General features: G+C 45.0%; 1 protein-coding gene across 1 annotated transcript; it reads left to right on the top strand.

Moving 5' to 3' along the window:
• The first annotated feature begins 3044 nt into the window (after positions 1–3044).
• On the top strand, positions 3045–94652 carry LOC137532687 (NACHT, LRR and PYD domains-containing protein 6-like). The gene is made up of 11 exons (XM_068253502.1): positions 3045–3102; positions 20247–20370; positions 33862–34025; positions 40132–40309; positions 46767–46832; positions 52549–54292; positions 64181–64267; positions 67451–67621; positions 84756–84926; positions 88354–88518; positions 93376–94652. The coding sequence occupies exons 2-11, from the start codon at positions 20340–20342 to the stop codon at positions 93467–93469; spliced, it is 2871 nt and encodes a 956-aa protein (XP_068109603.1). The 5' UTR covers positions 3045–3102; positions 20247–20339; the 3' UTR covers positions 93470–94652.
• Positions 94653–104856: the final 10204 nt, after the last annotated feature.

Here is a 104856-nt window from a genome sequence, read left to right as displayed (position 1 = left end):
CTAAGGTCCCCCTGCACTCTGCAATCCCTCATAAATCACAGCCACGCTGTGAGGCTGTGTTTACATCTGTAGTGTCAGTCTCAGCTGCTCCCCCGCCTCCTGCATAGCTCCGGTCCCTGCCCCTGTCCCTTCCCTCCAATCAGCAGGGAGGGAAGGGATGCAGGCGGGGACTGGAGTTCTGCAGAAGGCGGGGAGAGCAGCAGACTGACACTACAGAGATAAACACAGCCAGCTCTGACAAGCTGTTTGTCAGCAGCGTGGCTGTGATTTATGAGGGATCGCAGAGTGCAGGGGGACCTTAGGGGGGTTTGGGATAGCAACAGAGGCTGGGCTGTATAGGCAGATCCAGCCTCTGTATGCAGATAATATTCTTCAAACCCACCTCGGGTTCTCTTTAAAGCAATGCCAGTTGCATGGTTATTCTGCTGATCCTCTGCCTCTTGGGGCAGCACGGTGGCGTAGTGGTTAGTGCTCTTGCCTTGCAATGCTGAGTCCCCAGTTCAAATCCCAGCCAGGTCAACATCTGCAAGGAGTTTGTATGTTCTCCCCATGTCTGCGTGGGTTTTCTCCGGGCACTCCGATTTCCTCCCACATCCCAAAACATAGAGATAAGTTTATTGGCTTCCCCCTAGATTGGCCCTAGACTATGATACATAAAGTGGCTTGCAAAAGTATTCGGCCCCCTTGAAGTTTTCCACATTTTGTTGCATTACTGCACCACAAATATGAATCAATTTTATTGGAATTCCACGTGAAAGACCAGTACAAAGTGGTGTACACGTGAGAAGTGGAACGAGGATCATACATGATTCCAATTTTTTTTAAAATAAATAACTGCAAAGTGGGGTGTGCATAATTATTCAGCCCCCTTTGGTCTGAGTGCAGTCAGTTGCCCATAGACATTGCCTGATGAGTGCTAATGACTAAATAGAGTGCACCTGTGTGTAATCTAATGTCAGTACAAATACAACTGCTCTGTGATGGCCTCAGAGGTTGTCTAAGAGGATATTGGGAGCAAAAACACCATGAAGTCCAAAAAAAACACCAGACAGGTCAGGGAAAAAGTTATTGAGAAATTTAAAGCAGGCTTAGGCTACAAAAAGATTTCCAAAGCCTTGAACGTCCCACGGAGCACTGTTCAAGTGATCATTCGGAAATGGAAGGAGTATGGCACAACTGTAAACCTACCAAGACAAGGCCGTCCACCTAAATTCACAGGCCGAACAAGGAGAGTGCTGATCAGAAATGCAGTCAAGAGGCCCATGGTGACTCTTGAAAAGCTGCAGAGATCTACAGCTCAGGTGGGGGAATCTGTCCATAGGACAACTATTAGTTGTGCACTGCACAAAGTTGGCCTTTATGGAAGAGTGGCAAAAAGAAAGCCATTGTTAACGGAAAAGCATAAGAAGTCCCATTTGCAGTTTGCCACAAGCCATGTCGGGGACACAGAAAACATGTGGAAGAAGGTGCTCTGGTCAGATGAGACCAAAATGGAACTTTTTGGCCAAAATGCAAAATGCTGTGTGTGGTGGAAAACTAACACTGCACTTCACTCTGAACACACCATCCCCACTGTCAAATATGGTGGTGGCAGCATCATGATCTGGGGGTGCATCTCTTCGGCAGGGACAGGGAAGCTGGTCAGAGTTGATGGGAAGATGGATGGAGCCAAATACAGGGCAATCTTGGAAGAAAACCTCCTGGAGTCTGCAAAAGACTTGAGACTGGAGCGGAGGTTCACCTTCCAGCAGTACAACGACCCTAAACATAAAGCCAGGGCAACAATGGAATGGTTTAAAAAAAAACATATTAATGTGTTAGAATGGCCCAGTCAAAGTCCAGATCTAAATCCAATCGAGAATCTGTGGCAAGATCTGAAAACTGCTGTTCACAAATGCTGTCCATCTAATCTGACTGAGCTGGAGCTGTTTTGCAAAGAAGAATGGGCAAGGATTTCAGTCTCTAGATGTGCAAAGCTGGTAGAGACATACCCTAAAAGACTGGCAGCTGTAATTGCAGCAAAAGGTGGTTCTACAAAGTATTGACTCAGGGGGCCGAATAATTACGCACACCCCACTTTGCAGTTATTTATTTGTAAAAAATGTTTGGAATCATGTATGATTTTCGTTCCACTTCTCACATGTACACCACTTTGTATTGGTCTTTCACGTGGAATTCCAATAAAATTGATTCATGTTTGTGGCAGTAATGTGACAAAATGTGGAAAACTTCAAGGGGGCCGAATATTTTTGCAAGCCACTGTATATAGACATATGATTGTGGTAGGGATTAGATTGTGTGCCCCTCTGAGGGACAGTTAGTGACAAGACAATAAACTCTGTACAGCGCTACATAATATGTCGGCGCTATATAAATACTTGAATAAATTGATAAATAATACTTTTAGCCATATACCCTGAACAAGCATGCAGCAGATCAGGTGTTTCTGACATTATTGTCAGATCTGACAAGATTAGCTGCAAGCTTGATTCTGGTGTGATTCAGCCACTACTGCAGCCAAATAGATTAGCTGGGCTGCCAGGCAACCGGTGTTGTTTAAAAATATGGCAGCTTCCATATTGTTCTCACTTCAGTTGTCTTTTAAGTCAAATATGGACCTATTTATTTCAAATAAAAAAATGTTACTGGTAAGAGTTAAAGGCAATTCTGTAGCTGTTTTAAAACTTTGATATACTCTAATGCTGGGTACACATGTTGAGATTTCCCGCTCGATTCGCGGGATCGAACGGGTCGATTCGATTATTTCAAACACGCTCGATTGGATTTCCATCGTTTTTTTATGTTAAGTATGCAAAATCGACGGCAGGAACGATCGAAATCCAATCGAGCATGTTTGAAATAATCGAATCGAACCACGAATCGAGCCGGAAATCTCAACGTGTGTACCCAGCATTACAGAATACATAGGTTAATACTGTATCTGAAAAGGATGAAATATTCAAGCTTGGCTTGCTACTATTTAATAGGTCCTGTAGGTGGCAGTGCTCACAACATATCCTCCCCGTTCTGAGGTTATGCCTGGACATGTTCTCTTCCTGACAGAAAACTTCCTGATCCGCATCTGCAGCACCAGCCTGTCTGGTAAGTGTCAGGTAGCAGCAGCTTCTAGTAAGGGGCCGATTCACTGAACATTTTCAGTTTTCACCTAAATGTGAACCTTTTTAGCATGCTACAAGCAGAAAAGACAATGCATTAATACAGATGTCAAGCTAATCAGGAAGAATGTACAGTATTTGTAATGATTTCTGCTGCTTGTGCAGTAAAGTTATTGTATAGGTAAGGTGAGTTAAAGGGAACCTAAACTGAGCAGGCAAAAAAAAAGGTTTCATTTACCTGGGGCTTCCACCAGCCCCCTGCAGACATTCTATTATGTGCCCACTCCATTACTCACCAATCATCTGGTCCCCTGCCGTGGCTCAGTTTAGTTTTTGGCAATCCAGTGCGCCTGGGCGGCCATGGGTGCGAGCTTCTTTGAATATGCTTCGTCCATGTGGCTGTCCTGCGCATGCGCATACTATGTACAAATGCGTAGTACGTGTATTGCGCATGCGCAGGATGACCACAGGGTGCCGGGAGCGCGATCAAGGACAAGAGCGTTCAGGGCTGCACAGGCGCACTGGCTTGGCCCAGTCGACAAAACGAAAACTGAGCCACGGTGGGGTACCGGATCATCGGTGAGTGAGAGTATGGGCACAGGACGTCTGCAGGGGCTGGTGAAAGCCCCAGGTGAGTAAAACTTATTTTTTTTCTGCTGGCTCGGTTAAGGTTCCCTTTAGGCTGCTTACACACCAAGACGTTACAGGCGCACGTTAGTGCGCCTGTAACGCTCCCCCAACGCACAGCAATGTAACACAAGTGGGCTGTTCACACAGCCCACATTGCGTTACATGTAACGCTGCACGTTCTGTGCAAAGTGCAGCATGCTACGGCGTTGGAGCGGCTATAGCCGCGTTAGACTGTTTGCACATGCGCAGTGGGAGGCGGAGAGGAGGCGGGGAGAGCCAGCTACAGTAGCCGCGCACATGGCCAGTGTTCTCCCCAGAATTTCTAACCAGCCGGGTGGCATGAAAAAGTAGCCGGGTGGGGAAGTAAGGTCACGTTGGGTGGAGTTGGAGGGTGATGCTGGGTGCCACTACTAGGTAGGGAGGGGCAGGGTGGATCGTGTTGGGTGCTACTTGGTAGGAAGGAGTGTAGGTGGATCATGCTGGGTGCTTTTGAATGAGGAAGTGGGTAAGGAGGAAACACACTGGGAACTACTGATGAGGAGTTACACTGGATGATCTCACATGCACACAAGCATGATGTACACATGCTTGTTGCTTGTCTATGTGCTAAACAGCATGTACTACAGAGGGGGAAAAAGGACTGGGAAAGAAAAAACAAGGAGGAATGTGTGAGAGACAAAGGGAAATGTGTGAGAGGGAGAGACAGACTAAAGGTAGAAGAAAACATATGTATATCAGTGTGGAAAAGGAAGGAGGGGGGGGGGGGCAATAAAAACAACAACACTGTGTGGGTCAGAGAGGAGAGGATTGCAAGCAGTACCATCTAAATATGAATGTAATACAAGAATGCAGCACTCTCACAGCTCCTGTAACTTGCACAGCACACTGCAGGTCTGCAGACAGGTTTACATCAATGCAACATCTCGGAGCAGAGCAGTTGGGGGAAGGACAGCAATAGGAGCTGTAAAATTGTCTGTCGCCTCTCCTCCCAGCAAAAAAAGTGCATCTGCAAGGGGGGCATGCCATAGAGGTGACGCTACACCAGGCACAGCAGCAGACGCAGCTAATGGCTATCAGTCACCACCTTACCAGGGATTAACAGATAACCATCTGCCCTGCAATGCTGTCTCCCCGGCATGAGCGAGCGCTGCCCCTGCCCCACACTCTTCCCTGTGCTCTGACATCTGACCTGCGAGGCTGGAGGTGAGGCTGGAGCACATGCTGGGAAGTTTGCTGTGATGTGAAGACTTGCTGGAGGAAGGAAGAGAGCCCGTCCTCTGCATAATAGTCATGCAGATCGGGATGGGATTCACTAGCTCCAGCTCCTTTGAAGTTCCCGCGGTGCCTGTGTGTAACTTCAGTTACCACCAGGCTCTCCCCGCCCCTCTACATCACGGCTATGCAGGAGCTGAGGGGAGGGCGGAGATAGTGTAAGTGACAGCGGCTGGCTCCAATAACACACAGCCGCTGCACACTGCATTGAATGTGGAGGAAGAAAATCTGATGCACGCTGTAACCACAGGCGGGCGGGAAGCTGAGACCAGCCGGGCACTCCGCCCGGGTAATAGGCTCTGGGGAGAACACTGATGGCTACTTAATATTCACTGCACTGGCGGGCGCTGATTGGCTGGCGGGACCACGTGATGCGGAGTGTCTCGCTCCGCATCACGTGGTCCCGCTGGCCAATCAGCGCCACTCTGGGAGACATTATAGGACTCGAGCCGCCTAACGCGGCTCACTCTACCGTCGGCTCTTGCAGCACCATACGTTGTGTTAGGTGCACGTTATGCGACCTTAACGTGCCACCTAATGCAACGTCTTGGTGTGCAAGAAGCCTTAAAGGACCACTATCATGAATCATTTAATTTTCAGCGATCTCACAGTAGACATGAAAAGTATATAGCAGCCTTGCTGTGTCTTTTTTTGTTTGTTTTTGAGATGGCCCTTTAATTTCCCATATATTACTGTAATCTGCGTCCGTCAGTCCCTCATATAGCGCTGACGGACTTTTGTAATTAGCAGTGACAGCAGGGGGAGCCTTTTCAGGTTGTGGGAAAAAAAAAAAACAGATGGTTTAGCCCTGGTTTATTAACTGCCGAAAACTGTTATGCACAAGCTCACCTGCTGCCCGTCTTCCCTATACAGCCCGCACTACCCCCGCACTATACATTTCCACAGGCTGTGATGGAGGCAGCTGTCAGCGCAGACTCTGCTGTGCAATGAGCTGCTCTCCCTATCCAGTCTTTCGCCGCCTGTCAGTTAATGATGACGAGCGGCTCTTCCCTGATGACGGACGGCTCATTGAGCCGCTGTGTAATAATTCATTTGCCGAGGAGCAGCTTAGTACACAGCGGCTCAATGAGCTGCAAGTCATCCGGGAAGAGCCGCGGGATGGACGTAAACTACGTTACAGGTAAAGTGAATCACTTTATCTTATTACAGCAGCACCTGTTAAAGGTAAACCTAAAGTGACAATAAGGGCCCCATTTTAATTTATCTAGGGCTTCTTTCAGCCTCCTGTAGTCGTCCCTCGCTGTCTTTCTGCTCCTATCCCTTCAGCTGCTGTCCTCTCCAAAAGCTGCATGCCATGTGTGCCTCAATCCCCCTCTCATGACCGGGAGCATTCTGCATTTGCTTAGTTCGAAAAAAAATTGCAGTATCCAGCGACTGCCTAAGTCAGACAGATTTTGGAGGAGCACAGCAACTGAAAGGAGAAAAACAGTGAGGGACCATGATGACTACAGGGGTCTGGCAGAAGCCCTAGGTAAGATGTCACTTTAGGATCTTTTTAAGGGGTAGAATATACTTAGGCAGCAAAGGAATACCGTAGTCAGTTCTCAATGGTGGAAGCAAGAAAATTGTACATGTATAAACAGGAAAAGGTTCTCCAGCACCCAAGGCCGAAGGTTGCCCCCATCTTCCAAGATTGTATAATCAAGGCTATCATTTATGGGCAACTTTACTTCTCATAGGTAAACCTATGGGCAGTTTCGATGCTGCCTCCCTTGCACCACTGAATAACCTACACTGGGCATGTGAGTGTCAGAACTGGACAGCAGAATAATGGAAAGAGGTTGCTTGGACTGCTGAATCATTTGTCCAGTCCATGGAGGCCCCAACTCACAGCTCACTGGACCTAAAGGTTCTGCTGCGAATGTCTTAATACCAGATACAACAAGACACCTTTAAACATCTTTCAGAGTGCGTGACTTAATTGGTCAGATGGTGACCTGAGGGGATCCTACAGAATATTAGGCAGATGTTTTTTATGTATTAGCTGATCAGTGCATTTTCCTGTCTGTGTTGAAATTCGTCACATCCAGAATGCAGAAAATACTCAGTTGGGTGTGGCCACTGGCTACAGATCAGAGTTTAACCTGGAAGCAGACCAGGACTATGAACTACAATGAAAGAACACACAAGGTACTTTTTATTGAAAGCTAAAACAAAAGTTCAGAAGTAAAGAAGATTCAGCAGCTGGTCTTATGAGCCATTTTACAACTAAGGCCGGTAATGTAAATGTTTTTCACTACAGTATTTGTAGTAGAATTATATCACATGCTTTTCATGAACATGTTAAAAAGTACCAAAATTGTAATTTTAATAAGCTTTAATGTAAAGCTCTGTATAAGAGCTGCCAGGACTGGTGGGTGTCAGCGGCCGTAACTCATCCGTTTGCCAATAAATCATTAGAGGTCTGATATTCCACTCCCCCCCCCCCCCCCCTTCCCCGCCATCAGCAAAAGCACTGTGGCAATTTATTTTCTAAAATGTTATAAACTCACCTGTCTCCGCAGCCCACAACCCAGTTCGGAGCACTACAGGTGAGAGTGGCAATAGAGATTTAGAACACTTCACATGTAAGTGGCCATAACAGTCTTGCTGATAGAGGGAGTAGAATTTTCGACCTCTAATGATTTACGGGCGAACGGGTGAGTTACTGACTCTGGCACCTGCCGAACCTTGCAGCTCTAACACAGAGCTTTACAATAAGAGCTCTTTTGCCATTCTTAAGAGAACCCGAGGTTGGTTTTAAGAGTGCTACTAGGACACAGAGGCTGGTTCTGCATACTATCACCAGCCTATGTGTCTGTACTGTGCCACCCCTGCACTCTGCTGACCCCCAGGAAAAAAACGCTGTGCTAGAAACATGCACCTTGTTGCTAGCAGGCTGTTTACCTTTGTGCTGCCTGTCACCGCCACTCCCCCGCCTCCTCTATAACGCTGCTCCTCCCTTCCCTCCAATCGGCTTACAGAGGCGGAGAGTATAGGTACCCAGGTATTTGCGGGAAGGCGCCCCATCCAAAGTTTTGCAGGGGGGCCCAGTGATTCCTTGTTACGCCCCTGAGTGTAGGTAAATAGAGTGCAAAAAGTGGTTCAATTACCTTCAAATAATTTTTAAGCATTTTTTTTGTAATACATGTTTTTCTTTATATTGAATTCTATACAGGTTACTTATTGTATAGAATTCAATAAAAAAAAAATGTTTGTTTCCAGATGTTGATGACACTGTGTGACCCTGGCGTCATCAACACTAAGTGCCAGGGAACATGTCATCGCCAAGGGAGAAGCAAATATGCAGAGGGACATGGAAGAAGACACTGGGGAAGCTATCAGAGGTAGAAGACGAGGGATCAGCAAGCCAATGGTGAGTATAAGCCCCCCACCAAGTCTCCTCCATGTGCGTGATGCAGGGTGCGCATTGGAAGCAAAGCTGCCAATCGGCAGTTTCTAAGTTAAATTGGTCCCAGAGGAGGGTGTAAAATTGCACCTCCCAACCCGTGGGATAGAGAATATTATTTGCGATGCAGTATTTAGCCCTACAGTATAGGTAGCCAGCTTTAGGTTATCCAGGTATAGGTGCCGCAGCATAGGTAGACAGGTTTAGGTACTGCAGTATAGCTAGGTATAGGTGCCGCAGTATAGGTAGACAGGTATAGGTGCTGCCCGTATAGCTAGATTTAGGTGTTGCAGTATAGGTAGACAGGTATAGGTACCGCAGTATAGGTTACCCAGCTATAGGTTAGCCAACTATAGGTGCTTCCCCACCCTTCCCCTTCCCTACTGCAACCATCTCCAGTGGAGATTGCACATCCTCCTCTGCCGTACAGCTCCATCTACTGTCTACAGTACCGAGACGCGGTTTAATGACGTCTTCAAGCCGCATCCCAGTACTGTAGAAGTAGATGAAGCTGTACGCAGTGGAGGAGGGTGTGCGACTGCCACTGCACAGATGGACCATCAGTAATCCTCACTTGATGCAAATGCCGGGGACCTGGGGTGTTCGAAGAGAGAGGAGAGGGTGGTCGCAGCAGGTGGGGGATGTTGACCGCTGCAGGGAGGGGAGATTGATACGGGCAGGGAATATCAGGGGGGGGGGAGACCAATGCAGGGAAGGAAGGAGGAAGGATAGGAAACTGCGGGCGGGCGTGGAATCGCTGGGGGGAGAGATCGCTGCAGGTAAGCACAGCAACTTCTCTGCCTTGCCGGGTCCGCTTATGGACTCCCCTAGGACAGATGGATCTTTGCACACCTTGGTTCAGTTAATGTCTAATAATATTACAGCATTTTTTTGTAATGTATATATTTTTTTTAACCTCCCTGGTTAAAAAAAAGCAGTACTTTTTTTCAAGAATTTTAGACCTCCAAATCTAAAGTTGTAACTCACAAAAATATGTCAGAATAAAGGCCTGGTAGACATTCTGCATATAAATGAAAGACTGGAACACAAATTTGTTGAAATAATTAAATTTATCAATAAACTGAAAAAAAAATAGCAAAACTGTACAAATAAGACAGCAGATTATCTATATAGGATGTACATGCAGAACAGTATATACACCTCCCGTGTGTGGTATTTCTTGAAACGGAACGGCACACAGGGCAACATTACAGTCAGGACAGTACATTCGGGATTCCTTACGGACTTTTTTCCCTATGACATCAGTTTTGCTGCAGCAAACCACACACATCCTGGTTGGTGAATTTTTTTAGACGCTCAGGATTAACTACATAGTATGCACGGTGCCCAACTCTGGCATCTGATGATGAGGTCTGGTACTTTATGCAAATGTATTTGCAAACCTTCCAGATAAAGTCTGCATGTGTTGCTGGCCTGTCACTATGCTGTTTGTACAGGATGTACGCATTCCAAAGAGACTGTTCCATCAGATGTCTAAATATTTTTTTGTAATATTTTTTTGTTGTTGCTTGCGGACTGCGGGGTAGACCGTCATTACCTGGTCGGCTCTGTCCACCCCACCCATCGTGTTATTATAGTCCAGGATGGCTTGAGGCTTGTCGTCGACTTTTCCTCCTCATGTCCTGGTGGTGACAGTTGATGTGTCAAGGACCGTGCTGAGGACACACACATCTTTCTTGTCCCACCAGCAGAGAGCCAACATTTTTCCTTTCTGCCATGCAACAATGCCCCCTTTTTAAATTTTGTTTGGCAAGCTGGTTGGCATTTCTCGTCGGTTAGGCCAAACAGTGCTGTAGGCATCAGATTTCAAAAAGTTCAGGGGAACTGTAAAATATATCTGTGGTCACACAGTATCCCTTGTTCAGGTAAGGCTCCACCAAGGACAGCGCAGATGCTGTCACCAGTCCATAGTTGTTGAAAGCGGGGTTAAATTTTGTCCCTTTTCCTGTATACAGAATTCTGTTCCATATATAGCCCATTGCTGACTTGCATAGCATAAAGGATTTCACTCCAAAGCGGTCCTCTTGGATGCTATGTACTGTATCCAGGATAGTCTGCCCTTGTAGGCCATCAGGCTTTCATCAACACTTATGTCCCTCTGGGGTACATAAGTGTTCTGGAAGTTTTCCACCACCAGCTGATAAACCTCCCACATTTTTTTCAGCTTTGGCACAGGGTGGGTGGACTCGTCAAAGGTGGTGTTGTCTGAAAAGTGAAGATATTTCATTATCAGTCCAAAACGGTATTCAGACATTACTGTGCCATAGAAGGGGGTAGCTATGATCTTGTTAGTAGACCAATACTGTTTCTGCAGGGGCTTCCCCACCACCCGCTGAAGAGTAATAAGTCTGAGAAAAAGCTGTACATCCTCCTTGGTGACCGGCTCCCACGTCCTGCTCTTTAAAAAGGTCCCTCGTGGAGTAGCCAGTTCTTGCGTGGCGTAGGTGTTTGTCTCCACCACGGTCTTCTCAATGACAACGTCACTGAAAAAGAGCTGCTAGTACGCCAGGGGGTTATGCTCAGAGTCAATCTTCAGGCCGGGCTCCCCAGTAAAAGGGAAACGTGGGGGTGGTGGCGGAGTCTGAGTTGTTTCGATTGAGCACCAAACCCGTACATCACGAACCTCAGTATCGGGGGTGATGGAGTCACCATCACTCTCGCTATCCGAGTCAGATGACAGATCCCCAGGTGCGTCACTGTCACTCGAGTCCGCCAGCGACTACAGATCAGGATCGCTGTCTTTAAACTCCATCAGCGCTTCCAGTGTGAGACGCCTTGAGGCTGACGCCATAGCAGGTGACGGGCAGGTGACAGGCATAGAGTAATGAAATGCAGGCGGAGGCGGCAGGCAAAGAGAATAGTTGTAATCCAGGCCAAAGTTGGTACAGGCAGCAGACAAAGGTGGTAGTAAAAATGCAGGCAAAAATCGGTACAAAGGAAAACAAATCCCCAAAAAATCAGCAAATCAGCAGATCTCAAGGTGGCCACTAACAATTCTAGCGAAAAATCATTTGAGCGATCAGATAATTCTGATTGGAAGAAAAATTGTTCACTACACCAGCAACTAACCAATCTTTGCTTCCTATCTATCACAACCAACAAGAAAATCCACATTTTGGTTTGACAATTTTATAATTCTTCATAATTGATTGTACCCATCAACTGAGATTAATTGCAACCAATCTGATCAGAATTTCTGATCGCTCGAATAATTTTTTGCTAGAAATTTGACTGTTAGTGGCCACCTTCACAGACAGCACTTGCTCAGAGGCAGCAGGGAACCAAATTGCTACAATGCATTGGATACAAATGCATTTGACACATTTGTATCCAATACAATGCAGAATTAGGGCCAATCAGGTTTTCATTTTCAAATTTCCCGCCCTCCCCATGACACCATGCTGCCCCCGATGTCACACCACACCGCCGCTCCGCTCATCTGATTGCCCGCCGGGTCCCTGGAAGAAGAGCGGGGCTGTGGGGAACCCCGTGGCCGGAGACTATCGTAGGCACCCAGGGAGAGAAGGGGAGACATGCTGGAGTCCCACTGCGCAGCTCCAATCGCGCGCAGGACTCAGAAAACAACTGAAAACAAGGTAATTAGCTGGCCCAAGCTGAGCACGGGGTTAACGCTAGTAGCTAATTTCTCCCACCCCGAGCTCAGCTTGGCCTTACCGCTAGGGAGTTTAATATTGAATTCGATACAAAAAAAAAATGGTGAGCATAAGCCTCCCACCAAGTCTCCCCATGTGCTTGATGCAGGGTGCGCATTGGAAGCAAAGCTTCCAATCGGCAGTTTCTAGGATAAATAGCTCCCAGGGGAGGGTGTAAAATTGCACCCCCCAACCTGTAGGATAGAGAATATTATTTGCGATGCAGTATTTAGCCTTCCCAGTATAGGTAGTCAGGTATAGGTGCCCCCAGTATAGGTTAGCCAGGCATAGTTGCCTCAGTATAGGTTAGCCAGGTATAGGTGCCGCAGTATAGGTAGCTAGGTTTAGGTACCACAATATAGGTTATAGGCCTTTTTCCAGAACATTATAGAGAGTGGCTTAGCTTTTAGCGCCATCTAGTGATGTAAATTATTGCAGTAAGGTACAATATATAGAAATACACACCTTTGAAATGGCATAATTATAAAGCAATCAAAACACAGAATTGTAATTATAAACAAAAGTCCAAAACAAACACGGGGCTTTATATGAACAAATAGTCCTTTAACCACTTGCCGACCGCACACTCATAACGTGCGTCGGCAAAGTGGCAGCTGCAGGACCAGCGACGCAGTACTGCGTCGCCAGCTGCAGCCTAATTAATCAGGAAGCAGCCGCTTTAATCAGGAAGCGGCTGCTTCCTGTCAATTCACGGCAGGGGGCTCCGTGAATAGCCTGCGGGCCGCCGATGGCGGCTCGCAGGCTAAATGTAAACACAAGCGGAAATAATCCGCTTTGTTTACATTTGTACGGCGCTGCTGCGCAGCAGCGCCGTAAGGCAGATCGGCGATCCCCGGCCAATCAGCGGCCAGGGATCACCTCCATGTGACAGGGGACGTCCTGTCACTGGCTGCACAGGACGGATAGCGTCCTGTGCAGCCCAGATCTCCCGGGGGTGGTAGGTAGGAGAGGGAGGGGGAGGATTTCGCCGCGGAGGGGGGCTTTGAGGTGCCCCCCCGCAAAATGCCAGCCAGGAGGAGCGATCAGACCCCCCCTGCACATCATCCCCCTAGTGGGGAAAAAAGGGGGGCGATCTGATCGCTCTGAGTGCCCTTTGATCTGTGCTGGGGGCTGCAGAGCCCACCCAGCACAGATCACCTAAAACAGCGCTGGTCCTTAAGGGGGGGTAAAGGGTGGGTCCTCAAGTGGTTAATTCCTCTCAATATGAGTTTTCTTCCATATATAAGACAGACATGCGGTTTATATTCGGATTCCCAAATCGCACAAAGGTTGCCTGACACGTGTTTCACGGCACAAGGCCGCTTCCTCAGAGGCACACAGTATACATATACATCTGTTAAAAACATAATATAGATTGTACAAAAGGTTACATACCAATCAGGATTTCTGCGTATATCAGGATACAGCGGCCAATAAAATAAAAAGATCTTACCAGTAATGGACCCACAAACATAAGTCCACGATCTAGAGAATTTTCAAAGATAATTCTCATAAATATCAACCATACCCAAACAATTATATAGTTGTATTTATCCCACCACACCATCACCAAAGATCGTGCAGTCATCAAAGCTGGCAAAGTAATTAGTTCCATATGTGCACATACATATAGGCATACATGCATATACACCTCCAAGTGATAGTTACATGCAAACGATCCAATATTATTCCTAAGATCAGTATGGGCATCAAAAAGCCCATATTGGCAATTGGCAAGCCCAATATTAGGCAAGCCCAATATAATAGTAAAAGTAGTTAAAACCACAGAGTGACCATACAGAGACAATATGTAATTAATCCCATAGTGATAATTCCTCCAGATATATAGACACTTTATTGTAATACAGTGCATAGATTCAAAATAACCCATGTAGATCAGCATCATATATAAGGGGTTGTATGGACCAAAAAAATAGTCCCCAAGCATCCCCCCATGCATAGCATCATATTCCACATTTGTATACTCAAACATAAACAAGTCCTATAAGGAGAAAAGTAGTCCCCAGTAGAACCCGACAGAAGTTGTGAAAGAGTTATATATAGTATAAGGTCACAGCCACAGACATACCTGTCAAAGAACCAGTGTATTCATTCAGCGACGATATCATGGACGCCGGCATGCATCCATGAATAGTGAGAGACACCCTAGTGCTATACTCGTGACTACATATGCCCCGTGTCAGCCAATCCAGAAAGTGCAAGGGAGGAGCCAGAGGGGAACGTGCCATTACCTCCAACGTGGCATAGATTTTTGGACGATATATTCCTCGTATGGGAGGGTACAGAACAGGAACTACATGAATTTGTTAATTGGCTTAATACCAATGAATGGAACCCCTTATATATGATGCTGATCTACATGGGTTATTTTGAATCTATGCACTGTATTACAATAAAGTGTCTATATATCTGGAGGAATTATCACTATGGGATTAATTACATATTGTCTCTGTATGGTCACTCTGTGGTTTTAACTACTTTTACTATTATATTGGGCTTGCCTAATATTGGGCTTGCCAATTGCCAATATGGGCTTTTTGATGCCCATACTGATCTTAGGAATAATATTGGATCGTTTGCATGTAACTATCACTTGGAGGTGTATATGCATGTATGTCTATATGTATGTGCACATATGGAACTAATTACTTTGCCAGCTTTGATTACTGCACAATCTTTGGTGATGGTGTGGTGGGATAAATACAACTATATAATTGTTTGGGTATGGTTGATATTTATGAGAATTATCTTTGAAAATTCTCTAGATCGTGGACTTATGTTTGTGGGTCCATTACTGGTAAGATCTTTTTATTTTATTGGCCGCTGTATACTGATATACGCAGAAATCCTGATTGGTATGTAACCTTTTGTACAATCTATATTATGTCTTTAACAGATGTATATGTATACTGTGTGCCTCTGAGGAAGCGGCCTTGAGCCGTGAAACACGTGTCAGGCAACCTTTGTGCGATTTGGGAATCCGAATATAAACCGCATGTCTGTCTTATATATGGAAGAAAACTCATATTGAGAGGAATTAAAGGACTATTTGTTCATATAAAGCCCCGTGTTTGTTTTGGACTTTTGTAAAAATTGGATCTTGGGGTGGAACAACACTATCTGTTTTTTATTAATAATTGTATTGCTATTGTAATTATAAACCAACAAATATCACTTAACTTAAGTATAACTAACAACATAAAAAGTCACATATCCATAAAACCCAACAGCCTACCCTGTCCTATCATAATAGATATAACCTCATACCCATTAAGAAAGAACAGAAAAACATTTTGAACACTATCTGAGCCATAGGCTGTCATATTCTGTTCTGTACTCAACCACAGTTTACACAAATGCAGAGTCCACTCAGACTGTAAGTATGTATTGCAGTAGTTGATGGGGAAGACAGGACCTCAGGTGGATGTCCCATCCTGAGTTGCAAATATACTGTATATGGTATGTGCCTGAAAAATAAAACCACCCAAAAAGACAGGATCATAGCAGAGAGAACCCAAAAAACAAGAGGATGGGGGGGAGTAGTCATGCAAACAGATATCCGGAATGTCCATTACAGTAATCACGGATGACGGATGCAATATAAAATTTATACTGAACAAGAGTTTTCCATGTAGATTCCTCATGTAGTATGGACAGATTTCGCAGCAATGACAAATCAACAAGGCAGTTAATAATTTACCCAAAGAGGGAGAGTGTAAACGGAGATTACTTCAGGTTACTTCAAGGTAGCTAAATTAACTGCAGCTGACAGTTGAGGTTACCGCAGAGCAAGGTATAGGTGACATGTAAAGTACCTTATTTGATGATTGAAAGTGGTTGGGGTTCTGTGGTCAGTCCTTCAACCAGTGTGGCACTTCTTTAGGATCAGTAAAGAACAAAGCCTTGTTGATCACCTGTAGCTTCATTGGGTAAAGCAATAGGCTAGTTGTTGCTGTGTTTCTGTTTAGCTGAGGGGAACTTGGCAAAGAGCCATTAGACTTTCATGCTGAAGTCTGGGTAGAACGAGAAATTGGAATTCCTTTGTTGAACGGTGCCCTTTTCCCTGACTCCACTTAGCACTGCACTGCACTGTAGTTTAAAAGCTTCAGAATTAAGGTTCTGGGAGGGCTCCTCAGAGTAGTGATTTAGGCAAGATACGATGGACTGACAGCAGAGAAAGTATTTCTGCTGGATACACACCATGAGTTTCCGCGTCGAATGCATCCGTCGATACACGTCGATTCGATTATTTCCGAGCATTTCCGAACGAATTTTGATGATTTTTAGGTCGATTGCCATGTAAAGTATGCAAATCGACCTAACGATCCATCGAAGCTTGAATCGGACATGTCGGAAATAATCGAATCGACACGTATCGACGGACGCATCGAACGCGGAAACGCATGGTGTGTATCCAGCATTATTACAAAGAGATTAATCAGCAAGTCTATAAACTTCTCAGAACTGCCTTCAGAATTTTTCAAGAAGTCCAACAATGCGTACATCGTAGCCTGTTCTTGAGTTTCCTGTTTGTCAGCTGCCCCAGCTCAGCAGAGATAGGCCACATAGTGTCCTTCAGGATGCTAATGCTCTGTTTTATCCTCGAGGTCATTTAAGTTATGCAGATCCTGCCTAAGGAAGGAGACATCTGCACAGACCCCATCTAGTGTAGTGGTGGGTGGATGACATATTAGTTCCCTTGGAGCACATGAGGGTAAAGCTACATACTCACGGGGGACAATTGTCCCCCGTCGCATGCGTGCACGTGAACAGGGAGCGACAGCTCCCTGCCAGCGACAGCTGTCCACACGTCTCGCCAGAAAGGCAGAGACGCGGCGGAAACTGTTTGTGAATGGAGCATCACCCGGCCGGATGCTCCATTCACTTACGTAGGTCTCCTGTCACTAGCCCGCGTACTCACGCGGGACTAGCGACAGTTCCGGCAAAGTTGCGGCGACAGCTGTAGCCGGCGATTGAACATGTTCAATCACCTGACGACAGCTCCGACGGGCGACTGTTCGGGGCGCGCGCATAATACACACGGGCGACCTGTCGCCGCAACACGCGCGTGCCACGTGGTTGCGGCGACGGCCGTACCCCGTGTGTATGGGCCTTTAGAGCTTGTCGCTGCAGTAACTTTGGAGGCAGTTTACAGCTGAATTCCGATTTCGTTGAAATTCCGTGTACCGCATGCGAAAACCGAATTTCGTGTTCCGAATTTTCGTGTTCCGAGTGCATTTCTATTGAAGTCAATAATGCCAACTTCTGCGGTTAATTGTAAAGCCCCTGTACATGCTATCATCACCACATTTGGCATGTATATTAAGCAGATGAGTAGGAACATGGTAAAAAATAATTTTGTGAAAAGACCTTATAGTTTTTGAGCAAATCGATTTCAAAGTTTCATAGGAAAAATGGTTTTTAAACTGTGTAAAATGAGCTATACCAGCCGGCATGGTCCATGGTATGGGGGGCTCTGGAGGAGAGGGGCGGTCAACCTCCCCCTCTCCCCCAGAGCCCTTGTCCAATGCATGGACAAGGGGCTCTTCCCTACCTCCGGTGCCCCAGGAGGAGGTCGGGGCCGCCGACGTCCTGGGGGGTTCATGGTGCCATCCGGGGTTCCCCTTTAACAAGCGGATCCCGGAAGCCGCCCCCTCCCCAGGAGAAATGAGTATAGGGGTACACGGTACCCCTTACCCATTTCAGCAGAGTTAAAAAAAGAAATAAAAACACGACAACGAAAAAAAGTCCTTTATTGTTCTAAATTAACCAGGGATACTTACCTTGCGAAAATCCCACGCCAGTATCCTTAGGAGTCGTCCCACGCCAGTATCCTCTTAGGACTTCTCACCACCCTCCCACACCAACGAACTCCCGCCACTGAATGGTCACAGTCAGCCTCTGCATCTGTATAGCAGAGGCTATGAACACGAAAATGTTGCCTTTGAAACAAGACATTTCGGCAAACAGTGATGCGATCAAAATGGCCACTGGGAAATCCCGGAACACTGGAGGCCACACTAGAGTGGCGAAACCAGACATTTTTCACATAGATGGTGGGTCCAGGTGACCAGAGCATGAGGTGCCCTGGTCCCCTGGACCCACCTATTTATGTGAAATAACGCTCAATCTGACACTCTGAGGTGTCCTCCGGGGAACGGGGATTTCCCAGCAGCCATTTTGTTTATGACACTGTTTGCCGAAAATTCTTGTTTTAGCAAACAATTTTCGTGTTTCTAGATTATGCAATACAGATTGCAGAGGCTGTCTATAGCCATTCAGCCCCGGGAGTTGGGCGGGTGCGTGGGACCACTCCTGAGGATACTGGCATGCAGGGTCGGACTGGGCCACAGTAGTACAGTTTTTTTCCCTCCGGTGGGCCCTGCCTCCAGGTCTCTGGTGCCCCCTCCTTGTCTGAAAGAGCTCCAATTGCTGCCTGCAGCACAAAAATTCTCTTCTCAGTGCTGTAATCACTCATGGGCTCGATTCACAAAGCGGTGCTAACCCAGTTAGAGACTTTAGGCATGATAACCATTGCACCACGCTGGTGAAAAGCCAGTTTAGGTGTGATAAGTTTAGGCATGATAAGTTTAGGTGTGATAAGTTTAGGCATGTTAAGTTTAGATAAGTTTAGATCGCTTGCAAAGTCCCGCACGCAAAGCAGCGCCATTAAACTTTATACGAAGTGCACCAGACTTTGCTAGCATAAAACTTTGATCAGCGGTGCACTGTGGTGCTAACCCAGTTGGCGCTTAAACTTATCATGCCTAAACGTATCACACCTAAACTTATCATGCCTAAACTTATCACACCTAAACTTATCACACCTAAACTTATCATGCCTAAACTGAGTTTAGGCATGATAAAGGGCTTTTCACCAGCGTGCTAACTGTTAGCACCGTTTTGTGAATCAGGCCCATGCTGAGAGCAGTGGCGTAGCTAAGGAGCTGTGGGCCTCGATGCAAATTTTACAATGGGGCCCCCCCAAGCACTCTATACATAACTATTGATACAACACACCAAAACCTGCCAATGGCAACTACAGTGTCAGAGGTGCAAGAAGGGGATGGGAAACATGATTACCACTATTCAAAGTATCTGCAGAAGTGATTATTATGAGCACAGGACCAATAGAGAGCTAATACTGTAGTTGAGGCAGGGCCCTTCGGGGGTCACTCTGGCACAAGGGCCCCGATGCGGTCGCAACCTCTGCAAAGTAGGACATTACTTTATATTGAAGGAGGGGACTCTATGCAAAGTTTTGCTGGGCAGCAGTGTCTCTGAATTACAATGCTGCTAAGATCATGTACATTTGGCCCTGTCCATAATACATCATGACCACGCCCACCTTCCGGTGCATGGTCACGCCCTTTTTTCACCGCAATCATGGGATGTGTGGGCCCCAGGTTGAAATTTCTTTGGTGAGCCCCCAGTGTCCCAGTCCGACCCTGCTGGCGTGGGACCACTCCTGAGGATACTGTCGTGGGATTATTGCAAGGTAAGTATCCCTGGTTAATCCAGAGTAATAAAGGACTTTTTTCGTTGTGGTGTTTTTATTTCTTTTTTTAACTAAATGTTCCTTTGCATGGTTCATGGCCAATGCTTTTTTTTTTTTTTTAGGGGGGGGGGGGTGATTAACAAAAAACATTTTAAAACAAATTACTACCCCTTTCCTACAGTCTTCCTCCCATGTCACATCCCTGAAATCTTACTTCGACATTTGAAAGATTGTTACTTCCCTGACATTTACCTGAATGGCGGGGATGTACTGTAACTGTGACATTCATGCCTTTCTCCAGTACAGTGAATGGAGCTTGTAACATCTTTACTTCCATAAGACCAGGAGGCTGGGCCACTGTATTGACCCTCCTCTACATAAATGGAATCACTACACCAGCCAGTGGACCACACATGACATTATCATATACTTCAGGGCTGTTTTGCAGGTTGGAGGGGGTGACCTTTCCTAGTGTTGGATGTGGATGAGAAATGACTATTAATAAATAGCCACCTTTGAATTCAAAGAAGCAATGAGCATTATTTTTTTTTTTGAAAGGTGTACATTTGTATTGTTCATACATAAGCACTCCCTATTAATTAAACAATATCTTAATTTTTCATTAGGCTCTCAGTTGGGACAAAGCAGAGCGGCCCTAAAGGTGGATCACATCTTTGTTCCAGAAGTCAGATTACTCACTTTTCGTGAAAGAACAGAAGATGGGTCAGCTCACTTCAAGATATCCTGGGGGTAAGATACTTGTTATGGTCTGTAAAATGAACATCTTACATGAACATTAAGTTTGAGTTATGATTGAATATCAGTTTGCAGATTAACCCTTTATTCTCATATGTCACAGCCTATGTCCGACATTGGCCTTTTCCTGCATAGATCCAGTGTTGGGCATAGTCTGACATAGGAAAACTGTCTGGCGCTGTTGCCGGATAAAATCCACAGCCCCAACCTCTTCAGATCAAAGAGTTGACCTAAATCTGACCATTTGATCTCCACTGGCCCCACCCTCCGCAGCTGCGCCACATCATATAAATAATAAGTGGGCGCATTTGGGCTGTCACTAGGGGCGTCGTTGCTGAATCTAGATTGACATGGCATCAACCTATGTGCATTAGTCTCAGACACTTTGATCTCCTCCAGCACTATGCTGTACAATGTAATAATGGAATTACGCTGGTGTGTGTGCTATGGGGCAGAGCTACAGCACACAAGCTAGCTCTGGCCCCTCCCCCTAGTTCCAGGTCACCTCCTCGCTTTAGATCGAGGAGGTACAGACCTTCTGGATCACCGTTGCAGCTGCATTTTTGTGATCACCCACGTCCCCCCAGCACACAAGAAAAAGTGCGTGGGGGAATGTAGGTGATTGTGAAATGGATTGAAAAGGGTTAAACATGGAAATGAACTGCATTTTATTTTAAATTACCATTTTTTTTACAATTTTGGCCTATACGGTTTAATACAATTTGACCACCGTAAGACCCTGAAGCCCCAAAACTGTTCCTTACCTATGTTTCAATTTGCTCAGGATAATCTTTATTTGTATTTTTTTTTACTTATTCCTCCACTGCTCATTTATTAAAGCCCAATTTAAAAAAATAAATGACCAGATTGCCACAGGAATATCTCTATAACCCAACTACCTGCGGCGTTCACCCAAAACTATAATAAACAATAAAATGGGCACATTTAAGCCTTCTACACACACAAGATTTTTCTCCCTTAAAATGATTCTTAGCAAAGTATCTATTGCAATGATAGCAAAACACAAAACAATATGCATACACTGCTCAACTTTCTATTGAGAATCCTGCTATGGTTGGCCCGGGTATTATTAGGCCCCTTCACGCTATTGCATCATGTTGTGGTACTCTCCCCGCCACTTCCATGTTGCAATGACCATTAATTTCATTGAGATTGGCCACAGTACCAGCGTTGTGACGCGTTGTGATGGAAGTGCTTCTGACGAGGCGGAGGCAGCCCAGACTCTGCACTGCATTGCCAAGCGGTACAAGTGGTATCACTCGGCAAACGTTTGAGTTAGTCGATGGCACCACAAAAATATTTATAGATTGTTGCGTAGTGGTGCACCACTCATTCGTAGATAATGAAAAAAAATCAGTGACTTATTTCCTGTCCAGCAGGGAGCCCGTCACTGAGCGCGGTTGGAGCTATGCAAATTACTCTGCAGGCGCAGTCTGCCGCAGGGTGTATAAAATACAAAATAGGTGCGGTGCGATGGTCCTGCAGTGGGCTCTCCAGCAGATCACTAAAGAGGAGATGGCCAACATTGGGACACCGGCATTTACAATAGATTATGACAGGAGACAATCATGAATGACAAAAATCTATTATATGCACACACATAATCCACCATCGGGAGGCTTTGCACCGCTGATACTGATCTTCTCAGCCCCACACTTCCCCAGAGGCAGAAAAAATGTGTCTCTGCAGCCACATAAAGTTTTACTTTGTGTGGCTGATAAGAGGAAGGCAAAATAAACCCTTACAAGGTTTAGACCAATTAGTCCTAAAAGGCAAAAAAAAAATCCCTCTGAACGCCAGATGGTAAATAAATAAAATCCCTGGATCGAAACCACTGGGTATTACTTAGTAATTATAGTCATGGATGTTCTTCAATTCAAGTAAAGCATCCAAGATCAAGTTAAATGCAGGTATAGATTTTGCCATAACTACTGTATTTTTTGGACTATTAGACTCGCTTTTTTTCCCTCAAAAGTGGGGAAAAAGTCACTGTGTCTTATGCGTCCAGTGAAAAATGGCGCCAGTTAAATAATGGCGCCCCCTTCTGCCCGATATTAGTTTAAAACGATATTTATCGTTTTAAAGGTTAAAATAGTGCAGACCTTTTTAACGAAATGTATCGTTTTAAAACTTGTTTTTTTTTTTGTCCTGCCTGAACAATATTTATCGTTTTTGAGCTCTACTTTGCTGCCGTTTGGAAAATGTCTGCCTGCCGACTTTAATGTTTAATAGCAAAGCCCCCTTAAATGCTAAAAACACCAAATTTGCAGGGAATGTTAAGAAAAAAATTGTGAATATGAGGAAAAAAATGTTTTCAAAAAGACCTTATAGTTTGTGAGAAAATCGATTTTGAATATTCTCCTTCTGACAGTGGGAAAATTAAACGCCCGCTGACTTTAGCGGTTAATAGCAAAGCCCCTTTAAATGCCAGAAACACCAAATGTGTAGGGAATGTTAAAAAGAACAGTGGGAACAAGAAGACATTTTTTTTTTCAAAAAGACCTTATAGTTTTTGAGAAAATCGATTTTAAATCTTCGAAGAGGAAAAACGATCTATTTAAATCGCTAATGACGTTTCTGCGGAAGCAATTCCCGCCGAATTTAGCAGTTAATAGCAAAGTCCCCTTAAATCCTAGCAACACCAAATTTGCAAGATATGTTAAAAAGATACTGGGAAACAATATTTAAAAAAAATTGAAAAATTGTATTTATTTTTTTTTAAATGTAAATTTTTGTGTTATGTTCTGAGTGTGGAAATTTTTTGAAAAAAAATTACGTGGGGTCCCCCCTTCCGAGCCTCTGTAACCCCTTGTCTCCCATGCAGGCTGGGATAACCAGAATGTGGAGCCCCGGCCGACTGGGGCTTCGCACCCTGAGCTATACCAGCCCGCATGGTCCATGGTATGGGGGGGCTTCGGCCAAGCACCCCCCCCCCGGAGCCCTTGTCCAATCCATGGACAAGGGGCTCTTCCCCACCTCCGGTGCCCCAGGAGGAGGTGGGGGCGACGACTCCCTGGGGGGGGGGGGGTTCATGGTGGCATCTGGGAGTCCCCTTTAAGAAGGGGAACCCAGCAATACAGACTCTCAAACGCAACAAGGCCCCAGGCCCGGATGGTTTCAACAATGAGTATCTTCTGACTCTTGCCAGCTCCCTAGTACCAAACCTCTTATCCCTATTCAACTCCTTTCTAGATGGAAGTACTATACCCAGTGAATATTTAGAAGCAATAATTACGGTGATTCCTAAAACAGGGAAAGATGAGTCGTCTCCAGCTAATTTCCGTCCTATCTCTCTGTTAAATACAGATCTTAAATTATACGCGAAACTACTGGCAAACCGCCTGATGCAGATAACCCCAAACTTATTGTCCTATGACCAAGTTGGATTCACAAGAGGCAGGCAAGCGGGAGATGGAACAAGGCGCATGATGGGTCTGATCAGACATGTGGAGCTCTGTCAAATGCCTTCGGTGCTTCTAACCTTGGATGCCGAGAAGGCATTTGACAGAGTTCATTGGCAATTCTTAAGAAGTACCCTCCTTAAGTTTGGCCTATCAGGACCTATACTTGCAGCAGTTATGGCTTTATATTCAACACCATCGGCCAGAGTCAATGCAGCAGGGTTCATATCCAAACCCTTCAACATCACAAATGGCACCCGGCAAGGATGCCCCCTGTCTCCCATTATATTCGTATTAATGATGGAAACCTTAGCTCAAAGAATCCGTTCAAATAACAACATAAAAGGGGTCAAAATTGGGGGAAAACATCATGTTATTAGCATGTTTGCGGACGATGTTGCATTGATTCTGACCGACCCAACTAAATCATTAACACATCTATTAGAAGAACTGAAACTGTTCTCTTCAGCTTCTTTCTATAAACTAAACCATCATAAGTCTCTCCTCCTAGCATTTAATTTAACCCTCAAGGAGAAAAATCATATCTCTAAGACCTTCCCATTTCCCTGGGCTGAATCTGAAGTTCCTTATTTGGGGATTAAGTATCCTTTCCAACTGAAAAAATGTATGCCCGCAACTATATCCCCTTATTAACTGCCATTAAAAACGAGTGCTCAGGTCTATCAAAAAGATGGCTATCTTGGTCGGGCCGGGTAGCCACTTTCAAAATGTTCATCTTGCCCAAAATTCTCTATCTGTTTAGGACAATCAATATACCACTAAAAAAATCATACCTATTAGATCTGAAAAGATGTGTGTCTCAGTTCATTTGGCAAGGGAAAAAAGCAAGAGTCTCACACAAAGTAATGACTCTACCAAAAAAATGGGGCGGCATGGGCCTACCATGCTTGGAATCTTACTACTATGCAGCCTCGCTAGACATGGTTAAACATTGGTGGGATCCACAATCGCAGAAACCTTGGGTAGAAATAGAAAAATATCTTTTAACTAAAGACCCCCACATAGTAATAAGAGGTATGATTTTAGGCGCAAAGACCCCTTTGTCCCAATACCCAACGATTAAGGCCATACTTCTGGCATGGGAACACTTCCTTAAACATCCTCCCGACACAGCTCAAACACACACTCCCAATATACCTCTATCAGTTCTCCATCAGTTCATCCCAGACCTTAATTTACAGCATTGGCGTGTAAACAAAGAAATATTGTTCAATGATTTATTTGAAGGCCCCAAAATTAAAACCTTTGCAGCACTCCAGAAAGAATTCAATCTACCCCAGTCTCAACTCTTTTCATATCATAGAATATTTCACCTGATCAAATCAAGAGACTTACGAATTCCACAACTACCAACCCGAATCATTACCCTATTAAACTTCAAGGGCCCGCATAGGGGAGATATCTCAACATGGTACGAAAATCTACAAACGAACCCTTATTCACCTCTCAAGCGTTTTGCCCTTAATTGGTCTAACGACCTGAATACTCAGATCTCAGTGGAACAACTTATTAAAGCTACAAATATGATCCTAAAATTATCCAAATGTAACACCCACTGGGAACAATCTCGCAAAATTCTATATAGATGGTACTATACTCCAAGAAGGATAGCTTCCTTCTCGAAAAACATATCTCCTCTATGCTGGCACTGCTCTACCGACCAAGGAACTTTGCTACATATGCTTTGGGAATGCCCAATAATTTTCGCCTTTTGGAAAAAAGTTGAAGCTCTCATACAAAGAGTTCTTGAACAAAATTTCAAACTCCTCCCCAAACTAGCTTTATTAATGGTGGGAATAGAAGAATTTCCTATACTAGTTAGACCGCAAATAGCACACATCCTATTCGTAGCCCTTTCACTAATCTCAAATAACTGGAAGTCAGCCAACCATATATCCATTGAACACCTAAAATATACAGTTCAGAAGAACATACTGATGGAACAAAAAATTAGATACCAGAATACAGGGAGAGTCTGCCCCCTTAATATGCCTAATTTGTGGATAGGACACTAATACTCCATAGAACAGCAACTAGATACGAAACTAGCGTTATATTATTGACTTAGAGATCAAGCCTTAACATCATCATCAGGACCAGATAATTAAACATGACAAGCTCAGACCGTCAATGGTAACCACAATAATAAGTTCACCATATATTTTTCCTTTCTTTCTGTTATGTTTCTGTTATGTTTCTTTATTTCCTTTAAAATGCTGACTCCACGACTTATGTTTTTTCTTTGCCTATGCTGAATGATGCTGGAAAATACTACACCACTAATATTTGATTAATACACGCTATACAAACGACCACTAGTAGCTCATTGGGGTCCTTAGGACCAACTGCCCAATGAGAAATGGGTTGCTATTCCTAGATGGGGGGATATAAATGTAATGTCCCTGAGTATCCTATGGAAGAACAACAAAAAATAAGTGTATGAAATAACTGTGCTATTATACAAGAATGACAAATCCATGTATGCATATTCAGTAACCACGTTGCTTATGATACAAAGTTTATGTTTATATATATCTGACTTTTTGAGCAATAAAGTTTGATGAAAAAAAAAAAAAGAAGGGGAACCCAGATGCCTGCCCCCCTCCCAGGAGAAATGAGTATAGGGGTGCAAAGTACCCCTTACCCATGTCCATAAAGGGTTAAATGAAATAAAAACGCAACAACGAGAAAAGTCCTTTAATGTTCTAAATTAACCAGAAATACTTACCTGTACCTTTAAGAAAAAATTCCCACGCCAATTAGGTCCCACGACAGTATCCTCCATCTTGCGATCTTCAGAAATACTTACCTGTACCTTTAAGAAAAAAATCCCACGTCAATTAGGTCCCACGACAGTATCCTCCATCTTGCGACCTTCTGTTACATCTTGATTGAAGATCTCCGCCGCCCCCACGCCACACACGCCGCCCCCGCCGCACTGCTCTCAGCTATACTTAGTATAGCTTAGAGCAAAAAGCATCTTTAAAATGTGGCTCCAATGGCCCCCATTGGTTCCTTATCAGACCAATGGGGATCAACAACGCAACAACGAGAAAAGTCCTTTAATGTTCTAAATTAACCAGAAATACTTACCTGTACCTTTAAGAAAAAATTCCTACGCCAATTAGGTCCCACGACAGTATCCTCCATCTTGCGATCTTCAGAAATACTTACCTGCACCTTTAAGAAAAAATTCCCACGCCATTATCCTCGGAAAAGGTCCCACGCTATAAAGTGTTATGTCCCACGACGACAGTATCCTCTGTCTTGCGATCTTCAGAAATACTTACCTGTACCTTTAAGAAAAAAAATCCCACGTCAATTAGGTCCCACGACAGTATCCTCCATCTTGCGACCTTCTGTTACATCTTGATTGAAGATCTCCGCCGCCCCCACGCCACACACGCCGCCCCCGCCGCACTGCTCTCAGCTATACTTAGTATAGCTTAGAGCAAAAAGCATCTTTAAAATGTGGCTCCAATGGCCCCCATTGGTTCCTTATCAGACCAATGGGGATCAGGAGGATCCCCATTGGTCGATGAGGAACCAATAGGGAGCCTTGGAGCCAAATTTTGAAGATGCTTTTTGCTTAGCTATACTTAGTATAGCTGAGAGTGCGTCTATACAGACGCATTACCGCTAGCTCCCGCTGCCCTCCCTGCCTCTCACACCTGTCACCCTCACCCATGCTGGCACCCAATGCACCCATGGGTGCCTGCATGGGTGAGGGTGACAGGTGGTGGGAGGCAGGGAGGGCAGTGGGAGCCAGCGGTCATGCGTCTGTATAGACGCACTCTGAGCTATACTAAGTATAGCTAAGCAAGAAGCATCTTTAAAATTTGGCTCCAAGGCTCCCCATTGGTTCCTCATCGACCAATGGGGATCCTCCTGATCCCCATTGGTCTGATAAGGAACCAATGGGGGCCATTGGAGCCACATTTTAAAGATGCTTTTTGCTCTAAGCTATACTAAGTATAGCTAAGAGCAGTGCGGCGGGGGCGGCGTGTGTGGCGTGGGGGCGGCGGAGATCTTCAATCAAGATGTAACAGAAGGTCGCAAGATGGAGGATACTGTTGTGGGACCTAATTGACATGGGATTTTTTTCTTAAAGGTACAGGTAAGTATTTCTGGTTAATTTAGAACATTAAAGGACTTCTTGTTGTTGCGTTTTTATTTCATTTAACCCTTTGTGGAAATGGGTAAGGGGTACTTTGTACCACTATACTCCTTTTTCCTGGGAGGGGGGTGGGCATCTGGCGGTTCCCTTCTTAAAGGGGACTCCCAGATGCCACCATGAACCCCCCCCAGGTAGTCGTAGCCCCTGCCTCCACCTGGGGCAAGGGAGGCGGGGAAGAGCCCCTTGTCCATGGATTAGACAAGGGCTCCGGGGGGGAGGGGGAGGCTTGGCTGCCCCTCCCCCCCCCCCGGAGCCCCCCCATACCATGGACCATGCGGGCTGGTATAGCTCAGGGTGTGAAGCCCCAGTCGGCCGGGGCTCCGCATTCTGGCTATCCCAGCCTGCATGGGGGACAAGGGGTTACAGAGGCTCGGGAGGGGGGACCCCACGTCATTTTTTTTTTTAAATTCCCACACTCAGAACATAAAACAAAAGTTAAAATAAAAAAAAAAAAAAAAGAATGTTTTAATTTGTTTTTTCAAATATTGTTTCCCAGTATCTTTTTAACATATCCTGAAAATTACGTGTTGCTAGGATTTAAGGGGACTTTGCTATTAACTGCTAAAGTCGGCGGGAGTTGTTTCCCGCAGAAATGTCATTAGGCGATTTTAAATGGATACTTTTTTACTTTGAACTTTTAAAATCGATTTTCTCACAAAGTATAAGGTCTTTTTGAAAAAAAAATTTCTTCTTGTTCCCACTGTTCTTCTTAACATTCCCTACACGTTTGGTGTGTCTGGCATTTAAAGGGGCTTTGCTATTAACCGCTAACGTCGGCAAATTTGGTGTTTTTAGCTTTTAAGGGGGCTGTGCTATTAAATGTTAAAGTCGGCGGGAAGACATTTTCCAAAGGGCAGCAAAGCAGGGCTTAAAACGATAAATATCGTTCAGGCAGGACCAAAAAAAAAAGTTTTAAAATGATAAATTTCGTTCAAAAGGTCGGCGCCATTTTTTAACCTTTTAAAACGATAAATATTGTTTGATAATGTAAGTGAATGGGGCGATATTTTTATCTATCAGTGTTGGGCGCCATTTTTCACTGACCCGGTATCTTATAGTCCAAATGCAGGGAGTTCCTGACTTGTGAACACCTGCCAATATGAACCTCCAATCCACCACAATGTTGGGGACTCCCTGTACTTTGCCCATGCAGAGGAGGACATGGCACAAACAGAGGACATGGGGACACAAAGGGGCATAATGGAGGAAATTAGGAGGACAGAGGCAGACACATGGGGGACACAGTAGGACACAAGGGGAACAGAGGAGGACACAGGGAGACACAAGAGGTACAAGGGGACATGAGGTACAAAGGGGGCATAATCCACATGATGCCCCTTCACCATGGAAGCACCACGTTTAGTATATTTTTTTCCCTCTAAATCTAGGTATGTCTTATGGTCACAAACGTCTTATTGTCCGAAAAATAAGGTAATTCGTGTGATAATATATTCCACATTTTAACCACTCTTACTGTAAAAAACCTTTTCTTTATGTAGATGAAAAAACTTTTTTCCTCCATGGGCAGGTCATATCTCCTAGTCCTTCGCACAACAATAGGGACAAAAAGCTGTTCTTGTAGGAAACAAAAACGACACAAAGAGACCAGGAGCTTGATCTGGTGTAGTATCGTCAGATTACCAGGAGGTATAGGTGGATAGAGATAATATACTTACAATTAGGTTGGTCAAATAGCAACCACTCATCAGGCATGTGAGGAAATGCCTTCCCCACTCGGCCTTATTCCCGGTGGAAGGATTGGTCACAGCTCCAAACAAAAAGAAGGATAGCACACTTAGGGGTCATCCAAAAGATGCACTGCCCTGCACAGGGGGAGTGCACCTGGGTGGGAGTTGGAGGCGCCTGTGGTGAAACTAGCTGTGTCTTATGCTAGATTGCAATGAACTAAGGTAGACAAGTTACCAAATTTCCTACCTTGAAGAAGTAACATTCACATTCAAGATTTTGGTGAAAACTTTGAGAAGTTGGTACCTTTTCTACCTTAGTCCATTGCAATCTAGCATAAGACACAGCTAGTTTCACCACGGGCGCCTCCAACTCCCAACCAGGGACAAAAAGCTAATCTGCCAAGCTTTTATATTGTGCTTTGATGTATTTATACATCTTAAGTACAGTAGATATCCCCTAAGATGTCTTTTCTTCAGACTAAATAAGCCCAGTTTATATAACCTTTCCTGGTAAGTTAGACCTTCCATCGCTCTGATCAATTTTGTGTCTCTGTGCCTGCTCTAAAACTGCAATATCCTTCCTGTAATGCGGTAATTCGGTGCTCAGAACTGCATGCCATATTCCAGATGCGGCCTTACAATAGAGCTAAATAGGGAAAGCACAATGCTAGCATCCCAATGTTTTATTTCCCTTTTTATGCATCCCAAATATTTATTTGGTTTAGCTGCAGCTGCTTGGCACTGAATATGATTATGTAACTTGTTGTCAACCAGTACTCTTAAGTCCCTCTGCAAGTTTAGACCATTGGTACAGCCAAGATGCATGACATTTTTCAACATTTCATCTGCCATTTGCTTGTCTATATAGCCATCCTTTTCAGATCCTTCTGCAATATGTCACTATCTTCCTGTGTGTTGATAATAATTTTTATCACCAGTAAAAATAGACCTTCTATGTCATTAATAAATACATTGAAGAGTACTATACCCTGTGGGGCCCCACTGCTAACAGTCACATATTTTGAATATCATCCATTGAGCACAACTCTTTGCATTCTGTCCTTTAGCCAGTTCCCTATCCATGCACGCAGATTCTTCCCCAGTCCTTGCATCCTCAAGTTCTGCACTAGACTGTTGTGGGGAACAGTATCAAAGGCCTTTGCAAAGTCCATGTATATCACAGCTACAGGATTTTGGTCCACAGCACAGTAATATACCCTTCACTATTACCGAATAGGATCAGCGCTATAATGGAGGGCAATGCATGTTCTGTGTGTTTATGAACAAATGCATACTTGTGTTATGTAGTGTGTGTGTTATATAGTGCAAAGGAGGCCTTAGCATTTTTGGAACTCAGAGAAGACAAAGGTTTTTTTTTTCTTACCCGGGGCTTCCTCCAGCCCCAAAAGCTGACGACGAGGGACGCATCCATCCTTATGGGGCTGGAGGAATCCCCGAGTAAGTAAAACAATGACCCCTTTAGTCATCTCTGAGTCTCTTCAAGGGTTGCGCAACCCAATAGTTGCCATAAATCATAATAAGTTATATTATTAGTCATAGTAACTACAAATTCCAGCAACAGAGTGAATGAACTTCAAGACCCAGATGTATAAGTAGGGCTACACTCCCTGCAGCACAGTATTGGAAGTCCCAGTGGGTTCACTTCACAGCCCTTATCTAGATACCTGATAAACAAGAATTCACATAGCAGGTTTACAGCTCTCCACAACCCATGTTCTCTTTTGTACAGTAGATGCACTACAAGTCAAAGTTGCATTACAGTCCTCAGCAGCATACGGGATGAACAGCAAGTACCAGTAGCAGACATTCAGGTCTCTAGAACCAAATGGAGGAAGGGTAGAGAGACCGGATATCAGAGAAGATTGAAACTCTTTTCGCTTTAGGAGGTTGGATCTTCATGGTGTCATGGACTCTCCAAGACAGGGTTGCTGGCCTGAGCACAGGTTGCGCCACATGTTTTTTAGCTCCAAGGACGAAATAAAATTGCACTTGTTGTCACTCTCTTTTAATGTATAGACAAATCCTTGTGGTGCCACAGTGACTATTTAATGGGTAGTCGTAGATAGCAGAAATCAGCAACAGATCAGGTAGTCAGAAAGGCCAATGTCAACATCCAGGAATAAAACAGGCAGAGCTTAACCACCAAGTGACCAGACCATTTTTTACAATTCGGCACTTCACAACTTTAACAGATTATTGCTCGGTCATACAACTTCGCACCCAAAACAATTTTATCTCCTTTTCTTCTCACAAATAGAGCTTTATTTTGGAGGTACTTGATTTCTGCTGATATATATATATATATATATATATATATATATATATATATATATAAAACAGCTTTTTTTACTCCCCCAAATTGGCCCTACACTACGCTACATGCACTACATAATACATATATAGACATATGCCTATGATAGGGATTAGATTGTGAGCCCCTCCGAGGAACAGTTAAGTGACAAGCCTATACTCTGTACAGAGCTGCGTAAGATGGCAGCGCTATATTAACATTGAAATCCAATTTACTGAAAAAAAAATAGCCTGCCAGCACTGATCAGCCACTGGCAGGCTGATCGCTGGGGCCAAGTGTTTACAGTGTCAAATCTCGCTCCTCGGGAGATGACACTGAATGGCGGCACTAAGGAACAACAGAGCCACTTTGCAGATGCCAATCTGCGTTAGTGACTTAACCTCTCAAGAAACTGTAACCAAGAATTGAACTTCATCCCATAAGTAGTTGATACCCCCTTTCCCATGAGAAATCTATTCCTTTTCTCAAATGGATCATCAGGGGGCTCTGTTGCATTGTGGGAAACATTAGCTGTTTCCAACTGCCAAAAGAGCAAGCAACATCTCCTTCCAGTGACATCACCTGCCAGCAGTAAAAATGTCACCATGTGATGAATGTCTGAATGTAAATCAGGGAGAGGAAAGATTTTACAATACTGACTAAATCATGTATACATAATTATTGTAAAAATGAAACACTTTTTTATTACATTATTTACACTGGAGTTCTTCTTTAAGTCATGGGAGCACCCACACCCACAAGCGGCAATAATACAGCACTGGAGAGTGGTACTATCCATACTTAAATAGGCCATTTGACATGTGTAGCGTAACACCTCATGCTTGCGCACACGCATACATACAAGCATGCACGCAATAGGGGAGCATGCATGAACAGACCTCCTTCACGCACATGCACCATGCTCACAACAAAGCCTTACTGCCACCTTGTTTACGCAACGCGCATGTGTGAACACCGTCAGACCCCCACGCATAGGGGCACGACGTGCACACAAGGGCCACTGCCAGCATCAATACATACCAGCTGCCTCTTCTGGACAGGTATAACTGACCATGACACTCGGCCACCTGGATCTCAAGATTCTATCTTCATAAAATAGGTGATAAATATTCTGTAGGACACCAGGCTTTCTTTCATGAGGCAACTAGCCCAGAAGTGCCCAAGCTGGTTGTTTGATTGTTTACATGATCATTAATTTCCTGCGGTCGCAAACAACGCTTGCAGATTAAACCAGATGGATTGGGGAACTATTGATCGTTGAAAGAGATCCTTGATCCATCTGCCCATGGGTACATAGCTTCAAACTGCTTTGTTTACTGTTCTAGCAGTGTCATGCCACACACCCTTCAGCACAGTACATTCTTCTCCGCAGACTCATTAAGGTATCATCAGACAATAACAAGCTCTCCTCATCAGCAACATAAATTCCTCCCGGTTTTTCTCATGCCTCTCAGCATGGAAATAGACAATGCTAGGATTTGCCTGTCCATCAAGAGGAGAGGAGAGTAATGAGGAGTGCAGTTGTATTATGTCCTGGGAGCTGAGGCAGCTGCTGGGAAGGGAGGGGGGTTACCTGTATTCAGGCCAGGCATTCCGTGTGCAGATTAGATGTTTGATCTCTATATGATACTGCACTCACTGCCTCCACATCACCAGTTCAGTTTGCAGGCTGTACAACGTCAGTTATTCAAGATGAATTGTTAGGAATCAGAGAGTGACATATTTTTTAAGTATGCATTAAAGATAGGTAAAATTTAATGCAAGTCAGAATCCTTAAATGTTCATTTTTGGTAAAAAAATAAAAATTAAAAAAAAGACTTTCAATCCGCCCTTTTCTTTCCCTAGCGAACACAGAAGAAGAGGTTCATCAGGAGCTGTCTCAGTATGATCTACATGACCTTAAACTGATCTACGAGTATTTCAAGAATGATCTAACCTATGTTGTCGAGACAATGAGTACAAGACGTATCCTGGAGAACCTAGAGTCTCAAAACATCCTCAATAAGGAGGTAACTGAAAAGATATGCACCAAATTTTAGACATAAGCAATTTTGCATCGGTTTTAGAATGTAACTTTTGCCAATAACTGCTTTGTATAGTTCTAATAACATGAAGTGAGTTTTTGTTTCTTATTCCACCAAAATAGCTGTTCTTATCCACACTTGAGCCTTGGTTTCCTAATATGAATATGGTATTTTGCTATATATTAATACCAGCATTTCGATATGTTATGATCTGCACATGTTTATTATGTTTTTATGTATTCTCGTGTCCTGGTACAATGTGTTTTTTTTTGGCAAAAGAAATCAATACTCACCACCTCCATAACTGTCCCATCTGGTCTCACAATATTTTCACCACAAGTGCTGTTCCCCCACTGACAACCATAGCCTCCAGGTTTGTGGCTCGCTACAGATCATGCCTATGATATCCACCACTGGATACTGGCCCATTCAGTCTACTGCAGCAGTAGAAGTTCTGGGGTACCTTTCCTCCTAGGTTCTCAACGTGTTTTACACGAACCCCGCAGGGTACTCCTGATGGTTCCAGGGGGTACTCAGGCGTGATATACTTAACCAAGAATAATAAATTTAGAGTTTTAGAAAATGATAAATCTTATTTTAACAACACAAAATTAGTGTTTTACCTAATTAAAAGTAATAGTAAATGCTTAGAAATTGTTTAGAACCAATTATCATGTACTACGATTAAATATATATTTGTCAAGGGGTACTTGTGATAATGTTTACTATGCTAGGGGTACTTCGTGAGTACAGGGTTTTAAAAGGGGTACATACCAATAAAATGTTGAGAAACACTGCCTTACCTGATATCTGATAGTGTTTTTTTTGTAATAGTTTCTAAATTAATTAGTTTCTAAAACTTAAAACTTAGTTACTGAGTTCACAGCACGATTTGGGTTGAGCTAGGGAGGTAAGAATTATGATGAGAAATAGGAGATTTAAACTTCTCTCTATGTATACCATTGAGGTTCAAACTTTCCTGGCTCTCTGCTGGCCATTGCTCTATCCTGTCTTTAAAGTGGACCCAAATTAAAAATACTAGATTTCAGAAATAAAATCTATTTTCTAAATTATAATAATAAATAGAAGCCTTTTTTCAGCTGCATGATGACAAATATAAAATATTTTACATGTATTGGAGGAACCCCTCCCTTTCTTTCATATTGCCGGGGCAGAATCCGGCAAACTGGTGGAGTAGATGGTGTCCGGCAAAGGAGGAATTGCTAATGGCTGCCACCTGTATAACCCTAGTTATGAAAAGAAAAGGGTGAAAAGCATGCACTGAAATGCTCATAGGCTTGAAGGAGAGTGTATTTATCTTTGTATGTGTCAGAGTGATGCAACTAACTATTTTGAATAAAAAAAAATGTTTGGTTTGGGTCCGCTTTAAAGAAAACCTGAACTGAAAATTAAAAGTCAAAATAACCATACACAGGTCATACTTACCTCCCGTGTAGTCTACTCCTCAATCTCTTTCTCCTTTCCCGCGTCCTGTTTGTCCACTGTGATCAAGGGAATTCTCTGTCCTCCATTTCGAAAATGGTCATTACCCCATAACAGCTTTCTGGTCAGCACACTGTTAAACTGTCATATCGCCCACTTGAGCCATAGTAAAACATAGACATTACTTGGCACATCAGTTGTCCTCTCAGCTATAACTGACAGCAACTGATTTCTTTCAATTCTGACAAAATGTTGTCAGAACTCGAAGCAATCACTGTCAGAAGAAAATGGTGAGCTTCTGAGAGGAACTGATGGCAAGGTGACTATGTAATGTTCATTTGAAGTTACCTCATGTGTTTATTTTAAATAATTTTACTCAGTACAGGTTCCCTTTAAGGCTCTACTGTATGGTTTCTGCCATAATTTTTGTTTAAAGAATGATTTTCAAGTTCTGGTGTTCTGTTCCCTTTGATCAGACAAACATTTGGCTATATGTCTTGTTACACAAATTTGCGAACTTTAACTTCATGTCAATGAGTTGGCATATGCTTCTAAAGTATTTGCAATTAAGTTAATGGAAAATGCTGTCTGTTGTACCCACCCAGGGTAATATGATCCACTGCTCAGCATCTGTTTATGCCTGAATGTTTGCCACAGAGCCACTGCCAACCCTTTTCTTACCATACTGAGTCTGGCCTCCCCGGCAAAGGAAGAAATAGACAGTCATGGTAATAGACTGTCTCTGCCAGTGGCATAAGATAAATGATCACCCTCTGTGACTGTCCCAGGATTCCACTACAGTAAGTCTAGGCAGCAGACAGGATCAGCCAGCTTAAAGTTATGATGGGCCCTGTGGGAGTCTGTGTTAAGGGGAGGGGGGGGGGGGGTGCTGCTAAGGCCAGATGATACATACACAGCTCAAGACATTTACATTCTGTACAAACTTTAGATTTTATCTTATCTAAGAGACTTGTAATAGAAGCAATGGCGGTAATGAACAATCTCAAGACCAAACTTTTGCTATTATTCAAATGTCCACAAATCAGGGCATTTAGAAACAGCTGAAGCGCTTACCAGCATTGCTAAGATTCAATGACGTTATTTCTCCTTGTAAAATCCATTGGCAGCCAAACCATTTGACACAGACAGATGAAGGTCAGTGCAGAGGGATCAACAGCCGTTTCATGTTATATCATAATGCTTCATCAGGACAACGATCCAACCCCTTTGGCCACTCTCAAATAGTAAAGAAAGGTAATTACCTACTCGTTTACCATAGCCAACGCCCCTTCCACTGGTCAGCGTCACCTAGGACCACTTCACGATTTAACCCTGCTACAATTTGAGGTGGAGCCAAAGATTAGACCAAATAGCATGTCATAGGAACCTAACCAATACTCACCTTTCGTTGTCAACTTTATTTCAGTGTTTAAGGGTGCCTGCTGCTATTCCTTTCAGTTGATTACAGTGTTATCGGATCTGGCACCTGCAGGTAAGACTTAGTGGGTGCCCAAACCTAGCCCGCACTTTGATAGTTTTCATACAATCCAGAAGGACGTCTATCCATAAGTCCGAAACACTTTGAGTTAATCTGCTGGTAATCTGTTTACAACAGCATAGGAGCCAATCAGCTTCAAAAGGGTGATTGGGTTTGGTGGTAAATTTTCTTTGCGTTGGTGGGGGAGTAGCACTGAAAAATCAACAACCTTTGTTTTGTATCAAGCAGTACAAGGCTACCAGCAGTGGTTTACTTGATTTAAACTCCAAATTTTTGCTGAAATCTGATCAAGATTGTGTGGGAAAAGGTGGTACATTGATCACTGTGAACCATTTTTTCTCTTACTAGGCAGTGACCAATCAGTTGCTATATCAAAATGTTTAAAACATTCGGGATGCGGTGGTGGACCAGCCAACCCAAAACAGACACAGGTACTGTCGATTCAAGTAATAAATAATTTATTTATATACTCCAAAGACAAGTTGCAACGCGTTTCACGGGCAAAATCCCGCTTCCTCAGGCAATAAACAACTGGAGTGATACACAGCACGGAGTCCAAAATACGCTTGGCACCTCTGTGAAGAGATCTCAGAGGTGCCAAGCGTATTTTGGACTCCGTGCTGTGTATCACTCCAGTTGTTTATTGCCTGAGGAAGCGGGATTTTGCCCGTGAAACGCGTTGCAACTTGTCTTTGGAGTATATAAATAAATTATTTATTACTTGAATCGACAGTGCCTGTGTCTGTTTTGGGTTGGCTGGTCCACCACCGCATCCCGAATGCTTTAAACATTTTAATGACTTTTATCCTACTGGCGCCTCTGTACAGCTCTACACAACAAGAATCCACCCTTGGTGGAAGGGTGGTACACCCTCTTTTTTTCCTCTATCCACAGAGAGCGACGTCTTAATCCTGAGTGGGGACAGGCTTGGTCTCCCCACCTGCCTTTTCAGTGGTTGCCTTGGAGGTAACCCTGGTTTGTAAGTACAATACTTACGTTTCATCATTATCATTCGCACTCCTCCAATACAAACTACACTATATTGGGCTCTCGGTTTTCTACCTTTTATAGTTGCTATATCAGGCTTTAATAGACTTGTGAATTTACTGGTTTAATTATTATCGCCACGAGTGCAGATATGTTGTGTATTGCAGGATTCCCATGTTAGAAATTGCCTCATTTGTAGTGGAGCTGCTGCAGATTGATATTTATAGTCCTGGCTTGACATGCAAGTGGGGGCATCATGGTTGGTTGGAGGCTGTAGGCTGGTGGCAAATTTATTGCTGAGTATTGCATTTTCTTTTTGTAGGAACCACTGCACACCGATGTTGGGAGTTACTACAGTACAATTTGGAGGACATGCTGATGAAATGTTGTCTAGGGCAGGGTTTCTCAACACTTGGTACGCGTACCCCTGGGGGTACGTAAGACCACTGCCAGGGGTACGCACATTTACTGAGCCAATCCATCTTCACAGAGGGGCACAGCGTTTTTTTTTTTTTCACTTGCCCGCCATCCCCGCAGCCTCAGACCTCCGATCAGCGCTGCCTGCCGTCCCCGCTGCCTCCCTCTTAAGGCAGCAATGATCATTACACTTCAGATCAACGTGAAAGTGAAGGCGCATGGTACTCGCACACAGTACTGCAATGCCGAAGTGACGTCATTAGTCACTTCACGCATTTGAAGTACAGCCGCGCGAGTACCATGCACCTTCACTTACCCATTGAAATGTAATGATCATAGATTCTGTAACAGGGAGGCAGCGGGTACGGCAGGCAGCGCTGATCGGAGGTCTGAGGCTGCGATGGGAAGGCAGCGGGGATGGTTGGCACTGGACAGCGCTGATCTGAGGTCTGTAACAGGGATGAGGGGCGCTTATACTGCGGGGACCACTTACTACCTAAACTGATGGGGCAGCACTTACTCCGTGAACTGGGGGGGGGGCTGCTTATAATGGGGTCACTACTGACTACTTAAACTAGTGGGGCTGTCTGTACCTGGGGAGAGGGGCTGTCTATGCTGGGGGCACCACTCACTTTCTAAACTTGGGAGGTTGCCTACACTGGGGGCACCACTCACTGCGTAGACTGTGGGGCTACTTATACTAGGGACACTTAAACCGGAGGGGCTCTTGTACTAGGGGAACATCTCTCACTTCCTTTATTGGTGGAGGGCTACTCATGGGGGGAAACCTCTCACTTCCTGCAGGGGGGGCTACTTATAGGTGCTATATTGGCCAGATAAGCCTCTGCGGGGGAAGCCGGGGGGCACAAAAGGTGACATGAGGGGAGCTGGGGGGACAAGAGATGAGGTGAAAGGTAGGGAACAAGAGATGATGGCAGGAAGCTGGGGGACACGGGAAGCCAGGGGCACAAAAGTTGAGATGGGAGACGAGATGACATGTACGGGAACAAGAGATAACACAGGGGGGGGGCACCCTCACCAGTCCCTCACCACCCATCACCCTGTGCCAGCCTCAGCCAGCACCCTCACCAGTCCCTCACCACCCATCACCCTGTACCAGCCTAAGCCAGCACCCTCACCTGTCTCTCCCACCCTTCACCCTCTGCCAGCCTCAGCCAGCACCCTCACCTGTCTCTCCCACCCTTCACCCTCTGCCAGTCACAGCAAGCACCCTCACCTGTACCTCACTGCCCATCACCCTCTGCCAGCCTCAGCGAGCACCCTCCCCAGTTTCTCCCCACCCAATACCCTCATCTACCTCTGCTCATCCTGCACCCTCAGTCAGCCTCACCCTGCACCCTCATTCTCCGAGTGTGTGTGTGCGCGCACACACTCGCCGGGGGTACTTTGTAGAGATGGAGTAGCAATAAGGGGTACTTGGTTTAAAAAAAGTTGAGAAAGTTGAGAAACACTGGTCTAGGGGACATACTGCTTAGTTATGTTATTTGGGGATATACCTGTTATTTGGAGATATATGCCTAATTAGGTATTTTGGGGACATACTGCCTAATTATGTTATTTGAAGGACATACTTGTCTAATTATGCTGTTTGAGGTCATACTGCTTAATAATAGTATTTCTGGGTCATTCTGTCTAATGGTGGCATTTGCGGGACACGCCACCTAATTAAGTTTTGTTTCCTAATTATGTAGCATAATGCATCATATTATGAAATCTGTATTGCAGATCTATCTAACAATGAAGAAGGACCTGGGAGCATTTTACTTTTCTGAAAAGCTTGTTGAAGATATTCTGATCCTTGGAAAGGAAGCAATTCTGGCATTCTGGGAGACACTCTACGATCTACAGATAGATTATCTACGTCCTAACTTGTTCACACTCAAGGATGAAATCAATAAATTAGGTAAAGATAGCATAGGCTAAGTTGCTGATGCTGAATTGTATAATCATCATAAATGTACTGTACATTTATAATGGGAATGTGTCTTCGGTCCTATTAAACAATGCTAGGATACTAAACCATAGGTGGGTAATAAATTCTCCACTGTCGAGTCCTGACCACATTTTTATTTTTGAAAAACACAGGAAGTGAATGCTCACTCCAAGACAGCAACTTGCCTTTTACATTGTCAGCTAATAAAAAGATGCAAATACATGCAATCTGCAGTACCAAATCTAGCAAGAGCTGAAACGGATGGCCCCTGACAGGAGCACCGCGTGCAGGTATCCCTCTGCATCCACCTGTACTGCCCTTTTGGTGTTGCGCGTGGAATGGTGGTCCCAGGCAATGGCAGAGATTTTGTGATTTAAATCTTACTTTTGCAGCTCCAGCAAGTGTAGGGAGGGGAACTTGGAGAGGGATACATGCACACCGTGCCCCCTGATGGTCACACAGCCTACGACTGTGTGACTGAACTCACTCTCTCCTGTGTATGGCTGTCCATTTCAGCTTTTGTTAGATTTGGTACTGCAGACACAGGTTTGCATCTTTTTATTGGCTGACAGGCTGTTTGTGGATCAATTTAAAAAGCAAGTTGCTGTCTTGAAGTAAGCATTTGCTTCCTGTGTTCTGTATTTTTGATTCTGTGGCAGCTGCAGGTGGTTCCCCTGGTGGTGGGAGCACTGGGGTTCACCTGTATTGCCCTTTTGTTTTTGCATTTGGAGTGGGTGTCCCAGGCAGTGGCAGAGGCCCCTGCTTCTCATGTGCTTTAGTGTCTTGACATTTTTATTTTTGCAAATAGAGATGCTATCCAGTAGCTCTGATAAATCCAGATAGGCTTTCAAAGGTATATGGCCTTTTTAAATAAACATTTTTAAATAGTATACATGAGCATAAGTACCTTAACTGCTCTGTGCCAAGATGATATGAAAAGGAGTTGTTTTCTGACTGTAAATTTTTTCTTTCTTTTCTCTATACTCACCATCCTTCATATCTAATTGGACTTTGTTTTGTAGGTATCTTCCCAAATCAGTTCAATTCAAAAATACTTTATTGTCAGGATCAAATACATCTAGCATTGCCAAAGCAATACAGAGTAATGCATGAGATGTGATGGTTGTTGGATTTTAGAAGTGGGGAGGGTATAGAAGGTATTCAGTCCACAGGAGTGGGAAGGGTATGGGCGCAGTATAAGCAGAGACGGCCCTAGGTTTCACAGCGCCCTGAGCGAAAACTGATTTTTGTGCACCCCCCCCCCCCTCCCGCTTCATCCTCTTCCCACGCACGTATACACACACAGGCCCATATGCAATTCCCCTTTTCTCCTGAGATATCTCCTAGGAAAGTGGTTCCCAACCTTTTTGACGTTGTGACACATCACGCCAAATGCTCAGATCTCTGTGACACGTCACGTATGTATAATAGAAGAAATACTATTAATAGCCACGAAAGGATAGAAGGAGTGCATTATCCTGAATACACTTAAAAATGAAGGAATGAAGGCTAGAACCTTTCAGGAATATTAAGAAAAACAATCAGTGGGACAGTTAGCCGCCTCCCCCCCATTTAGAATAATAGCACAGCACTGACAATTTGCACCATGCGTTATAGCCGCAGTTATCCCCCCCCCCCCCAAACGCCCTCAGACTCAGTATAGGTAGGTAACCAGGTATAGGTGCCTCCAGTATAGGATCTCATGTATAGGTGCCCTCAATATAGGTTTCCAAGCATAGTCGCCCTCAGTATAGGAAGTCAGTTGAAGGTCTCCATCCCCCCATAGGTAGCCAGGCGTAGGTGCCTCCAGTATAGGTAGCCAGGTGTTGGAGCCCTCAGTAAAGGTAGACAGCTATAGGTGCACCCAATATAGGAAATCAGGTGTAGGTGCCCTCAGTATAGGCAACCAGCTATAGGCGCCCCCTTGAAAGCCGGCGCCCTGAGCGACCGCTCCGGTCGCTCATATCAAAGGCCGGCTATGAGTATAAGGTGTATACAGTTAATGGAGTATCATGCTCCTCTCTGTTGGTGGTAGGCAGTGACATATTAGGAGCTATTTGCACCATTGTTTCCTCTTCCCTAGTAGGATGTAGAATTTCCTCTCCTCATCTATGGAGGTGAATATGGGATGTGGGTGGAGAGTCCCTGGAAGTGGGCAGTCCTCACAGGTGCATATTTGTTGCAGTGTAGCAGGACATGGGCCTCATCCTTCTGTGGCCCCTACTTACACTTTCTGCACAGTGTCTCCTCCTGGGGCTTCCATGTCTGTCTGTGCTGCCCTGAGTCCATCTCCAGACTGTAGGTGCTCAGATGGAATCTGTTACATATTTATGCATCACTATAATGGCTAAATGGATTAAAGCAAACCTGAACTGAAAATTAAAAGTCAAAATAAACATACACACGTCATACTTACCTTCTGCATACTTGCATCAATTAGAAGTGGTTCAGTGAGGCTGGCATATGTTTCATACAAAAAAAGCACCAATTGCTATAAATTTCGAAAAATACAAAAAAATCTATTTTTATTAAAAAGACACCGAGCAGTGCAGAAACTATGGAAAGATGCATATGATTTTAAAGCTCTCTTTCTCCTCTTTCCAATGATATATAAACCGCCGCCCTACGCCTTTTAGTTTTCGCTATTTTCGCGATTGAAATTGCCACGGCCGTGATTTTCGATCGCAAAAATAGAGAAAACTGAAAATCGTAGGGCCGCGGTTTCGGTGTCACCAGAAAGAGGAGAAAAAGAGCTTTAAAATGATATCCATCTTTCCATAGTTACATTGTATTACACAAGGCGACTTTTTCTCAAAGTCAGCAGCTCCATTCAGCAGAAAAAGTCGCCATGTGTAATACAATGTAACTATGGAAAGATGGATATCATTTTAAAGCTCTCTTTCTCCTCTTTCTGGTGACACCTAAACCGCGGCCCTACGCCTTTTAGTTTTCTCTATTTTCGTGATCGAAATCGCGGCCGCAGCAATTTCAATCGCGAATATAACAAAAACTAAAAGGCGTAGGGCGGAGGTTTATATATTATTGGAAAGAGAGCTTTAAAATGATATGCATCTTTCCATAGTTTCTGCACTGCTCAGTGTCCCTTTAAACGGCTCAAATATTAAAAAGGTACAATAAAAGCGCATGGGATGGCCACCCCGCCACACACGCAGCTTACAACCCACTCACAGGTGCACCGCACAGACACTCATGGGATAACAATAGATTAAAGTTTTTAGGATTAAATCCTACTGGTTAGTATGGTTAGATGGTTGTTAGTTCCAAATAGTAATTGCAGCAACAATGGAGAAAGCCAGCAATAAAGATCTCTTTGCATGCACTTGGCATAACAAAGCATTAACCACTTGACGCAAGAAGCAATAGCAAGCTTCTAAGGTACTTCAGGGACCAAAGCCAGATCGCCACAACAGTTCCAGGCCAGCTATCCAAGCTGTTAAGCAGAGAGTGGACAGGATCACCCCACACATCACATTGGCAAAACAGTTCCACAAAATCAAAAGTGCTTTAGCATATATGGCACAGTGTGCACAAGTGCTTGTCTCACCCAAACCTCAGTTGGTTCTATAGCAGATGATCAGCTTTAGTTGCTGCATATGTCTGTGTCGCCTGGATCACAACGTCCACCCACATATGGCTGATGAGTGTAGCACAGTGTGCGGCTGTATCAGCTGGAAAGATGCTCATGCAGGCCCGATGATAGCATTTTCCTGCACAGGTACTCACAGCAGATGGCAGGAGTGTGGAGTGGCATCTTGGTGCAGCACTATGATGTGGCAGCATGGCGGCCCATGTGGATGAGCGGCTCCCTACTGCAGTTTCGCCGCCTTCCTCAGGGGGACGTGGTGCACAGTGTCTCCTCCTGGGGCTTCCATGTCTCTGTGCTGCCCTGAGTCCATCTCCAGACTGTAGGTTCCTTAGATGGAATCTGTTACACATTTATGCATTACTATAATGGCTAAATGGATTAAAGCAAACCTGAACTGAAAATTGAAAGTCAAAATAAACATACACACGTCATACTTACCTCCTGCATAGTCTACTCATTAATCTTTCTCCTCTCCTGCTTCCTGTTTGTCCACTGTAAACAATGGATCCATTTTAAAAATTGCAATGACACTGCAACAGCTTCCAGGTCAGCACACTGTTACACTGTAATATTGCCCACGTGAGCCATAGGGAAACATGGACATTACCTTGAACATTAGTTATCCCTTCAGTTATAACTGGCAGCAACTGATATATAACTGACAGCACCTGATATATTTTAGTTCTGACAAAATCTTGTCAGAACTGGAAGGAATAGTGGTTAGAAGAAAATGGTGAGCTTCTGAGAGGAACTGATGGCAAGGTAACCATGTAATATTCATTTGCAGGTACATCATGTGTTTATTTCAAATAATTTCATTTGGTCCAGGTTTCTTTTAAATAGATTGATGCATGCATTTAGTAAGACAGTTTCTGCAGTGCATTACAGAGTTCAACCCCTTTCCAAAAGCCTTTTCAAGGTGTGTAAAATGTATGAAAAGCAGGACGTAATTATTTGCTCATCATATAAGCACTTCATTTAAAAATAGTGTAAAGGAAAAAAAAATGTTTAGAACTGAGAAATACTTAGATTTTTTTGAAGATTGGGTGTCAACAAAGACATGCTTTGAGCAGCATTAACCTGATCAACCTAAGCTCAGCCCTACAGAAGGCAGTGGTATTTCTTGATCTTGATTTCTTTTTCGCCAGCGTTCTAATAAGGTACTTGATTAAAGTGAACCAGAGACGAAGCACCCTTGTGTATTTTACCATAGAAATCAGTGGGAACATTAGAGAAAACATTTACCATGCTCTCTGTTCCATCCTCACTGCTAAAAGTGTCTGTTATCTAGCTGAGATAAGAATCCCGGACTGAGCATTGATTCTGGCTTTGCTATAATGACTCAGCTATAATGATTCCTGAGCAAAGCCAGCAGGGGGCAGGCTTGGACTTGAAGACAGCAAAGAACACAGTCTCAGCTATAATTATTCTGTAGCAAAGCCAGACCGACTGCTTAGTCGGGATTCTTATCTTAGAGGTGATAACAGGCAAATTAAACAGAGAACAATGTAACAAAGAGCAGATTAGGTGTTTACTGTCATGTTCCCACTGATTTATAAGGTAAAATACATGAGGTTGCTTCATCTCTGGTTCTCTTTAATAATGAAATGTCCATGCCTGACTGACTGTTGACTTTCTTACCCAAAACAAGCTGCTTTTTGATTGCATGCATGTGTGCTGCCCCTTTTGAGTGCATAGTTCTGTACTAACACACTCACAATGGTTGTTGCTTGAAGGGATCAGGACTCAATCCCTTGGGCAACAGTTCAAGGGCCGAGTGCTGTACAGGAATCTTGTTGTGGTAGAGGATGATGGTGCAGTGCATGACAGAGCGGGAGGGGTAAAGAGGGGAACAATGCGCTTGATGGTCACTGCTGCTTAGAGATCTGGTGTTATTGATCTTAAAGGTGCTCATTAACAGTACAATCTTCCAAATGATTAACTATACAATCGATCGGTTTGGGTGCTATTAGTGTTGTCAATCGAGGAGGAATGATTATTCTATCAATAGTTCCGTCGATCCAAATTTCAGAATGATTGTTTTAGTCTGATCGGGTTGATTTTCATTTTCCCCTCCTTCGATTGGCCCAAATGATCATTTCCGACTGATCACAACAATTAGATTGGACCATCAATCATTTGAGAGATTGGATTGTTAATGGGCACCTTTAAATAAGTTCAGGGAACCCCTGTATACTTGCTTTATTTTCAACCAAGGCAGAATGGCCTCCTCACAACTTTTGTCTGTAGGCAACTTAAAGGGAACCAGAGACGAAGCACTCGCATGTATTTACCATATATATCAGTGGGAACATTAGAGAAAACACCTACCCTGCTCTCTGTTTCATTACTTACTATTCAGATTGCTTCTTACCAGTCCTGATAAATTCCCCGACTGAGCATTCAGTCTGGTTTGTTTAGGAATCATTATAGCTGAGTCTGTCTTCTGTGCTGTCTTTTCAAGCCCAAGCCTGCCCCCTTGTGGCTCTGCTCAGGAATCATTATAGCTGAGTCATTATAGCAAAGCCAGACTGAATGCTCAGTCGGGGATTTTATCTGGGCTGATAAGAAGCAATTTGAACAGTAAATAATGAAACAGAATGCATTGTAGGGGTTTTATCTAATGTTCCCACTGATATATATGGTAAAATACATGAGGATGCTTTGTCTCTGGCTCACTTTAAGGTTTGACTTAAAAAAATATATATGGTATTTGATGTATGTCTGCATCTGGAGATGCCCATTAGCAAATAGCATGGATGGTGCCATATAAATTATTGATTATGTTTTGCTTTTTATCTGTTATCTTCATTGGTTTAGGTGATAATCTGATCCCAACGATTTTATTGGACCGCAATGGGCACCCTCTGACTGCAGGGCTGAAAGGTACTTTTTGAAAACTGTTGTGAAAAGAGTGGTATAAGCATTAAAGTACAACTGCGCAGAGGCGTAGCTTGGGGAGGACAAGATGAGCCATATGTCCCCGGGTCGCAGCAATGTGTGTGTGTGTGTGTGTGGGGGGGGGGGGGGGGTTGCTCAGCGTGGCTCTGTGTTTTTTTTCCCTTCGTTTTCCCTCTACTTTGTAGTGATGTTCGTGATGTCACAGCTGCACCATGTGTGGTGCTCTGTTAAGGCGTCTGCCGGGAACTCAAGGAAAGTCAGATGTGTTTGTGGGGGCGGTTAGTGGCTATAGGGATTTTCTACACATGAATGAGCCCCCCTCCCCCCCCACACACACACACACACACACATTTCAAATGGTGCATTTTGCTGATATCCTGCTGTGAGCCAAGCCAAATTAAAAGAATGACAAGGGGCCAGTTAGGCTGGGATCAAGCAGTGCGGGTGCTGCTGTGCGTATGACTACCATTTGGAGACCTTCCAGGAGACCTGGAGTACCTGGCCCTTGTGTGACATCAGCCCTTCAATCAGCTGCTCCAAAAGTTTCACCTCCAGGTATGTGCATGCATGTGTGCTGGCCCTAACAACTGTTCCATCACCTGGCCCACTACGTATCGAATGCCCCATCACCTGTCTCCTATACCTTGCCCTTAATCCTAACAACTGCAATCAGCTCCCTATCAACTGCTCCACCGCCTATCTCCTATAGCCTGCCTGTCTCCCTAACAACTGCCACACTTCTTATCAACTGCCTCAGTCACCTGTCTCCTATAGCTTGCCCTGTGCCCTATCAACTGTCCTTATCACTGCCTCTTCCCCTGCTACCTGACCCATCACTGCTTTTTCCTCTGTTAGATACACGGTCACTGCCTCTTCCCCAGTTACCTTCCCCTTCACTGCCTCTTACCCCGTCAATTGCCCCGTCACTGCCTCTTACTCTTACCCTCCAATCCCCTCCCCCCCCTGCTCCTCCTTGGTCTACGGTAGGATTGTGGGTTTCACTGAGGAACAGTTAGTAACATAACAATATACTCTGTAAAGCACTGTGAAAGATGTCAGCGCTATACAGTATAAATGCACAAGAAGATGTTTGGACATTAGACAATGACTATGGTAGTGGATTACATTGTGACCTCCTCTGAGGACAGTCAGTGACATTACTATGTACTCTACAAAGTGCTGTAGATGGTGTCAGTGCTATTTAAATACATCATAATAATAATATGGTAGGACATTAGACTATGAATATGGTAGGGTATAGATTGTGAGTTTGTGACATGACTATGTACTCTGTAAACTGTTCTACACACTGCAGATAGCATTGTGTGAGTACTGCAGCTATTTATGCAATATGCTACCTGTTTCATGTATTGTGTGGATATGTGTGTGTATATTTTATGTTTTTAAGGAGATGTTTTGATGGTAGGCCGACTTACACTGTCAGAATTCTAGCGGTTTTATTTATGCAGAAAAAGCGGTCATAAGTATATGGTTTAAGTTTTAATGTTCTATGCAAAATTTCAATGTGAACTGTAAAGTTATAGTGCTTCTTTAATATATTGCTATGTGACATCTGAGCATATTCCAGGCTGTAAAGCTTAGAAGATTATTTTAACTTGCAAGCTGGAAGATTGTTGACGTACTGGTTACAAAAAGCCAAAACATTCTTTGTTAATGCCAAGGTTAGACTGCGCAGTATGTGTAAGACAGAATGCTGGTTTAAAATTAACATTACTGCAATAATTATAAATGCACATTTTCTTAATTATTACACACAGATATTATTAATCTAAATATTAATGATCAATACAGTCCTTCTAAAGAAAGAAATAGTTACTGTTAAACCCTATATAATATAATTTAATACTTTTAAAAGCTGTATTTTACCTGTCAATGATGAGACAGTAAGACATTCTCGTGAGATTGTTTTAGTTTTAGAGGGTTGTTGACATGTACTTGTTACAAGGCCAGCAAGAGAAGATAAAAATTTCCCAGCTATAGAGGTCAAAATATGAAAGTGATAAAACAAAACAAGGTGTTTTCCCAATTAGTTAAAGATGATTCAATAATGCCACCTGGCGGTTTCATAGTCTTATACAATCAACATTATTAATACTGTTTGTTATTTGTTATGAAAGGCTGACCTCTGCCGGTTGAAGTTATTATATTTATATAGAAAAGGATTTTATATTATTAAGATATAGTATGCAATTATTTCTTATGTGATTAATTGTTTTAGGAAGAATTTATATAATAAGCTTTATATTTCAATGAGTATATAAGAAGCCCTCAAGGCTTCAATAAGCCTTGAATTGCTGAGGGCTCTTACAGGTCTGTGTACAGTGTCAACCTGACCAATCTCATGTCTGGGGAAGTACCAAGACATTCCAACCTAATTAGCTGTGAACACTTTATCAGAAATGCGTCATGAATGACATTGTTTAGTCTCAATGTCTGGGGCAAACCAGCAGACAAGATGGCTGGTGACGTCCATTTTTAATTAACTGCGTCAAATATGACCTTTTAATCAAATGTCAAAATGTCAGATGACGTTAATTCCCACAAGATAAGGTAATTAAGAATTTATAAACAATAATATTGTGATTTAGGTATTCAAAACATAGATAGCGTTTGACGCACGGAAGCTTTAGCCAATCAGAGTCTGGGATTCAGGGAAAGTCCAGATTAGGCAGCCATATTGCCTCCTATCCCTATAAAAGTAGGGGCTGAAAGCTCATAGTTTGCAGAAGCCCAACAATCTCCTGAGAAGACACATGAGGCAGAAGCTACCTTCCCACAAGTGGTTCTAGATGCTGAAGAGATGACAGAGAAGGGGTAATATGCTTAATATTCTGGTGATTTACTTTATACATTTTTCAGGATTAAGTTTTATTAAGATGTTAGCAAAAAGTTTTTTTAGAAGCTATTTTTTATGCTATTTCTTTAAGAAGATGACTACAAGTTTTACACAGCTACTAGATACGCAGCTATTGATACAGATGAGACTACTTTTGATCTTACTCTACATAACACAACTGTTATATTCTTTTTTTTTTATGTATTTAGAAGATTGATGATCGCTTGGCTATAAAGCCTTGATAAGATGGAATACTGTTAGAAGGAAACACTACTTGGAACTGTTCATATTTTGTATATATGCTGTATGATAAGCAAATACAATTTTTATATAAAATCATATACTGAGTGCTCTGATTCATTTCAAGGTATACCGTCAATCTATAATTACTGTTATAGAGGGTTCAGACCCCACTATGCCGGATTTATATGATAGCAACGCTTTAACGGTTGGACCTTTACTGAGTTAGCAATCATGAAAAAGGCAAGAACCGCCAAGGTTTTTGACAACACCACAGCTAACTTTGTGTACATTTGGCACCACCTATGACGATGCCCACATTCACATGCATGGCCACACTTTTTGTGCACCGCAGAGTTACTCAAGGATAGGGGTGGCAAAAACAGTCTTTGTCCTGCTGAAGGGCAGGTGCAAGGGGGGCGCTAAAAACCCTAGTTACGCCTCTGAACTGATGCACCATGTCATATAGATGATTTGTCCTGGCTTCTTTGCAAGAATATTAATGCCTCTTTGGTGTCAAATTTATTATTCTTATAAGTATTTTTTATTTTTACTTGTAATGCATCAACATTACACATCTCTATACAATAAACCTGCATGCCTAAGTACAAAGTATGACAAAGATGAAGAAAAGGTCCATGTCCAATCAAGTTTATGGATCAAACGTAGCCATACATCCAGCGATTTTGTGGTGGATCGATCATCATATTCAATAATTATTAAATCAGATGAAAATAGGTGCCACAACAAGGTAGCCCAATTAACAATTCAAACGATTGTGGCCCAGTCTAACAGATCGATATATTGCCAATGTCCCCACCTCTGGGAGTTCTAGAAAACAACTTAAAAAGAAAGGGACACCCCAAATAATATTTAGAAATTCCAGATGCTATATTTCAAATGGGCTGCTGACAGGTGGTGGAAGCACTTGACAGTGGCTCCCATGGACCTGCTTGGTTACACCTACATCTACACCACTTTATCCTGGCCAGGAGTATGCCTGTTGGTATGCGTGAGGGGTGCTAGCGTGTGGGGATAGCCATCTCATGTGGTTTTAATATGTTTAATATGTTTTTTCAATAATTCATGTGTTCCAATAAATGTTATCATGTTATAGATCATTTGGAAGGTCCTCAGATTATTTCAGCAGATCAGTGAGCACCTGTAGTTTAAAAATCGCTCTATTTATATAAATTGGTTACAGCATGTGCTTGGCATGGGCAGGGGGTGGTGACTGTTCCCAGCATGCACATCTACAGTAAGTGCAGCAGCCACACTTAGAAGTGTCATTGGGTGGTTTTCGGTTGCCACTGACATGTAGTTGTGAGTTGTAAAATGCTGCCATTCAGCTGCGTTGAAGTTCGGCCTTTAGGCATTCGCAGATCAAGCGCTGAACTGCGTGGCAACCACTTAGTTCAACCATCCTCCTGAAGGAGGCCTAAAACGGGATAGTATGTTTTCACTTACCTCCTAAGGTTAGTGATACTTATTAATAAAAAAAAAAAAGTTGTGCATACAAATAAATGAAATGCAACAAAATGTAATTTCCCCAAATTTAGAGGTATACGTTAATTGTCTTTTTGTAAGTCACTTTCTTTTAAATATATAAAGGCCCATCTACACTATGAGATGTTGTAGCGATCCGACGGCTCGATTAGCCGCCGGATCGCCTCTTCCGCGTACCCGCCGCGTCCCCGCCGGCATCAATACCCGCTCGATTCCTGCTCGTCCCCGCGCCGCGCCGCTTATCTTTCGCTCAATTCCCTGCCATTGTCCCCTAGCGGGGAGCGAGCAGGGAATCGGCGGAAGCAAGATCCGTCCTGTCGGATCTTATCAATCGAACCGCATCAGCGGCTCGATTGATAAGGAGCATCACGGCCGCATCTACGCGTGTAGATGCGGCTTAAGAGAAGTTTGTTTTAGGATTTTAAAAGATATTTCTGTAAATCTTTAAAGTAATATATTGTTTAATGGAATTGCATTGCTGGTGATAAAAAAGCATCACTTCAGTTGCTTCTACACACAAAATGTGTTTGTCTGGTAGTACTAAAGTGTTTCATTCTATCCTACTGGTAAAATAGCCTTTTTGGAAAGTAAGAGAATACTTATCTTCCCATTTAAAACGTTCTTTAGAATTGTATTTTTTGTTAATTTTGGGGGTGCATAGTTTCTTTGTAAGTTGTTGTCCCAAGAATGTTTTCCAGATTCTGCTAGCTAGTGCCATGGTATTATTCCCATAAGGACGGGAGAAAAACCGGACAAGAAAGCAACAAACTGGACTGTTGAGCTTTGAAAACGTAAAGGATGATTCACAAAGCTTTTTCACCTGTTTTCATCTGCTTTCACCTTATTTATGTTAAATTTTTAAGCTCCCAAAGAGCAAAGAAACATATATTTAATTAAGGTAAGAAAAGTAATATTGAAATTAAGTTAATCAGGAACAACATCCTTGGAGGGATTATTTTGCTTGTAAATGTGCTGTGCTGGAAAGGTTATTTTTTACTAATTAGGGGAAAAAGAAGTAATTTATGAGAACTTTTGTAAATTGATTTGATTGTTTTAATGTCTTTAATTTTTTCCTGTGATTCTTCTTTTCTTTTGCAGAAATACAGGAACAGCACAGACAATACCTCCTCAGCAACACTATGGAAGAGAGTGAAAGACTAGAATCTACAGAAGAAAAACAGCATTCCTACAGTTCCCACCGTCATATGGATTTGCTCGCTACTTCCGTCCAGTCCTTTCGTGGTCGATCTCAACATGAACTCATAGAGGCAGCAATAAAACATAGTGATTACTTGCAAACTGGTCGGAATACCCTTGAATGTGTATCTCCTGACAGGCTGTTCCGCTGGGCCGAGCGACTGAAATTTATGCCACATGCTGTGATTGTGAGTGGCGTGTCAGGAATAGGGAAGACCACGCTGCTGAAGAAGTTTATTTGTGATTGGTCAAATGGCAAATTCTATCAGAGATTTGCTTTCCTTTTCTTCTTCAGATTTAAGGACCTCAATAGGCTTCAAAACATCAGCTTGGAGTCTGTGATCCTTCAAGAATATCCATATCTTGAGAAGCAACTTGAAAGCATTCTACAAGATCCAGAAAAGTTGCTCTTTATATTTGATGGCTTAGATGAAAGCATTCATGAAATAGATTTTAAATCTAGCCAGTTGTGCAAGAATGTTACAGAGACAGGAAGTGTTGGAAATATTGTAGTTAGTCTGGTGAGACAGAGTCTACTTAAGGGATGTTCTGTGCTGTTAACAAGCCAGCCACATAGGTTAAGAGTAATGGATATCAGTGTTTTCAAGAGAATAATGGAAGTTACTGGATTTTTACACAAAGACAAACAGCTGTTCTTTAAAAGATTCTTCAGAAACAAAGTCTTATCAGACAAAGTTTTCGATCATGTGAAGCAAAATGGTGTGTTGTACAATTTCTGTTGTATTCCATCGTACTGCTGGTTTATCTGTACCGCCCTCTCAACTTGCTTCAAATCTGATTCAACAGGTTATCATCAAACAATGTCCTCATTGCCAAGAACATTAACGCAACTCTTGGTGACTTTTATTGTCAACAATCTGTGCAAACATGGTTTAAATAAAGACGATAATCGAAATCTGTTGACATCCATTGGGTGGATGGCAGAGCATGGCATCAAGAATCATATCACTAGATTTGAAAAACAAACCTTGTCCCTGTATAACATAGATAACACATCAAAACTTTTTTCAAGTTTTTTGGAAGAGTCCAAGAGCTCTCTTACAGTATCCTTTTCCTTCCTACAGCCCATCATCCAGGAGTTTTTTGCTGCTTTGGTCCATTATATTGATTATTCTGCTGAAAAATTACAAAGGTCACTTGAACAAGTTACACCCTACAAAGATAACTGTGGTGAAATGTTTCTTTCTTTCCTTTGCGGTCTCTCAAATGTTTCCACTAGATCCATTTTAAAGCCTTATGTGGGTGATTTGTCCTCCATTGCAGCCAAAGATGTTGTTGCCTGGCTCCAACAGACCTTTTCTAAAACACAGATTTGGAAAACCGACGAGGAACATTTATTTAGATGTAAAGGCTTTCGTAGGGATGCATCACAAAAGAGAATGCTCCTCAACTTGTATTTCAAACTTTTTGAGATGAATAATAAAGACTTTGTTTTGCAGTGTCTGGGATCAGGTAGAAGTTTGGACTTTTACCTCACCCACCTGATGCCTCTTGATTGCACTGTGTTGCCTTTTATACTGGAATCCTGCAGAGAGACAAAGGCACTTAGTTTGAATCAGTGTAACATCCAAAGTGATGCCATTGAGAGACTTGCACCTTCTTTACACACTGTACAGACACTGAGGTACCTATATGTGTAATTGTTCTATTTTTTTTAAAGAAAATATTATAACTCTTGTAAAATATAAGAATTATGCAATTTAATTATATATTCTTGGCAAAAGAGGCTCTCTGGAAGTTATTTCTTAAAGTGAGACAAGCTTAAAGGGAACCCAAGGTTAGAGTGATATGGAGGCTGCCATATTTATTTCCTTGTAAACAATGCCAGTTGCCTGACAGCCCTGTTGATCTTGCAGTATAAGTAGTGTCCGAATTAAAAACCCTGGAATAAGCATATGGCTAATCCAGCAAAACCTGAGTCAGCTGAGTCACAAACACCTGATCTGCATGCTTGTTCAGGGTCTATGGCTAAACGTAATAGAGACACAGGATCAGAAGGACTGCCAGGAAACTGGTATTGTTTAAAAGGAAATAAATAGGGCAGCCTCCATATCACTCTCACCTCGGGTTCCCTTTAAGCTTGTCTCACTTTAAAAGAACTTCCAGAGAGCCTCTTTTGCCAATAATATAAAGAAGATCAGTTCTCTTATCTACATATGCCACTAGTCCCAGCATTCACAGCTCCTGTCTCATGCTGTTTTGAGAAGAATAGGTCCTATCTGAAATGACTTGTAGGATGATGAGATTAACAAGTACAGGACCAGCCCTACAGTACTGACAATTTACCGGTTGGAGTATTTGCTGCACAGTTACCCTCCCTGACCTGTAACAATAGATCACAAAACTTACGGTAAATTGGACTATGCCAGCATACATTAAACTAAGCAAGAAATGGCAGGAAGACAGTTAGATGTCTAAACACACATTTTAACCTTTAAAACCAAAATAAGAATATGGGGTACCAATATATATATATATATATATATATATATATATATATATATATATATATATATATATATATATATATATATATATATATATATATGATCTTCTAAAAAAATTAGCATATTGTGATAAAGTTCATTATTTTCTGTAATGTACTGATAAACATCAGACTTTCATATATTTTAGATTCAAATACACACAACTGATGTAGTTCAAGCCTTTTATTGTTTTAATATTCATGATTTTGGCATACAGCTCATGAAAACCCAAATTTCCTATCTCAAAAAATTAGCATATTTCATCCGACCAATAAAAGAAAAGTGTTTTTAAAACAAAAAAAGTCAATCTTCAAATAACTATGTTCAGTTATGCACTCAATACTTGGTCGGGAATCCTTTTGCAGAAATGACTGCTTCAATGCAGCTTGGCATGGAGGCAATCAGCCTGTGGCACTGCTCAGGTGTTATGGAGGCCCAGGATGCTTCGATAGCGGCCTTAAGCTCATCCAGAGTGTTGGGTCTTGCGTCTCTCAACTTTCTCTTCACAATATCCCACAGATTCTCTATGGGGTTCAGGTCAGGAAAGTGGGCAGGCCAATTGAGCACAGTAATACCATGGTCAGTAAACCATTTACCAGTGGTTTTGGCACTGTGAGCAGGTGCCAGGTCATGCTGAAAAATGAAATCTTCATCTCCATAAAGCTTTTCAGCAGATGGAAGCATGAAGTGCTCCAAAATCTCCTGATAGCTAGCTGCATTGACCCTGCCCTTGATAAAACACAGTGGACAAACACCAGCAGCTGGCATGGCACTCCAGACCATCACTGACTGTGGGTACTTGACACTGGACTTCAGGCACTTTGGCATTTCCCTCTCCCCAGTCTTCCTCCAGACTCTGGCACCTTGACTTCCGAATGACATGTAAAAGTTGCTTTCATCCGAAAAAAGTGCTTTGGACCACTGAGCAACAGTCCAGTGCTGCTTCTCTGTAGCCCAGGTCAGGCGCTTCGGCCGCAGTTTCTGATTCAAAAGTGGGTTCATGCTTCCATCTGCTGAAAAGCTTTATGGAGATGAAGATTTCATTTTTCAGCACGACCTGGCACCTGCTCACAGTGCCAAAACCACTGGTAAATGGTTTACTGACCATGGTATTACTGTGCTCAATTGGCCTGCCAACTCTCCTGACCTGAACCCCATAGAGAATCTGTGGGATATTGTGAAGAGAAAGTTGAGAGACGCAAGACCCAACACTCTGGATGAGCTTAAGGCCGCTATCGAAGCATCCTGGGCCTTTATAACACCTGAGCAGTGCCACAGGCTGATTGTCTCCATGCCAAGCCACATTGAAGCAGTCATTTCTGCAAAAGGATTCCCGACCAAGTATTGAGTGCATAACTGAACATAATTATTTGAAGGTTGACTTTTTTTCTTTTATTGGTCGGATGAAATATGCTAAGTTTTTGAGATAGGAAATTTGGGTTTTCATGAGCTGTATGCCAAAATCATCAATATTAAAACAATAAAAGGCTTTCAACTACTTCAGTTGTGTGTATTTGAATCTAAAATATATGAAAGTCTAATGTTTATCAGTACATTACAGAAAATAATGAACTTTATCACAATATGCTAATTTTTTGAGAAGATCCATATATATATATATATATATATATATATATATATATATATATATATATATATATATATGTGTATATATATATATATATATATATTTATATATATATATATATATTATGTATTCCGTTGTTTATCTCATCTGTATATTTTCACTTATGGATCACTTTAAACAACCCAGAAAGCTCCATCTCTGGGCTTGAGGAGCATTGCCATGCCTGTGCCTCCCAAGCCCATTATTATAATTCAGCCTCTGCTTCAGAATAGAGCCTGCTCAGCCTGGTGTATTTGCAGGTGGGTTGCTGGGTATGTGGCTATATTGCCTTCTCTGGTCAAACTCCTAAGCTACTGTAGGTAGTAATGACAACAGAATAATCAGGTACAGCAACCTGCACACTTGTTTTTAAAAGCAAGCACTGTAGGTAGGGTAGAATGAAGCCATTCCTTCTGTCACGTTTGACACAGGATCATTTTAAGGGCCAGTTGATTCTAGGTCCTCTGTCAGACCATTTCCCAGGTTGGATAGCAGTAGACTAGCATGCTGAGTGGACTCATGTTTTCCTCTGGGCACATTCACAAAGTCCACAGCGGATGCATCACCATTCAACTGATAGGAGTGTGGCAGACATTTAAAGTACATCTAAACTGAGAAGCATATGAAGGCTGCCATATGTATTTCATTTTAAACAATACCAGTTGATTGGCAGACCTGCTGATCTTTCATGAATCAGTAGTGTCTGAATCACCTATTTGAAACAAACATGCAGCTAAACCAGTCAGACTTCAGGCAGAAACATCTGATCTGCATGGCTGATTATAAGAAAAGCTATTGGAGGAAGAGCCTCAGTAGGACAGCCCGTCAATATGCATTGATTTGAAGGAAATAAATATGGTAGCCTCCATACTCCTCTCATTCAGGTGTACTTTAAAGTGGACCTGAACTTTTGCACAGGACAGTGGGAAAGCTTAGATACATGCACATTGTATGTATTTAGATAATTTAGCCTCTCTAAATCTTCCTCATCTGTGACTGATCACAAGTGTAATTTGATATTGCAGCTGTGACAGCTGAGCAGCTAATTGGTAAACACAGGATGTTAACAACATGTCTGCTTTCATGAAAGCAGGAAGTAGACACGCTGCAGGTTTATTGCAGGATTTGTATCAGCTGTTAAAAAGAAATGTTTTTCTTTAAAGGATAGTATGTTGTTGCTTATCTTTTAGAGAGGAAGTTCAGAGTTCAGGTCTGCATTAAACAGACCTCCAGAGTAGTAAAGTGTATTTGTATTATACGAATATGCTACTACACCAGGTGGACAGGCATAGTGTGGACTGACCCTAATTACACATGGACCTCAAGTTTATTTCAAACGCTAGCTGTGCAAACCTTGAAAAGCTGGCAAACAGCTTATATGAGCGATATTCCACACTCTGCAGCCGGGGATCGGCCTCTTCGGAGGTGCGGTGTCCATTCCAGGCGCTAGTCTACTTTAGGGGACCCACCGCAAATCCCCATAGACACTTTCAGCTGGGCTGCAAAACGGAACAAATGGCTTCCGTTTGCTTGTTGAAACCCCCACAAGCCATATACCCATGGATAGGTAAGCATGCCCTGTAACGAATTGGGAGGTTTTCGGTAACAGAAAGTTTAAATTGGCCGTGTAGGAGCCACCGAACGGCCTAAATCTCGGTTCCGTCGGCCATCTTAATTCTGCTGTGCAGGTCTCTTTCTTCCTCCTCATTGGAGGGTTTGTTAGCTGGCACGCCCCCACCTAACAATCCCTCCAATGAGGAGGAAGAAACGACCTGCAGAGCAAAACCAAGATGGCCGACGGACCCGAAATTGCGGTCGTTCCGAGGCTCCTACACAGTCAGTTCAAACTTTTTTTTTTACCGAAACCCGCAAAATTCGTTAGAGGACATGCGTAGCTACCCGGGGATATAAGGCTTGTGGGGGTTTCATCAAGCAAACGGAAGCCATTTGTTCCGTTTTGCAGCCCAGCTGAAAGTGTCTATGGGGATTTGCGGTGGGTCCCCTAAAGTAGACTAGCGCCCCATTCCATGCCTTATTTCCAGGTAATTGCAGCAGCAAGCTCAGTTCAGGCAGCCAGTATGCCTACTTTAGCTATATTTTCCTTGGTGAGTACAGAGTAAATCAGCAAACTATTGTATACAGATTGAATAAAGTGGGAGTGCACGCACTGTGGATATTAAAGGTTCAATGGTCAGAGCGTGTTTCATGATGGTTACCAGGGCCAGATTTGTACTTTTCAGCGCCATAGGTTGTCACTCCCCTCACCCGCAGCCACTCAATAGCATTCTGTCCAACACCCTGACTACCGATCACTTTTTTGCAGGAGGAAATGCCTGTTTTAGTGACTTGTGTATACATGTGAATGTTTTCTCTCTGAAAAATGAGAGATTTCATAGAAATAGAAGGGGTTGCCATACATTTATCTAGGGGAAAAAAAACCTTATCGCTTTCTGTTTAAGATTTACAGTCCAGGGGTAGAGAGGAGACCAGCAAGACTGTTCAGCTCAGCTTGAGTTGTAAAGTGGAGCTGATAATTATCTTAAAATGTTTACCTTACTGGATCAGAAATTTTGTCTAGAACCCAAGTCACATATTGCCCAGCATGCACATGGTGAACCAGGTTTCTCTACAACCCTGGCACTAAACTGAAGCTTGTATGTTCAGGAGATAGCACTGTCTCATCACACACCAAGGAGGATAATACACAGAGCTCGGGAATTCTGACTATGTGTGCAGCAATGCAGGGAGGTTTTGGAGCAGGAGTAATCATTTATTTTGACATGTAGTCTCTTCTCTCCCCAGGTCCTGCGTCCCTTTTATCCTTCTACTTTTTCAGTGCCCTAGGCCATGGCCGTTGTGGCCTTTCCAGAAAAATTAAACAACATAAATCACAACTTATGGCTTAATTAGCTTCCATGGGCTCTGTTCTTTCCCATCAAGCAAAACTATGGCACACAGCTCTTGAAAACCTTCTTATTATAGTTTAATGTGATGGACAGGCTCATTGATGATATTGAGCTGCAGGAGACACTGCAGGAGGAGAGCACAAGGTTGATGTAGCCACTCGCAATCCCATAAGGTACCGTGGCAGAGAGGTTGAGTGGCGCTGAAAGCCACAACACCCCTCATGTAGAGAACAGCATCATGCGTTTCAACACTTAACAAAATAAGATATGGAAGGTTGTATTTCTCTGACGATGCATTGCCTCTCTTCCAGGGGTGTAACTAGAAATCACTGGGCCCCCCATTCTACCCCCCCCCCCTCCCGATTTCTGCACAGACAAACTGAGAACCAATGTTATTCTATTGGCTAGTGCACATTGAATGTGTTTTTCCCGTGCAGATAAAAACAGACAGCAGTGAAGCACTGCGTTCATTTTCTCTGTTAATTAATTTAGCCTCTGCACACTGTTTTCACACATACAGACACACATGGTGTGCAGAACACACATTCAGAAAACCAACAGACGACTGTGCTCCCAGCCTCAGCTTATTACTCTCACTCTGGCCATCTCTGATGGAGCAGAACTGGCTCTGCAGACTTCTCCAGCATCACTACAGTACAGAGCACTTTGGGAGAGATAGAGAGGCTGGGAAAGACCCTGCTGCACACTGAATAGGGACTGTCTACACATCTTTGTCTACAAAACTTTGTAGAATTCCTTATCAGTGGCTGAGCAGATGCAGTCAGAACAATTGTGCAGAGAGAAGTTTTTTTTCTCTCCGTGCCCTAAGTTGTCAGTCTCTCAGGACAGGGAAAATAATTTTCTCCCACACAGGGCTCCCTGCAGCTTTTGGGCCCCCTGCGGCTGCATCCCTTGCAGGGTCTATTGTTACGCCCCTGCTCTCTTCCAGAGGACCCAAGACAACAAAGAGGTCATTGTTGGACAGCTGTTGCTGTGTATGTGGTTAGTTGAAGTACCATGCACAGAAACATCTGAATTCTCCAACTAACACCACAGGAATTCAGCCAGCATTCATGCAAAAATCCTAAGATTATAAGCTGAATCACTGTGCAGATCAGTAGTGTGCTGAGGGGAACAGTAAAGTACAGGCAATAGGATTGATTACATAGTTTGAGTTTTGCTGGTAGAATGTTCTGAAATTTTAGTTCAAGCTACCTGGCTCGATACCAGTCTTTTTGAACCTTTTTTTTGTCTTATTTCTTTGATAAGTTTTATTGAGTCGGTGCAGTGGAGAACAAGACTTTCCAAAACTGACTCACTGTGACCTTTTATTACATACTAGCTGATGGCCCGGCTTTGCCCGGGTATGTATTTTGCTGTAGTTGGCTCCGCCCACTTTTTCTAACCCTAACACACAATTACTCAATTAATCAATTACCAAATTTGTGAGTTTTGTGGTCTTTGGCATCAATAATTTGCATTGAAATTAAACAAATCTGATTGGCTGCCTGTGCTTCACCCCTTTTCTGAATTTGAACCCCAGTCACCCAATGACCAACTGTACCAGGTTTGAGGCTTGTGCTATTAACAGTGCAAGAATGGCAGCAATTAAATATTCCCCTTGAAAATCAATAGGTGAATTTTGATTGTCTTTTGTAGGCTCCACCCACTTTTCTGAATATGAATCCCAGTCACCCAGTGACCAACTATGCAAAGTTTGAGAACCCTATCGTTAACAGTGTAAACATGGCTGCAGTTTACATTTTCCCAGTAAAATTTGTATTTGTCTCCGCCCACTTTTTGGTTAAGGGGATACAAAGTATCCTATATGTTATTCCAGGTAATATACTATGTGTGTGCCAAACTTCATTGAAATCCGTTCAGCCATTGGCCTCAATTCACTAAGCGTATCTCCTGTCTTTAACCACTTGAGGACCAAAGTCTTTTCGCCCCTTAAAGAGACACTGAAGCGAGACTAAATCTCGCTTCAGGTCTTATATATAGCAGGGGCACGTGTGCCCCTGCTAAAACGCCGCTATCCCGCGGCTTAACGGGGGTCCCTTCACCTCCAACCCACCTACCGCAAACGTTGGTCGGAAAATGGTCGCTGGAGATATCCTTCCTGGAGGCAGGGCTAACGGCTGCAGCCCTGCCTCCCAGCGCGTCTATCAGACGCGCATCGCCGCCTCTCCCCCGCCCCTCTCAGTGAAGGAAGACTGAGAGGGGCGGGGGAGAGGCGGAGATACGCATCTGACAGACGCGCATGGGGCAGGGCTGCGGCGGTTAGCCCTGCCCCAACCAGGAAGCGCTCCCCCGCTGCACGGAGGGGGTTTGGGGGGACAGGGACCCCCGTTAAGCCGCGCTATAGCGGCGTTTTAGCAGGGGCACGCATGCCCCTGCTAGCTATGAGGTCTGAAGCGAGATCTATTCTCGCTTCAGACTCTCTTTAAGGACCAGAGCCTTTTTTTCCATTCAGACCACTGCAGCTTTCACGGTTTATTGCTCGGTCATACAACCTACCACCTAAATGAATTTTACCTCCTTTTCTTGTCGCTAATACAGCTTTCTTTTGGTGCTATTTGATTGCTGCTGCGAATTTTACTTTTTATTATATTCATCAAAAAAGACATGAATTTTGTCAAAAAAATTACTTTTTTAACTTTCTGTGCTGACAATTTTCAAATAAAGTAAAATTTCCTATACATTTGACCGCGAAAGTTATTCTGCTACATGTCTTTGATTAAAAAAAAAAAAACATTCAGTGTATATTTATTGGATTGGGTAAAAGTTATAGCGTTTACAAACTATGGTGCCAAAAGTGAATTTTCCCATTTTCAAGCATCTCTGACTTTTCTGACCCCCTCTCATGTTTTATGAGGTGCTAAAATTCCAGGATAGTATAAATACCAACCAAATGACCCCATTTTGGAAAGAAGACCGCCCACACACGCTCAGATTGATTGGGTGATTGGGTGCCCGCAAGGGGCAGATTAGGGTCTATTCTGATGGGTAACAGTGACAGGTGGTGATAGGGGGTGATTGATGGGTAATTAGTGGGTGTTTAGAGGAGAGAACAGATGTAAACACTGCACTTGGGAGGTGATCTGATGTCAGATCTGCGGGCGATCTATTGGTGTGAGTGGGTGATCAGATTGCCCGCAAGGGGCAGGTTAGGGGCTGATTGATGGGTGGCAGTGACAGGGGGTGATTGATGGGTGGCAGTGACAGGGGGTGAATGATTGACAGGTGATTGACAGGTGATCAGTGGGTTATTACAGGGAAGAACAGATGTAAATATTGCACTGGCGAATTGATAAGGGCGATCAGAGGGAAGGGGGGGCAGGATCAGTGTGCTTGGTGCAGACTAGGGTGGCTTCAGCCTGCCCTGGTGGTCCCTCGGACACTGGGACCACCAGGGCAGGAGGCAGCCAGTATAATAGGCTTTGTATACATTACAAAGCCTATTATACTGTTTACATGCGGCGATCCGGGTGCTAGTAACCCGCCGGCGCTTCCGAACGGCCGGCGGGTTACAGCGCGTGGGGGGCGGAGCCAGTCGCCCACGGCTGATCGCGTCACGAATGACGCGATCGCCGCATAACCAAGCCCGCAGCCGCCCCCGCCGATGGGCGTATTGCGGTCGTTTAGGCCCGGACTTTGTCGCCGCCCATCGGCTGGGGGCGGTCCTTAAGTGGTTAATAACGTTTCTAGAGTTATCACCATGGTGATAAGGCATGTAGTATTCCGGAAACATTTTACCTCAGGCAAACCTAAAGTTAACTCTTCTGTCTTTAAGTTAACTCTTCAATCCTTAAAATAACTCCAGAGTTAAAAACAGGCTGTTTATTAACTGCGTGTGAAAATAACTACAGAGGAGGTAACTTAAGGAATGAAGAGATAAGATTACTCTCTTACTGTGTGGTGGTAAGTTTTCTCTTGCCTTATTATCTCCAGCATGATCTTAGTGAATTGAGGCCATTGTTGCGTGATTGAGTAACAAACATTCAAACTTTCGCATTTATAATATTAGCAAGATGGAGGCTGACATATTTATTTAATTTTAAACATACCGGTAAATGTTCCCTCACTGTTCCACTGATCCATTGATCCTCTACCTCTAATTCTTTTATCCGTAGATCATGAACAAGCATGCAGATCAGATGTTTACTGACAAAAATGGACAAGATTACCTGCGTGCTTGTTTCAGTTGTGTGATTCAGACATGACTGCATCAAAAAGTTCAGCAGGACTGTCAGGCCACTGGTATTGTTTAAAAGTAAATATAGCAGCCTCCATTTCCCTCTCGCTTCAGGTTCCCTTTAAATGAACTGCCATAAAAAATAATCACTGATGAAAAAAGAGGCATTCTTACAGCACCTTTACTTGGGGTATTCTTATTTTATTTACAGTTTGATATTATTAAAAGAGGCACTTCATATTTTTTTGTGTTTTTATATATATGCATTGATATTTATTTTGTTTAATGTTTGCAGCATTACTAGCAACCACATTGGGGATGATGGAATTGGGTTTTTATGTTCTGCGTTGGTTCATCCAGAGTGCAGGATCCACACACTGTGGTAAGTTGTCATTCTGATAGTCTGTTCCATACTGTCATGTATTTTCATACCTCGTTTGGCATAAGTACGGGTTCAGTGGATTAAGTCATCCCATTAAAGCTACTGTAAGTACTTACTTTAGTATAAGCATACAGAACACCTGAAAGCAGAAATAAGGGCTTACTGTCACACCAATAAATTATATATTTGTCATATAAAATCATTTCTTATGTACTGCACACTCCACACATATAAATTAGAGAAAACAGTGAAACACATAAAATAAAATAGTGGCTATTAAATTGCAATAATGGTGCATAAAAACGCCTGAGGCACGTTTTGAGGCCACACCACCGCTTCCTCAGAGGCTCAACAGGAAAGTCAGTTTCACAATTTTTTGGCTCACAAAATCTTAATTCATCATAATTGAACTTGAAGAAAAGGGCTTTATCAGGGGGTACATGAAATAAAGGCACCTGGAAAGAAGGACGCAGGGAATTGCAGCTAGTAGAATATCAGTAAAGTTACCGATATTCTGCTTCTTAATTCTGATAGTAAAATATCTGTAAAATATCCTTATGGATATTTTACTTTGACATATACTAACCTTACTCTCACACAGAATCCTCCCTCTGCTGATGCCTAATGCTTAACCCGCCCTCCACAGATACCTAACCCTTAACCCTCCCTCTACCTATGCCCAGCGGATCGCTCAGAAACAGCCGTATCAGTCCGCCGACAGTGTGTACACACGCCGGACTGTCGTTGGAACGCCCACCCAGCGGGAGGTGACGACGGACCCATCGTTGCCTCCACTCCGGCGTGTGTACGGACCTTAACTCTTAATTCCCCCCCCCCCCCGGTGAGGTCTAACCCTTAATCCACCCCTCAGTGGTGCCTTACCCTTAACCTCCCACCTCACTTCCCCGCCCCATCCCCCTTCCCGCCGTAAAGCCACAAGTTCTTTCCAAGGAGCCAGGGGATAAACTGTGCAAAAGTGCTTGGTGCTTAAGTACCAAGAAGTACATTAGAAATGCAGTGCAACATCAATAACAAAATAAATACATATAGGGGTTAAGTCATTAAGCTACGCTGCTAAAGCAGTGCAGCTTAATAACAGCAGCGTGAGGTAAAAATCTCTAGCGCATGCTATGCTGCCATAGCATGCGCTGCTAACTTATGCACACTCTATTAGTTTAACGAGGGCTCCATTAACATAACCGGTGCTCCACTGGACCCGCCCTGAGCCTCAGCGGCTTCAAAGGACGAGATTCCTGCACTTTGATTGTCCCAAAAGTCTCCCTGTCAAGTTACAGGCAGCCTATTGGGTCAATTAAAGTGCAGGGATCTGCGCTTTATCAGTGCAGCTTAATGAATCAACCTCATAGTCTCATAAGCTAGTGATTAAGCTTGGAGAAGCTATCCCCTGACAAAGTCCCAATTTAAGGTCAAGCATGTAGGAAACTTTATAGGTGTGTGGTTCACTTACTGCAGGCATATGAGGTTTTTATTGACTATTATTAGTAGTTCTGTTTTAGGGAGTTTCCCTTTTGTGCTTGATTGCTTGAGGCAGTCTTCACTACTGTTGCCATGTTTGGTGGTGGACTATGTTACCTTTTCCAGTGTTCTCACATGTGGCATGATGCCACACAATATGCAAGAAAACTCAGAAGCAGGACAGAGAGAGTGAGAGAGGACAGCAGCACTGAAGAGGAGGGTGATCTGAACCTGACCCTGGAACAACTCTACATTTGTGGAGAAGGAAGGATTATGGTGTCAGCATGGTTATAGGGTAGAGGAAAGAGGACATGGTGGCTACACTAACTACTGGTGAGGAGGGGCAGGGCAGGGTTGTATGGTGGCAGCACTAGTTATGGAGGATGGTAAAGTTGACATGGTAGTCACACTATTAAGAAGGGGGAATAGACATGGTGACTGCACTTGGTATGAGTGGAGATAATAGTGGCATGGTGGCTGCTCTAGTTATGAGACATTGACATGGTGGCTGTACTTGCATGAGTGGAAAGAGAGGAACATGGGGGCAGGCATCACAGTTTCAACAGGGATGAGGGAGGGTCATGATTTGTAATCATACCACTGGCCTTAAAGGGAACCTGAAGTAAGAGGAATATGGAGGTGGACATTTATTTAATTTTAAACAATACCACTTACCTTGTAGATCTGCTGAACCACTGCCCCTAATACGTTTAGCTATAGACCTTGAACAAGCACGCAGATCAGATGTCTCTGGCAAAAATTTGACAAGCTTAGCTTCATGCGTGATTCTGGTGCGTGATTCAGGTATTTATAATGCCAGAATGATCAGCAGAACTGCCAGGCAACTGGTATTGTTTAACCTTCCTGGCGGTAACCCCGAACGTAGTTCAGGGTAAGCCGCGCAGGAGGTTTTCTCAGGCCCTACTGGGCCGATTTACTTAATTTTTTTTTTGCTGGACGCAGCTAGCACTTTGCTAGCTGCGTCAGCACACCGATCGCCGCCACCCCGCGCTCGATTGCCGCTATCCGTCGCGCCGCGCCCCCCTCCCCCACACCCCGTGCGCTGCCTGGCCAATCAGTGCCAGGCAGCGCCGAGGGGTGGATAGGGACTCCCAATGACGTCGCTGACGTCGGTGACGTCATCCCGCCCTGTCGCCATGGCGACGGGGGAAGCCCTCCAGGAAATCCCGTTCTTTGAATGGGATTTCCTGATCGGAGATCGCCGAAGGCGATCGAAGCGGGCGGGGGGATGTAGCAAGCCCTGGGCTCGCTACATGATTTAAAAAATAAAAAAAAACTGCTACGCTGCCTCCTGGTGGAAATAATTAAACCGCCAGGAGGGTTAAAATGAAATTAATATGGCAACCTCCATGTACCTCTTGCTTCAGGTTCCCTTTTACAGTTCAGTATCAGTATCAGAACCTCTGCTAGCCATTGGTATTAGACTGTTAATTGGATGTGAATAAAGCCTAATGGTAGGAGTCAGTCATAACTCCAAGCCAAAGATGAATCAGATTCTCCAAACTAAAGAAACTAATTTCAAGTTTCAGATCACTGATACTGATACTGTACTATATACTACTGTATTGTTAACTTGGCCACCATTCCCTGATGTGATTAGATTGTTTTATATAATAAAATACTTTTAAAGAATTATACAAAAAAATAATATTTTTTATTGGATTTGTGTTCTGTTTTATTTGGTAGCTTGTGCATGACTGACATAACAGACTTGACCTGCTCCTATTTGGGATCTGCAATGAAGAGTAATCAGTCCTTAAGAGAACTCATTTTGGATTATAACAAGTTGGAGGGCCCACACTTCCGGGAACTGGCAATGGCACTGTCCAGTCCCACCTGTAAACTGGTAACACTAGGGTGAGTAAACCGTGTGCTGAAGATGAGGTTTATTAGAAGTCACTGTGCAAATTAAATTAAAGGAAATCTAAAGGGAGTGGAATGTGAGCATAAGGGCTGGTTCAGACGGACGTTTGGAGGTGTCGTGTTCGTTGGCGTCGCGGCGGCAATGCGTTCGGGCTTTCAGCAGCGTTCGCATTGCGTTCGGATGCGGTCGCGTTTTTTCTTCCCCTAGGGGGACATTACCCCTTGCGGTTAACCGCCCCTGGAAGCAACATGTAGCGTTCGTGCAAACGCGCGTAAAAGCTTGGTACAAACGCTCCCATTCACTTGAATGGGAGCGATTAACGCCAAGCCCCGAACGCTGGCAGTAAACGATCTGCAAGCGTCCGTCTGAACCAGCCCTAACGCTTCCTGCCTAGCTTTTCATGATGATCTTTTTTCTTTAAAGTGAACGCAAGGTGAAGCTAAACGCATGACATAAACAATTATATTTATCCTCCTACTCCTAAAAATGATTTTTTTTAAAGTATTCCAGGGTTTTCTATTATATTTAAAGGGATACTGTAGGGGGGTCGGGGGAAAATGAGTTGAAGTTACCCGGGGCTTCTAATGGTCCCCCGCAGACATCCTGTGCCCGCGCAGCCACTCACCGATGCTCTGGCCCCGCCTCCAGCTCACTTCTGGAATTTCTGACTTTAAAGTCAGAAAACCACTGCGCCTGCATTGCCGTGTCCTCGCTCCCACTGATGTCACCAGGAGCATACGGCGCAGGCCCAGTATGGTCTGTGTCTGCGCAGTACGCTTCTGGTGCCATCAGCGGGATCGAGGACATGGCAACGCAGGCAATTCCAGAATTGGGGAGTGGCTGCGCCAACACAGGATGTCTGCGGGGGACCATTAGAAGCCCCGGGTAAGTTCAACTCATTTTCCCCCGACCCCCCTACAGTATCCCTTTAACCTTCCTGGCGGTAAGCCCGAGCTGAGCTCGGGGTAAGCCGCCGGAAGGCACCGCTCAGGCCCCGCTGGGCCGATTTGCATAATTTTTTTTTTGCTGCACGCAGCTAGCACTTTGCTAGCTGCGTGCAGTGCCCGATCGCCGCCGCTACCCGCCGATCCGCCGCTATCCGTCGCGCCGCAGCCGCCCCCCCCCCCCCCCAGACCCCGTGCGCTGCCTGGCCAATCAGTGCCAGGCAGCTCTATGGGGTGGATCGGAATCCCCTTTGACGTCACGACGTCGATGACGTCGGTGACGTCATCCCGCCCCGTCGCCATGGCGACGGGGGAAGCCCTCCGGGAGATCCCGTTCTTCTCGGCGGCCGATCGGAGGGGCTGGGGGGATGCCACTGAGCAGCGGCTATCATGTAGCGAGACTTTGTCTCGCTACATGAAAAAAAAAAAAAATTAAAAAAAAAAGATTTGCTGCCCCCTGGCGATTTTTTTGCAAACCGCCAGGAGGGTTAACCACTTACAAAGTAGGCTGAATGTTTTATGGCCTCTAATCAGTGGCAAACTATTAAGTGTCCCAGAGTCAGAAAAAGGTCAATAGTGTATTTATCTCTCCCCGCCCTCAGAAGTTATATTCTGCCAGGAAAACTTTTATGGCTGTAATTTACTTATCTGTGATGTTTACTATTTTCCCGACAAGCTACCACAAGACAGAAGCTGTCACTTCCATGCCTTTAGAAATTAACTCTTTCAGGCAGCAAAATAAAACAAGTGAAACAGCCTGGTTATCAATATGTTTTATACTGCACATACACATGTTTATCTCATCATGTCACATGTTGCCTCGGGTACACTTTAAAGTTTTCTAAACAAGCATACAGATCTGGTTCAAGTATGCAGGCCAGGCCGCTTTATTACACAATTATATTTATTGCATGATTGAGATATTGCTAAAGTCAGAACATAAAGCAGTGCTGTATTTAGACATAGGCAAATTGGGCAGATGTTTTTCATGGAATTATTATATGCAGCTATTGGCCCTGAGGTGTTATGCAACATGATTAACAAAATGCTTGCTATAAATCAGTCTCTGTGCAGTGGACAGACAGTTGCATGATTCTCCCTGATCACTAATTAGAGGTGATAAAACTTCTGAGTAGCTCTACATAAACATCTGACTGCAGAATAGAGGTGGAAATTTCTTTAGGTCATTATTACAACATGTGGGAGCTCAGTTAGTGTTAAGAAAAAATAGTGTGAATTGAATCTGCACTGGAACTTCAAGAAAGTCTAATTTAGGCCGACTTCACACTGCGGATTGGCGTTAACGGTGTGGCCCGGGAGCCGCACCCCAAAAACAGTTTTAGGGGATTACCGCATTAGTACGCGGTAATTCCCGTCTGGCAGCCAGCCAAGCAGGAAGCGATGCCCACTTCCTTTGACTGAAGCGATCACTTGCATGGAAGCGTACAGCTTCCGCACATGCGTGACACGTAAAACTACAAAGTGGCTGTATAGGCAATAGCCTGCTATTTTGGGCTATAGGCTTTTCTTCAAGCCAAAGTAGTTAATGTAAATGGGTGGTAATTCCATTACAGATCTTGGCACACAAAGCTTTCCTCCACCCTGCTGGAATGATACTCTAAAGGTGGCCACTAACAGTCCAATTTCATTCGGGTGATCAGAAATTCTGATCGGATTGGTTGTAAATAATCTCTGTTGATGGGGACAATCGATAATAAAGAATTATAAAAATAGTCGTCCAATTGGATTTTCGTCAGATCAAAATTTGGATTTTCTTGTTGGTTGTGATAGATAGGAAACAAAGATTGGTTCGTTGATGGTGTAGTGAATGATTTTTCTTCCAATCAGAATTTTCTTATCGCTCAAATGATTTTTCACTCGAAATTGGATAGTTAGTGGCCACCTCAAGATGCCCTCCTCCAGCTCCCAATGCATGTAATGTGATCGGGGGCCGGAGTATGGGAGCATAGAGCAAGTGACTGCCTGGAGGAAGAGAAGACCCAATACAGCATGGGCAGGTAAATATTACAGTACTCTCTGCGCTAATCTGCATGGGGTGGGGATACAGCTAGGGATGCTCGGATGTGCCTCATCCATGAATTCGGAAATCTGCGTGGTTGCAAAAAAAAATCCGCATTCGGCCCCGCCGCATGCAGATTTTCGTCCGCGTCCACGCAACCACGCGGATTTCCTGCCGTGAATGGCGTAATCGCGCGTGGATTCCCGCCCGGAGGCGGATTTTCTTTTAACGTTAATAACAAAGCCCCCATACATGCTACAATCCCCCAAATTGCATGGATTATCGAGGTGATAAGGGGCAACATAGCTTCAACATAAAAAATTCCCCAAAATTTTTTTTTTCTAGAGAAAATGGATTTTAAAGTGAAATCAACACTTTAAATGGGGCTATTAATTGGTAATAAGTGGTTTTAAAAAGGGATATACTCGTTAAGCAGTCAAAGAGGTGAAGGCGAGTTCCAATGGCACTTGGCGGCGAAGGTACCGCTGGAGTAGGATGAGTGGCTAACGCCAAAAGGCCCCAGAGAGGTTTTTGTAATTTTTGTTTTTGTTTTTTTTGCAGCAATTAGCAATGACATCGCAGCAGAGTTGTCAGTGGACACGGGCAGTGTGAACGCAGAGTGCAGCAGCGGGAAGCGACTGAGTCAGGAGGAGGAGGACAATGCGGGCGGTCAGTTCAGCAGCAGCAGCACAGAAGGACCATGCCAACATACTGGTGGTAGTAGTAGCAGTAGCAGCACAGCGTCATAGTGCTGGCCAAAAAATTAAATGCACCCGGTGACCCGGGCAGTGATAACGCAGACAGAGTACATTGGTGGTACCGTGGTAGCGACTGAGTCAGGAGGAGGAGGAGGACAAAGTGGGCGTTCAGTTCAGCAGCAGCAGCAGCAGCACAGGAGGACCATGGCAACATACTGGTGCTAGTAGTAGCAGCACAGCGTCATAGTGCTGGCCAAAAAATTAAATGCACCCGGTGACCCGGGCAGTGTGAACGCAGACAGAGTACATTGGTGGTACCGTGGTAGCGACTGAGTCAGGAGGAGGAGGAGGACAAAGCGGGCGTTCAGTTCAGCAGCAGCAGCAGCAGCACAGAAGGACCATGGCAACATACTGGTGCTAGTAGTAGCAGCACAGCGTCATAGTGCTGGCCAAAAAATTAAATGCACCCGGTGACCCGGGCAGTGATAACGCAGACAGAGTGCATTGGTGGTACCGTGGTAGCGACTGAGTCAGGAGGAGGAGGAGGACAAAGCGGGCGTTCAGTTCAGCAGCAGCAGCAGCACAGAAGGACCATGGCAACATACTGGTGCTAGTAGTAGCAGCACAGCGTCATAGTGCTGGCCAAAAAATTAAATGCACCCGGTGACCCGGGCAGTGTGAACGCAGACAGAGTACATTGGTGGTACCGTGGTAGCGACTGAGTCAGGAGGAGGAGGAGGACAAAGCAGGCGTTCAGTTCAGCAGCAGCAGCAGCAGCAGCACAGAAGGACCATGGCAACATACTGGTGCTAGTAGTAGCAGCACAGCGTCATAGTGCTGGCCAAAAAATTAAATGCACCCAGTGACCCGGGCAGTGTGAACGCAGAGTGTAGTAGCGACTGAGTCAGGAGGACAAAGCGGGCGGTCAGTTCAGCAGCTCAGAAGGAGGACCATGGCAACTTACTGGTAGTAGTACCATAACACCAAAAAAATAACCAAGGTAGGCACTAGGCAGATAGTAACTGTCTTTATAAAGGCAGGCATAGTTAACAACAGCACATGCAGCAGCCACTTCATGTCCCCCTGTGTCCGACAATAGGGGCCAGAAACTCACCTTCCACCCAAGCCTGGTTGATTTTCAGGAAGGTGAGTTTGTCCACAGAGGCGTGGGAGAGCCGAGAGCGCTTCTCTGTGACCACGCCACCGGCCGCACTAAAGCATCTCTCTGAGAGGACACTGGAAGGAGGGCAGGATAGGAGTTCCAGGGCGTACTGGGAAAGCTCGCTCCAGATGTCCAGTCTCTTGACCCAGTACTCCAAGGGGTCCACGGGGCTGTCGGTGTCATTGAGCCCGCTGGATGACCCCATATAGTCAGACACCATGGTGGTCAGTCGTTGCTTGTGCTGGTTGGTGGTGGATGCTGTGGCGGGCACCTCGGTTCTGGGCTGCTGCACTGCATACAGGCTCTTGCTTAGGCTCTTCAGGTCTCCGGGGCGCCAGTTGCTGCTGCTGCTGCTGGTGGTTGTTGTTGTGCTGCTAGTGGCAATGGCAGGCACCTCTTGCTGGCTTGGCAGAGCAGTTACAGTGGGGGTGGAAGGCTGGGGGAATGCTTCCAGTAGTCTGCGCACAAGGGCCTCCTTCAACTCCCTTGTGCTTTGCTCGGTGGTGGATGGCGTCATTAAGTCTCCCAGCTTCCCTTTCAGACGGGGATCAAGCATCAAGGTAATCCAGATGTCCTCCCTTGAACGCATCTGGATCACCCGGGGGTCCCTGCGAAGGCAGCGCAACATGTGCACAGCCATGGGAAACAAGTGGGCCCTGCCAGCAAGATCTTCCTCGTCCTCGCCATTGTCCCATAATGCATGCCTGTCCTCTTCCTGTGCCATGTCGTTGTCCTCCTCAAACCGCCATCCACGTACAACGCCTGCTGCACTCTGCTCCTCCTCCTCATTCAGGTTAGGGACCTCCAACTCTTCCACTACCTGCTGTGAGCCCTCCTCTGAGCTGGACTGTGCTGCCATCTGCTCCTGTTCTTCCAACTGCCTCAGGGCTTCATCCCCACGCTCAATTAAATTGTCCATTGCCTGCTCCAGCAAACCAAGGGCACCCACTGGCACACAGAGGCCCGCTCCTCACTGACCATCTTGATTGCCTCCAGGAAGGGACTCAGCACCAGGCATACTTGCTGCATCAGTGTCCACTGAGTGGCAGTAATCATGGGGACTTGCTGGTTGCTGGGGACACTTGGGTCTAGCATGTAGGCCCTAAGAGCCAGCCTGTGCTGACACAGCCGCTCCAACATGGCCAGAGTTGAATTCCAGCGAACTGGCATGTCGATGATCATCCGGTGTTGTGGCCTTCCATACTGCTGCTGTAAGGTGGACAAGAGTGCAGAGGCAGTGGCTGACAGGCGGAAAAAGCGTACCACCGCCCGGGCATCCTGCAGCAGCTCGCTCATCCCCTGGTAGGTGCGCAAGAAGCGCTGCACCACAAGATTGAGCACGTGGGCCAAGCAGGGGATGTGCTGGAGGTTTCCCTGCTGCACTGCTGCCACCAGGTTGGCCCCGTTATCGGCTGCCACATACCCCACTTCCAGGCCTCTGGGGGTCAGCCACCTCCGCTCCTGCTTCCTGAGGGCGGCCGGGACGTTGGTGGCCGTAAGCCTCTCCTTCCCCAGGGTCACCAATTTTAAAAGGGCTTGGCAGTGCCGAGGCTTGGCGCTGCTGCTGCCGAGGCGGGCTTGCTTTCCGGGTGCAGAGGGAGTGTCGTGACAGGACCCTTCTGCATCCCCCCTGATCCCGCGCGGTGGCACCACTAGCTGAGCTGATGCGCTCTTGTCCTCCCTCCCTTCCATCAGTGTCACCCAGTGGGCCGTAAAGGACAGGTAGCGACCTGTCCCAAATCTGCTACTCCACGAGTCCATGGTCACGTGGACCCGCTTGCCCACAGAGTAGTCCAGGGAACGGGACACGTTTTCCACCGCAAACTTGTGGAGTGCTGGGATGGCGCTCCTGCTGAAATAGTGGCGACTGGGGACTTGCCACTCGGGGATGCCAAATTGGAGCAGCGTCCGCATGGCGCTCTCCATCTGCACCAGGGAGTAGGGAAGCAGCTGTGATGCCATGGCCCGGGCCAGCAAGCCATTTAGTTTGCGGATCCGCCTGTGGCTTGGAGGCAGAGGCTTGGTCAGACCCTGAAAGGTGTCGCTCAGCAGGGTCTGACGACGCTGGGATGCAGGGGAGACAGAGGAGAGAGACGAACACTGGCTGCCAGCCTCAATGTCTGTGTCCTGAGTAGCCGAGGTGGAAGAGCGCTTGCGTGCTACTACTGCTGCTGCTGTGGGGGATTCACGACCCTGAGGGAGGGATGATGCTGCTGCGCTGGTGGGCCTTCTGCTCTCAGGAACCCCTGCCAGCAGTGCCTGCTTCCTCTTAAAGTCCGCATACTCGCGGCAGTGGCGGCTTCTCAGGTGGCCCTGGAGGGATGAGGTACCCATCTTGCTCAGACTTTTCCCACGGCTCAATCTTTTGCTGCATAACCTGCACACCGCATACCTTTTGTCATCAGTACATTCCTCAAAGCAATCCCACACTGGTGACTTTAATTTACTGCGGCCCCCACTAGCAGAGGGTGCAGCGGAACAATGTGTGGTAGTAGTTGCCGGGGGTTGCATGGTGGTGGTGCCGGCTGAAGCAGTGTCCTGTCTACTTCCTCCACGCCCACTGCTGCCGATGCCCCTGCCCCTGCCTGACATATGGCGATATCCTTGCCTAGGCCGAGGTGACTCGTCATCCTGCTCTGCCTCTGACCATTCTTCCACGGACTCAGCAGGCTGCACATAGTTAGGGTCCACAACGTTGTCATCATCAGCAGCATCATCATAATCCAGCTCTTCCTCTGACTCCCCCGCCTCTTCTTCTGTCCCTACATCCCCAGACACAGACCCCTCTTCTTCATCACCAGAACTCAACAACGCTTGTGATTGTGGCCCGATCTCAATCTCTGCCACATCAGTCCCCAGTAAGTCCTGAGCTTCTTGCATCAGCAGGTTCCCAGAAGCCGGACTGAGGGACAGAACGCTGTCATCCTGGGAGGGCTGCTGACCAGTGGGTGCTGGGGTGGATGTCACAACAAGCGTGGGACGTTGGCTGCTGCTGCTGCTTGGAGTGGTGCTCACAGTAGAGGTCTGGGAGGAAGTCATGATGTCCATGAGTACGTCAGGTTCCATTTGCTCAACCACCACACGGGGACCAGAAACTTTAAAATATTTGGACAATGGCGTCCGCTGACTCGGCCCAGGCTTTGCTGCCCCCCTTTCTGCTGCAGCACGACCACGTACAGCTGGGCGTCCTCTCCCTGGACGTGGAGCAGTCCCAGAAGTGGCTGAGGCAATTGAACTCCCTTTCCTCTCACCCCGCGAAACCCTGCCAGACATGTTGCTAGTAATGAATCACTGGATGCAGTGGGCACAGTACAAGGTCACTGAAGGATGCACCAGGCACAGTACAACGGCACTGAAGGATGCAGTGGGCACAGTACAAGGTCACTGAAGGATGCAGTGGGCACAGCAGTGGGCACTGGATATACAACTAGGTCACTGAAGGATGCAGTGGGCACAGTACAAGGTCACTGAAGGATGCAGTGGGCACAGCAGTGGGCACTGGATATACAACTCGGTCACTGAAGGATGCAGTGGGCACAGCACAAGGTCACTGAAGGATGCAGTGGGCACAGCAGTGGGCCCTGGATATACAACTAGGTCACTGAAGGATGCAGTGAGCACAGTACAAGGTCACTGAAGGATGCAGTGGGCACAGCAGTGGGCACTGGATATACAACTAGGTCACTGAAGGATGCAGTGGGCACAGTACAAGGTCACTGAAGGATGCAGTGGGCACAGCAGTGGGCACTGGATATACACCTAGGTCTCTGAAGGATGCAGTGGGCACAGTACAAGGTCACTGAAGGATGCAGTGGGCACAGCAGTGGGCACTGGATATACAACTAGGTCACTGAAGGATGCAGTGGGCACAGTACAATGTCACTGAAGGATGCAGTGGGCACAGTACAAGGTCACTGAAGGATGCAGTGGGCACAGCAGTGGGCACTGGATATACAACTAGGTCACTGAAGGATGCAGTGGGCACAGTACAAGGTCACTGAAGGATGCAGTGGGCACAGCAGTGGGCACTGGATATACAACTAGGTCACTGAAGGATGCAGTGGGCACAGTACAAGGTCACTGAAGGATGAAGTGGGCACAGCAGTGGGCACTGGATATACAACTAGGTCACTGAAGGATGCAGTGGGCACAGTACAAGGTCACTGAAGGATGCAGTGGGCACAGTACAAGGTCACTGAAGGATGCAGTGGGCACAGCAGTGGGCACTGGATATACAACTAGGTCACTGAAGGATGCAGTGGGCACAGTACAAGGTCACTGAAGGATGCAGTGGGCACAGCAGTGGGCACTGGATATACAACTAGGTCACTGAAGGATGCAGTAGGCACAGTACAAGGTCACTGAAGGATGCAGTGGGCACAGCAGTGGGCACTGGATATACACCTAGGTCACTGAAGGATGCAGTGGGCACAGTACAAGGTCACTGAAGGATGCAGTGGGCACAGCAGTGGGCACTGGATATACAACTAGGTCACTGAAGGATGCAGTGGGCACAGTACAAGGTCACTGAAGGATGCAGTGGGCACAGTACAAGGTCACTGAAGGATGCAGTGGGCACAGCAGTGGGCACTGGATATACAACTAGGTCACTGAAGGATGCAGTGGGCACAGTACAAGGTCACTGAAGGATGCAGTGGGCACAGCAGTGGGCACTGGATATACAACTAGGTCACTGAAGGATGCAGTGGGCACAGCACAAGGTCACTGAAGGATGCAGTGGGCACAGCAGTGGGCACTGGATATACAACTAGGTCACTGAAGGATGCAGTGGGCACAGTACAAGGTCACTGAAGGATGCAGTGGGCACAGCAGTGGGCACTGGATATACAACTAGGTCACTGAAGGATGCAGTGGGCACACAAGGATGTCACACTGTGTAATGAGATGCTCATATGCCAGCGAGCGAGCAGTGGGCACTGGGCACGGCACAAGGTCACTGACAGAATGAATGAACAGTGCTGGCAGAGAGTGGCGGCGCCGGTGGTGTGACTGGCTGCCTGCAAATAGTACAAGTGTATAACTGTCATTGGAATATGCAAGTGAACACTGCAGTTGCACTAACCTGCCTGCCTGCACTACACACAGATAATCCCCACTCCCACTACACTGACTACACTGCAGCACTGAACCTGCCTGCACTACACACAGTTAAATAATCACTAGACTCCCACACTCCCACTACACTACACTGACTACAACTAACTACAGCAATCACTCACTGACTAGCTAACTGTGTACAGTATAAGAGCAGTGTTAGCAAAAAAAACGCTTTGTTTTTAACACAATAAATGCACTTGCTCAAACAACAATGGCCTGGAAATAATCCTCTCAGCACCACAGTCTAGCAAGGACAGAGCTTTTCCATCATGGCCGCCGCTTTATATTCAGGAGGGGAGGGCATAGCTCCCCTCCTGTGATTGGTTGCTAGGACCTGGCTGTGGCACTCTGATTGGCCTGCAATGTGTCACTTCCGCATAGTTTGACGCATTTCCGCAAACCACGACTTCAGCGCCGGGTTTCACGAGCTTGAATGCGGATTTCTGTCCGCATTCACGCGTAGCCGAAGCAGATTTTCGTGGTTGAAAATCTATTCACGGATTTTCGTGTCCGAGGCGGAATGCGTCAAAATGGTCGTGAATCCACGCGTAAGCGTGATCACGACCTGGCGGTGAGCACCACTGGATACAGCACTGTTCACTACACATGTGGGTGGGAAGGGGAATGACTAGCCACTATGCACATAGATGGTGCAGGGGGCCCACTATGTACATGAGGGACTGCAGTTTTTCTTGGGGGGCTGGGTGGTGATTGTTACTCCCCTGACAGTTCACAAACTGGACCTGTATTTTTTTGTTTGTTTTTGTTTTTTAAATGGATGGCATGTTGCCACTACAGGGTACAGCAAGTGCAGCAGAAAGGCCGCATTTGAAATCAAAAAGTAGATGAGAGTGCTGTGATGTATACTATTTATTTTTCTTGCAAAATGTATTTCTTTCCTGCATAAAGTGCATGCTGTGATTTGTATATTGTCTTGTGTTGATTCCAACTTGCTGGAGTCAGGTGGATGAGTTTCTATTGTTCTACTGTCTGTTAGCAGAGTTGTCCTTATCTGCTCATGTTTTAAGGGGCTGATTCGACTTCTCTGATCGAATCGGCTTGAGATCAATGCAGCAGGAAGCACGGTCAATCACATCATCGATCGATTTCTGCCCGTTTTTGATTGATTTGCTCGATTGGTCCAGATGGAAAATCTAGGTTGCTCAGCTGCTGGCAGCATATCGATGGCCCATACAGTTGCATTGGATTGAATGGTGCAACACTACATTTCGATCAATTTTCAATAGACAATTGCAACGCGTTTCGCGGGTCTCACGCCCGCTTCCTCAGGCAAAATACAAAAAGGAGTAACTCAGACATTGTGCAGTTAGATGCAGTAGCCTACCACGGTTCACCAATATGCTGATGCGCCAATCAGAGCGCAGCAGAAGCGGCGAGCAATGGAGAGGTGTGACGTAGCACCCGGTGAGTGATTCTCACGGATGCCTGTCACATTCACCGGCACTGTGCACCACGGGAGAGGCGGGATATCCGCCCTTTGCATGTCGCAGGGACAATTAGGATGGTCAGCAACTCAGGGAAAAGGATTGTTGTCATGCATCACAGGTATTATGCACTTTATGTACAGCTTGGCGATGATATGCAATGTGCACAGCTTATGACAATGAGATGCTGTTTTTTTTATCAAGATGCAATGTGTTTACATATGCTAATTATGACATGTTTGAATCCAGGGGGTGGGGCTATATCTTGACCTGTTTGCTTATTAGGTTGCACTGTCAGTCTACACATTGTTACCATTCTGTACTGTTTTACCTTGACAAAGGGGACCCCACGGGGCCCCGAAACGAGTCGTCGGTATATGGAGTGGACTTGTGTCACATTGGTTGAATAAACCTTGATTTTGGATTCCCGATTTTTGGTCTGGGAGCAAGGCATCTCCAGGTAGACAGGATCCTGTATCTGCTTTATAAGGTCAGGTACTTGGGACTTTTGGAGTGAGTTAGTGAGGAAAACAGCAAGCTGTGGCGCTTGTTTACTAAACCCTTGGAATCAGTAGTTACGGGTGTCATGAACCGGCCCCACGGCAAGCCTGCAGAGATGGTTGCCGACTTGGGTTTGACCAGATCGAGAGGGGAAGCAGCCTTATTCAAGCTAACACAAGGCTTTCACCCCTCAACAACACTTCACTCTGCCACCACTAGCTGCTGCTAGACACTTCAACAATTCCCACTCTGCTGTCGAGTGGCCTGCAGCGTTTTTGTATTTGGGTCAGCTTTGCGCTTAGGCCTAAATACGAGAACGCCACACACACACGAACTCTCACAAGGTAGTGGTGTACAAACCGAGCTTCCAATTAGACTCTGAACTTGGAACACAAATTACACTGCAGTCTCTCTCTAGGAATACGAGCTCTGCTAGTACATCAGAAGTCAGGCTTATTAAATAAAGATTTAATATTCCAAAAAAAAAGTGGAACAGTGCAGAAAGAAATATATACAAAAGATTTACAAAAACAAAGTAAAAATACAAGGACACACAACAGGACAGTTTGCAAAAATAAAAACAGGAATCAAAACCAGAAATTTAACTTTTACCAGCGCAAAGGTCCAACTTGGTCATGGAAGGACACGAATTCTGATTGGATCAGGATCATCTCTAGCTGAGCGCTACCTTTAGGAGAAGATGAGCTCTGAATGTCCTGTGCTGACTTATATAGGTGGATTTGTAGCCTGAGGCCACTAAATGTTCAGATCCAGAACTAATCCAATTTCCCCAGATTGTGACATCACCGTTCGCAGAGCCCTCTGTAAAATCCTTGCTTGCTGTGATATGCAAATTCAAAAGGTTTCCTGTTCCGCTTTGAACTTTCCAGACTCAGTCAGTCCGATTGTATATTGGAACAACAGGTGGCTGTTTACATATATACAGAGTTCAAAGCAATGCAGACACCTTGAAAAGGACATTAGACTATTGTTGACAAATGGCTGCTAATTAGCAGCTTCCTTCATCCTAATGGCTGTAGTTGCCAGAGGAAACGGAATGCAAATGTAATTTACATTAACATACAGAAAATCACATTAGCAGCTTCCTTCATCCTAGTGTCCAGGTGACAATTATATCCCAAAGCCGGCTGCCAGACAGGCTCCTAATAAACATACACATAAGAGAAAGTACATAGCCAACATAAAATGAAAAAATATGGCTTCTGTATTATATACAATATCACAAATAGCTGCTATATTATCACAACGGGAGTGAAGAAACTTCCTGAAGCATCCAATTGCCTGCAATGGAATACTGGACTAATTGCCTGGACTTTATCTGTGGACTTCTTGGACTATATGGAGTTCACTATCTGTGGACACTAAGGGCTTGATTCACAAAAGGGTGCTAACTTAGTTAGAACGCCTAAAAGCCCCTTAACACGCCTAAAGCCATTTAGGATGTGCAAAGTTTCGAGGGCTAAGTTAGCGCGAGCAAAGTTTAGCACTGCGCGGTGCGCGCGAAACATCGCACCGGGTGTGCCTAAACTGTCGCACCGGGTGTGCCCGAAACGTCGCGCTTTGCGTGGAGGTGAGTAAAAATGCCCACTGCATGCTATACTCTGCATAGAGCTCTCGGTGCCGCCTGGGAGATTAAGTTTTGTTTTGCTGAAATATGAAAGTTGTAGAAATCCAAGTAGTTTTGGTGGAATAATAAAACACCTGAGTCCTTTCCATGTTAGCCTTAGCCAGTGCCCTATTGTACATATAATCACAAGTCCAGTGTCGGACTGGGAGGTGGAAAAACTGAAGAAATCCACCTGCTGGCCAAGCAGCAGAAACCCTGCGTTATCCCTCCCAATAGAAACCTGCAGCAAGTGTAATGATCGGTGTAACACAGAGAGGGTCTGATTACCGGTGATCTGCAGTATCACCGAGAATGCAGAATATACCCGATTATTGATGATCTGCAGTATCACCGATAATCAGATATATCTTCTAACCTCTGGACACCTGAGATATGAGAGTGTTTGGTGCAACAGTGATACTTTGAGGAAAGCACCCGTAAGATGGGTGCTAGACAGTAAGAGCTACTGATATGGATCAGATTCCTTCCACAGGTCTGATGCTCCCCAAGGGGCGGAGCCAGGCTGAGACAGTGGGAAGGACAGAACGTGAGTGACACCAATGGGCAGTGTCACTAACAGATCTGTGAACTATCTCTTAACAGGAGAGATAGTTCTCGAGGTCGGACAGGCCAGGTCGGAACCACACGGACAGATACAGTACAGAGACAGGAGGCAGATGCAGATTCCAGAGACCAGCCGAGTTCGGTAACAGAATGACAGAATGACAAAGTACAAAATCAGAGATCAGGAGAATGGTCAGGAGAGCCGAAAGTCATAACAAATAATCAACAATGCCTAAGCTTGAGTGTGAGCTCCAAGATTCTCACACTCCAGGAACTAGTCTAGAATATGACAAATAATACAGATGATACTGAATTCCTAGACTAAGGTGTGAGTTCCTTGGCCATCAACACCTTGGAAACTGAACTAGAGAATAATACAAATAATAACAGATTTCCTAGACTAAGGTGTGAGATCCTTGGCCATCAACACCTTGGAAACTGGTCTAAATAACACAGATACTGACAAGGTCTGAGTGCTACCACGTAGTGATCGCAATGCCAGACACCAGAGGAATGACCAGCACCCAGTATATATACACAAGCGCTCTTCAGCGCCTCCCCTAAGTGCTGGACCAATGAAGGTAGCTGAAATTGTCAGCTGACCGGCTTGGTCAGCTGACCCCCTTCTGACTGCCATAAAGGCCCTGCCTCTCTGCGCGCGCGCGTCCTCCTAAACCAATGTGGACTATCAGTCCCAGCCACACCAGTCATGTGTTGTAATGTTTCTGCTGTATTAGATGCGGAATCCGCAGCACCGCTGTCCGTGCGTGCGGCGTTTTCTCCGGATCCCGAATTACTAAGAGGCACAGGCCTATGCGTGCAACTTGCCGCATTGGTCGCGGAATCCGCCGCCCTAATGTCAGAGCATGCGGCGGTTTCTCCGCGCTCCGCCTGCGCGCCAGCTGCCATGTTGAACGCGGAATCAGCCGCCTCACCTTGAGTATTGGCGGCGGCTTTTCCGCGTTTTCTCACAGCAAGTCTTCACTGTGAGCAGCAACATCTGATTACTGCTGCTTGGCCAGCAAGTTGATTTCTTCAGCTTTTCCAGCTCCCAGTCCGACACTGCACAAGTCTGACAGAAACATTCAACCCTTTGACATACATTGGATTACATGGACTCCAGGTTGTAATGCATCTGTGCATCGCAGAAAAACATGAAAAAGGGAACCAAGTATGAAAAATCCCCGACAGTAACTTAGCCCTTCACCTAGCCCTTCATGCAAACCCTGCTGTCACATACAATGTACAGGCAGCTTGCCAGTACCAGATTCAAATAGGGCCTAACACTTCCAAGGAGTATTGTCATGCACATCATCCAATGTAGTATATGCAATTAAGTGCACAAAATACCATGTCAATGTTCTTTACATTGGGGGACCTAGTTAAACAATACTGAATATATACCTCTACATGGTGGAACACAAAATGGTGAACACCCTGATAGGATTGCATTTTAAAGGAAACCAGAGATGACATTACTAAAAGATTTGACATTACTCCAGCCCCATGAGCACCGGCCGCAATCAGCCCTGGTAATTGGCTTAGCCACACCAGTCGTGCTCTTCTGCACATGCTCCACCCAGAGTAAAGCTGAGCGATGACTGCTTTTGTGAATGCAGATTGGTGTGCTGTGTTCCACCGTCCCGTCCGAGCAAAGCAGCATGTATAGTTTCCTAGTCACATTGCTATCACCTGCTGCCTGGGCCTTGGTATGTATGGTGGCAGCTGAGCGGTTACAGCTTTTGTAAATGCGTATTGGTTTTCTGTGTGCCGCCATCCCATCCCGTCCAAGCAGAGCAGCATGTATAGTTGCTATGGTGAGCAGCCCACGGCATGCACTGAGCTGAAGCCTAGCCGTATTTTCTCTAACCTGTTGTCTGCTGCCCGGGCCTTGGTATGTATGGTGCCTCCCCCGCAGTGTCTTCCTCTGCCGCCTCACGCCACTCTCCCCTGCTTTGCCAGTGGTTTGGAGCTCCCACACAGCACGCGGCAAGGAATCCTCTGTAACTGAGCATATATTATAACGGCGCAGGACGAGCCAAATGAAAACGCTTCCTGCTGCCGCTGAACTCCCTCCGAGTTGTCGTGATGTAATTCGGGGTCTGGCGATCGCCTCGAATTACCGTTATGCGGGACACGCAGCATAGCATTGCTGCTATGACGGCGCCCAGCTTCGCCGGCCAGCACCATGCACCGAAATGAACTGATTCACCTGTAACTGTTCTTCCTAGTCTAATTGCTATGACTCCTGTAGTAGTGCACAGACAATAAGCAATACGACTAAACAGCAATAAGACTACATAGAAAGAAGACTACAGTATAAACAGCAGTTACAGAGCATTCCTTGCCCCCGTGCTGCTGCTCCGAATCACTGACAGAGCAGGGGAGAGTGGCGTGAGGGGCAGAGGAAGAGCAGAGACACTGCAGGAGTAGAACCACTGAGGCCCGGGCAGCAGCCAGCAGCTGAGAGCAATGCGGCTAGGCTTCAGCTAAGTACATGCCGCAGGCTGCTCACCATACCAACTATACATGCTGCTCTGCTCTGTTTGGACGGGACGGGACCTGTATTCACAAACGCCGTCACCGCTCTGTGAGCCTGTAGCGGGTGGGTGTGCACTGGGGGGGGGGTCTATTTGTTAGTGACTCTAGTTAAAGCCAAAACCCCCACTTTTAGGCTACTATTTGGGCCCAAAAACTTGAGTATGCACGGTAAGTTTGGACAGCAGACATAATGCTGTACTGTCAGCCAAGGAGATTGGCAAAGGATGACAGTTTTGCATCTCCAGCCAGTGAGATTGTAAAATAGTGATAATGCAAAAATGTCTTATGTGTAATGTGCAAACTATTCTGCATTGCAAACTAAATATATATCAAACAATACGCACTATGGCAAAAATGATGCTATTCCAATCCACCTATAATCTGGGATAGGGAGAGCATACATTTCTTCATAGAGCTTGTATTGGAAAAAAATGCATATTTTCTTGAAATCTTAGTTACCTGTGGTAGTACTTTTAAATGATATCTGATGCCACTTCTCTTCTCTAGTTTGCAAAGTACCCGCTTGACAGACGATTCCTGTGTACATTTGGCATTGGGAATAAGGAACAACCAGTCCCTGAAGATGCTTGATATATCTTTCAACGATCTGATTGGTCCTCACTTTGGTAACTTGATGGAAGCTCTGGCCAGTCCAACGTGTACAATAGAGAATTTAAGGTTAGTTTATCATTGCTATACAGAATTGTAATCTCCTTTTAAGGATGTACTTTTAGCTCAATGGATTGTACTTCTTGATTGTTGTTGTACAGCTGTGATGATAAATCAGCAACTCATGCATACAAATTTAATGCTGTCTCAATTACCATGTATAGCCTATGACCCACATTGTGGTGGAGTTAGGACTGCAGCAGGCAGGTCATGATAGGATGACAAAATAGCATCCAGACAAAAATATATAGGTTAGTACAGTATATATAGTTAATATAGTTCAAATTATCAAAGTTGCACTCATTTATAGAATTAGGCTTGGTCTACACTATGCCAGATGCTTGTCACAGTGTCTGTTGCATGCTGTGTTGTCATTTGCACTACTCTTTGTTTTGCATCCTCTCTGTGATGCTGCCTCTCGGGACAACACTGACAACACTGACTGGAGCCACTGACTGGAGCCCCAGAAAAGGCAAACATCAGGGACTCCACATAGGAATCAGAATCCTCCCTCCACAGGGAGTGTTTTCACTGAGTGTTCTGCCACCATCTAACCCAGAGATGTTATTCTCAATGTTTTAGATATCCTTGGTGAACAGGTTATGTTACCAGGACTATGGCACAGAACCATACCATGGCTGGATAGTGTACTGGTTAAGGGCTCTGCCTTTGACATGGGAGACCAGGGTTCAAATCCTGGCTAGGTCAAGTACCTATTCAGTAAGGAGTTCAAGGCAAGACTCCCTAACATTGCAGGGTGGCCTCTTGAGCGCGTCCCAGTGGCTGCAGCTCTTGAGCGCTTTGAGTCCGACAGGAGAAAAGCGCTATACAAATGTTCGTATTATTATTATTATTATTATTATATTTCATTAGATAAACTACATAAGTGGATTTTCATGCTATTTATACTCATAATTCTGTATTTGGTTCCCCTAATAGGACGAGTAAAAAAAAAACAAAAAACACCCACATGGGTAAATCACATTTTTAACACAAGTCCCCAAGTTTTTAGTACATAACACTGAAAATACAGGCCTAGTATTAGTTAGGGAAAAAGCCACTTAACATCCACTGCTGAGTAATACTGTTACTGATCTTGCAGTTTTTTCATACTATATGGGAACAAGACAAATAACATTTAAAGGAAGTCTAAAGCGAAAATGAAAAACAAACAAACAAACAAAAACAGATACTTACCATAGAGAGAGGGGAGGCTCTGGGTTCCCATTCCTCTCCTCGTCTTATCGTTCCTGGAGACTGCTCTCTTCCGCTGTGGGTGGGCTATAGAAGTCTTCGGGAGTACTCGGGCTCCCCAAAGACGGGCTGCTCCATACTGCGCACGTGTGAGCGCCCTCTCTCATACACTAGTGTATGCGCAGTATGGAGCCGCCCATCCTTGGGAACACGCGGGCTCCTGAAGACTTCCAAAGCCTCCCGTGGCAGAAGATTTAAACATACAAACCCTCCAGGTCTTGGCAAAAGATTTAAATTAGACTAAGACTTAGCTAAAGCTAAGATTTTAAAAGCATTCACTGCTTCTGTCTTAGCCAAGCAGAAGGCATTGTCTCATAATACAGCTGTAGGTTGTTCCCAGTCTGCCATATTCAACATTGGACAGTTTAGTTAGCCATTAAGGCTATGTTCAGATCAGACAGGCAGTGGATGCTGCTTCCATTACGATTTGCAGATTTTGCGACTGGCTGGTGGTGGCAGTGTTGTGAAGAGCTTGGCACAGAACCATACCAATTCAGCAGCGTCTAAGTGGATGGGAATAAGTCTTCAGATTTTGCATGAAGTAGTGTTGAATGATGCAGTTCATCTGCACCCAGAAACTGCCTACATGAGCCACCTTTGTGGATACCTACACTAGATTGCATGTGCCACAACTGAGTGCAGTTGATCAATGATTATTGAGCATCTGAATGGCATAATTCAACTGCCCCTCTAAACTACCAATAAAATCTCTATATTTTTTTTTAATTTTTTGGAAAACCTATTACCAACACTTGAAAACTTTTAAGTACACTCTTAAAACACCTCTTTAGGCAAATATATAATTTAAAGAGACACTGAAGCGTAAAAAAATATGATATAATTAATTGGTTGTGTACTATGAATAATTACTAGAAGATTAGCAGCAAAGAAAATATTCTCATATTTTTATTTTCAGGTATATAGTGTTTTTTCTAACATTGCATCATTCTATAATATGTGCAGATTACACAATACTCAGCATTCAAAATGATTCTTTCAGAGCAGTCTGTGAACTAATGACCTCTCCTCTGGCAGATAAAAAGTGAACTGTTCACTTACAGTTGAGATAATAAAAGTCAGAAGACAGCCCTCTCCACGACTTTAAAAGTCGTAGAGATTAATGGCTTTTTTGCATAGAGATAACAACTGGAGTTTCTTAACTCTTCCTGTAATGGAAACAATTACACTGATGTATCTGATCTTAATGTTTTATTTCTTAGCTGTGCTACACATACAAATCATACTTTTTTTTTTCGCTTCAGTGTCTCTTTAACATTGTTGCTGTTCAGACATTAATCCACTTAAAGGAATACTATCGATGTATGCATTTATTTTTAAATGCTGTATGTTGTAGCACACATTAGGACAAGTACTAGGAGCAATTTGATTCCTCACACAGCTGTTCCTCTCAGCTGTAAAATCCTTCGTCAGTTTTGGCGTCAGTGTTGGATACAAAATGTATCTAATACTGAGCTCCCAGAGGGCTAGACCATGTGTCTGCACAGGGGAGTTGCTATCAACTCCTCAGTTTATAGTTTATCACCTTGCTGAAAGAATCTTATTGATATGGTGCTAAGGGGTTAAAGATTCTAGCAATGTGTGTTTTTTATCTTTGCTTCTCTTGACTGATAAAGATACTAATAATGCTAATTGTAGACAGTGGTCTGCCCCTCTCAGCAGCTTGTAAAGTGGATGCAGCCTGGAGTGAATCACCTCAAGCAGGCAGCCAGTCTGAGTGTAAACACAGACTTGTGGTATAGCTAGTTATATTCCAGCAATATTCCAGCTCATTTAGTTACCTGTTACCACCTCAGATCAGCCTATTTCTCCTCATGTCTGCTGCATGCTGTGAGTGACACAGTGAAATATATTTGTGAGCTGTGTGACAGAGTAAGCAAGCAGCTCAGGGTGACCCAAACTACTATGAGCTGTGTGAGAAATGAATTTTTAAGCAAGGATAGCGACAGAGAGACCTGGGTGAATAAATAAAGTGCCCCTAGCACTAGTAGTAATGTGTACACTAATATAGAGTATTAAAAAAAAAGTTGTTTCAATCGATAGTATTCCTTTAAGCTTCTTCTCAAATTCACGAAATATTATTCTCTGGCACCTCAGCTACTGTTTATGCATTTCCTTACCTAGTGTTTCTATTTACCACTTTATTTCCCAATATCTCTTCCAGGCTTCAGGGTATCTTGCTGAGTGATGAACATCTCCCATCACTGATGCCACTATCTAAGAAGAAGAACCTCATTAGCCTGGAACTGAGTCATAATTGTGTAACAAGTGCTGGCGTCGGTTGTCTGACAGATTTCATACTGCAGTTCTCCAGCCTCCAACATATCAGGTATGTAGAACAAAGACCAACAAAAACTATTTGTATTCATATGTTTCTTACTTGCAAAAGTTGTATTGCAATGCTTTACAGAGAATTATCCCTTGCCACCAAAACAGTACATGTTCTGATATCCCCCAGGTCATCATACACCAGCACACAAAGGAGACCCAGTATTAATATGCCTAGTATTTCCTGTTAGGAACTGTATTTTGCTAATATAATGTCAGGCCTAGCAGACTGACTGCCTTCAGTGCCTATGGAAGAGCTAAATTTGCACCCACCCCCCATCACCACCACCAAAAAAAAGAGAGAGATCTGTTCTTCACTAATAGTATCAGAAGACCAACATTACATTTCTACATGTACCAGCAAAGTCCATATTTTTTAAGCGGAAATAAAGCCTCTGCATATCAATGCATATTATAAGAAATTTTGCACTAACTAAAATGCTTTATATTCTGTAAAGGATTTACATCTTTGCTTTTCATCAGTCTGGCTGCAGTTTTACTGTACAAAAAGCTGTCCATACTCCTTTACTTAAAGTAAACCTCCGGACTAAAAATCTACTCAGCAGAACTGAAAAGGCTTGGTGTTTCTTTAACAATTTCACAGCATCAGAACTTTGTTTTTCTTACCAAAGCATCATTTTTAGCTGCATTTTTAGCTAAGCTCCACCCATCAAAGAAAAAAAGCCCGGGCTTTTTTCCCCTGATGCTGTGCAGAGCATGATGGGATTTTCTATGTTATTCACGTTGCCTAGCAACTGGGAGAGGTGCTCAGCACACAGGACAGTTGGAACTGCGTCTCATGCTCCCTGTCACCTCCTTTCAACCAAGAAGATGGCTGCCATCATGAAATCAAACATTTGCCTGTTCTTTTAAAACAGTGTGGGTAAGAAATTATATTACCTATCTATTTTAATTAACATAACAAATGTAACTTAATTACAGTATGTTTGTTTAGGCTGGAGTTCCTCTTTAACTCATCATCACTCACACACAAAGTAGTTAAATAGGAGTTGGGAGGATACAGCAGGCAGTCTTTCCCTGTGAGCACAGGTCACTCATCCTTATCTATCTCTGCCATCAAATAAGAGAATAACAGAGTCTCACAATGCCCAATCAACTGACTACCGTAGAAGCCATATACGGCCATCAGGCTGCCTCTGTACTTGCACTTACCAGCCTATTTGTAGAACCCCTCTGTTGCCATCGATTTTCGATTTTGTGGGCGATTTTTTTCTCCTCCCGGAGTTTGGTTGGACGCTGCAGTTTTTGTAAAGCACTTTTAATGAGCGCTTTTGCAGAGCAATTGCGTTTTGTCACTTCCTGAAATGAACTCTTTGAACCGGAAAATAATAAATACAATGTATTTATTCTTAAAAACGCAAACGCAGTCACTGCACAAAGCGATTTTGTGAGCGTTGTGCATTCTTCCTATATCTTTCATTGAGACAAAAACGCCTCAAAAATGGTACAGGCAACACTTTGCTGAGCAGATCGGAAACAAACCGCTCAGATGTGAACTCCCTCATAGGGAATCATTGCACAAGCATTTTAAGGGTGATTTTGAAAATCGCCTGAGCTTGAAAAAAGGTCAAAAAACGCCCTTAGCGTAAATGAGCCCTGAGCAGGGCCGGGCCGAGGCATAGGCTGGAGAGGCTCCAGCCTCAGGGCGCAGTGTAGGAGGGGGCGCAAAATTCATTCAGCTGTCATTCCTAATTGTGTTTGAAGCAGAAAGAAATAAGAAAAGGGGATACATAGCAGTGACTGCAGGCCAGATAACTAGATATTAAGGTGTTGGGGAGGTTGTGGGCCCTGTGGCACCTCTTAGTCTAATAGCAATCAGTGTGTGACGGCTGGGGTGGGAGGGATGGAGGGGCGCACTTTGGTGTCTCAGCCTTGGGTGCTGGAGGACCTTGTCCCTGCTGTGGCCCTGAGTATAGTTTCATGACTGTATCTGGACCTTTCCTCATCTCTTCACTTGTTGTCATCTAGAAAAGAATCTGCTGAGTTGAAGGGCTGCCTTCACAGAATGAAACTCTCAGTAGCACGAGGAAGAGTTGGAGAATGAAAGTTGTTCACTAGTTGAGGACACGCATTCTCCTGCCAGATCCTCACTTTCTAGGGGCTCTGGGTCACACGATTGATATTCCAAATAGCCATTCTATGGAATGGCTTTAACAAATATGAAAATTGAGTGAGCAATGGTGTTGTGCTGTGCTGTGAAGGTTGTGCTGTGTGTGTGTGAGATCAGCAGGACAACCAAGCAATTTAAATTGTTTAAAAGTAAATAAATATTTCAGCCTCCAAACCACTCTCATTTAGGAATGCTCATTCAGATCTCACGGAACTGAAATTTCGCCATTTCCAATCAGAAATCAGCATCTCTGATCGGAAAACAGAAATCAGATATCTGCAGAAATACTGCTGCACAGCCACAACTTGGTAATTTTAGCCCAATCACAGAACTCGGAAACATTGAACCGAACAGAGAATGCAGAGTCAACTTGGAAGTATTTTGCCAGTCAGAGGATGCAAAAAAATGACCAAGAAAAAGACCCCTCGGATCGTAAATGGAAAACAGAAATATATCGGAAATCCGCGGAATCGGTAATCAGCATTGGCGTATATCTGAATTTCCGCAGAGTTGGAGAACAGCATTTCCGACCATCCCTACTCTCAATCCTGGTGTGCTTTAAGAGGTTCGTTGCAATTGTCTGTTCATTCGCCAACAGGAGATTTTCTTTAAAGTTTCCATGAGTCTGTAGCATTACATACTAAAAATGCTATCTGATTCGGGGGCTAGCCAGATCATGTAGCGTTATTTGCCTTCGCTCCCCACTGCTCCTGTGAGCTTTAATCAGTCAGTTTTATTCCCCCCCTCCCCCTCCAAAAAAATAAATAAAATAAAAAATGACTGTGGACCCACAAAGCTGCAGCCCTAAGCACTTATCTTGGTCAGAGTGCAGAGAGTGGGGAGGAGGCGGATAAGGGGCATGAAGGGGTGAGGTACAGGCGGAAAGGGGGCACATAGAGGTAGGGAAGGGGCATTCCTAACGCCAGATGGGGAGTTTTGCAGGAGTACCTCTCTTGCAAAGGACGCCGCTTCCCAGCTCTAGCCAGAGACAAGCTGCTGGTCAGCAATTTGGGGGGGGGGGGGGGGGGGGGAAGCAACAGAAGAGAGAAGGGGGAGCAGAGAGCAGCACAGAGAGAACATAGAGACATATAATTGAGCAAAGCACATACCTCTGTGTCCCATTTGTAATTTTAGATCTGTCTTTGCTACACTTTAACATGCTAAAAGTACAGTATATCCTGGCAATTACGTCTCTAAGTATGGTATCAGGAAGAGGTGTAGGGACACTCATGTTCTTTATCTGTTATGGGTTCATGGCCTAGAACTTTAGAACACCCTGATTTTATCAATTTACGCATGTACTTCTTTACACCATCAACCATTAGAAATAATTATTTTGAATTTAAATGATTTCTTTCACAGTGATCTCAGGCAAATATTTTTACTTTCAAACCAGCACATCTTTTCTGTGATTTTTTTCGCACACATCTTCCATAGCCACAAAAGATGCTGGCGAGTGGCGACCTGGCATTATATAAAGGCAACTTAATAATAATATTTCTACATGCCTCTGTAAACTTGCAAAATATGTTAGTCACATAGGAGAATTTTTCTTTCAAGTTTATAACAGGTTTTCACAGATTTTGCAAATAGAAGAGATGTCCATTAGAATGTAGTAGTCTCTTGGGGAAACAAACGTTCCTTTCATTATATCTTGTTACATCAGGTATGGGTAAGGGTGCGTTTCCACTAGTGCAGTGGGAAATCGCCGCGGATTCTCCGCGGAGGAATTTGCATGCAGGAGCGAAATCGCATGCGGTTGTATGCGAATTTTACCGCGAATTCGCATACAATTTCGCATGGATGACGCTGTGTGCGAATTTAACCATGTCAGTGCCTGTGTGCTTTTTCATTGATTCCATGCGAAATCGTATGCGAATTCTCATGAAAATTCGCATGAAAAAACACCATGCGAAATCCCTATTAAATACATTGTATGCGAATCGCATGCGTGTGTGCGGTGTCCGAATTCGGATGGCTCTGCTGAGCAGATTTTTCCTGCACAAGAAAACGCTCCGTTTTCCTGACAAGTGGACACAGGCTCATTCACTTTTATTGGTTATGCGAATTTGCATGCGGGGAACGCATGCGAATTCACGTTAGTGGAAACGCACCCTAAGTATTCTGTCAAGTGGGGGATGTCCTGTATATTCCATTCCCCTTTCCTGCTATGGCTACTTCAGAAGCCCGGGTCTCTCCTGACCCATTTTTTACCAGGCTTGTAAATGATGGAGTGGAAGATGCAGAGAAGTCCCCCTGTGGATGGGTTGCTGCTCAATTTGTAGTCATCTGATATGATTCAATAAATGGTGAGAGTGTTCTGTGGCTGATGCAGGTTTCTGGCCAGTGGGTTATTGTTGCATGTTAGAGTGCCTTTTGTAAAGTCCTGACCCTGGTGACATCCCCTTCCTCCTATTTGGGGTCATGTGCTTCTGGAGAGATTCCTCTTGCATATTGCACTACTGGGTCAGCAGAATTGCTGCTATATGCTGCTTGGATAGAGTTGTGCGCAGAGACCTAGACCTCAGCACCTGTCTTGTCCCTTGGTGGACACACCTCCATAACAGGATCTAACACCTACCATAAGATTAAAATTATTTCAAAAAGTCCTGGATTTTGGCTTTAAGTATCCATCTAAAGTTCTTTGAAGCTTTTTGTGTGACATTTAAATTTCTTACAACTGTAAAAATATTGTATCTTTTCACATCAACTTTTTATTGCTTCTAGCTTGTTTGAATATCGAATGCTAAGTTATGAAGACAAAAGAGCATTGGAACAGTTGTCAAAGCAAAGACCGGGCCTGAACGTTTCGATTGCCTGACCAAAAGAGACTAGATAATGTCTGTGGTGAAAAAACTCACACGTTTAACTTTAACAAAAACTTTTCACCTTCACACTTATAGACCTATCAATGAAAATGTTCAGTATACTGCAATCAGTTGATAAAAACCTAGGTTCTTAACACATGGTATGCCAATCATAAGGCAAGACTGTCCAGCTCTAGTCCTCAAGGACCAAGGTTTTCACAAATTTTTGGCACAGCTCAAAGTAATTGATGGGACTGAAGCAGGAAAGCTATGGTTCATCAAATAGAAACCATTTCTCAATGTCATTGTCCATTCTAAACACTAGTATGGATTAGGCCCTCCAAGACTGGAGTTGGACAGCCCTGCCCAAGGGGGTTATGTGGCTAAGGCTCAGTGGGTACTTGATTTTGTCATAAGGTGGCCACACATGATACAATTCTTTACTTTTGTTTTCAATTTGAGAAGTACAATCAATGTTTCTGATTGTAACATTGAAAAATCTAATCTAAATCTAATGAATTAATTTTTTCCACTTAAGAAAAAAATGATTAAACACTCTGAAATGATTGCTTGAGTCTATAAATCAAGAACAAACTTAAAAGGCTGGAGGTTCCCAACAGATATAAAACAATGAAAACAATATAAAAACGAGAGGTACAGTAAGCTTACCTTTCCTGTGGTGAAGTAGCACAAGTAGCAATCAAAAACTTGATTGAGATTTTCAAGAGTTTATTGCAGAAATGGTTCAGACAACACATTTATTTGGTATCTCCAGCTTCATCCAGTCAATAAAACCACAGTTCAAAAAGGAGGCTTGCTACACCACTGTGGAATTATTTGTATTTACATTTGTGCAGAACTAATTGTTAATAATAAACAGATAACGGGGTATATTTATTAGAGTGGAGCAAATTTGCTCCAATAAAGCTCAGAAATGGAGCAGTTGCCCAAAAGCGACCCAGTATCACAATACTTGATCTGCATATCTGCATAAAATTTTCAGGCTTGTGTGTCTGTTTCCTAATTGCCTTTGCCTGTGTGTCAACCCAGATAATCACAGTCTTTAATTGTTGTTGTTGTGGGGATTCTACAGCAGGCTATTTCAATGCTGGTTTCTAATGTAGAATTGTATGGAAGCCTTTATGTGAGTATCTGACAGGCTTGCCTATGCCACCAGGGTAATGCTTGCCTTGCTTTTGTTTTTTCTAATTGACCTGTCTGGATGTCACCTTCAGCATGGTTAATAAGGAGGTCTAGATAATCACTGTGCCTGTGGTCCTCAGGACTGGTTGTCTTGGGCAGACCCCATGCTTACATTATTTATTCTACCCCTATTCCCAATGTCCACCATCCTTAAAACCTGTTCCTGTAATCTCTGCTGATGAGATTTAAACTTTTTAAACATCACCTAAATTTCTCCAGTTTTTGGTGCTCCTATTCCAGTTCATCCACTATTTCCCCCCACATGCTGAACATTATTAGTGTTATTGATTTCTAAAGTACCAACATATTCTTTGGCTCTGAACAAAGTAAGAAACAAGGATGGGGTGCATAATAATGCAGACAAATGGTATACACCAATCAGTGGCGTAGCTTAGGAGCTTTGGGCCCCGATGCAAGTTTTACATAGGGCCCCCCCAAGCACTCTATACATAACAATTGATACAGCGTGCCAAAACTTGCCAATGGCAACTACAGTGTCAGAGGTGCAAGAAGGGGATGGGGAACAGTTTGTTAATGATTATCACTATTCAAAGTATCTATAAAAGTAATTATTATGAGCACAGGACCAATAGAGAGCTAATACTGCAGTTCAGGGAGGGCCCTACAGGGCCCCTCTGGCCCAAGGGCCCCGATGCGGTCACAACCTCTGCACCCCCTATTGCTACGCCCCTGACACCAATATACAAAATACAGGATTGGTACAAAACAATCCCTTTTCACCTTCTTTCAAATCTTTCAATTGTAAATCTATTATATGTGTTTTCTATCTCTACTGCAAGAGCTTCAAACTATGCCTACTATAGCAAACCTGTTTGTGTGTGTGTGTGTGGGGGGGGGGGGGGGAGGCGAGGTTAGATGCTTTCCGCTTTCCTCAGTAGAGAAGGCCTGTGGGCGATCCAGGGCCCCTGGGGCTTCTCCAATCCACATCTATCCTACTATTGCTCACCATGACTCCCTTTTTCTCCACAGCTGCACACTCATTTGTGTTTGAGCTCTACTGCACTGCACAGAGTGGCCTGTGCCTGCACAGCAGAACAAATGAGCTCATACACAGAGTATAAAGCTGTGAGAGAGTGGCACTGTCCTACTGCACAGGGGTCGTATTTGCACCTGCACAGTGTGGCCGTTCTCATACACGGATGAAAGTGCAGCCACAAGAATATTTTTGACAAGCTCTTGTTGTAAATGTTCAGTGGATCCCAGCACTGGATCAGTGAGGTTTAGGAGGATGGGGGAAGCCTCTGGATTATCCAGAGGCTTCCCTCTACAGATGCAAGTATCTAACTTGCAGGGCCATGCAGAGGATCCTTAAAGAGAACCCGAGGTGGGAATTACTTTTACTATTGGGGCACAGAGGCTGGTTGTGCGCACTAAGACCAGCCTCTGTTGCCCCATCGTGTGCCTCCATGTCCCCCCTGCTCGCCGCTATACCCCCCGCATTGCTGGCGACACGCAGCGTGTCGCCAGCTCAATGTTTACCTTGCGCTGTCAGTCAGCGCTGCTCCCCTGCCTCCTCCGCATCGGCGCCACCCGCCGCGTCACTTCCCTCCTATCAGCGGGAGGGAAGGGACACGGGCGGGTGCGCCGATGCGGAGGAGGCAGGGGAGCGGCGCTGACTGACAGCGCAAGGTAAACATTGAGCTGGCGACACAGCCAGCAATGCGGGGGGTATAGCGGCGAGCAGGGGGGACATGGAGGCACACGATGGGGCAACAGAGGCTGGTCTTAGTGCGCACAACCAGCCTCTGTGCCCCAATAGTAAAAGTAATTCCCACCTCGGGTTCTCTTTAAGTGGGGGGTGCTCAAATTTTAAAAAAGGGCCTCGCAATGCCCCTCCCCCCCCCCATCCCCACCTGCACACACACCCATCCTCGTTTCTGGCTAGGGGGTTTTGGTTGTCATGTAGGTGCTGAATGCAGAAGCTGAGTGCCATTTGAGTTCTGGGTGCAGATACAGGGTGTCATGTGGGTTCTGGCTATGGGTCGGTATCGGGTGTCATGCGGGTGTTGATTGCAGGTACTTAGTGCCATGTGAGATCTGGGTGCGTGTACTTGATGTCATGTGGGTGCTGGGTGCAGGTACTGGGTGTGACATGGGTGCGCCATGCCTGTAGTTAGTGCTGGCTATGGGTGGGCTTTGGGTCGATACGTTGCTTTATAAAGTCACAATTTCACAAAAATGCTTGTTTGTATTGCAAAGCTCAAACCAAGTTATACTCTTATAAAAGGGAGCATCATGCTTCAAATAGCAATCAATGTACAACTGACTTTGTAGTGACTGAAGATCAGTATACAGTAGTGATGATCAAGTAGATGCAAATAACTTTGAGTTATTGAGCAAATTTATACAGCATGAAAATAAACCAATCGAACTTTACCTCAGCAGAATTTGATTGGTTCATTTTCAAACTGCATATATTTGCATACATTTGCATCAACTCAAAGTTACTTGCATCCACTTCATCATCACTACAGTATGTGCACATGCTTCCAAACTCAATCAAATACAAATAGACTCAGAAATCACAAAAACTGCCAAACAGCTGACAGCAATATTCTGAGCTGAACAGTCAAGCTTTCATCAATTCTTCACTACATATCAATAAATTTTAATTGCTCTAATGCAGTGCCCTACAAATTTCTGTTGTACATCAGAAAACCCCTGCATAAAAATTACAGATACAAATCACACCTCTTTTTAGAGATTTTCATCCTACCTACTCAGGCCCGGCCCTAGACTTTTTGCCGCCTGAGGCAATTTTCAAAGAATTCGCCGCCGCCGCCCCCCCCCCCCCCCCCAAGCCGTGGGTGTGGGGGGCCGCCCGAGCTGGAGGGGATAGCGTGCAGGAAGGGGGTATTGGGTCTAGTGGCGGGGAGGGGGGTCGGACCCCCCCCTCCCTCGCCTGGGTCCCCCGTCCTCCGCTCCCCTCCAGCTTTAAACGTGAAGTCGCTGGCTGCAGCTATGTGTAAGAGGCAACAGGCGGGGATTACTCACCTCTTACTTGTTCCAGGTCAGCGTGCGCTCCACTGACGTCACTTCCTGCGGCGTAGCAGGAAGTGACGTCAGAATATTATATACAGAATATTCTCATATTTTTATTTTCAGTTATATAGTGTTTTTCTATAACATTGCATCATTCTCTAATATTTGCAGTTTACACACTACTCAGCATTCTAAACGATTTTACAAAGCAGGCCAGTGAACTATTGAACTGTCCTCTGGAGAGAAAAATAAAATACTGTGACTGACAGTTGAGATAACAAGCTTCAGAAGACAGAGCTGTCTGCAACTTTGAAAGGTGTGGAGCACAATGGCTCTTTTGCATAGATAACAGCTGGAGTTTCTTAACTCTTCTTGAACTGGAAACAATAGTAGACTTATGTCTCTGCTCCTAATGTTTTATTTCTTAGCTGTACTACACATACAAATCATTATATCATTTTTTTTTTGCTTCCGTGTCTCTTTAAACCTGTACTCAGGCTAAACAGTTCTCGGCCAAATTTAGCATGTATACAGAGGCCCCCTCTCCTCCTTGATGCATCAGCCTGGTGGATGGTCTCGAGAACATTGTTCTACTCAACTCACCCGCTCCATGCTGCTCTGTCTAGTGTTGGGCGAACATCTAGATGTTCGGGTTCGGGCCGAACAGGCCGAACATGGCCGCGATGTTCGGGTGTTCGACCCGAACTCCGAACATAATGGAAGTCAATGGGGACCCGAACTTTTGTGGTTTGTAAAGCCTCCTTACATGCTACATACCCCAAATTTACAGGGTATGTGCACCTTGGGAGTGGGTACAAGAGGAAAAAAAAATTTAGCAAAAAGAGCTTATAGTTTTTGAGAAAATCGATTTTAAAGTTTCAAAGGGAAAACTGTCTTTTAAATGCGGGAAATGTCTGTTTTCTTTGCACAGGTAACATGCTTTTTGTCGGCATGCAGTCATAAATGTAATACATATAAGAGGTTCCAGGAAAAGGGACCGGTAATGCTAACCCAGCAGCAGCACACGTGATGGAACAGGAGGAGGGTGGCGCAGGAGGAGAAGGCCACGCTTTGAGACACAACAACCCAGGCCTTGCATGAGGACAAGAAGCGTGCGGATAGCATGCTTTGTACCACCATGCAGTCATAAATGTAATAAAGATAAGTGGTTCAATAAACAGGGACCACGCGGCAACGCTAACCCAGCAGCAGCACACGTGATGGAACAGGAGGAGGCGCAGGAGGAGAAGGCCACGCTTTGTGAGACACAACAACCCAGGCCTTGCATGAGGACAAAAAGCGTGCGGATAGCATGCTTTGTACCGCCATGTAGTCATAAATGTAATAAAGATAAGAGGTTCAATAAACAGGGACCACGCGGCAACGGTAACCCAGCAGCAGCAGCAGCAGCAGCAGCACACGTGATGGAACAGGAGGAGGCGCAGGAGGAGAAGGCCACGCTTTGTGAGACACAACAACCCAGGCCTTGCATGAGGACAAAAAGCGTGCGGATAGCATGCTTTGTACCGCCATGTAGTCATAAATGTAATAAAGATAAGAGGTTCCATAAACAGGGACCGGCAACGGTAACCCAGCAGCAGCAGCAGCAGCAGCAGCACACGTGATGGAACAGGAGGAGGCGCAGGAGGAGAAGGCCACGCTTTGTGAGACACAACAACCCAGGCCTTGCATGAGGACAAAAAGCGTGCGGATATAGCAGCAATGCTTTTTGCCGCCATGCAGTCATAAATGTAATACAGATGAGAGGTTCAATAAACAGGGACCGGAAACGCTAAACCATCCCAGATGTTCATCGGTCAGGTTACTTGGTTGGGGTCCAGGAGTGTTGCGTAGTCGTTTCCAATCCAGGATTGATTCATTTTAATTTGAGTCAGACGGTCTGCATTTTCTGTGGAGAGGCGGATACGCCGATCTGTGATGATGCCTCCGGCAGCACTGAAACAGCGTTCCGACATAACGCTGGCTGCCGGGCAAGCCAGCACCTCTATTGCGTACATTGCCAGTTCGTGCCAGGTGTCTAGCTTCATGCCCGGTTTCAGGTCCAGCGGTGCCAGCCACAAATCCGTCTGTTCCTTTATTCCCCTCCAAATTTCCTCCCCTGTGTGCTGCTTATCCCCAAGGCAGATCAGCTTCAGCAACGCTTGCTGACGCATGCCAACAGCTGTGCTGCACTGCTTCCACGATCCTACTGCTGCTGGTGCTGGGTTAGCATTTCCGGATGAGGTACAGCTTTGAGATGCGTTGGAGGAGAAGGAGTCAGAGAGGTAGGTGCTGCTGTTGTTATCCAGCTGTTTGCGGCGTGGGCAACACCCGCGCCGTAGCAGGTGAGGAATCGCTGCCAGGCTCCACAAGGTTCACCCAGTGCGCGGTAAGGGAGATGTATCGACCCTGGCCGAACGAACTCGTCCAGGTGTCAGTGGTGAGGTGAACCTTGCAGGCAACGGCATTCTTCAAGCTTCGGGTTATTTAGCTGACCACGTGCTCATGCAACTCAGGCACTGCAGAGCGCGCAAAGTGGTAGCGGCTGGGAACAACGTAACGTGGGATGGCCACTGACATCATGCCCTTGAAGCTGTTTGTCTCCACCACTCGATATGGCAGCATTTCGCAGGCCAGAAGCTTGGCTATGCTGGCTGGCTGTTACTGCCACGGCCCGGGGGTCATTTGCTGGCAATTTCCTCTTGTGCTCAAACATCTCAGAGACAGACAACTCAACCGTAGCGCTGCACACCGAAGGGCTGTTGGTTGTTGTGTTTGATGAACACTGGGAGACCTCAAGAGCACTAGTCCGGAAAGTGACAGTGTCAGCATCGTCTGATGTTTGTGAATGTTGTGAACCACGCAATGGCTGGGCTACTGCTGCTGCTGAGGCGGGTCTGGTGGTGAGTCTGGTGAACCCAAGGGAGGCAGTGTTGCTGGTGGTACCCTGTCCTGCCGCGTTTGCCCACAGAGTGGGATGTTTGGATAGAATGTGGCGGCTCATGCTGGTGGTGGAGAGGTTGTTAATACTTTTCCCCCTGCTCAGGCGGGTCTTGCACACCTTGCAAATCGCCATGGTAACATCCTCAGTGCAGTCTTCAAAGAAAGCCCAGACTTTAACTGGCTGAGGACTCGGACCTCGTGCGTGATGTGCTGGTGCTGCTTAACCCACTGCTGGACGCTTGAGAGGTCATCCAAGTAATTATCTGGTCCTGTTCTTTTGGATCTGTGAGGGTTGTTGTCCTGGACAACATGGGCAGTATTGAGTGGGTTTTCTTGGGTGCTCCCCTGTGGCCTGTACGTGAACCGTCAGGGGAAACACCTCTTCCCTTGCCCCTCCCTCTTTCAACGGATTTCTTCCTCATTTCACTTATCCTTAAAGTACACGCTGACTGGCAGCAGTACAGTGGCAGTACAGAAATGCTATACAGTGGTGGGTGAGCGGTGTACCACTATTGTCAGCAGTGACACAGAGCACAATGCTATACAGTGGCGGGTGAGCGGTGTACTACTGTTCCCAGCAGACACAGAGTGGAAGTAAACACAATGCTATATAGTGTGGCTGAGCCGTGTACACAGAGTGGCATTAAACACAATGCTATATAGTCTGCTATATAGTCACCCCGAACAGGGTGATGTTCTGCAGAACCCGAACAGTGGCAAACACTGTTCGCCCAACACTACTGGGAGGGAACGCAGATTTTAGTACCTAAACACACGATACAACATGTTTTCCGGGGTCGGACTCTGAGGCACATACAGATGGTCCCGATCATCATCCTCATCATACAACTCTTCTCCTGAGTCTGACCCACCCACCACCTCTGCCACCCCAACATCCCCAGACACAGACCCCTCATCGTCCTCAACATTAACTTGGGATGCTGGCCTGAGCCAGACCTCCTCCTCCACATCAGGCCCCATCATCTCCTCAATGGCAGCCCTCATTAATCGCTCTGGCGACGGACTGATGGACACAACGTTCTCCTCCGGGGAGGGCTGCTGCTGACCACTGGCTGCTGGGGTGGATGTTATAGCTTGCGTGGGGCGTTGGCTGTTGCTGTTGTTGGGAGTGCTGCTCACAGCGGAGGTCTCTGGGGAACTCATGTTGAGCTCATATAGTGGTTGACGGTGAGTGGAGTATTACTGATCCCAGCAATATACACACTGACTGGCAGAGTACGCAATGCTATATAGTGTGGCTGAGCGGTGTACACAGAGTGGCAGTAAACACAATGCTATATAGTCTGGCTGAGCGAGCGGTGTACTACTGTTCCCAGCAGAATCAGAGTGGCAGTAAACAATGGTATATAGTCTGGCTGAGCGGTGTACACAGAGTGTCAGTAAACAATGGTATATAGTCTGGCTGAGCGGTGTACACAGAGTGTCAGTAAACAATGGTATATAGTCTGGCTGAGCGGTGTACACAGAGTGGCAGTAAACACAATGCTATATACTCTGGCTGAGCGAGCGGTGTACTACTGTTCCCAGCAGACACAGAACAGTGAACAGAATGCTATATAGTGTGGCTGAGCGAGCGGTGTACCACTATTCCCAGCAGACACAGAACAGTGAACAGAATGCTATATAGTGTGGCTGAGCGGGCGGTGTACCACTATTCCCAGCAGACACAGAACAGTGAACAGAATGCTATATAGTGTGGATGAGCGAGCGGTGTACCACTATTCCCAGCAGACACAGAACAGTAAACAGAATGCTATATAGTGTGGCTGAGCGAGCGGTGTACCACTATTCCCAGCAGACACAGAACAGTGAACAGAATGCTATATAGTGTGGCTGAGCGAGCGGTGTACCACTATTCCCAGCAGACACAGAACAGTGCACAGAATGCTATATAGTGTGGCTGAGCGAGCGGTGTACCACTATTCCCAGCAGACACAGAACAGTAAACAGAATGCTATATAGTGTGGCTGAGCGAGCGGTGTACCACTATTCCCAGCAGACACAGAACAGTAAACAGAATGCTATATAGTGTGGCTGAGCGAGCGGTGTACCACTATTCCAAGCAGACACAGAACAGTGAACAGAATGCTATATAGTGTGGCTGAGCGAGCGGTGTACCACTATTCCCAGCAGACACAGAGTGGCAGTAAACAGAATGCTATATAGTGTGGCTGAGCGAGGTACACAGAGTGGCAGTAAACAGAATGCTATATAGTGTGGCTGAGCAAGCGGTGTACTACTATTCCCAGCAGACACAGAGTGGCAGTAAACAGAATGCTATATAGTGTGGCTGAGCGAGGTACACAGAGTGGCAGTAAACAGAATGCTATATAGTGTGGCTGAGCAAGCGGTGTACTACTGTTCCCAGCAGTGACACAATGACAGGGGGGACCCTGGCTAGCGTGGCTGGAGCGCGAACTACCCTGCCTGCCTACCCAAAGCTAAACCCACAGACAAATGGCGGAGATATGACGTGGTTCGGGTATTTATTTACCCGAACCACGTGACCGTTCGGCCAATCAGAGCGCGTTCGGGTCCGAACCACGTGACCCGTTCGGCCAATCACAGCGCTAGCCGAACGTTCGGGGAACGTTCGGCCATGCGCTCTTAGTTCGGCCATATGGCCGAACGGTTTGGCCGAGCACCGTCAGGTGTTCGGCCGAACTCGAACATCACCCGAACAGGGTGATGTTCTGCAGAACCCGAACAGTGGCGAACACTGTTCGCCCAACACTAGCTCTGTCCTGTGCTGCCAGCCCTCCTTCCCACTCCAAAGCAAAGTATGTTGCTAGCCTGATGTATCTGTTCAGAACTAGAGCTCTGAGCTTTATGTTTTTGTCACTATCAGAGCAGTCTGATGTCTGTCCTTGGGAAGCTGGGGGAGATGCTGTTTGTGAGCAAAATATCTCACACTTGCATAATAAATTGGCTTCTGAGCCTTCAGCAATGATAGAGTGGCATCTTGTGGATGAATGCTAAAAAACAGCTGCAACATCCCTCGTGTCCCCTCGGCTGCTTTGCTTTGCCATTCCAGTCTATATGTCCTCCTGTGAGTCACTGTTGTAGTAAGTGGATGGTTGGGAAACTGGTGATCAGATGCATATCTGATATGCCAATGAAATAACACCATATAAACTTAATAATATTTTCTATTTTTCAAAGAAGTAAGTATACACACATACACATATTATGTAAATTGTGGAGTATACAACTAAGTTACTGGTTTACTGCATTGATTAAACTCAATTCCTTAAAAAATTACAATATTTATGTAGTCATGATACATTTAAAATTATTGTGGGAAGTATCATGAGACTTCTTTGGCATCAATTAATTCATAAAAACATTGCCTGATGCGGCTTTCACACCACTTCATCTGAGGCAAAATTTATAGATCTTCAAGACATATGCCATTTTTTTAAACTTGACACAATTTATCCTGTTGTTCAAATGACACCTAATCCCATGCCAGTCAGATTACAGAACTCCACGAGTAAATGTCTGTGTAATGAGTTACTGTAATCTGACTGGTGTGGAATTGGATTTCATCAAAAAAAACAAAAAAAAAACTCCACGTACCTGGGGCTTCCTCCAGCCCCTGGCAGTCGTTCTGTGCCCTCGCCTCAGCTCCGGTGGCTCCTGGTCTTCCCCTCTGCAAAAGCTGACCTCGCCAGATCGGGTTTCGGGTCGGCTTCTCCTGCGCTCCACCGCGCTGGTCACATGGTCCAGCCGACATCATCCGGGTTATACTGCGCAGGTGTAGAACTACTGCGCCTGTTCAGTACAATCCTGATGACGTCGGCCAGGCCAGGTGACCCGCGCCATGGAGCGCATAAGAAGCCAACCCGGAAGCCGACCTGGCGAGGTCGGCTTCTGCAGCAAAGGACACCAGGAGCCACCGGAGCTTCGTCAAGGGCATAGAACGACTGCCAGGGGCTGGAGGAAGCCCCAGGTAAGTGGAGTTTGTTTTTCTTTTTAGCTTGGATGTTTCCTTTAACCTTCCTGGCGGTAAGCCCGAGCTGAGCTCGGGCTATGCCACGCAGGAGGATTTCTCAGGCCCTGCTGGGCCGATTTGCATATTTTTTTTTTTTGCAACACGCAGCTAGCACTTTGCTAGCTGTGTGTGCACTCTGATCGTAGCCGCATCCGCACCGATTAGCCGCCGCTCGCCAGGCAGCGCTGAGGGGTGGATCGGGACTCCCTTTGACGTGATGACGTCGGTGACGTCATC

Source organism: Hyperolius riggenbachi, chromosome 9 (assembly GCF_040937935.1).
Source record: "Hyperolius riggenbachi isolate aHypRig1 chromosome 9, aHypRig1.pri, whole genome shotgun sequence".
In the NCBI taxonomy this organism is placed as follows: Eukaryota; Metazoa; Chordata; class Amphibia; order Anura; family Hyperoliidae; genus Hyperolius; species Hyperolius riggenbachi.
Note: the sequence above shows the minus strand (reverse complement) of the source record. Positions and strands in the feature narration are given on the sequence as shown.

What these genes read in the sequence shown, in the direction of transcription:
- LOC137532687 (XM_068253502.1), top strand. Translation starts at nt 20,340, where the DNA reads ATGGGTCAGCTCACTTCAAGATATCCTGGGG. An exon ending in CACTTCAAGATATCCTGGGG is followed by an intron (nt 20,371 to 33,861) that starts GTAAGATACTTG and finishes TTCTTTCCCTAG; the next exon opens with CGAACACAGAAGAAGAGGTT. An exon ending in TCTGACTGCAGGGCTGAAAG is followed by an intron (nt 46,833 to 52,548) that starts GTACTTTTTGAA and finishes TTTCTTTTGCAG; the next exon opens with AAATACAGGAACAGCACAGA.